Raw genomic sequence first — 144,179 nt, forward strand, 5'->3', positions numbered from 1 at the left:
GCAGCGTGGGTTCTTCTACTTTCCCCAAAACTGGTTCATCACCAGACTGCTCCCCTGGCAAAGGGGCAATACCCCTAAAAGGAAGCTCCAGAGAAGGTGGTCTTACCCACCTATACTGAAGGTGTCTTTTAACACGTATAGCCAATGACTTAGCAGCCTCCAAGGACTCAGGGGTTTCATACACTGCCAAAGCATCTTTCAACCTTTCAGTAAGGCCCTGAAGAAATTGGCTTCTGAGAGCTGGGTCATTCCATTTGTATCAGTTGCCCATCTGCGGAATTCAGAGCTATACGTCTCCACTGACCAATTCCACTGCTGAAGGCAATGCAACCTGGACTTTGCCAAGGAGACTCAGTCAGGCTCATCATAGATAAGGGCTAGAGCAGCAAAAAATCCCTCCACAGACTGGAGACAAACTGAGTCCTGTGGCAAAGAGAAAGCCAAGGATTGAGGATCTTCTTGCAGCAGAGAGATCACAATTCCAGCTTGTTGCTTTTAATTTCTGGAAGAGTAAAGTCGAAATTTAAAATACAGTTTGCAAGCTTCCTCAAGCACAAAAAACTTGTCCACATTGCCTAAAAACCTGCCTGGAACCTTGGGTCCCAGCTAGACTGACCTACCTGCAGAGACCCCAACATTAGCGACCTGCAGCCACTGTTGCTGCTGAACCTCATAGCGGAGGACATTCACCTCCAAAGACAGACAGTCAAGCTGCTCTGCTAGCCCTGCAACCGGATCCACAATCAAGGGAGAAAGAAAAAAAAACCCGCCCAATGTAAAAGAAGCCACATACAAATAAAACCACTTGTCAGTTTTTTTTTCTAAATATGCACGGCCAGTGATAATGTCACACACTGTGTGAGAAGACTAAGTGCAACACAAAAGGAAGAAGGTAAGGAAGCCCAAATGCTAGAGAATGGGGGAGTGGGGACCACTAGGCAGATCTAATAGCACCCTGCCTACACTACCTTCCCTATATTGGATCCACACCAATCACTGAGCAGGCAGCCTAAGCCTTCTATATCCCTAGAGCTAGGCCCTGAATAGGGAAGGTGAGATAAAAACTGGTCAGTCCCCACTGTACGCTAAAAACAAGAAGGGAGACACACAAGGGGGAGAAACATAACTTGAGCAGACTCCAGAGAGGTAACACCAAATGTCCTCCAAGTGCACCAGAAAGGAAGTAAGCTGACTGCTATAGTTCCAAGCCTTTACAAGGGAAAATATGAATATCACCATCAGCTCCCTAAAGCAGACTGGGAGTCTATAAACACCCAGGTCCAGATGTGACAATTAGTGTCAGAGGGAAGTGGCCACTGGGTCCAAAAGTCAGAAGAATTAAGAAGGCGTCTACAATTCCAAATGCAGAAACCTTCTGCAACTAGATGCAAAGCAACTGTCGGTTGCATGTGACACACCGGAGACAATAATTCTTTGTATCGACACACTGAGATTTGTTCAAGATTTTAGTTACCTTATAATTTACAATTGTGAGAAGGTTTGTAGTCTAATAATTGGATATTTTAACATAACAACAAAAGTTATATTTTAATTCACATACTCTTCCTTTCCCTTCCCCCCTCCTTATGTAAAATGTATTTTAATCCAATGGAGTACACTTATATGAAAATAATTTTCCTATCATTACTAAAAACTTTAACAGATGTTGAGGTAAAGACATTTGTAAAATTTCTGATATTTCAAATGACTTAGTTGAAGTTATTATATATACAGTAGGTACGGAAAGTATTCAGACCCCTTTAAAAAAGTTTAACCCTTTGTTTCCATGCAGCCATTTGGTAGATTCAAAAAAGTTCTTTTTTTTCTTAATGTTCAATCTCCACTTCATCTTGACTGAAAAAAAACAGAAATGTAGAAATTTTTGCAAATTTATTAAAAAAGAAAAACTGAAATATCACATGGTCATAAGTATTCAGACCCTTTCCTCAGACACTCATATTTAAGTCAAATGCTGTCCATTTCCTTGTGATCCTCCTTGAGATGGTCCTACTCTTTCATTAGAGTCCATCTGTGTTTAATTAAACTGATAGGACTTGATTTGGAAAGACACACACCCGTCTATATAAGACCTCATAGCTCACAGTGCATGTCAGACCAAATGACAATCATGAGGTCAAAAGAACTGGCCACGGAGCTCAGAAACAGAATTCTGGCAAGGCACATATCTGGCCAAGGTTACAAAAGAATTTCTGCAGTACTTAATGTTCCTAAGAGCAAAGTGGTCTCCATAATCCTTAAATGGAAGAAGTTTTGGGCCCCCAGAAGTCTTCCTAAACCTGGCCATCCAACCAAACTGAGCAATCATGGGAGAACAGCCTTGGTGAGAGAGGTAAAGAAGAAACCCAAGATCATTGTAGCTGAGCTCCAGAGATGCAGTAGGGACATGGGAGAAAGTTCCACAAAGTCAACTGTCACTGCAGCCCTCCACCAGTTGGGCCTTTATGGCAGAGTGGCCTATGGAAGCCTCTCCTCAGTGCAAGACATATGACATATGGTGGTGGCAGCATCATGCTATGGGGGTGTTTTTCAGCTGCAGGGACAGGATGACTGGTTGTCATTGAAGGAAACATGATTGCTGCCAAGTACAGAGGTATCCTGGGTGAAAACCTCTTCCAGAGTGCTGTAGACCTCAAACTTGGCCAAAGGTTCACCTTCCAACAAGACAACCCTAAGCATACAGCTAAAATAACAAAGTAGTGGCTTCAGAACAACTGTGTGACCATTCTTGACTGGCCCAGCCAGAGCTCTGACCTAAACCCAATTGAGCATCCCTGGAGAGACCTGAAAATGGTTGTTCACCAACGTTCCCCATTCAACCTGATGGAACTGGAGAAGATCTGCAAGGAAAAAAGGCAGAGAATCCCCAAATCCAGGTGTGAAAAATGTGTTGCATCGTTCCCAAGAAGACTCAGTGCTGTACTAGCTCAAAAGGGTGCTTCTACTCAATACTGAACAAAGGGTTTGAATACTTATGACCACATGATATTCCAGTTTTTCTTTTTTAATCAATTTGCAAAAATTTCTACCTTTTTTTTTTTTTTTTTTGGTCAAGATGGGGTAGAAAGCAAGCATTATTGAGAAAAAAATGAACTTTTTTGAATTTACCAAATGGCTGCAATGAAACAAAGAGTGTAAAATTTAAAAGGGTCTAAATACTTTCTGCACCCACTGTAATAAGAAAAATAGTGAGAGTGTTCATGGTTAAAGTCAGAGTAGCAAAAATAAAAAAAGCAACAAATTCACCTTCATGTAATAGCACTTACCTTGGTGCATAGACTGCTCCTCGACAAGACATCCTAATAGGTAATGTTAGTCCATCATAGAGACTGTTCCAGCTCCAAATTGTTAAAATAATGCTTTTTATTTGTATAATTAAAACTTCAGAATCCAATTGAAAAAATAGTAGAAGCAAACAAGCATCATTAATTGGGTCATAAAAGTGAGTAAAGATAGGGTAGGCTATTTACGAGACGTCAGTCTTAATTATTCAGGGGCCTTAAACTAACCTTTGTACTATGTGAATTATATAATTCTTCAAGATAAGATTTTCAATTATAATTATGGAATGAGAAAAGAGCTGAATTAAGGGAAATAAGGAGCATTTTAGATATAATGATAACCTTACTGTAATCCAAATACACCTTATTACCTGCACTTTTAGGAGCATCCTTGACATCTTTGATTAGCTAAAGCTAAGCAAAGGAAAATATTATTAAATCACTTTGGCAATTGCTGAAAAGTAAATGAAATGAGACTCAAAATTAGAAAATGTATTTTGTTTTCCGTGTAAACTATCTCGTAGAATGCAGTTTCTAAAACAGCAAAACTTTGATTTAGTTTATTTCCTATATTTTACTGTTGAAAAACGATATGTAAAGCTGTGTGATGAAATTGTTATAATCAGTAACTTTTAGCATTGATCTTTACCATTGTCTTACGTATAGCTTTCAAAAAGTCTGCATTTCTAAAGCTGTAAATAACAGGATTCATAAGGGGAGTAATAATGCCATAGGCTACAGAAAGCACCCTGTTTTGTTCTGTTGATGTGTTGTAGCCTGGAAGCATATAAGTAGAAATAATAGTCCCAAAGTAAAGGGTAACCACCAAGAGATGTGACCCACAAGTGGAAAATGCTTTTGGTATCTGACTCATATTTTGGATATTTAGCACAGCTCTGAGTATACAGATGTAGGAAACAAGTGTAAGGACAAGACTCCCTATAACTACAAATCCTCCAACAAGAAGTGAAACTAGTTCATTCGGGTAAGTGTCCCTGCAAGAAAGTTTCAGAACTGCAGGAATGTCACAAAAGAAATGGTCAACTTGATGTTTTTTGCAGTATGGCAAAACGGAAGCAAAAACTGTATGTACAAGAGAATTAACTGAACCTACAAAATAAGAAAGCAGTACAAGTTTGAAACAAAATGATGAATTCATATAATTAGAATACAACAAGGGCTTACATATAGCAATATATCTGTCATAAGCCATGACGCTGAGGAGGACACACTCAGAACCTCCTAATGCAACAAAGAAAAACATCTGGGTAAAGCAGCCCGCAAAAGAAATACTTCTATCTTCAGTGAGAAAATTCCGCAGAGTGTTTGGTGTAATGGTTGTAGTATAAAAGATTTCTAAGACTGATAGGTTGGCAAGAAAATAATACATGGGTTTATGCAAACGGGAGTCTGATCTGATAACAAAAATTATTAAAAGGTTACCCAAGACAGTCATGCTGTAGATGATAAGGAAGAACCCAAAGAAAATTTTCTGCAATGATGGAGTCCTTATTAAGCCTAGAAGGACAAATCCATCAATAAATGAAACATTTTCCATCTTCCAAATGATTTCATCTTTAAACTCAGTCAATCTATGAAAAATACAGGAATGTTAAAATAACGACTTCTATTAAAAGATAGGCAGGTAAAAGGTCTAAAATGTTTTGTAATTGATCTTACTGTTTGTTAATGGGTTGATCGTACAACTGGAAACCTCTAAGGAAATCTGGTACTAAACATAATAAAATGATAATAGACCACCTATTACTCAGGCAGCATGGTGATTTGGTAGCTAGCAGTGTTGTTCTACAGTGCTGGGGTCCTGGGTTCAAATCTCACCGATAACAATATCTGCAAGGAGTTTATATGTTAACCACTTGTTTGTGTGGGTTTCATCTCCCGTTCCAAATACATACTGATAGGGAATTTAATTTTTTTTGCCACAAAGGTGACCATGATGAAGATATCTATAAAGTGCTGCAGAATATGATGGTGCTATATAAGCAATAATTATCAATACATAATACATAACATTATTGGATGAGTAGGCATAAAGAAAAGAAAAGCATAAGTTGTGGGGAACCTCCATGACAGTCTCATATTATTCGGAATAGTAATAATTGATTACTAATTCTTAAGTTTGGAATTGCTACTCTATTAAGCCATTAAAGAAGACCTTTCATTTGTTTGAACATGTTGAATTGGTTAAATCATAGAAGAGTGCTTTCAAAGCTAAATAAAATGTTTATTTGAATTTCTCATCTCCATTGTGAAGATATTACCTTGTGAAATGTATGTGGTAATCTCCACTATAACCAAGGGGGTGTTAGCAAAGATTTTTCACTAGTTGTGTTTACGTTAATGCATGACATTAACCAATTGTAAAAGTAAGAAAAAAGCAAAGAAAAATGCTAAGAAAATACAGCTGCACTCTGAGATGCTATAATATGCAAATACTAAATATATGAAATTAGAACTGCATTACTGCTATAGAAAATACGTTAAAAATGAAGGTACTTAGCTCACTAATTGGCCAATTCGTGAGAGCGCATCAGTCAGCGAAAAGTAGTACCCCTTTATTTGGACCCTAACCTAATATGATGCCTCTCGCGATCTAAAAGTTTACAATTTTAAGGACAGGTAGGGTACAGTTCTATTTAAAAACACTTAGGCTGATGGGAGGAGTGCTCAGTCAGAAGGAGTGCACTGCAAATATCAAAAAGCACCCCTAAGCAGACCAAAGGAAGTGTAAACAGGTGCAAGCTGAGATGACCACGTCAATTACCCAATCATAAGCCTGCAATATCATGCATGATGTTAGATTGTGGTAGCATCATACGCAGTAAAGAGGCAGTGACCCACAAAGTTTCAACACAAAAGTCTCTTTAATGTGTTTCTTCACAGCATTAAAGTCCAATTCACACAAATGCATATAACTTCAGTGTAAATTATCAGTGTTCAGTTTACACTAGTTCATAGCGATATACCGTATATACTCGAGTATAAGCCGAACTGAGTATAAGCCGACCCCCCTAATTTTGCAACAAAAAACTGGGAAAAGTAATTGACTCGAGTATAAGCCTAGGGTGGAAAATGTAGCAGCTACAGGTAAATGTTAAAAATAAAAATAGATACCAATAAAAGTAAAATTAATTGAGGCATCAGTAGGTTAAGTGTTTTTGAATATCCATATTGAATCAAGAGCCCCATATAATGCTCCTTACAGTTCATTATGGCCCCATAAGATGCTCCATATACAAATATGCCCCATATAATGCTCCATGCAGTTCTTTATGGCCCTATAAGATGCTCCATACAAAATATGCCCCATATAATGCTCCATGCAGTTCTTTATGGCCCCATAAGATGCCCCATATAATGCTACATTCAGTTCTTTATGGCTCCATATAATGCTCCATGCAGTTATGGCCCCATATAATGCTCCAGGCAGTTATGGCCCCATATAATGCTCCATGCAGTTATGGCCCCATATAATGCTCCATGCAGTTATGGCCCCATATAATGCTCCATGCAGTTATGGTCCCATATAATGCTCCATGCAGTTATGGCCCCATATAATGCTCCATGCAGTTATGGCCCCATAGATGCCCCATATAATGCTCAGCGTCCCGTCTCTCCGCACTGACTGTTCAGGCAGAGGGCGTCGCGCACACTAGTGGAACGGGTGGAATGCGGACAGGTGAATATGACATACTTACCTGCTCCCGGCGCTCCTGACGCGGTCCCTGCATGTCCCACAGTCTTCGGGAGCGGCAGCTTCTTCCTGTAGTGAGCGGTCACATGATACCGCTCATTACAGTAATGAATATACGGCTCCACCCCTATGGGAGTGGGGTCCATAGTCATAACTTTAATGAGCGGTACCAGTGACCGCTGAACAGGGGAAGAAGCTGCAGGCACCCGAAGACCGTGGGACATGCAGGGACCACGTCAGGAGCGCTGATAGCAGGTGAGTATTTGACAGGCGTCGCTCCCCCTCACCCGCTGACTCCCACCGCCTTCCATGACTCGAGTATAAGCCGAGAGGGGCACTTTCAGCCCATTTTTTGGAGCTGAAAATCTCGGCTTATACTCGAGTATATACGGTAAATCATATGGCTTCAGATTTACAGTCCCCAAACAGGCCAGACTTCTCTTGTCCAGTTTCCCTGGGCGACAGCACACCATATTAAAGTCCCCATAAACACAGCCTCATATGTTGCAGACACTACACACGCCAGCCTCCTCCGACTAGTTCCCGTGGGTGTCTTGCATCACTGTATCACAGTCTCTTCCAGTCTCTTTACTCACACATCCGTACACAGCCCAGGATATCCTCCGGATAGCAGTTGGGCACCATATCCACTTGTTTACAATCATTACACATGCTAGTCATATTTCGGGCACAGGACATCCACCTCCGGGCACAGGACTGTCCACATCCGAAACCAGTACCATGGACAACTTGCATCACTGTATACGCAGGAGCCAGGCTATTCAGCTGCCCTGGGTGCTGGCTCCACTGGCCTGTGCCTCCATGCACTCAATCAGCACTCTGCAGGTCTCTGCCCTGCACACCAGCACACACCAGACTGACACTGACGTGCACCTCACATACCTGACACCAGACACACCCATACTTCTTACTGCAGGGCTTTTAACACACACAAACCTGTGGCCTTCAGCCACATGGAAAACCCGGATCAGAAATCTGTGACTCCCATACACACCTAAGTACTTCATCTGTCTGCATGCACAACCTGGGGAGAAGACACAGCGACCCCTACCTGTGACGTGAGTCATTGCCTCACATTGCAATCACAGCTACACCTGCAACTGCCTTGGACACCTATGGCCTTCATATGCCTCCATGCGCATTCTGGGGAGCACAAACAGAGCCCCCTAGCTGTATCCCACTATCCCATAGAATGTATGTCCGCAAGGACAGGGTCCTCTCCCCTCTGTACCAGTCTGTCACTGTAAACCTGTTTACTGTAAACGATATCTATAACCCTGTATGTAACCCCTTTCTCATGTACAGCACCATGGAATTAATGGTGCTATATAAATAAATAGTAATAATAATAATAATAACTAGGGTTGAGAGAAACGGATCGGACAAATTCAAAAACCGCCGACTATCGGCACAGTCGGGTTTCATGAAACCCGACCCGATCCTAGTGTGGGATTGGCCATGAGGTCGGCGATCTTCACGCCAAAGTTGCGTTTCGTATGACGCTTTCAGCGCCATTTTTCAACCAATGAAGGAGGACGCAGAGTGTGGGCAGCGTGATGACATAGGTCTCGGTCCCCACCATCTTAGAGAAGGGCATTACAGTGATTGGCTTGCTTTCTACGGCGTAACAGGGGCTATAAAGGGGTGTGCACACCGACCGCCATCTTACTTCTGCCGATCGTAGCATATGGAGAGGTTGTCGCAGCTTTATCAGAAGAAGGGATACAGTTAAGGAGGGAAGATTATGCCCCGAAACTGCTTGTGCTGTAGCGATTTCCATTGTCCAACACCACCATTTGTTTGCAGGGACAGTGTAGGCTATATTTTTGTGCATCAGCTCTGTAGCTTATTAGGCTGCCTTATAAGGCTCCCTGATAGCTGCATTGCTGTTTGCATGCCGCTATGCAAACCAACTGCTTTTTTAAAAGCAAAAATCCTGTTGCTCCTTTCTGCACAGTTATCTTGTTTATTTGTCCACACTTTTGTGTGCAGCAATCCTTTTTATTGCTGCCATACTTTTCCTGAGATCATTGTAGGGAGATTGAAATTGTACTACAGTCCTTGTATTTTTTCATATATCTTCCAGCCACTTTCTGCCACTGCATCGATTCAAAGTGACAGGAGACAGCATTTGTCCAGTATGGTTACAAACTACTTTTCCTCCCTTATCGATGTTCTCCTTCACAGGTCATTCCCCTTTGATTACTGGGCATCTAAAATAGACACCTGGCCTGAATTGGCAGAATGTGCATTACAGGAGCTCGCTTGCCCTGCTTCTAGTGTGCTATCAGAAAGAGCCTTCAGTGCTGCTGGTTCAATACTGACCGAAAAAAAAGGACACGTCTGGCTACTCAGAATGTTGATGATCTAACCTTCATTAAAATGAACCAATCATGGATTTCAAATTATTTTGCCCCACCTTCTCCTGCTGACACGTAGCTTGCCTGAAAAATGTCTTGCTTTTGGCCTCCTCTTACTGACTTCTCCAATTCCGCCATTTGCAACTGCTGAATGTCCACCATAGGCCATTTTTATACCTCCCTAAATGGGCTGACTCCCCCCACAGGGCCGTGGTCACCATCTGGCGCAATCACCCGTGTGAGTGCCGTTTGCCTGGATAGGTGGGTGCGCCCACTCTTGGGCGATGGCACTGGCACAGGGTCCCTCATAGTACAATGAAGTGTCTCTGACGGTGGTGGTGCACAACCAATGTCAGACACACCGTCGTAATATGAGGGGCCCTGTGCCAGTACCGCCGCCCACGAGAGAGTTTTCCCCCCCAGCTCGAACAGTGCTCTACCACTTGCAATACTTACCTTCTCCCTGCTCCACCACTGTGTAGTCTGTGCTGTTAAATCCTTCAATCGCACTGCCAATACAAATTTGTTGAAATAATAGATGATAGTTAAAATATACAGGGGCCCTGGCCTCCATTTAGACCAATACTTTGCACCTACTACCACTGTCTGCTACTCAGCAAAGGAGCCCACCCCAGTAACTAGCTATGCCGCCTGTTTTGTCCTGTTATCAATTTTGAACTGCTTTTAGCCTACTTTTGTATTTGAGCCTACTAACCGTGTCTGCGCCACTCATTACAGTTGTCCTCCACTGAACAAAGCTAGGCCGCCTGTTTAGTCCTGTTACCAATTTTGAAATGCATTTAGCCTACTTTTTTATTGTAGGCCTACAAACTGTGTCTGCGCCACTCATTACATTTGTCCTCCACTGAACAAAGCAATGCCGCCTGTTTAGTCCTGTTACCAATTTCGAACTGCATTTAGCCTACTTTTTTATTGTGGGCCTACAAACTGTGTCTGCACCACTCATTACAGTTGTCCTCCACTGAATAAAGCAATGCCGCCTGTTTAGTCCTGTTACCAATTTTGAACTGCTTTTAGCCTACTTTTTTATTTTGGGCCTACTAACTGTGTCTGCGCCACTCATTACAGTTGTCCTCCACTGAACGAAGCTATGCCGCCTGTTTAGTCCTGTTACCAATTTTGAACTGCATTTAGCCTACTTTATTATTTGGGCCTATATTTGTGTTTCCTCCTCATCCTTCCCACTGCCCAGCCACTGCTAGATGAGTCTGCTGGTACATTGACCCAGACCACTACATTCCCCTTGCACTCTACACAGCCAGAATCTGACCCTGCTGAAAGTCAGGTTCCCCTTCCTGCATACTATACCACCTTACATGGGGACAAAGAGGAAGGTGCAGATGAAAGTTCAGGTTCCTTCATCAGGTGGGGTTCATACTCGTTGGCGACGTCTCTGGCACAGGGCCCCTCATAGTACACAAAAGTGTCTCTGGCAGTGGGAGGCGCCACCTGCCATCAAACACACCGCCGTACTATGAGGGGCCCTGTGCCAGTGCCAGTGCCAAGTGCCAACGAGTTGCTTGCTCAGGATCACAGCAAAGTTGAAATACTTACCTCTCCCTGCTCCACCGCCATGACGTATTCCGCGTTTCCTGGGCCCACGAAAATCTTGAGCCAGCCCTACCACCCCACAACTTTAGCCAAATGACCCCCTGTTTTCAATGCCTAACTATTATTATAAAGTAAATTAAGATTGACAAGCTTAAGAAATAAGAATTGATGTTTTTGGCATTAAAATGGGCACTGTAGGTGTTTTCCTGTCCTCCACTCACTGCCGACTTTGATTTCCCATTGACTTGCATTGGGTTTCGTGTTTCAGTCGTCCCCCGACTTTTCGAAATAATCGGCCGATTTCACCCGACCCGACTTTTGAGCGAAACCTGACTCGATCCTAAAAAAGTAAAAGTCGCTCAACTCTAATAATAACAGGGGTCACTGCCTCACAATGAGCATAAAGTAAATCACCCCCAGTGAAGACAGAACCTACTTTCTGTGTGTTATATGGTAAGACATTGTGACAAACAACTCTGCTGTCACAGAGATCTTACTGTTGAAATTTACTGTAATTACCAGCAGAGTATAGTGGGGGAGCATGATCATCTGTATTTGCTCCACTGTTTTATCTGCCTGCTGTTGGTATGATGATGCCACAATAAAGGATTTTGTTGCACGGGACGGTATGTGCCAATCCGCTTTCTTTTCTATGGACAATAATGCAGTGTTAGCTGACACAGATACAGAGTGATGTATGTGACACGCTGAAGCACTCATCTTATGGCATTGACATTGTGTTGGGAGGGACAGGAGAGCAAAGCTGACAGTATTTTCAGATGAGAGCTGCAGTGACACACTACCACGGATCATTGCCGGAAATCAGGGCATTATTCCCCAAAGCTTGGAATCGATCCAATGAGGTGTTCGCAATGACACACAGCTCTACTTATGTCTCTCCTTTCTCCTTTTAATCACAGTCGTTATCAACAGTAAGATTTGTGTGACCTTGTGAGAAGAGCAGAGCTGTGTGTCATAACGTGTGTTACCATAAGTGTTGAGCGATACCTTCCGATATCAGAAAGTATCGGAATCAGATTGGATCGGCCGATATTCAAAAAATATCGGATATCGCCGATACCGATACCCGATCCCAATGCAAGTCAATGGGACCAAAATATCGGAATTAAAATAAACCCTTTCTTTCCTTGTAGGTTCATTCTACATCAAGGAAAACAACTAAGAATAATGCAGGATGTATTTGGGGAGTTGGCGGAGACATTAAAGTCATAGAGGTTTAGCCCAATCAAATAGAATAGCATAATTTTTTTTTTTTTTAAAGACGTTCGGAGTGACAAAGATATTGACTATGTAAATTTTTTTTTTTATTTTGTCAGATATTGATGTTTCACTATTCCACGCCCTTCCCCTTCTTTTTTTTTACTTTTCCCACACTTTCATCTTCTTCATCATCAGCATCTTTGACATCAACTTCTTCACCTTATTCAACTTCTTCTTCATCTTCTACCTATTTTTTTTTTATTACATTCTTCATATTCATTTTATTCAACTATTATTATTCTTCCTATTCTACTTCTTCATCATATTCTCATTTGTGACAGGCATTCCCGTAGTTGTTATCTATAAAAGTTTGAAGATTACACCTTCCGTTCTGCCAGTCACAAAAGTTACATTTGTCCGCATTCAGTTTGGCCTGCAGCATCAGGCTTTATCCAGGGGCACCACGAGGAGGAACGGACTCACCCCCATACACTGCTTAGTCTTCTTCTGCATATAATTTAGATAATATCTTTTGCTCTGATATTAAGTGTTATGCTTAATGTTCTTCTGCTCTTTGTTCTGCAGCCTCTTGTTCTTCTGCTTCTCGGTCTTCCATGTCGTCGTCTCCAGGGTCGTCGTCTCCAGGGTCGTCGTCTCCGCCGTCGTCGTATCCGCCGTCGTCGTCTCCGCCGTCGTCGTCATCGGGGTGGTCTTCAGGGTCGTCATCTCCAGGGTCGTCGTCATCTCAGTGGTTGTTGTCTCTGGTGTCGTCGTCATCTTAGGGGTGGTCTTCCGTGTCATCGTCTTTAGGGTCTTCAACTTGGAAATGTAGCAGAAGGTACAAGAAGGCTGAAAAAATGCCGAGAACCAGCTGATGGAACTGGAACTCGGCTGGCTACCCGAAGGTCCAAGAGCCAATGGAACTACCGAGGAACCAGGATGGGGAGCAGAAGGTACAAGAGCAAAAGACACTGTCGAGAACCAGCTGACGGTACTGGAACCCGGATGGGTAGCCGAAGGTCCAAGAGCCAATGGAACTACCGAGGACCAGCTGATGTTACTGGAACCCGGTTACTAAGCAGGAGGTACCCGTGCCTGAAAGCACTACCAAGGACCACCTGACGTTGGTGGAACTCGGATACCCAGAAGGAGGCACCTAAGCCAAAGGCTCTGCCCGGAACCAGCTGACGGTACTGGAACCAGGATGGGGAGCAGAAGGTCCAAGAGCCAATGGAACTACCGAGGACCAGCTGATGTTACTGGAACCCGGTTACAAAGCTGTAGGTACCCGCGCTTAAAAGCACTACCAAGGACCGCCTGGCGTTGGCGGAACTCGGATACCCAGAAGGAGGCACCTAAGCCAAAGGCTCTGCCCGGAACCAGCTGACGGTGCTGGAACCAGGATGTGGACCAGAAGGTCCACAGGAGAGGAGAGAGCAGCTAGGCCACGAGGCTGCCGCAGTTACCGAACACCAACAGTCCTACAGGGGGAGCTTGGCCTACTGGCACTACAGAACCAGCCTTGATTGCCAATTCCCGCAGCCCACATAGGAAGCTCCTAAACTGGAGGCACCATGGAGTTGGCTGACCCGACCGCAACACGACGGGGCAACGCATAGGCGTCTCAGTGAGCTTGACACTACCCGGAACCACCTGACGGTGCTGCAACCAGGCTGGGCACGAGGGAGTACCCGTGACAAAAACACTGCCGAGAACCAGCTGGCGGTTCTGGAACACGGATGCGTTGCCCAAGTGTGTAAGAGCCAATGGCACCGAGGACCAGCTGACGGTGCTGGAACACGGTTACTAAGCTGTCGGTACCCGCGCTTAAAAGCACTACCAAGGACCGCCTGGCGTTGGCGGAACTCGGATACCCAGGGGGAGGCACCTAAGCCAAAGGCTCTGCCCGGAACCAGCTGACGGTGCTGGAACCAGGATGTGGACCAGAAGGTCCACAGGAGAGGAGAGAACAGCTAGGCCGCGAGGCAGCCGCAGTTACCGAACACCAACAGTCCTACAGGGGGAGCTTGGCCTACTGGCACTACAGAACCAGCCTTGACTGCCAATTCACGCAGCCCACATAGGAAGCTCCTAAACTGGAGGCACCATGGAGTTGGCTAACCCGACCGCAACATGACGGGGCAACGCATAGGTGTCTCAGTGAGCTTGACACTACCCGGAAACAGCTGACGGTGCTGGAACCAGGCTGGGCACGAGGTAGTACCCGTGACAAAAACACTGCCGAGAACCAGCTGACGGTACTGGAACCCGGATGCGTTGCCCAAGTGTGCAAGAGCCAATGGCACCGAGGACCAGCTAACGGTGCTGGAACCCGGTTAGTAAGCTGTAGGTACTTGCGCTTAAAAGCACTACCAAGGACTGCCTGGCGTTGGCGGAACTCGGATACCCAGAAGGAGGCACCTAAGCCAAAGGCTCAGCCCGGAAGCAGCTGACGGTGCTGGAACCAGGATGTGGACCAGAAGGTCCACAGGAGAGGAGAGAAAAGCTAGGCTGCGAGGCTGCCGCAGATACCGAACACCAACAGTCGTACAGGGGGAGCTTGGCCTACTGGCACTACAGAACCAGCCTTGATTGCCAATTCCCGCAGCCCACATATGAAGCTCCTAAACTGGAGGCACCATGGAGTTGGCTAACCCGACCGCAACACGACGGGGCAACGCATAGGCGTCTCAGTGAGCTTGACACTACACGGAACCAGCTGACGGTGCTGGAACCAGGCTGGGCACGAGGGAGTACCTGTGACAAAAACACTGCCGAGAACCAGCTGGCGGTGCTGGAACACGGATGCGTTGCCCAAGTGTGTAAGAGCCAATGGCACCGATGACCAGCTGATGGTGCTGGAACACGGTTACAAAGCTGTCGGTACCCACACATAAAAGCACTACCAAGGACCGCCTGGCGTTGGCGGAACTCGGATATCCAGGAGGAGGCACCTAAGCCAAAGGCTCTGCCCGGAACCAGCTGACAGTGCAGTGCTGGAACCAGGATGTGGACCAGAAGGTCCACAGGAGAGGAGAGAACAGCTAGGCCGCGAGGCAGCTGCAGTTACCGAACACCAACAGTCCTACAGGGGGAGCTTGGCCTACTGGCACTACAGAACCAGCCTTGACTGCCAATTCACGCAGCCCACATAGGAAGCTCCTAAACTGGAGGCACCATGGAGTTGGCTAACCCGACCGCAACACGACGGGGCAACGCATAGGCGTCTCAGTGAGCTTGACACTACCCGGAAACAGCTGATGGTGCTGGAACCAGGCTGGGCACAAGGGACTACCCATGACAAAAACACTGCCGAGAACCAGCTGACGGTACTGGAACCCGGATGCGTTGCCCAAGTGTGCAAGAGCCAATGGGACCGAGGACCAGCTGACGGTGCTGGAACCCGGTTAGTAAGCTGTATGTACCCGCGCTTAAAAGCACTACCAAGGACAGCCTGGCGTTGGCGGAACTCGGATACCCAGAAAGAGGCACCTAAGCCAAAGGCTCAGCCCGGAAGCAGCTGACGGTGCTGGAACCAGGATGTGGACCAGAAGGTCCACAGGAGAGGAGAGAACAGCTAGGCCGCGAGGCTGCCGCAGTTACCGAACACCAACAGTCCTACAGGGGGAGCTTGGCCTACTGGCACTACAGAACCAGCCTTGATTGCCAATTCCCGCAGCCCACATAGGAAGCTCCTAAACTGGAGGCACCATGGAGTTGGCTAACCCGACCGCAACACGACGGGGCAACGCATAGGCGTCTTAGTGAGCTTGACACTACCCGGAAACAGCTGACGGTGCTGGAACCAGGCTGGGCACGAGGGAGTACCCGTGACAAAAACACTGCCGAGAACCAGCTGGCGGTGCTGGAACACGGATGCGTTGCCCAAGTGTGTAAGAGCCAATGGCACCGAGGACCAGCTGACGGTGCTGGAACACGGTTACTAAGCTGTCGGTACCTGCGCTTAAAAGCACTACCAAGGACCGCCTGGCGTTGGCGGAACTCGGATACCCAGGAGGAGGCACCTAAGCCAAAGGCTCTGCCCGGAACCAGCTGACGGTGCTGGAACCAGGATGTGGACCAGAAGGTCCACAGGAGAGGAGAGAACAGCTAGGCCGCGAGGCAGCCGCAGTTACCGAACACCAACAGTCCTACAGGGGGAGCTTGGCCTACTGGCACTACAGAACCAGCCTTGATTGCCAATTCCCGCAGCCCACATAGGAAGCTCCTAAACTGGAGGCACCATGGAGTTGGCTAACCCAACCGCAACACGACGGGGCAACGCATAGGCGTCTCAGTGAGCTTGACTCTACCCGGAACCAGCTGACGGTGCTGGAACCAGGCTGGGCACAAGGGAGTACCCGTGACAAAAACACTGCCGAGAACCAGCTGGCGGTGCTGGAACACGGATGCGTTGCCCAAGTGTGTAAGAACCAATGGCACCGAGGACCAGCTGACGGTGCTGGAACCCAGTTAGTAAGCTGTAGGTACCCGCGCTTAAAAGCACTACCAAGGACCGCCTGGCGTTGGCGGAACTCGGATACCCAGAAGGAGGCACCTAAGCCAAAGGCTCAGCCCGGAACCAGCTGACGGTGCTGGAACCAGGATGTGGACCAGAAGGTCCACAGGAGAGGAGAGAACAGCTAGGCCGCGAGGCTGCCGCAGTTACCGAACACCAACAGTCCTACAGGGGGAGCTTGGCCTACTGTCAATACAGAACCAGCCTTGATTGCCAATTCCCGCAGCCCACATAGGAAGCTCCTAAACTGGAGGCACCATGGAGTTGGCTAACCCGACCGCAACACGACGGGGCAACGCATAGGCGTCTCAGTGAGCTTGACACTACCCGGAAACAGCTGACGGTGCTGGAACCAGGCTGGGCTGGAGGGAGTACCCGTGACAAAGACACTGCCGAGAACCAGCTGACGGTGCTGGAACCCAGATGCGTTGCCTATTCAAGATTGTCTTCCTAGAGCCCCAACTAGCGGTGTTGGAGTAAAGGGTAAGCAGGGGGAGCAGAGTGTAGGCCGAAGCCTGCACTGGAGGCAGCTTTGTGTCTGCGTTGCGTTTGCAGGACACGTTGCCGGCTACACAGCAGGGGAACAGCTGGCGTTGCTGAACCCCACTGACACATTGGCTGGTGTTTTTCTCTGTGCAGCTAGCACTTCCGGGCAAAAACTGGCGGTGTTAGAGCCCAGGGTCTGAAGGAGGAGCAGAGTGTAGGCCGAAGCCTAATTGAACCAATTTCAAAGGTAACCTTTAACCCACCCTCAGGTGTTACAATGTAGAAGAGCCACACCTTGTGCAGCAGTAATGCTCCACAAGTGAAAGGTTGCTCTTTAAATTTTGCTCATTGCACACGCAGAATGAAAGACGTACACAATTTTGCCCATTGTACAGTAATACTGTATTGGAGGCGTGACTTGTTTTTTTAAGGAGACGCAGCACAGGTGTCCAAAATAACGCCTTGGTGCTGGGCGCATCCTCCTGAGCGTTGTTATTTGCTGTACAGGAGTCTGCGCTCTTGTGTTAGCCTGTTATGGCCGGCAATCAGGCAACACAGCGTGCAGTAATCAGCGCACATACAGAGATCTGGCAATAACCAAAAACAATAGGACGAGCTCTGAGACGTGGAATCTCTGTAGACTGCAGTACCTGATCTATCCTCACACAACTATAAGCAGCAGTGGATTGCGCCTATCACTACCTATGCAACTCGGCACTGCCTGAGGAGCTGACTAGCCTGAAGATAGAAATACAAGCCTGACTTACCTCAGAGAAATACCCCAAAGGAATAGGCAGCCCCCCACATATAATGACTGTTAGCAAGATGAAAAGACAAACGTAGGAATGAAATAGATTCAGCAAAGTGAGGCCCGATATTCTAGACAGAGCGAGGATAGCAAAGAGAACTATGCAGTCTACAAAAAACCCTAAAACGAAAACCACGCAAAGGGGCAAAAAGACCCACCGTGCCGAACTAACAGCACGGCGGTGCACCCCTTTGCTTCTCAGAGCTTCCAGCAAAAGTTAATAGCAAGCTGGACAGAAAAAACAGAAAACAAACTAGAAGCACTTATCTAGCAGAGCAGCAGGCCCAAGGAAAGATGCAGTAGCTCAGATCCAACACTGGAACATTGACAAGGAGCAAGGAAGACAGACTCAGGTGGAGCTAAATAGCAAGGCAGCCAACGAGCTCACCAAAACACCTGAGGGAGGAAGCCCAGAGACTGCAATACCACTTGTGACCACAGAAGTGAACTCAGCCACAGAATTCACAACAGTACCCCCCCCCTTGAGGAGGGGTCACCGAACCCTCACCAGAACCCCCAGGCCGACCAGGATGAGCCACATGAAAGGCACGAACAAGATCTGGGGCATGGACATCAGAGGCAAAAACCCAGGAATTATCTTCCTGAGCATAACCCTTCCATTTGACCAGATACTGGAGTTTCCGTCTAGAGACACGAGAATCCAAAATCTTCTCCACAATATACTCCAATTCCCCCTCCACCAAAACAGGGGCAGGAGGCTCCACAGATGGAACCATAGGTGCCACGTATCTCCTCAACAACGACCTATGGAATACATTATGTATGGAAAAGGAGTCTGGGAGGGTCAGACGAAAAGACACCGGATTGAGAATCTCAGAAATCCTATACGGACCAATAAAACGAGGTTTAAATTTAGGAGAGGAAACCTTCATAGGAATATGACGAGAAGATAACCGAACCAGATCCCCAACACGAAGTCGGGGTCCCACACGGCGTCTGCGATTAGCGAAAAGCTGAGCCTTCTCCTGGGACAAGGTCAAATTGTCCACTACCTGAGTCCAGATCTGCTGCAACCTGTCCACCACAGAATCCACACCAGCACAGTCCGAAGACTCAACCTGTCCTGAAGAGAAACGAGGATGGAACCCAGAATTGCAGAAAAATGGAGAGACCAAGGTAGCCGAGCTGGCCCGATTATTAAGGGCGAACTCAGCCAACGGCAAAAATGACACCCAATCATCCTGGTCAGCGGAAACAAAACATCTCAGATATGTTTCCAAGGTCTGATTGGTTCGTTCGGTCTGGCCATTAGTCTGAGGATGGAAGGCCGAGGAGAAAGATAGGTCAATGCCCTTCCTACCACAAAAGGCTCGCCAGAACCTCGAGACAAACTGGGAACCTCTGTCAGAAACAATATTCTCAGGAATGCCATGTAAACGAACCACATGCTGGAAGAACAAAGGCACCAAATCAGAGGAGGAAGGCAATTTAACCAAGGGCACCAGATGGACCATTTTAGAAAGCGATCACAGACCACCCAAATGACCGACATTTTTTGAGAAACGGGAAGGTCAGAAATGAAATCCATCGAAATATGTGTCCAAGGCCTCTTCGGGACCGGCAAGGGCAAAAGCAACCCACTGGCACGTGAACAGCAGGGCTTAGCCCTAGCACAAATTCCACAGGACTGCACAAAAGCACGCACATCCCGTGACAGAGATGGCCACCAGAAGGATCTAGCAACCAACTCCCTGGTACCAAAGATTCCTGGATGACCGGCCAGCACCGAACAATGAAGTTCAGAGATAACTTTACTAGTCCACCTATCAGGGACGAACAGTTTCTCGGCCGGACAACAATCAGGTTTATTAGCCTGAAATTTCTGCAACACTCTCCGCAAATCAGGGGAGATGGCAGACACAATGACTCCTTCCTTGAGGATACTCGCTGGCTCAGATAACCCCGGAGAGTCGGGCACAAAACTCCTAGACAGAGCATCCGCCTTCACATTTTTAGAGCCCGGAAGGTATGAAATCACAAAATCAAAACGAGCAAAAAATAACGACCAACGGGCCTGTCTAGGATTCAAGCGCTTGGCAGACTCAAGATAAGTAAGGTTCTTATGATCAGTCAATACCACCACGCGATGCTTAGCACCCTCAAGCCAATGACGCCACTCCTCGAATGCCCACTTCATGGCCAGCAACTCTCGGTTGCCCACATCATAATTACGCTCAGCAGCAGAAAATTTCCTGGAAAAGAAAGCACATGGTTTGAACACTGAGCAACCAGAACCTCTCTGTGACAAAACCGCCCCTGCACCAATCTCAGAAGCATCAACCTCGACCTGGAACGGAAGAGAAACATCAGGTTGACACAACACAGGGGCACAGCAAAAACGACGCTTCAACTACTGAAAAGCTTCCACGGCAGCAGAAGACCAATTAACCAAATCAGCACCCTTCTTGGTCAAATCGGTCAATGGTCTGGCAATGCTAGAAAAATTACAGATGAAGCGACGATAAAAATTAGCAAAGCCCAGGAATTTCTGCAGACTTTTTAGAGATGTCGGCTGAGTCCAATCCTGGATGGCCTGAACCTTAACCGGATCCATCTCGATAGTAGAAGGGGAAAAGATGAACCCCAAAAATGAAACTTTCTGCACACCGAAGAGACACTTTGATCCCTTCACGAACAAGGAATTAGCACGCAGTACCTGGAAAACCATTCTGACTTGCTTCACATGAGACTCCCAATCATCTGAGAAGATCAAAATGTCATCCAAGTTAACAATCAAGAATTTATCCAGATACTCACGGAAAATGTCATGCATAAAAGACTGAAAAACAGATGGAGCATTGGCAAGTCCGAACGGCATCACCAGATACTCAAAATGACCCTCCGGCGTATTAAATGCCGTTTTCCATTCATCTCCCTGCCTGATTCTCACCAGATTATACGCACCACGAAGATCAATCTTAGTAAACCAACTAGCCCCCTTAATCCGAGCAAACAAGTCAGAAATCAATGGCAAGGGATACTGAAACTTAACAGTGATTTTATTAAGAAGGCGGTAATCAATACACGGTCTTAGCGAACCATCCTTCTTGGCTACAAAAAAGAACCCTGCTCCCAATGGTGACGACGATGGGCGAATATGTCCCTTCTCCAGGGACTCCTTCACATAACTGCGCATAGCGGTGTGTTCAGGTACGGACAAATTAAATAAACGACCCTTAGGGAATTTACTACCAGGAATCAAATCGATAGCACAATCACAATTCCTATGCGGAGGTAGGGCATCAGACTTGGACTCTTCAAATACATCCTGAAAGTCCGACAAGAACTCTGGGATGTCAGAAGGAATGGATGACGAAATAGACAAAAATGGAACATCACCATGTACTCCCTGACAACCCCAGCTGGTTACCGACATAGAGTTCCAATCCAATACTGGATTATGGGTTTGTAGCCATGGCAACCCCAACACGACCACATCATGCAAATTATGCAGTACCAGAAAGCGAATAACTTCCTGATGTGCAGGAGCCATGCACATGGTCAGCTGGGCCCAGTACTGAGGCTTATTCTTGGCCAAAGGTGTAGCATCAATTCCTCTCAACGGAATAGGACACCGCAAAGGCTCCAAGAAAAATCCACAACGTTTATCATAATCCAAATCCATCAGATTCAGGGCAGCGCCTGAATCCACAAACGCCATGACAGAATACGATGACAAAGAGCACATTAAGGTAATGGACAAAAGGAATTTGGACTGTACAGTACCAATAACGGCAGAGCTATCGAACCGCCTAGTGCGTTCAGGACAATTAGAAATAGCATGAGTAGAATCACCACAATAGAAACACAGTCTGTTCAGACGTCTGTGTTCTTGCCGTTCTACTTTAGTCATAGTCCTGTCGCACTGCATAGGCTCAGGTTTACTCTCAGACAATACCGCCAGATGGTGCACAGATTTACGCTCGCGCAAGCGACGACCGATCTGAATGGCCAAGGACATAGACTCATTCAAACCAGCAGGCATAGGAAATCCCACCATTACATCCTTAAGAGCTTCAGAGAGACCCTTTCTGAACAAAAGCCGCTAGTGCAGATTCATTCCACAGAGTGAGTACTGACCACTTCCTAAATTTCTGACAATATACTTCTATATCATCCTGACCCTGGCATAAAGCCAGCAGATTTTTCTCAGCCTGATCCACTGAATTAGGCTCATCGTAAAGCAATCCCAGCGCCTGGAAAAATGCATCAACATTACTCAATGCAGAATCTCCTGGTGCAAGAGAAAACGCCCAGTCCTGTGGGTCGCCGCGCAAAAAAGAAATAATAATCAAAACCTGTTGAATAGGATTACCAGAAGAATGAGGTTTCAAGGCCAAAAATAGCTTACAATTATTTCTGAAGCTCAGGAACTTAGTTCTGTCACCAAAAAACAAATCAGGAATCGGAATTCTTGGTTCTAGCATCGATTTCTGATCAATAGTATCTTGAATCTTTTGTACATTTACAACGAGATTATCCATTGAGGAGCACAGAGCCTGAATATCCATGTCCACAGCTGTGTCCTGAAGCACTCTAATGTCTAGGGGAAAAAAAAGACTGAAGACAGAGCTAAGAAAAAAAAATGATGTCAGGATTTCTTTTTTCCCTCTATTGGGAATCATTGGTTGGCTCCTTGTACTGTTATGGCCGGCAATCAGGCAACACAGCGTGCAGTAATCAGCGCACATACAGAGATCTGGCAATAACCAAAAACAATAGGACGAGCTCTGAGACGTGGAATCTCTGTAGACTGCAGTACCTGATCTATCCTCACACAACTATAAGCAGCAGTGGATTGCGCCTATCACTACCTATGCAACTCGGCACTGCCTGAGGAGCTGACTAGCCTGAAGATAGAAATACAAGCCTGACTTACCTCAGAGAAATACCCCAAAGGAATAGGCAGCCCCCCACATATAATGACTGTTAGCAAGATGAAAAGACAAACGTAGGAATGAAATAGATTCAGCAAAGTGAGGCCCGATATTCTAGACAGAGCGAGGATAGCAAAGAGAACTATGCAGTCTACAAAAAACCCTAAAACGAAAACCACGCAAAGGGGCAAAAAGACCCACCGTGCCGAACTAACAGCACGGCGGTGCACCCCTTTGCTTCTCAGAGCTTCCAGCAAAAGTTAATAGCAAGCTGGACAGAAAAAACAGAAAACAAACTAGAAGCACTTATCTAGCAGAGCAGCAGGCCCAAGGAAAGATGCAGTAGCTCAGATCCAACACTGGAACATTGACAAGGAGCAAGGAAGACAGACTCAGGTGGAGCTAAATAGCAAGGCAGCCAACGAGCTCACCAAAACACCTGAGGGAGGAAGCCCAGAGACTGCAATACCACTTGTGACCACAGAAGTGAACTCAGCCACAGAATTCACAACATTAGCCCTTGGCCATGCCCTGTTGGCGCTGCCCGTCTTCTGACCTCATTTCATGTTGGCCGGTGCGGTTAACGATGGCCATGAATCCCAGACCCACAGTGTCTTTTCATAAAGTCACACTGCGGGGCTGGGATTCGTGGCATTGTGCAGTAAATATCTTCGCCGCTCACACATGTCCTTACACCTGCTTCAGACTGGACGGCCTCAGCTGATCCCTTATCGCATGCCGCGACCATGAGGCCGCACAGTCTGAAGAAGGCGGAAGGAGGGGAGTGAAGACAGGCGAAGATATGCACTGCTCGTGCCCATCAATCACACCCTCGCAGTCAAAATATATCAGACAACGAGGGGCGTTATGTCGGGCAGGGCGGACGCACAGGCACAGGCAGCCAACCAACGATGTCAGAAGACGGCCAGCGTTACCAATGGGGGTGATGCGTGTCATTAAAAAGGAAAGTCACACCTCAGGGACAATGTTATGGTCTCTAATGAGACACATTTTGTACGGGTTGAGTTCCACGTGGGCAAGGAGAAAAAGTCAGCCACCTTGTACAAATGCAACATTACTGCTGTACAAGGTGGCTGTTATACATAGAAACACCTGGGGGGGGCAGGGTCCCTTTAATTTCAGTTCAGGTGCCTGCGTGGCGTTTGCAGGACACGTTGCCAGCTACACAGCAGGGGAACAGCTGGCGGTGCTGAGCCCCACTAACATATTGGCTGGTGTTTTTCTCTGTGCAGCTAGCACGTCCGGGCAAAAACTGGCGGTGTTAGAGCCCAGGGTCAGCAGAAGGAGGAGAGGAGCAGAGTGTAGGCCGAAGCCTGCACTGGTGGCAGCTTTTGGTCTGTTGTGCCAGCGTGGCTTGTGCTGGACACGATGCCGGCTACACAGCAGGGGAACAGCTGGCGGTGCTGAACCCCACTAACACATTGGCTGGTGTTTTTCTCTGTGCAGCCAGCACGTCCGGGCAAAAACTGGCGGTGTTAGAGCCCAAGGTCAGCAGGAGGAGGAGAGGAGCAGAGTGTAGGCCGAAGCCTGCACTGGTGGCAGCTTTTGGTCTGTTGTGCCAGCGTGGCTTGTGCTGGACACGATGCCGGCTACACAGCAGGGGAACTGCTGGCGGTGCTGAACCCCACTAACACATTGGCTGGTGTTTTTCTCTGTGCAGCTAGCACGTCAGGGCCCCAACTGGCGGTGTTAGAGCCCAGGGTCAGCAGAAGGAGGAGAGGAGCAGAGTGTAGGCCGAAGCCTGCACTGGTGGCAGCTTTTGGTCTGTTGTGCCAGCGTGGCTTGTGCTGGACACGATGCCGGCTACACAGCAGGGGAACAGCTGGCGGTGCTGAACCCCACTAACACATTGGCTGGTGTTTTTCTCTGTGCAGCCAGCACGTCCGGGCAAAAACTGGCGGTGTTAGAGCCCAGGGTCAGCAGGAGGAGGAGAGGAGCAGAGTGTAGGCCGCAGCCTAATTGAACCAATTTCAAAGGTAACCTTTAACCCACCCTCAGGTGTTACAATGTAGAAGAGCCACACCTTGTGCAGCAGTAATGCTACACAAGTGAAAGGTTGCTCTTTAAATTTTGCTCATTGCACACGCAGAATGAAAGACGTACACAATTTTGCCCATTGTACAGTAAAACTGTATTGGAGGCGTGACTTGTCTTTTTAAGGAGACGCAGCACAGGTGTCCAAAAATAACGCCTTGGTGCTGGGCGCAGCCTCCTGAGCGTTGTTATTTGCTGTACAGGAGTCTGCGCTCTTGTTATCCCTTTGCCATGCCCAGTTAGCGCTGCCCGTCTTATGACCTCATTTCATGTTGGCTGGTGCGGTTAACGATGGCCTGAATCCCAGACCCACAGTGTCTTTTCATAAAGTCATAGTGCGGGGCTGGGATTCGTGGCCTTGTGCAGTAAATATCTTCACCGCTCACACATGTCCTTACACCTGCTTCAGACTGGATGGCCTCAGCTGATCCCTTATCGCATGCCGCGGCCATGAGGCCGCAAAGTCTGAAGAAGGCGGAAGGAGGGGAATGAAGACAGGCGAAGATATGCACTGCTCGTGCCCATCAATCACACCCTTGCAGTCAAAATATATCAGACAAGGCGGGCGTTGTGTCGGGCAGGGCGGATGCACAGGCACAGGCAGCCAACCAACGATGTCAGAAGACGGCCAGCGTTACCAATGGGGGTGCTGCGTGTCATTAAAAAGGAAAGTCACACCTCAGGGACAATGTTATGGTCTCTAATGAGGCACATTTTGTACGGGTTGAGTTCAACGTGGGCAAGGAGAAAAAGTCAGCCACCCTGTACAAATGCAGCATTACTGCTGTACAAGGTGGCTGTTATGCATAGAAACACCTGTGGGGTTGGGGGGTAGGGTCACTTTAATTTCAGTTCAGGTGCCTGCGTGGCGTTTGCAGGACACGATGCCGGCTACACAGCAGGGGAACAGCTGGCGTTGCTGAACCCCACTGACACATTGGCTGGTGTTTTTCTCTGTGCAGCTAGCACATCCGGGCCCCAACTGGCGGTGTTAGAGCCCAGGGTCAGCAGGAGGAGGAGAGGAGCAGAGTGTAGGCCGAAGCCTGCACTGGTGGCAGCTTTTGGTCTGTTGTGCCAGCGTGGCTTGTGCTGGACACGATGCCGGCTACACAGCAGGGGAACAGCTGGCGGTGCTGAACCCCACTAACACATTGGCTGGTGTTTTTCTCTGTGCAGCCAGCAAGTCCAGGCAAAAACTGGCGGTGTTAGAGCCCAGGGACATCAGGAGGAGGAGAGGAGCAGAGTGTAGGCCGAAGCCTGCACTGGTGGCAGCTTTTGTTCTGTTGTGCCAGCGTGGCTTGTGCTGGACACGTTGCCGACTACACAGCAGGGGAACAGCTGGCGGTGCTGAACCCCACTGACACATCAGCGAGTGTTTTTTCTGTGTAGACAACACTTCCAGGTGACAACTGACAGTGTTGAAACCCAGGGAATCAAAGAGGAGCAGAGTGTAGGCCGAAGCCTGCACTGGTGGCAGCTTTTGGTCTGTTGTGCCAGCGTGGCTTGTGCTGGACACGTTGCCGGCTACACAGCAGGGGAACAGCTGGCGGTGCTGAACCCCACTGACACAATGGCGGGTGCTTTTCTCTGTGCAGCTAGCACGTCAGGGCAAAAACTGGCGGTGTTAGAGCCCAGGGTCAGCAGGAGGAGGAGAGAAGCAGAGTGTAGGCCGAAGCCTAATTGAACCAATTTCAAAGGTAACCTTTAACCCACCCTCAGGTGTTACAATGTAGAAGAGCCACACCTTGTGCAGCAGTAAAGCTACACAAGTGAAAGGTTGCTCTTTAAATTTTGCTCATTGCACACGCAGAATGAAAGACGTACACAATTTTGCCCATTGTACAGTAAAACTGTATTGGAGGCGTGACTTGTCTTTTTAAGGAGACGCAGCACAGGTGTCCAAAAATAACGCCTTGGTGCTGGGCGCAGCCTCCTGAGCGTTGTTATTTGCTGTACAGGAGTCTGCGCTCTTGTTAGCCCTTGGCCATGCGCTGTGAGCGCTGCCTGTCTTCTCACCTCATTTCATGTCGGCCGGTGCGGTTAGCGATGGCCAATGAATCCCAGACCCGCAGTGTCTTTTAATAAAGTCACACTGCAGAGCTGGGATTCATGGCCTTGCGCAGTAAATATGTTCGCCGCTCAGTCATGTCCTTACACCTGCTTCAGACAGGGCAGCCTCCGCTGATCCCTTATCGCATGCCGCGGCCATGAGGTCGCACAGTCTGAAGAAGGCGGAAGGAGATGAGTTAAGACAGGCAAACATATGCACTGCACATGGCCATCAATCACACCCTCGCAGACAAAATAGATCAGACAACGAGGGGCGTTGTGTCAGGCAGGGCGGACGCACAGGCACAGCCAGCCAACCAATGATGTCAGAAGACGGGCAGCGCTACCAAGGGGGGTGCTGCGTGTCATTAAAAAGGAAAGTCACACCTCAGGGACACTGTAATGGTCTCCAATGAGACACATTTTGTACGTGTTTGTTGAGTTCGACGTGGGCAAGGAGAAAAAGTCAGCCACCTTGTGCAAATGCAGCAGTACTGCTGTACAAGGTGGCTGTTATACATAGAAACACCTGGGGGGGGGCAGGATCCCTTTTAATTTCAGTTCAGGTGCCTGCATGGCATTTGCAGGACACGTTGCCAGCTACACAGCAGGGGAACAGCTGGCGGTGCTGAACCCCACTGACACATTGGCTGGTGTTTTTCTCTGTGCAGCTAGCACATCCGGGCAAAAACTGGCGGTGTTAGAGCCCAGGGACAGAAGGAGGAGGAGAGGAGCAGAGTGTAGGCCGAAGCCTGCACTGGTGGGAGCTTTTGTTCTGTTGTGCCAGCGTGGCTTGTGCTGGACACGTTGCCGACTACACAGCAGGGGAACAGCTGGCGGTGCTGAACCCCACTGACACATCTGCGAGTGTTTTTTCTGTGTAGACAACACTTCCAGGTGGCAACTGACAGTGTTGAAACCCAGGGAATCAAAGAGGAGCTGAGTGTACGCCGAAGCCTGCAGTGGAGCAAGTTGAAAGGGAACCTTTAACCCCCCCCCCAGGCATTTGTTGCTGAAAGAGCCATCTTGTACAGCAGTAATACTGTACATGGAAAATGGTGGCTCCTAAAATTATGCTCCTTGCAAACGCTGAAGTACACACTCATATAATGTTTCCCCTCACACCGTTAAACCGTCCCGGAGGTGGGACTTTCCTTTGTAATGTGACACAGCACAGCCGTCATTCCAACCCCCTTGGTGCCGTGCGCCACCTCCTCAACGTTGTTTGGTTCTGTCACGGAGCCGCGCTGTAATGTTATCCCTTGGCCATGCACAGTTAGTGGTGCCCGTCTTCTGACATCATTTAGGTGTCAGGCTGGCAGTGCCTGTGCGTCCAAGCTGCCCGAGATCCAACCTCGCAGTGTCATCTAATGTAATCCCACTGCGGGCCTGGGATCCATGGGCATGCGCAGTGCATATCATCGCCTCTCACTCCCCTCCTTCCTGCTTCTTCAGACTGTGCGGCGTCACGGCCGTGGCATGCTATTAGGGATCAGCTGACGCCGCTTAGTCTGAAGAAGCGTGAAGAAGGGGAGTGAGAGGCTAGTATATGCACTGCGCATGGCCATGGATACCAGGCCCACTGTGGGATCACATTAGACAACACTGCGAGGTGGGATTTCGGGCAGCGTAGACGCACAGGCGAAGCCAGGACGACAACAAATGATGTCAGAGGACGGGCAGCGCAAACTGTGCATGGCCAAGGGATAACATAACAGCGCAGGGTCCATGACAGAATCAAACAACGCTAAGGAGGCAGCGCACGGAGCCAAGGGGGTAGGAATGACGGCTGTGCTGCGTCACATTACAAAGGAAAGTCCCACCTCCGGGACAGTTTGACGGTGTGAGGGGACACATTACATGAGTGTGTAGTTCAGCATTTCCAAGGAGCATAATTTAAAGAGCGACCTTTTCCTTGTGCAGTATTAGTGCTGCACAAGGTGGCTCTTTCAGTAACAAACACCTAGGGGGGGGGACAGGTTCCCTTACATTTTTGTTGTGCCAGCGTGGTGGTCGCATGACACGTTGCCGGATACACAGCTGGGGATCAGCTGACGTTACTGAACCCCAATAACAGAGGAGCGACTGTTGACTGTGCAGACAGCACTTCCAGGCACCAACTGGTGGTGTTAGAGCCCAGGGACAGCAGGAGGAGCAGATTGGAGGTATTGCCGCACACACAGCTGGGGATCAGCTGACGTTACTGAACCCCAATAACAGAGGAGCGACTGTTGACTGTGCAGACAGCACTTCCAGGCACCAACTGGCGGTGTTAGAGCCCAGGGACAGCAGGAGGAGCAGATTGGAGGTATTGCTGCACACACAGCTGGGGATCAGCTGACGTTACTGAACCCCAATAACAGAGGAGCGACTGTTGACTGTACAGACAGCACTTCCAGGCACCAACTGGCGGTGTTAGAGCCCAGGGACAGCAGGAGGAGCAGATTGGAGGTATTGCCGCACACACAGCTGGGGATCAGCTGACGTTACTGAACCCCAATAACAGAGGAGCGACTGTTGACTGTGCAGACAGCACTTCCAGGCACCAACTGGCGGTGTTAGAGCCCAGGGACAGCAGGAGGAGCAGAGGAACAGAGTGTAGGCCGAAGCCTGATTGGAGCAAGTTGAAAGGGAATGTTTAACCACCCCCCAGGACGTTTGTAGCTGAAAGAGCCATCTTGTGCAGCACTAAGGATGCAAAAGGAAAAGGTTGCTCTTTTAATTATGCTCCTTGCAAACACAGAAGTAAACACTAAAAATGTGTCCCCTTATACCGTAAAACCGTCCCGGAGGTGGGAATTTCCTTCGTAATGGGACGCAGCACAGCTGTCATTCCTATCCCCTTGGTGCCGTGCGCTGCCTCCTCAGCGTTGTTTTAAGCTGTCACGGAGCCTGCGCTGTTCTGTTATCCCTTGGCCATGCCCAATTTGCGCTGCCTGTCTTCTGACATAATTTGGAGTCAGGCTGTCAGTGCCTGTGCGTCCACGCTGCTACAGATCCCACCTCGCAGTGTCGTCTAATGTAATCCCACTGCAGGCCTTGGATCCATGGGCATGCACAGTGCATATCCTCGACTCTCACTCCCCTCCTTCCCTCTTCTTCAGACTGTGCGGCGTCACGGCCGTGGCATGCTATAAGGGATCAGCTGACGGCGCACAGTCTAAAGAAGGCGGAGGGAGATGAGCGAGAGCCCGAGGGGAAGATATGCACTGCGCATGACCATGGATCCCAGGCTCGCAGTGTGATTCAATCAGAAGACACTGCGAGGCGGGATCTCGGGCAGCGCGGGTGCACAGGCGCAGCCAGCCTGACACCAAATTATGTCAGAAGACAGGCAGCGCAGATTGGGCATGGCCAAGGGATAACAGAACAGCGCAGGCTCCGTGACAGCTTAAAACAACGCTGAGGAGGCAGCGCATGGCACCAAGGGGGTAGGAATGACGGCTGTGCTGCATCACATTACGAAGGAAAGTCCCAGCTCCGGGACGATATAACGGTATCAGTGAACACATTTTATAAGTGTTAAGTTCTGCGTGTGCAAGGAGCTAAACTAAAAGAGCTACCATTACTGCTGCACAAGGTGGCTCTTTCAGTAACAAACGCCGGGGGGGGGACTGGTTCCCTTACATTTCGTTTGTTGTGCCAGCGTGGCGGTCGCAGGACACATTGCCGGCTACACAGCTGGGGATCAGCTGACGTTACTGAAACCCAATAACACTGGGTCGTATGTTTTGACTGTGCAGCCTGCACTATGAGCCGCAACTGGCGGTGTTGGAGCCCAGGAATAGCAGTTCAGGTGGTAGAAAGATGAACACATCAGGAGACCTGGATTACACCCAATTACTTAATCAGGCAGATGAGTGGCAAATTCCTGCGAGATCCAGGCCTGGTTCATTTTCAGGAAAGTAAGCCGGTCAACGTTATCGGAGGATAGTCGCATGCGACGGTCTGTTAGTACACCACCTGCGGCACTAAAGACACGTTCCGATAAGACACTAGCCGCAGGGCAAGCCAGCACCTCCAATGCATACTGGCTTAGCTCTGGCCATGTATCCAGCTTAGAGACCCAAAACTTGAACGGGGAAGAGCCGTCTGGGAGTACAGTAAGAGGGCAAGCCATGTAGTCTGTCACCATCTGACGGAACCGTTGCCTCCTGCTGACTGGAGCCGCCGGTGATGGTGTAGACATATGGGGAGGGCACACAAAAGCTTGCCACAGTTGTGCCATACTGGGCTTGCCTTGGGCAGAGGCACTGCTTCTGCTCCCTCTTTGTGCAGAGCCTCCCCCACTGCCTCGACGCACTGAGCTGCTTTGTAAAGCACTAGCAGCACTCCTCTCAGACTGGAGAAGATGATGGAATTCACCAGTGTGTCGTGGTACTCCCGCATTTTATGCTCCCGGGTCAGCGCTGGGATGAGGTTTTGGACGTTGTCCCGGTAGCGAGGATCGAGGAGGGTGAACACCCAATAATCAGGCATGTTGAGAATGTGGTCGATGCGGCGGTCGTTTCTCAGGCACTGCAGCATGAAATCCACCATGTGCTGCAGACTGCCAACTGCCCCAGAAACGCTGTCCCCTGCTTGAGACATGATCTCTGCCCGCTCGTCATCACCCCACCCTCGCTGTACACACTGACCACTGGACAATTGTGTCACTCCCTCCTCTGGACGGAGCTCTTCCTCCTCCATTGACTCCTCCTCATCCTCCTCACAAAGTGGCCCCTGCGTACCCCTTTGTGAGGAACCACATGGCGCTGACTCTCCAGAAGCTGATGGAAAAGGTGACTCCTCATCCTCCACCTCTTCCACAACATCATCCCTTAACGCTTGCAAAGTTTGTTGAAGCAGGCAGATAAGGGGGACAGTCATGCTGACTAGTGCATCATCTGCACTTGCCATCCGCGTGGAATAATCGAAAGGACGCAAAACCTGGCAGATGTCCTTCATAGTGGCCCACTCTGTGGTTGTGAAGTCTGATCGGCGCTGACTGCGACTTTTTAGCGCCTGATGCAGCTGGTACTCCATTACTGCTTGCTGCTGCTCACACAACCGCTCCAACATATGTAACGCGGAATTCCACCTGGTAGGTAGGTCACATATGATGCGGTGTTCCGGAAGGCGGAATCGGCGCTGCAGAGCAGCAATGCGGGATCTTGCCAAGCTGGAACGCCGCAAGTGAGCACACTCTAGGCGGACCTTGTGCAGCAGTGCATCAAGATCCGGATAGTCCCTCAGAAAACTCTGAGCAAATTGAGCACATGTGCCAGACATGGGATGTGAGTGAGGTTGCCAATGGCCAAAGCTGCCACCAGATTTCGGCCATTGTCACACACTACCATGCCTGGCTGGAGATTCGCTGGCACTAACCACACATCGCTCTCCTCCTTGATGGCATTCCAGAGCTCCTGCGCTGTGTGGCTTCGATTCCCCAAAGAAACTAGTTTCAAGATGGCCTGTTGACGTTTGGCCACGGCTGTGCTCATGTCAGTCGTAACAGGTAAACGTTCACGGGTCCATGTGGAGGTGGACTGTGACGGCTCCTGCAGCGATGATTCTGAGGAACTTGTGTATGACGAGGAGTCAATGCGTACAGACTGGATTCCTGCAATCCTTGGAGTGGGCAGGACACGTCCTGTGCCACTCGCACGAATCTGTACCAGGCTCAACAACATTAACCCAATGGGCAGTGAGAGAAATGTATCGCCCCTGTCCATGTTGACTGGTCCACGCATCGGTGGTGAGGTGGACCTTGCTACTGACAGCGTTCAGTAGCGCGTGTTTTAGGTGTCCCTCCACATGCTTGTGCAGGGCAGGGACAGCTTGCCTGCTGAAGTAAAAGCGGCTGGGCACCTTGTACTGTGGGACTGCCAATGCCATCAAGTCACGGAAGCTGTCAGTCTCCACCAGCCTGAATGAGAGCATTTCCAGTGACAGAAGTTTGGCAATGCCTGCATTCAGAGCTTGTGCTCGGGGGTGGTTTGCCGAGAATGCCCGCCTTTTCTCCCATGCCTGTACTACCGATGGCTGTAGAGTAGACTGGGAGTGTGAGGATGACTGGGAATGTGGTGCTGTGGGTGGAATTACACTAGGTCTCTGGACAACAGTCCCAGAGGTTCTTCCATGGCGATCCTGGGAGGAAGCCAAACCAGCTGTGCGTGAGCTGGAGGAAGAGGTAACACGAGCTGAAGAGGTGGTAGCTGCCGCTGTTGGTTGGCCTAGGTCTTCAGTGTGTTTTTGTAACTCCACCGCGTGCCTGGTCCGCACATGTTTCCACATATTTGTGGTATTGAGGTTGCTGACACTTTTACCTCTTTTGACTTTCTGATGACACAGCTTGCATTTGACAAAACAAATGTCATCTGCAACTGTGTCAAAAAAGGACCAGGCACTGCAAGTCTTGGGAGCGCCCTTTTTGGCTTTTGAAAGAGACAGGCTCCTAACGGGTGTCAAAGTGGAGGCTACAGGCTCCGCAGTCTTCCCCCTCCCTCTCCCTCTTTGGCCCGTTAGGGGAATCTCTTCCTCAGAGCTGCTCCCACCACCTTCCTGTTCCTCACGCCACGATGGGTCAAGGACCTCATCATCTCCACTACCCTCTGCCACCAACTGCTCCTCCTGGGTAGTCTCGGCAGCACAGTACGCACCAGAAAGCGGCACCTGAGTTTCATCATCAGATGCGTACTGCGCTGTGGTCACCACAGGCACTGGCCCACCCGCCTCTTCAGAGTCAGAGAGACAAAGCTGTTGTGCATCACTGCACACTGCCTCTTCTTCCATTTCTCCAATGCTGCTTGGCTGGCCCCCTGTTTCCAAGCCAAGAGATTCAGAGAACAGAAGTAGAGACGGCTCCTGTCCTGGGCTCTCTGACTGCCTGGCCAATTTGGCAGGTGGTGAAGAGACAGATGGCTGCTCTCCAGTGGTCTGTGCCTGAGAGGATGTGGCACTAATTGAAGTCGATACCGATGCGTTAGCTGCCATCCATCCGACAACGGCTTCAATTTGATCTTCACGCACCAGCGGTGCACGGCGCTCTCTGACGAAGCTGCGCATGAAGGACTGTTCCCTGCTGAAACTGAGTGATGATGAGTCACCGGTGCCTGCAGCAGGCACAGAATCACCACGTCCTCTCCCTGCTCCTCTCCCTGCTCCGCGCCCACGCCTTGTGCCTTACTCCCTGCCCTCTTCTTCTTGGTTGACAGATAAAGATAAGCAGAAAAGTACTAAGGCCTTAGTGTGCTTATTCCTGAAATGCTCCTCCTAACAGGTGTAAGAAACACTAATGTTGTAAAGTGTGGACTAGACTTTATTATTGATAAAATGTGGCCTACACAAGTGTTAAGTGGTGTTTGGTGAACTTTACTTTTTTTTTTCTGCAGATCGGGCTACAGAGCGACTTTAACTCACACGGGGACCGTGCAGACAGCCGTAAACGGCGCTGCAAGGCCCAAAAACACTCCTCTAGGTTATCCTATGTAGTGTTTTTCCACTATTTAGCTGGAGACGGGTGGAAAGACACTAATAGGAAATTTAAAAAAAAAATTTCAACAGGCTGCACTATTTCAAAAAAAGGACAAGTTATTTAACGGTATGAGGCAGTAACGCACCCTGAGCTGAATACAACCGGCTGTGGCTGCACACAGACTACAGGGCGAGCTGCGCTCACACGGAGACCGTGCAGACAGCCGTAAACGGCGCTGCAAGGCCCAAAAACCCTCCTCTAGGTTATCCTATGTAGTGTTTTTCCACTATTTAGCTGGATATGGGTGGAAAGACACTAATAGGAAATTTTTTAACAAATTTTCAACAGGCTGCACTATTTAAAAAAAAAGGACAAGTTATTTAACGGTATGAGGCAGTAACGCACCCTGAGCTGAATACAACCGGCTGTGGCTGCACACAGACTACAGGGCGAGCTGCGCTCACACGGAGACCGTGCAGACAGCCATAAACGGCGCTGCAAGAACCAAAAACCCCCCTCTAGGTTATCCTATGTAGTGTTTTTCCACAATTTAGCTGGAGACGGGTGGAAAAACACTAATAGGAAATTTTAGAAAAAATGTGCAGCAGGCTGCACTATGAGCAAAAAAGGACAATGGATAGAACTGTATGAGGCAGTGTGAACCCCCCTGAGCTGAATACAACCGGGTATATGGCTGCACACAGACTACAGAGTGAGCTGCACACACACACACACACACAGAGACCTTGCAGAACGCTGTTAAAACAGCGCTGCAAGGCAAGAGCAAGGTGAACAGTGAACAACACACAGCGTTTGCTAAATTAGCCTTGGAAAAGCAAAATAAAGCAATTAGCTATCTCAACCGGCCCTCAGTTAGAACACAGCGTCCTGTCCCTAACTGAAATCACAGCAGAGTGAGCGCAAAATGGCGGCAGCGTTTTTTATAGTACATGGTGACATCATTTCAGCAGCCAATCACAGCCTTGCCAGTAGTTACATGCCCACCATGCTAAACAGGATGTGCCCACACTTCCATTCATTCCTCATTGGCTGCTGCGTGCAGTTTGAATTCTGGGAACTTCCGATTCCGGAATCCGATACGCGGGAAGTATCGGAATTCGGTATCGGAATTCCGATACCGCAAATATCGGCCGATACCCGATACTTGCGGTATCGGAATGCTCAACACTAGTTACCATATCACACAGAGAAACTAGTTGTGACCTTTTCTTGGGGGAGCTTTTTTTCTGCATGAAGCTGTCCGTTTATGATTGGTCAATATCATGCAGGGGACAATGTAAATGCCCCAGTGAAGAATCTCTTCTAATGCCCCCTTGGTTACAGTGGAAATTAGCATATAAATTGTACAAGCTAATATATCTGAAATGAAGATCAGAAATTGAAACAAAAATATATTTCATTCAGCTTTGCAACCACTATTCTATGATATGGCAAAGGGGTGGACACTGACAGCGGTGGGTCCATGTGCAAGAAGATTGGTAACAAAGTTACAGATTATATAAATTGTGTGTATATAAATTACATAGTCTAATCTCTTATTATGCCTTACATCATCTCTAATTACATAGCATCATGCATAGTTAAGTATACCGCTATCCTTCTTTACATAGCATCCTTTCTAGTTATGTATGACACCATACATTATTACAGGCAGTCACCAACTTATAAACATAAAACTTACGTACAACCCCTAGTTATGAATGTTCAAAATAATAAAAACGTAATGCTCACCCTACCGCCGACCTCTCCAGGCACTGTCCTCTTCTTTCCAGTGTCACACACTGGTCTAATTGCTATAGACTTGGAATTCCACAGGTGAGTATTGGTTAAAAAAAAACTAATATTCACCTCTCTGACTACTCACCCTCTTGTCCTCTTCTTTCCCTGTCATGCGCCACATCTTCAAGATTTCTGGCCCCACAGTTCCTAGAAGTTGCTACATGTCATGAGTTTGCAATTTTGACATTGCAACCTTATGATGCACAGTAACATTTGAGGCCTGAACTCGGGCAGAAGTCCTGGTCTTCAGTGAAAAGGTCGGAGCTGTGTAACACAACAAAGGAAAGATGTTTGTCATGTGGTGAGCAGCAGGGTGGCCCATGAGCAGCATGGAGGCCACAGCAGACAGTGGAGTCAGCGGTCATACTTCATCTTCCAACTTTCATATATATTTGGGTTATGAACAAACATACAGAACACAGCTAGTTCATAACCCGGGGACTGTTCAGTGTTCTTTCTTGTTATGTATAGAGCCATCCCATTATTTCATAGAATCATCTCTTGTCATGTATAGCACCATCCCTTACATATCAGATACTCTTGTTAAAACTTCTTATTCAAAGTGCCCTCTATTTGTTTCATAACATGCTTTCTTGTTAGATATCAATGATTGCTAATGGAGTATGAGAAAGCTTCTCTTCTATGGAGGTGGCTAATGAACGGGTCTTCTGGCCATATGCTGCGCCATCAGCAGTCATTTTACTTTTTATCTAACAAGACAGGATACCATGCAATAAAGAGAGGGCACTATGAATAACAAAAATAAGAGAATTAGCCATGAAAGGGAAAACGCTATACATCACAAGAGATGATACTACGTGATAATGGGACAGTGCTATACATAGCAAAAAAGGTCACTGAATAATAAGAGATGACCCCATACATAACTAGAGTGGATGTTATTTAATAAGTGATGTTGATTTGCATAACAAGAGAAGATCCTGTAAAATAAAGGACAGTGCTATACATAGCAAGATAGTACACTATATACTTATACATAATAAGGCTAGATTCACACATCAGTGCAAAGTATCAGTGTGCTGCCCAATTTTTTCTCCGACATCACTCAGAACCATAGAGTATGGACATGCCCTGAGTCTCATGGATCTCATCTCGGGTGTGTGATCTTCATGGATGTGTGAATGGATCTATGAAACTATATGGATTTGTGTGCTATCCAGTAAAAGAAATCTGGCTGCACACGGACATTTCACACAAATGAGTGAAGGTAGGTCACCAGTAACTTACCGGGGACATTCCTACTTATTTGAATCATTCTCTTTTGTCTCTTCTTTTGGTCAGACCTTCAGGTCTACATCTTACAGACATGACTCCACTTACCACATTGATCACTGCAGCTCTGGCAAAAATTAAGAGACCACTACATCAAAACTCTGTCATGGGCAGCCCAATCTCCAGACCTGAACCCCATTGAAAACCTCTGGAATGTAATCAAGAGAATGATAGATAGTCACAAGCTATCAGACAAAGAAGAACTGCTTACATTTTTGTGCTGGAAGCAGTGTGAAAGACATGAAAGCTGTGATTAAAAATCATGGTTATTAGTATTGTTGTTTCTAAATCAGTGTTTCTCAACTCCAGTCCTCAAGACCCACCAACAGGTCATGTTTTCAGGATTTCCTTACTATTGCATAGATGATGGAAATGATGCTTGAACAGGTGATGAAATTATCACCTGTGCAAAACTAGGAAATCCTGAAAACATGACCTGTTGGTGGGTCTTGAGGACAGGAGTTGGGAAACACTGTTCTAAATGAATATGAACTTGTTTGCATTATTTGAGGTCTAAAAGCCCTGTTTTTTTTATTTTGACCATTTTTATTTTTCAGAAAAAAAATACAAAATGTATTGCTTGGAAATTCGGAGACATGTTGTCAGAAGTTTATAGAATAAAAGAACAATTTACATTTTACTCAAAAATATACCTATAAAGAGAAAAATCAGACAAACTGAACATTTTGCAGTGGTCTCTTAATTTGTGCCAGAGCTGAATATTTATATGTACAAATTGACACACACTGTGTTCCTGAATATGAATATGTACAGCACCATTTCTATTCAATTAGCTTTGCAATATTCAAAATAGAACTTGAGAAGCTGGCGCTGTGCTCCCATAAACTATAATTACCACCACCCAATAGATATAAAGTAATCAGTCACTTTGACGTCCCATCAATTACCATAATTAAAAGTCGCTCTCCTATGTCCTCTCATGCACAAATTCATTAAAAGTCCCTGTCAGGTGCAGACTGGAGCTGAAATTCAGTCCTGGTGTTTGAAATCACACAGGCGCCCATGTTGTCCCCATCCCCATGAACCAAATGGGATATATTACTAATATTACACTGGATGGAGGAAAGGAAGATTTTCTACAAGGCCAATATTTCTAATGATACCAGAGGCCTGCTGGAATAAGTGACGTCACAACTCTTAACAGTATGGATGTCTTGAGAACACCAATTCTGTTAACAACATAGCAGACAAGGCAGCCCATGACCAGACAGGCCCTTCTGGCATTTGCCAGAATTGCCAGGTGGCCAGTCCGGCCCTGGTCCCTGTCATGTGTATAGCATCCTCTCCCACTCCCCAATTTTTATAAAAGTCCCTGTATAGAATCCTCCTCACACCTCAATTCAATATAAGTCCCTGATAGCACTCTATCCCACCCCCAAATTAATTGTAAGTCCCTGTACAGAATCCTCCTCTATCTCTCAATTCATTATAATTTCCTGTATTGCTTCTTTAACCTCTTTTCACACATTGTGCTCTCCCTACTGTTTTTAAAAAAAATCACTCACCTCTCCAGATGATCCCCAGTGGCATCTCTTTTGACCAGATATGTTTTAAATGATACGCGTCTGAGTCATAGAGAAAGTGCCATGCGTGAACCTGAGGACAGTTTCCCATGACTCTGCGGATATTTTGTATAGTAGATAAGCAGAAAGGCGGCGCACACAGCTTTGTAGAACAGAGGAGGTGCTGGTAGGCATAAGAGCTGCAGGAATACTTTCTACCCAGGGGCCACTAATGATGAGGGCAATCTAACCTTGAGAGACAGGCCATATTGCCCTCATTATACACTGCCGATGCACAATTGGCATGGGTCACATCCACCCCTGGGACAGTATGTCCACCAATTATGAGGCTACTTTACCATACTCAAACTGGTGAAAGGTCCTGTTTAAGTACAAGTGTCAAGCACAGGTTGTAAGTTGTATGCATCTATACGGGAGGTTTAGAAATTTACAGGCCAAGCATGAAATTCCATGCTAGACACAACATTGTAGTTGCCTGTCACATGGGAAGGGAAAAAGTTCTCCGTTAATAGTACATATTATGACCATTGAACTGATTATTTCTAGTGATTCCACTCTTTTTATAAATGACAAAATTATTTTAATTTTTATGCAGATGTTGAAGCTAACATCAAATTCAGATACATTTAAAATATTTGGGGATGTTGTTTCTCCTCACCCTATTTCCTTGCTGTCATCTCCTCCCATTTTCTAATGTTCTCTTTCCATAATGCTCACACGTTTGTATTTTAAGCACTATAGATATACATGGTAGAATAACTATTTAGGGAATAAGGAAATCTATTGGGAGTTTAATTATTCATTTATCCACATTGTGTTTATTATTTAGATGATGCTTATAATCATAATAATTGCAGTATTATGCTTCAACATTTGAAAGATGCATATAATCAATTATGTCTACTTATTTAACCCTTATACAATCAGTCCTATTTGAGTCTAAAAATCAAACTTTTTTTCCATTTTTCAATCCTATTACAAGAGCCATAATTCATTTCATTTTTACATCAATATAGCTTGTTTTCTTCAAGACGTCTTTTTTTAACAATGGCAGTTTTTTGAGGTACATATAACTTATACACTAGTTATGATCGAGCACTAAAAGGCACAATTGCTCTGTACTTGAATTAAGCAGGTCAGACACTCAGATGGGCTTGACTCAAATAACGAAAACAGCAGAAGTCAATTGGAAACTCAAGCATTTTTCCAGAAGACCATACCCAGAGAGCTGGGGCAGAAAAGATCATACACAGAGAGCACTATGAACAGGGGTGTCAAACTGCATTCCTCGAGGGCCTCAAACCATGCGTGTTTTCAAGATTTCCTTAGCATTGCACAAGGCGCTGGAATCATTCTCTGCAGGTGATTAAATTATCACCTGTGCAATGCAAGGAAATCATGAAAACATGACCTGTTTGCAGCCCTCGAGGAATGCAGTTTCACACCCCTGATTATGAAGACACCTGAACACACATCTGGCTCCCAGGTCGCTGCTGGGAAAAATGTTGTGTAGTGCAGCAGGGTTTACACTGTGCGACAGAGAGGCAGGCACCACAGAACGTTCAACATAAAATGTCTTTATATCCAGAACTCACATAAGCAGAAAAGATATCCTCCGGATCACAGCCGGGTTCCCAAAAACATGGGCAATGGCACCGCTGTAACTCCTGGGTGCATCAGCTGATTTGAAGTCCCCGGCACTGTGTTAGTTTCATATAGGCCTTGGTACACAGAGCCTCCTGCTCTGCAGCTTGCAAAACTAAAACTGACACACTCAAGACAAAACTGAGAGATTAAATTGAAATCGTGGACATAGAGCCACTCCCAGAACCCAGAGTGGAGAGTGGGATTCACTACCAAAACTGCAAATCCCTGTAAAAATAAAAGCCCATGTTGGGTTTTCCTAAAATCTTACTTGGTCAACTACTTTAACCAAATCCACACTTACTTACTTTTATTTTGCCTTGTAATTCACAGGAGATTTGCTGTAAGCACAATGAGCTCCAGCAGGTTTAATATTCTGTACGCATCCTGGGAGACACATACGATTATGATCACCCTCACCACCTTACATATCCCCCTCTTTGTTAAAACTTGTGGGGTTGAATACTTGCCACCATACAGGGTGCCCATGACAGGGCATCCACATTTCCTTGTGCCTTCCCCACTCAATCTTCCACCATGAAGCTAAAGTTTTGCAGTGACAGGAACCATCTGATGACCCGAGCATTCCTCTCCTTGGCATTTCTCATCCAGACCAAGGGTGAATGTTCTGTCACCAATCGAAACTGTCACCCTAGCAAATAATAGCGTTGGGACTGAAAGTCCCACTTAATGGCTAAGCACTCCTTCTCCACTACACTATAATTTTTCTCGGCCGGGGTAAGTTTCCTACTCAGGTAGATGACCAGATGTTCTTTTCCATTCACCTATTGTGACAGGACCGCTCCTAGGCCTATGTGGCTGAGTGTGGTAAAATACTGGGCCTGTCCCAGTCACTCAATCACCTCATCCACCCAGGGCATTGGATAAAGGTCTAATTTTGACACTTCATTCAAATTTCGGAAATCATTATAGAATCGTAACAATCTGTCTGTCTTCGGAATCAGTACAATGGGGCAGGCCCACTCACTCCTGGAATCCTCAATTGCCCTTTGCTGGAGAATTTATCTTACCTTCCCCACAATGGCTTGACTCCGGGCTTCTGGCACACGGTATGGTTTCATTCGTACCCTTACCTGAGGCTCGGTGACAATGTCATGTTGGATTACATATTTACATCCGGGTAGTTCCGAGAATACATCTGTATTCTCTTGCACTAATTTCCTAACCTCTCGTCGCTGCTGTTTAGAGGGAGTCCGAGCCGATATCAGAGGGTCCTCAGATGATACTACTGGAGTCACATCCATAATCTTACACTCCTGGTCCTTCCACGCTTTTAGCAGATTTATATGATACAACTGTTGGGATTTTCTTTTCCCGGGCTGGTATAATCAGTAGTTCACCTCCCCAACCTTTTCCAGGACTTCATATGGCCCTTGCTACTTTGCCAAAAGCTTACTTTCGGCGGTGGGTACTAAGACCAATACCTGATCTCCTTTTTTAAAGGACCATACCTTAGCATTTCTGTTATATGCTTGGCTCTGCTCTACCTGGGCATCCACTAAATGTTCTTTAACTATAGACATGACCTATGCAATCCAGTCCTGCATACTGGCCATGTGCTCTATTAAACTCTTATGTGGCGTGGGCTCCTGCTCACATGTCCCTTTGGCTACGTCCAGCAGACCCCTGCGGTGTAACGTAGTCCATTAACGCCGCCATTGCTTGTAATGGCGAACGCATCTCTAGCGCACGCCCACATTGAGCGTGCACTAGCGATGTGCCGTCATTTGAGTGACGGACCTCGAACGCTGCTTGCAGCGTTCGCGGTCCGTTCCTCGCTAGCACAGATCGGGCATCTGCGCTAGCGGGATCGGCAAGCGCGATCCCTTTTGGGACATTGTGTTAGCGCAATCCGTAGCGCTATGCGCTAAACGGACTGCCCTAACGCAATGTGAACCTAGCCTAAGGCTAATACTTGCAATACAACGCAATTTTATTGCAAACTACAAAATTCAGGGAATAGTATGATTGAATAGTGTGAGTGCGTACACTTTTGTATATGTTAGCATACAAAGGTTAATAAGTACATATAAGGATTAAATACATATAGCGATTACGTATATATGAAGATTAACTACATACAGTATTCTTACATCATCCACAAGAGTCTTTTAAACATAATCCATCTGGAATATCAGAGAAACAACACCAAGACAGAGAACCACTGGGAGATTACCTACACTGCATGGGTGTCCCCAATTATGCAGGTATCAGCACACTGTACATGTGCAGGTACCCCAGTTTCGGCATATATCTTAGTCATGTTTCTCTGGTCTTATATAGTGATTTACACTATGTAGTAACTCTAGTTTCACCCAGACCTTCAAGTGGCCAGCTTTCCAGGTTGTATGAAACTGAGATATCATGGAGTCATCAGATGAGGGGCTATAAACCCCTAGAATATAAAAGCCACAAGGATTTAGATCAAACCATCACAGGCAGAGTTTCAGTAACCATAATGTTTTACAATGACAAACAGCAAACATATAGAGGCTTAGAACTGTTTGTGAAGTGAATAAACAAACATTTCTCAACATTGTGTCACTATGAGAATTGTCTGTCACATCTGTAAATGTTTTACAAGAAATGCAGCTATGCGATTGTCTGAATGCATTCGGTATACAGTATTTTAATCTGGATTCCAAATTGCCATTTGTATATTCGCCATTTGTACATTTGAGGCAACCAAAGTTATGGCTCTCAAGGAGAGAAACTAATATAGTCGACAAAGAAATATTTGTAACGAACTACTGAGCCAAACTCAGCCAATTGCTTTATGAAATTTATATGAAGTGTATTGTGTCCAATGTGAGCAATGAGGCAACACAAAAAGGAGCTTTTCAAGTGAGCTCTTTAAGGTACACAAATGTTATGAAGTTTTTGCCAACAAGGATGTGGTTTCACCAATGGGGGTACCTTTTAAAAAAAATATACAATTGCCATCACAGGCCCCCTTGCTCAAATTTCTGGGGCCTTTAAAAATACAGAACATGTTCACCCAGGTCATGTTGTCGGAGATAAGGAAGAGACATTGCAGAAAACAGAGTTAAAAGTAGGCCCAATGTAGGGGTGTGGGTCTCTGAGACTTGTAATTGAGGGCATGAGCTGACAAACAATTCCCCAATGTGGGGTCATTTCTTTACTAAATAAAATAGTGCCATCACAGCCCCCTTGCCCAAAATGCACCGTACAGAGCATGTTCTCCCTGGTGATCTAGTGGCAGTTAAAGGACACATTGCAGGAGACAGAGTTAAGAAGTAGGCCCAATTTAATGTAATGCCCAATTCCCCAATGTGGGGTCCTATTTTTAATAAATAAAATAGTGCCATCACAGCCCCCTTGCCCAAAATGCACCGTACAGAGTACATTCACCATGGTGATCTAGTGGCAGTTAAAGGACACATTGCAGGAGACAGAGTTAAGAAATAGGCCCAATTTAATGTAATGCCCAATTCCCCAATGTGGGGTCCTTTTTTTACTAAATAAAATAGTGCCATCACAGCCCCCTTGCCCAAAATGCACTGTACAGAGCACATTCACCATGGTGATCTAGTGGCAGTTAAAGGACACATTGCAGGAGACAGAGTTAAGAAGTAGGCCCAATGCAATGTCATGCCCAATTCCCCAATGTGGGGTCCTTTCTTTACTAAATAAAATAGTGCCATCCCAGCCCCCTTGCCCAAAATGCACTGTACAGAGCACGTTCTCCCTGGTGATCTAGTGGCAGTTAAAGGACACATTACAGGAGACAGAGTTAAGAAGTAGGGCCAAATTAATGTAATGCCCAAATCCCCAATGTGGGGTCCTGTTTTTACTAAATAAAATAGTGCCATCACAGCCCCCTTTCCCAAAATGCACCGGCCTATAACAGTACAGAGCATGTTCACATCATCTAGTGCTTCTGGATGATGAGGATGAGGATAAGGAGGAAGATAACAACAAACAGACCAAATCTGGAAGCTTATACCCATGTGTGGTTGTGAAGAGGTTGTGAAGAGGAATTTTTCTAAAAATTTTCCCACACTAGAGTTTTTATGAGTTTATGCCACCAGGGGGTGCAGCTTCTATGACGGCACCGCAGGTCAACGAAGCTGCATTCCACTCATTAACCAGTTTTTACAGCCAGGGGCGATGCATTAGTAGGAACCTGGTTGTAAATGTATTTAACCCCTTCAGATGGATTTACATTGTGGGACATGCCTGTACTGCGGACAGGTATGGGATATTGTTGCTTTTTTATTTTCCTTTTTTATTCAGAAGAACAAGGGTAGTCAGTTGGATTGAGCATACAATAAAGATATTAAAACCCCATGTGTTTATTTATTTCGTTAAAATACTTTATTCATTATGTGTGTGTGCATTTTTAACCCTTTATTACTATTGGATTAATAATGGATAGGTGTCTTTGTGAAGATGGGAATGGGCTTAGCTAAAGTACTGCAATCAGCCCATGAGTTCTAGTAGACTCCGCATCAACCATGCAGACTCCAGCTCCACTTCAAACAAACACAGAAATCTCAATTTTGCTCTCCAGCACCACCTCTGCTGTCAGGACAAACCAGGAACTGCAGAATGCCAAAAAATGTACCCCTTGCTTATTCAACTCTAGACTACCAAAAGTTAACCGAGTCACCTTTTGCTTAGGCATAAAAGGACAGGCCCCAATAAAATTTTCCTTTTTCCACAACAAAACCACACACGCTTTTTTTGTGAATCTCCAGGCAAATGTACGATGCAGAGGCACCCCTAACTGCATAGGTTCCTCCACCCTCCCCAGTACTGGTTCACTACTAGGTCACTCCCCTGGCAAAGGGGCAATACACCAAATAAGAGGCTCTGGATAAGGTGGTCTTACCCATCTATCCTGAATCAACACGTATAGCCAACAACATAGCGGACTCCAGGGACTTAGGGGCTTCATACACTGCTAAAGCATCTTTCAGCCTTTCAGTAGAGCCCTGAAGTAATTGGCTTGTGAAACCCGAGTCATTTCATTTTGGATCTCCTTGCAGCAGAAAGATTAAAATACCAACTCGTTGCGCCTCATTTATGGAGGAGTGAGGACGAAATTTAAAATAAAGTTTGCAAGCTTCCTTAAACACAAAAAACTTGTCTCCATCTCTGGAAAACCTGTTCCAGAGGGAAACCTTGGGTTCAACCTAGATAGGCCTACCTGTAGAGACCCCAGGATTAGTGACCTGGAGCCGCTGTTGCTGCTGCAGAACCTTATGGTGGAGGTCAGTCACCTCCAGAGGCAGATAGTGTAGCTATGTGAGCTGTGCTATATACTACGTGGCTGTGGTATATATTATGTGGCTGGGCTCCATACTACGTGGCCTAGGTTATATATAGCATGGGCAGTGTTATATACTAAGTCTATGTGCCATTACTACATGGCTGTGCAATATACTATGTGGCTGGGTAATATACTATGTGTTTGTGCTATATACTACGTGTCTGTGCTGTTAGGAGTCGAGTTTCCTCTGCTGCACAGGGGGAATCTCGATCCGTGTCTGCTGCGGTCTCCCATTCGGTATCGGCCGCAATGGGCTCTGCTCAGCGGAGACATCGCTCCCAGTGTCTCGCTGAGGCTGATTCGGTGCATAGGGTCACTACTGCCTTTTCTGGCTTTCCTATGGTACCCTGCACTGATCTGCGGCGAGCAAGCCTCTCTGGGACTAAGTCCTTATTTACTCACACTGAGCATGCCCAGGGCAGGGTCTCCCACTGGAGGTCGAGGGCCACATGTTCGGTCACATGCTCAGGTACTGCAGTACATTCCATTGGTCCTCCTGGAAGGTCCTGAAAGGGCAAAACATGCTCAGGTACTGCAGCACTTTCCATTGGTCCTCCTGGAAGGTCCTGAAAGGGCAAAAACTTCAGTAGCAGCTTCCTGTGCTGCAACTATATAAACTACGCATGACCGCACGGCCATGCGTTAGTATTGTCTTGTAAATATGTGTGTGTGTTGTGAGTGAAAGTCGCTCTTTAAATACCCCTCCCTATTGAATGTCTGTTCGCGGAAGGTGTATGTTTGCTATCTAGCGCCCGACTTATCCTACAGCACGTAACACACATCACAGCGTCCAGTTGCTGTGTCCGCCAGTACGGCGCCTTCCTCTGCGCTTTCCTTACCCAAGCCTGGGTGGTTAGTGGCGTCCATCAATGCGGCACCGCACGCACTCTCGTGCCTTTACTTACTATTTCAATAGTTTCCTTTCACACCCAGTTGCGGTGTTGTGCCAGCAGTGGTCTAATCGGACTTCAATCCTAGTTGGGGTCGTGTTCGCTGACTTATTGCTCGCGCTCTATGTGCGGTACCGCAGTCCTGTGACGCAACAGGATCGCTTCCTTCACGCAGGGTGAAGTTAACCCTTGTATGTATACTTATAGTACCGCCATATAGTCCGTCTTACTTAGCAGCAGGTACTTTCCTGCACGGTGGATCCCGGGTTGCGAACGCACCAATTCCATTTAATAAACTATATATTTGGTGCGTTCCGCCAACCCTAACAGAATACTAGCACCAGGATCTGGCTAAGTAATGGCGGATGAACAGCGATTGCAGGGGTACATCCAGCTGCTGGAGGGCCGGTTGGCGTCTCTTGAGCGTGCAACCTCGGTGGTGGATGTTACCGCAATAGCTGTTCAGGCTGCTAGCGTGGCTGCAGCAGCTTTACCCACTGCCACCTCTGTTCCGACCCTATCTCACCTTCCTTTGCCTGAGAGATACTCTGGGGACAGTAAGTCCTGTAGGGGTTTCGTGAGCCAATGTGGTATACACCTCGAGCTCCTGGCTGCACGTTTCCCTACTGAGCGGGCAAAGGTGGGATTCATAACCTCCCTCTTGTCGGACAGAGCGTTGGAGTGGGCTACGCCGCTGTGGGAGCGCAACGATCATGTGGTGCGGAGTGTTCCTCGGTTTCTGGACTCTCTGAAACAGGTCTTTTTAGGACCTCAAGTCACCCATGATACAGCGCTCCAGCTGCTGGCTTTGACTCAGGGTTCAACCATGGTCAGTCATTTTGCTGTTCTCTTCCGGACATTAGCGTCTGAGTTGGAATGGTCAGATAAAACCCTCATTCCCGTATTTTGGGGGGGCTGGCTGACCATGTGAAAGACGCTTTGGCCACTAGGGAGATTCCCGCCACACTGGAGGAGCTCATAGCCATATCTACTCGCATAGACCTTCGTTTTCACGAGCGAAGGTTGGAGCGAGCCCAGTGTAGGCAGAGGTTTCGGCTGGCTCCCACCTTCGCCAAACCTTTGGAATCTCCATTCCAGGCGGCCGAGTCACATGAGGCCTTAGAGGTGACACGAGCGGGATCCAAATCTCAGTCCGCCCGTGCACATAGGGTCCGTCATGTTTGCCAGCAGTCAGGACACCTTGCCTCCAAGGGTCCTCAGCGGTCGGGGAAACGTCAGCGTTTAGTGGCAGTTGGAGGAGGTACACTAGACACGGCGACGTTTGCCTCAAAGTTGTCCTTCAAGGGGACAATTACCATAGGCCCATCCACTCTTATGGTCGAGCTATGCGTGGATTCTGGGGCAGAGGGTAATTTTATGTCTTCCTCTTTTGCCCAGCATCACGCAATACCCTTGGTGATGCTCGCCAAGCCTGTGACCGTTCGAGTGGTAAATGAGTCAACACTACCCTCACAGATTACCCACCAAACCATTCCTTTCACGCTTTCTGTGTCTCCATCACATCAGGAGATAATCTCCCTATTAGTCATTCCTGAGGGAATTGATGAGGTCCTGTTGGGGATACCATGGCTTCACTACCATTCTCCTCATATTGAGTGGTCCTCTGGGAGAATTTTGGGATGGAGTAAATCCTGCGAGGGTAGATGTCAGAGGGAGTGCGTTCAGGTTGCTACTACACAGGTACCCGCAGATCTTTCTCTCCCCAAGCACTATTGGCCCTATGCAGACGTGTTCTCCAAAAGAGCTGCGGAGACCCTTCCGCCTCACCGGCCCTATGACTGTCCTATTGACCCCGGGGGTCGAGTCTATCCGTTATCTCTCCCGGAGACGGAGGCAATGACTCAGTACATCCAAGAGAATCTGGCAAGAGGATTCATTAGGAAGTCAGTGTCACCGGCAGGGGCTGGGTTCTTCTTCGTACAGAAGAAGACTGGAGACTTACTTCCATGCATAGACTACAGGGGTCTTAACGCCATCACCGTTAAGAACAAGTACCCATTACCCCTGATATCTGAGCTGTTTGTTAGGCTACGGGGAGCGAGGGTATTTACGAAGTTAGATCTGCGGGGTGCCTACAACCTGATTCGCATCCGTGAGGGGGATGAATGGAAGACGGCTTTTAACACCAGGGATGGGCACTATGAATATCTGGTGATGCCCTTTGGGCTCTGTAATGCCCCAGCCGTTTTCCAAGACTTTGTGAACGACATCTTCCGGGATATGCTCACCACCTCGGTCGTAGTCTATCTGGATGATATTCTCATCTTCTCTCCAGATATTGACTCCCATCGGAGAGATGTTCGCAAAGTCTTCGACCTCTTACGGGCAAACTCCCTCTACGCCAAGTTGGAGAAGTGTGTGTTTGAGCAGGAGTCCTTGCCTTTCCTTGGTTATATCATCTCTGCCCAGGGTTTGGCTATGGATCCTGCCAAGCTGCAAGCTGTAATGGACTGGCAGGAACCCCATTCTCTTAAAGCGGTGCAGCGCTTTATGGGGTTCATTAATTACTATCGCCAGTTCATTCCACACTTCTCAACTTTGGTAGCTCCCTTGGTTGCCCTCACCAAGAAGGGAGCAAATCCCAAGTTGTGGTCAGAGGAGGTCTCCAAAGCCTTTCTCTCGATCAAGTCACACTTCGCTAGCGCTCCCATCCTACATCGCCCCAAATGTTGATAAACCATTTATCTTGGAGGTGGATGCCTCATCCGTTGGTGCTGGAGCAGTCCTTTTCCAAAAGGATGCTCAAGGTCGGAAGCATCCTTGCTTCTTCTTCTCCAAGACCTTCACACCAGCGGAGAGGAATTATTCCATCGGGGATAGGGAGTTGCTGGCCATGAAGTTGGCTTTTTCGGAGTGGAGACATCTCTTGGAGGGAGCTCGCTTTCCCTTCCAAGTCTTCACTGACCACAAGAACTTGGTGTATCTGCAAACGGCCCAGCGGCTGAATTCTCGCCAGGCTAGATGGTCCCTGTTCTTCTCCCGGTTCCATTTTACTCTCCATTTCCTCTCCGGGGAGAAGAACGTTCGTGCTGACGCTCTCTCCCGCTCCGTAGTGTCATCGGAGGAGGAGGAGGAGGAGCCTCGGCTTATTGTCCCTTCTGAGAGCCTGAGAACTGTAGCTCCGGTTTCGCTAGAGTCTGTGCCCCCGGGCAAGACTTTCGTACCAGCTAACTTGCGACCAGAGGTTCTCTCTTGGGCTCACTCCTCCAGAGTGGGTGGGCATTTTGGGACCAAGAGGACATCTGAGCTTTTGGCGAGAACATACTGGTGGCCGCATATGTCCCGAGATGTCAGGGACTATATTCAGGCGTGCGTTTCTTGTGCCCAGAATCGGTCTCCTCGGCAATGGCCTGCTGGGTTGCTTTACCCTCTACCAGTGGCAGACAGGCCCTGGGAGATGGTCGGGATGGACTTTGTGGTGGGTCTACCCAAGTCACGTGGCTGCTCCATTATTTGGGTTGTCACCGACCATTTCTCTAAAATGGTGCATTTGGTGCCGCTTCCTCGGTTACCCTCAGCATGGGCCTTGGCGGTGTTGTTCATTAAGCACGTTTTCCGATTGCATGGTATGCCTGATAAGATTGTCAGCGATCGGCGTCCCCAGTTCGCGTCTCGGTTTTGGAGAGAGCTCTGCCGTTTACTCAGCATAGAGTTAAACCTCTCCTCTGCATACCATCCCGAGACGAATGGGTTGGTGGAGAGAACCAACCAGACTCTGGTGACATATTTATGACATTTTGTCTCTGCTAGGCAGGATGACTGGGCAACTTTGCTACCTTGGGCAGAATTTGCCTTGAACAACGCTGTAGCCGATTCCACTGGTCAAACTCCTTTTCTCCTTAATTACGGCCAGCATCCGCGTGTCCCTGTGCCCATGCCCGTGTCATCCACCGATTCTAGGGTGGCAGACTGGGCGGTGGAGGCACGTGACATCTGGGACCGCACACAGGATGCCATCCGGGCCTCCAAGGAGAGAATGAGGGTTTCGGCTGATACACACCGGCGCCCCGCTCCGGTCTTTGCTCCTGGCGACTTAGTGTGGCTCTCCGCCCGTAACATCAGGCTGCGAGTTGAGTCCACTAAGTTTGCTCCTCGCCACATTGGCCCGTTTAAGGTTCTGGAACAGGTCAACCCTGTGGTCTACCGTTTGGCTATTCCTCCACGCCTTGGTATCACCGATACTTTTCACGTTTCCCTCTTAAAGCCCGTTCATTTGTCCCGGTTTTCTGAGTCATCTGCTGGGACATCGGGTTCATCCACGGATGAGTTTGAGGTGAATGCTATTGTGGGGTGCAAGGTGGTACGTGGCAAGAAATTTTATCTGATGGACTGGAAGGGTCACGGCCCAGAGGATAGAACCTGGGAGCCTGTGGAGCACATTCGGGCTCCGCTGCTTATCGCAGCTTTTGAGCATAGTGAGGCTCAAGGAGGGGGGGGCCCTAGGGGGGGTAATGTTAGGAGTCGAGTTTCCTCTGCTGCACAGGGGGAATCTCGATCCGTGTCTGCTGCGGTCTCCCATTCGGTATCGGCCGCAGTGGGCTCTGCTCAGCGGAGACGTCGCTCCCAGCGTCTCGCTGAGGCTGATTCGGTGCATAGGGTCACTACTGCCTTTTCTGGCTTTCCTATGGTACCCTGCACTGATCTGCGGCGAGCAAGCCTCTCTGGGACTAAGTCCTTATTTACTCACACTGAGCATGCCCAGGGCAGGGTCTCCCATTGGAGGTCGAGGGCCACATGTTCGGTCACATGCTCAGGTACTGCAGTACATTCCATTGGTCCTCCTGGAAGGTCCTGAAAGGGCAAAACATGCTCAGGTACTGCAGCACTTTCCATTGGTCCTCCTGGAAGGTCCTGAAAGGGCAAAAACTTCAGTAGCAGCTTCCTGTGCTGCAACTATATAAACTGCGCATGACCGCACGGCCATGCGCTAGTATTGTCTTGTAAATATGTGTGTGTGTTGTGAGTGAAAGTCGCTCTTTAAATACCCCTCCCTATTGAATGTCTGTTCGCGGAAGGTGTATGTTTGCTATCTAGCGCCCGACTTATCCTACAGCACGTAACACACATCACAGCGTCCAGTTGCTGTGTCCACCAGTACGGCGCCGTGTGCTTCCTTTGCGCTTTCCTTACCCAAGCCTGGGTGGTTAGTGGCGTCCATCAGTGCGGCACCGCACGCACTCTCGTGCCTTTATTTATTATTTCAATAGTTTCCTTTCACACCCAGTTGCGGTGTTGTGCCAGCAGTGGTCTAATCGGACTTCAATCCTATTTGGGGTCGTGTTCGCTGACTTATTGCTCGCGCTCTATGTGCGGTACCGCGGTCCTGTGACGCAACAGGATCGCTTCCTTCACGCAGGGTGAAGTTAACCCTTGTATGTATACTTATAGTACCGCCAAATAGTCCGTCTTACTTAGCAGCAGGTACTTTCCTGCACGTTGGATCCCGGGTTGCGAACGCACCAATTCCATTTAATAAACTATATATTTGGTGCGTTCCACCAACCCTAACATGTGCTATATACTACATGTGTGCTATATACTACGTGGCTGTGCTATATACTACGTGGCTGGGCAATATATTACGTGGCTTGGCAATATACTACATGTGTGTGCTATATACTATGTGTCTATACTATATACCACGTGGCTGTACTATATACTACGTGACTGTGCTATATACTACGTGGCTGGGCAATATACTACGTGGCTGGGCAATATACTATGAGCCTGTGTTATATACTGCATGGGCAGTGTTATACTATGTCTCTGTGCTATATACTATGGGGCTGTGCTATATACTACGTGACTGTGCTATATACTACGTGGCTGGGCAATATACTACGTGGCTGTGCTATATACTACGTGGCTGGGCATTATAGTACGTGGCTGGGCAATATACTATGAGCCTGTGTTATATACTGCATGGGCAGTGTTATACTATGTCTCTGTGCTATATACTACGGGGCTGTGCAATATACTATTTGACTGTGCAATATATTACGTGGCTGGGCAATATACTACGTGTCTGTGCTATATACTATGTGTCTGTGCTATATACTATGTGTCTGTGCTATATACTACGTGTCTGTGCTATATACTACGTGTCTGTGCTATATACTATGTGGCTGGACAATATACTACGTGGCTGGGCAATGTACTACGCGGCTGGGCAATATACTATGTGTCTGTGCTATTTACTATGCGGGCTGTGTTATATACTACATGGGCTGTGTTATATACTACGTGGGATGTGTTAAACGCTACTTGGCTGTGCTATATTTCTCTGCTGTGTCTGTGCATCATGAATCTTGGTATGTGTTAAAGAGGTGGGCCCACTGAGACTCTTTTGCCCGGGGCCCTCAAAAACCTGAAGTTGGCACTGGCTTCACTGATTGGTCACGCCCGGCAGCAAACAATCAGTGACAGTCGCAGTCCGCTCGTGATTTGGAGTGGAATTTGAACCACGCTTCCCTAATTGGTCGCGGTCGGCCAAATCCTTTGTATAAATTGCATTATTCTGAAAACTTTATCAAAATAAATGAAATCACACTTTCCCCTGTCCCCAAAATCCGCTCGGAGTAACCCTTGACTCTGCCCTTCCTTCAAACCGCACATCTAAGCTCTCGCCACCTCCTGTCGCCTCCAGCTCAAAAATATGTCCAGAATGCGTCCTTTCCTCAACCCACACTCTACCAAAATGCTCGTGCATGCCCTAATCATCTCCCACCTCGACTACTGCAACATACTCCTCTGTGGAATACCTTCTAACACTCTCGCACCCCTCCAGTCCATCCTTAACTCTGCTGCCCGACTAATTAATCTCTCTCCTCGCTACACTCCTGCTTCACCTCTTTGCAAATCCCTTCACTGGCTCCCAATTTCCCAGCGTATCCAGTATAAACTACTAACACTTACCTACAAAGCCATCCATGACCTTTCTCCTCCATATATTTCCACACTAATCTCTCAATATCTTCCCTCATGTAATCTCCAGTCCTCCCAAGACCTCCTCCTCTCCTCCATGCTTATTCGCTCCTCACGCAATCGCCTCCAAGACTTCTCCCGAACATCACCCATCCTCTGGAATTCAGTGCCCCAACACATCCGGTTATCCACTACTTTTGGATCCTTCAAAAGAAACCTGAAAACCCACCTCTTCAAGGAAGCTTACAGTAAAGACCACACGGCCACCTCAACACCATTCTTCCCTCTGTACCAGTCTGTCATTGTTAGTTTTGTTTACTGTAAGTGATATTTGTATTTTGATGTAACCCCTTCTCATGTACAGCACCATGGAATTAATGGTGCTACATAAATAAATAATAATAATAATAATAATAATAATAAATAATGGGAACATGCTTGGAAATAATAAAAAAAAAGAAATATATAATTGAAATCTTTTTTTTTATTATTAAAAAAACTTAATATTAATACACATGTGGTAAAAAAACAAAAAAAAAAAACAAGCAATTCAAACATTTTGTGAAAAAATTAAAGATAATAAACACTTCAATTTGAACATATTTACATGGTAATATAAATTTATGTATTCTTGCATGAAGAAAAATAAACATGGGCTTCGCATAAGATTTTTTTGCATCCAGAACATGTAATAATTGTTTTATTATCACAAGCATAAGGGCAATAGCTGCACCTTTTTCTTTTTATTCTGGAAGCACCGCTGGTAGAGGCCATGGGAGAAGGCCATGGTTTCACTTTCCTGAGCATGTTGCTGGATGCTCTGTACAAGGCGTGCTGCTCCTTCTGTTCTGAGAACAAGGAGATAAGCCAGGAAGGCAGACTTACTTAGCAAAAAAAAAATCATTTGCAGGCCTTTAGAGCTCAGCTTTACAAATTAAGGCCCTCTTACACAGCGCGTTCTGCGCAGTCCGTTCTGCACAGAATATACATGTGTAGTGCACACCTAGTGATCTCTCTGGATGTGCTCTGCATTTTAGTATAGACTCTGCACCAAAAATAATCAATATAAAGCCATTTTTATGGTGTGCAGATCTCAATGCATATCCCCGGTAGAGCGCGTGTACGACCCCATTGAAATAATTTAGGAAATAAATAAATTGATATACAATAGTAGATGCAATAAATAGACCCAACTGAGGTTATAACTAATTTATTTCACTGAAAATATGGCCTCACAGCTTTAAAAAATGATGTCGGGTCACTATGACCCAAACACGACAAGTGTACAAATCGGCATGTAGCAAAAAGTAAACACAAAAAAAAAAAATACTCGTAGATAGGTCCCCCCAAATGAGGAAAATTCAAGTAACCTCAAGTTTTAGAAAATTATAGAAAAATATCTACAGGGCCTCACAAATTCTCTACGGGTCACTATGACCCGAACACAACAGCAGGGTTAACATACAAATATGCATCCAATGCAACAAACTTTACATGATTCTGTGGAGACATTTAGCAATGTAATTACTATGGAACCTGCCATAATTTATGACTTTTTAATCTTTCTCTGCCATCCTGGGCACTTTTAAAAAAAAACATACAGTGAAGTACAATGTTCTTAATAAATGTCCTCCTAAATGTGACTTATTTGTTATTGATGCATGTCATTTTATATTGTGTGAGCTTACAAGTCAAATGATTGGACACATCAAAGTGGATGACACTGTATTTCACATAAAATATTTTAAATACTTTGTAGTGCAGTATGATGAATAATCTTACTAAAGTGGGCAGTCTTAAAGACATTCCCCTGTAGAAAAGCTGAACAAAATTCAGATTTTTCCATCTTTCTATGCTATTAAAATATATATTATTGGATACCTTGTTCTAGTAACCAAAGATCACATCAAATAGCACACAGGAATATTATAGATGCACTATGCTAAATTTCAGCATCTCAGTGCAAAAAATCAGTCAACAGATCACAACACGTGTAAAACAAAGAATAAGTGGCTAAATGTAAAGAAATGACATTAAAGTTTATTTTATTGGGGCATTTATGCTATGATGAAGCTGAGTAAGACACCACTTGACATCTTAGGAGAGGAATACCAGTAAATTAATAAGAAATATGGGAATTTAGGGAATTTAATTACAGCGCAGTGATCGGTGCAAGGATACTGATGGCCGGTGTGTTACAATTTTTCTCTTTTACTTGGAATAGTTGACTGGATTTTTGGTTCAGAAAACTCACAGAAAGAGATTATTTCTGATACAAACTGTACCATCAAATTTTTTTTTTCATGGCCATGCTAAAAGAAAATGAAGGTCAACTTGGACCCAAAATGTCTGACAGTTTGCCCGAACCAACAGTGTCAGGTTGGGTCACTGGAAGGCTATCCCCAGCTGCAGCATACCTCACCTAAGCATTATGTGCAGTGCTGCACTAGTCACATATATACCTTTGTAGTTCTCCTAACTGCTGGACTTCGATGGATGACCATGTGGCCAACACAGTTTGAACACAAGTCCTTGTAATGGATAAATCTCTTTAAAAGAAATGCTTCACTTCAACTTTCTACCACCTCAAACTGATTAAATTATAGCAGAAAATAACAGAAACTGCTCTACTAAGACACTGGCCTTTCATAAGACCACTGTAGAAAAGTTGTAGGAGCTGTTGGCCAAAGAATCATTTGGACAACAATTCTTTTATGTGAGTGGACAGCCTGACGATTTGACCTTCGTTATCCTAAATTATTTTGTTTTGCCTTTTCTCCATCTTTTGTTTGTTTCCTTGCCTTCCTTTCTCTCCGTACCTCTTTGCCCTTGTCTTCTAATATCAAATTATTCAAATATCAGAATTCGTTCTTGTTTCCAGACAAATCAGTCTTTTATTTGATGTGGTTCCTGACGTCATTTGTTCCTTTCTATAGTCTAAGGAATATTGTTGTTTCTGTTATAACTTTATATTTTAACTCTAATGTGATTTTTGTTAATCTCTTAAAAAAACACAATTAAAGCTTTATTACAAAATCAGTATTCTAAGTTTTATATTTACTTTAACGATACCGGTTCCTATTTATTATCCATTTTTCAATTGCCTTCTGAAAGTCTGCATTTCTAATGGTGTAAATAAAAGGGTTTATGAGGGGTGTTACTACTCCATATATCACAGCAAGCACTTTATCTTGTCCAGAAGAAGGTGAACTTGGATGAAGAAATGGAATTAATATTGTACAGAAGAAAAGAGTCACCACAGTTAGGTGAGATCCACATGTTGAAAAAGTTTTATAACGTCTGTTTTTTCTGGGAGTCCTAATCACCGTTTTGATTATTGCAATATAAGAGATTATGGTTAAGAACAGGTCACCCACCAGTATGCATTCCCCGATAAGATTCACAAATATTTCAAGGTATTTATTGTGCTCACAAGATAATTTTAAGAGTGGTGGGATATCACAGAAGAAGCTACCGACTTTGTGATTATTACAATAAGGCAATGCCGCCAAATACATCGTTTGTAGGAGAGAATTCAGAAATCCTATAACCCAGGAGAGCACTACAAGATGTATACAAAAAGATGAGTTCATTTTTAATGAATATAGTAAAGGATGGCATATTGCAATATATCGGTCATAAGCCATAACAGACAAGAGGATACATTCTGAGCCAGCAAGTGCAACAAAGAAATATACCTGAGTGAAACAACCAATAAAAGAAATTGTTCTGTCCTCCTGAAGAAAACTTTTTAGGCTATTAGGTGTGATTGCTGTAGTGTAGAGAATTTCAATGAAAGCCAGATTTGCCAGGAAAAAGTACATTGGTTTATGAAGATGGGAATCTTGCCAGATCAAAGTAATCACTGTGAGATTAACAATTACTGTCATGATGTAGATAACGCAAAAGACTACAAAAAGGAGATATTGCCTGGATGTATTATTTATTATGCCCAACAATACAAACTCTGTGGAGCCAGTTATATTATCAGGCAGCCAATGTTGTCTATATAAATGGACAGCTCTGAAAATGACAGTTACATGGTTAAACAGGAATACATTAAAAGCAGAACACATAACCAAACTAATCTGAGACATTAGAGCTACATAAATACATACAGCTATATGGGAAGCCGAGTGAGGGTTTTCCAAGATCATGAATGATGAATAGCTTGTGTTCTAGTTCCGCAGGATCCCACTGGTCATGTGTATTGTTCTTGAATGGCGATGTCTCATACTAACCATTTACCTCATAACCACTGAAAGCAATTAGTGGCCTCAGTGATACGCCATTGTGGCAAGGGATTGGCTGTAGTAGTCACATGGGTAGTCAAGGAATCACTGTCACAATATAGGAAACGATGTTGAGAAGAGTTGCTGAAAATCCAGAGAGAAAATTGCCAAAGGCAGTGTAGAAGTGACTGTACAGCATAGGGGTAAATGCTATGAAAGGAAGACAGTTGCAGACTGTAATTTTGCAGACTCAAGGTCACAGATCAAACTCACCAAACCAAATCAAAAGGTCCATGAAAATAATTGGACAAAATTCAAATGCCATCCTTGAGCTGTCTGTATTTCTACAGACTGTTTGATGGAAGAAGCTTGAGAAAACTCATCAGGTTTTTTTGAACATGAGTAAAAATGATGAAACGCTGATGATAAAAACTGACCAAACTATGATAAAAATCTGATCAAAAACACTTATGAAACTTGGACTGTTTTTTTCCTTATGAAAATGACTGACTTCTGAATGAGCCTTGAGTGGCTGATGTAGAGCTCAGAAGTTCTTTAGAATTGGGTAGCCCTGATAACGACATTTACAGGTTAAGGGCACATACAGTAGGTACTGAAAGTATTCAGACCGCTTTAAATATTTATTATTATTATTATTAATTATTATAGCGCCATTTATTCCATGGCGCTTTACATGTGAGGAGGGGTATACATAATAAACACAGGTACAATAATCTTGAACAATACAAGTCACAACTGGTACAGGAGGAGAGAGGACCCTGCCCGCGAGGGCTCACAATTAACAAGGGATGGGTGAGGTTTTTTCATTCTTTGTTTCATTGCAGTCATTTGGTAAATTCATAAAGTTGATTTTTTTTCACATTAATGTACAATCTGCATCCCATCTTGACTGATAAAAAAACAGAAATATAGTAATTTTTGAAAATATATTAAAAATAAAAAACTGAAATATCACATGGTAAAAAGTATTCATACCATTTGCTCAGAATTGAGTAGAAGCACCCTTTTGAGCTAATACAGACATGAGTCTTTTTGGGAATAATGCATCAAGTTTTTCACACCTGGAATTGGGGATCCTCTGCCATTCTTCCTTGCAGATCCTCTCCAGCCTCTCCAGTTCCGTCAGGTTGGATGGTGACAAGCCATTTTCAGGTCTCTCCAGAGTTTAGGTAAGGGGTCTGGCTGTACCAGTCAAGAATGGTCTCAGAGTTGTTCTGAAGCCACTCCTTTGTTATTTTAGCTGTGTGCTTAGGGACATTGTCTTGTTGGAAGGCGAACCTTCAGCCAAGTCTGAGGTCCTGAGTACTCTGGAAGAGGTTTTCATCCAGGATATCTATGTACTTGGCCAAATTCATATTTCCTTCAATGACAACCAGTTGTCCTGTCCCTGCAGCTGCAAAACACCACCATAGCATGATGCTGCCACCGCCATGCTTCACTGTTTTTGATTGTATTGGGCAGGTGATGAGCAGTGCCTAATTTTTTCCACCCATACCGCTTAGAATTATCCCCCAAAAGGTTTATATTTGTCTTATCAGACTAGAGAATCTTATTTCTCATAGTCTTGGAGTCCTTCATGTGCATTTTTAGCAAACTCTATGTGGGCTTTCATATGTCTTGCACTGAGGAGAAGCTTCAGTTGGGCCACTCTGCCAAAAAGGCACGACTGGTGGAGGGTTGCAGAGATAGTTGACTTTGTGGAAATTTCTCCCATCTCCCTACTGCATCTCTGGAGCTCAGTCACAGTGATCTTCAAGTTCTTTACCTCTAACACCAAGGCTCTTCTCCCATTCTCTCAGTTTGGCTGGATGGCCAGGTCTAGGAAAACTTCTGGTGGTCCCAAACTTCTTCCATTTAAGGATCATGGAGGACACTGTGCTCTTAGGAACCTTGAGTGCTGCAGACATTCTGCTGTAACCTTGGCCAGACCTGTTCCTTGCCATAATGCTGTCTCTGAGCTGAGCTCTTTGGCCAGTTCCTTTGACCTCTAGATTCTCATTTGGCCTGACATGCATTGTGAGCTGTGAGGTCTTTTAAAGACAGGTGTGCCTTTCCAAATCAAGTCCTATCAATTTAATTAAACACAGCTGGCCTCCAGTGAAGGAGTAGAACCATCTCAATGAGGATCACAAGAAAATGGACAGCATGTGACTAAAATATGAGTGTGAGCAAAGGGTCTGAATACTTATGACCATGTGATATTTCAGTTTTTCTTTTTTAATAAATTTGCAAATATTATTACCTTTCTGTTTTTTTTCAGTCAAGATGGGGTGCAGAGTGTACATTAACCCCTTACTGACATCGGACGTAATAGGAAGCCGATGTCGGTATCTCTCCTTTTGATATGGGCTCCGGTGGTGAGCCCACATCTTTCACAGGACATGCCAGCTGTTTTGAATAGCTGACGTGCCCGCAATAGCCGCGGGTGGAATCGCGATCAACCCACGGCTATTAACTAGCTAAAATGCAGCTGTCAAACACTGACAGCAGCATTTAAATGGCACCTCCAGCAATCGTGGGTCACCGGTGTTAGGGTTGGAGGAATGCACCGAATATATTTATTAGACCAGACCAGTGCAGGGTACAATAGCAGAGCCTGGAGAGGCAGCAGTAACCCTTTGCACAGTATCAGATTCAATGAGACGCTGGGACAGACGTCTCCGCTGAGCAGGCTCCACTGCGGCCGATGGAGAATGGGAGACCGCAGCAGACACGGCTCAAGATTCCCCCTGTGCAACGGTGGGAACTCGACTCCTAACATTACCCCCCTCCTACGGCCTACCTCCTTGAGCCTCGCTACGCTCAAAAGCTCCAATGAGCAGCGGAGCCCGAATATTCTCCACAGGTTCCCAGGTTCTGTCCTCTGGGCCGTGACCCTTCCAGTCCACCAGATAAAATTTCTTACCACATACCACCTTGCACCCTATGATAGCATTCACCTCAAACTCATCTGTGGATGAACCCGATGTCCTGGCAGATGGCTCGGAAAACTGGGGCAAATGGACAGGCTTTAAGAGAGAGACGTGGAAGGTGTCGGTGATACCAAGGCGGGGAGGAATGGCTAAACGGTAGACCACAGGGTTGACCTGTTCCTGAACCTTGAATGGGCAAATGTAGCGAGGCGCAAACTTAGTGGACTCAACTCGCAGCCTGATGTTACGGGCGGAGAGCCACACTAAGTCACCAGGAGCAAAGGTAGGAGTGGGGTGTCGGTGTGTATCAGCAGAAACCCTCATTCTCTCCTTGGAGGCCCAGATGGCATCCTGTGTGCGGTCCCAAATGTCACGTGCCTCCACCACCCAGTCTGCCACCCTAGAATCGGTGGATGACACGGGCATGGGCACAGGGGAACACGGATGCTGGCCGTAATTAAGGAGAAAAGGAGTCTGCCCAGTGGAATCGGCTACGGCGTTGTTCAAGGTAAATTCCGCCCAAGATAGCAAAGATGCCCAGTCATCCTGCCTAGCAGAGACAAAATGTCGCAAGTATGTCACCAGAGTCTGGTTGGTCCTCTCTACCAACCCATTTGTCTCAGGATGATATGCAGAGGAGAGATTCAACTCTATGCTGAGTAAACGGCAGAGCTCTCTCCAAAACCGAGTCGCTGACAATTTTATCAGGCATTCCACGTAAACAGAAAATATGCTATGAATAGCGCCGCCAAGGCCCATGCAGAAGGTAACCGTGGAAGCGGCACCAAGTGCACCATCTTAGAGAAATGATCGGTGACAACCCAGATAACGGTGTAGCTACGAGACTTGGGTAAGCCCACCACGAAGTCCATCCCAACCATCTCCCAGGGCCTGTCTGCCACCGGCAGGGGGTAAAGCAACCCAGCAGGCCGTTGCCGAGGAGACCAATTCTGGGCGCAGGAAACGCATGCCCGAATATAGTCCCTGACGTCACGGACCATATGCGGCCACCAGTACGTCCTCGCCAAATGCTCAGATGTCCTTTTGGTCCCAAAATGCCCACCCACTCTGGACGAGTGAGCCCAAGAGAGAACCTCTGGTCGCCAATTCGCTGGCACAAAAGTCTTGCCCGGGGGCACGGACTCTAGCGAAACTGGAGCCACAGTTCTTAGACTCTCAGAAGGGACAATTAGCCGAGGCTCCTCCTCCTCAGATAACACTATGGAGAGGGAGAGAGCGTCGGCACGAATGTTCTTCTATCCGGAGAGAAAATGGAGAGTAAAATGAAACCGGGAGAAGAACAGGGACCATCTAACCTGGCAAGAATTCAGCCGCTGGGCCGTCTGCAGATATACCAAGTTCTTGTGGTCAGTGAATACGTGGAAGGGAAAGCGAGCTCCCTCCAAGTGGTGTCTCCACTCTGAGAAAGCCAACTTCATGGCTAGCAACTCCCTGTCCCCGATGGAATAATTCCTCTCCGACGGGGTGTGAAGGTTTTGGAGAAGTAAAAGCAAGGATGCTTCCGACCTTGAGCATCCTTTGGGAAAAGGACTGCTCCAGCACCAACGGATGAGGCATCCACCTCCATGATAAATGGCTTATCTACATTGGGGCAATGTAGAATGGGAGCGCTAGCGAAGTGTGACTTAATCGAGAGAAAGGCCTTGGAGACATCCTCTGACCACAACTTGGGATTTGCTCCCTTCTTGGTGAGGGCCACCAAGGGAGCTACCAAAGTTGAGAAGTGTGGAATGAACTGGCGATAGTAATTAATGAACCCCATAAAGCCCTGCACCGCTTTAAGTGAATGGGGTTCCTACCAGTCCATCACAGCCTGTAGCTTGGCAGGATCCATAGCCAAACCCTGGGCAGAGATGATATAACCAAGGAAAAGCAAGGACTCCTGCTCAAACACACACTTCTCCAACTTGGCGTAGAGGGAGTTTGCCCGTAAGAGGTCGAAGACTTTGCGAACATCTCTCCGATGGGAGTCAATATCTGGAGAGTAGATGAGAATATCATCCAGATAGACAAAGACCGAGGTGGTGAGCATATCTCGGAAGATGTCATTCACAAAGTCTTGGAAAACGGCTGGGGCATTACAGAGCCCGAAGGGCATCACCAGATACTCATAGTGCCCATCCCTGGTGTTAAAATCCGTCTTCCATTTGTCCCCCTCACGGATGCGAATCAGGTTGTAAGCACCCCGCAGATCTAATTTAGTAAATACCCTTGCTCCCCGTAGCCTATCAAAAAGCTCAGATATCAGGGGTAGTGGGTACTTGTTCTTAATGGTGATGGAATTAAGACCCCTGTAGTCTATGCATGGATGTAAGTCTCCACTCTTCTTTTGCATGAAGAAGAATCCAGCCCCTGCAGGTGACACTGACTTCCTAATGAATCCTCTTGCCAGATTCTCTTGGATGTACTGAGACATTGCCTCCGTCTCCGGGAGAGATAACAGAAAGACTCAACCCTGGGGAGGCTCAGCACCAGGCAAGAGGTCAATAGGACAGTCATAGGGGCGGTGAGGCAGAAGGGTCTCCGCAGCCCTTTTGGAGAACACATCCGCATAAGGGCCAATAGTGCTTGGGGAGAGAGGAAAGATCTGCGGGTACCTCTGTTGTAGCAACCTGAACGCACTCCCTCTGACATCTACCCTCACAGGATTTACTCCATCCCATAATTCTCCCTGAGGACCACTCTATATGAGGAGAATGATAGCGTTGCCATGGTATCCCCAACAGGACCTCATCAATTCCCTCAGGAATGACTAATAGAGAGATAATCTCCTGATGTAATGGAGACACAGAAAGAGTGAAAGGAATGGTTTGGTGTGTAATCTGTGAGGGTAGTGTCGACCCATTTACCACTCGAACGGTTACTGGTTTGGCGACCATGACCAGGGGTATTGCGTGTCGCTGGGCGAAAGCGGATGACATAAAATTACCCTCCGCCCCAGAGTCCACGCATAGCTCTACCATAAGAGTGGATGGGCCTATGGTAATTGTCCCCTTGAAGGACAACTTAGAGGCAAACATTGCTTTGTCTAGTGTACCTCCTCCAACTGCCACTAGATGCTGACTTTTCCCCGATCGCTGAGGACATTTGGAGGCAAGATGTCCTGACTGCTGGCAAACATGACAGACCTTAAGTGCACGAACGGACCGGGACTTGCACCCCGCTTATGACACCTCTATGGCCTCATGTGACTCGGGTGCCTGGACCGGAGATTCCAAAGGTCTGGCGAAGGTGGGAGCCAGCCGAAACCTCTGCCTACACTGGGCTCGCTCCAACCTTCGCTCGTGAAAACGAAGGTCTATGCGAGTTGATACAGCTATGAGCTCCTCCAGTGTGGCGGGAATCTCCCTAGTGGCCAAAGCGTCCTTCACATGGTCAGCCAGCCCCTTCCAAAATACAGGAATGAGGCCTTTATCTGGCCACTCCAACTCAGACGCTAATGTCCGGAAGTGGATGGCAAAATGGCTGACCACGGTTGAACCCTGAGTAAATGCCAACAGTTAGAGTGCCGTATTATGGGTGACTTGAGGTCCTACAAAGACATGTTTCAGAGTGCCCAGAAACCGAGGAACACTCCGCAACACATGATCGTTGCACTCCCACAGCGGTGTAGCCCACTCCAAAACTCTGTCCGACAGGAGAGAGATTATGAATCCCACCTTTGCCCGCTCTGTGGGAAAATGTGCAACCAGGAGCTCGAGATGGAAACAGGAACACATGGGCTACTTGCACAGTGAACAAGTCTGTATGATCATGTTCACACACCACCAAGAAACCTGAAGACACAAAAGAGAATAGTAAAACCAAAAACACTCAGTTTGAAAAAATGTTGCAGTAATCCGCAAGTGCTAGTAAAAGATGTAAAAAACAGGGTATTTGGTTGATACGTTTTTTGCAAAAAATGTATACTAAGCTGCTCTACCAATCTTCACGGTATACCCTTATCAGAGCAGTCCTAACTAATGTATGCAATCCCTATCTGATGTATTTAAAAACCTGATCATCTGTATATAACCTGTGTGAACAGGGTTCAGAGAGGAAAAGTCCATGTGTGCATACAGGGTAGAACAGCTTTTGTGCAGATAGCCCAAGAGGAGTGGTGGAACTCCCCAGTCTTGTAGACACAAGGTTTCTTGGTGGTGTGTGAACATGATCATACAGACTTGTTCACTGTGCAAGTAGCCCATGTGTTCCTGTTTCCATAATTGTTCTCTTGTGTCTACAAGACTGGGGAGTTCCACCACTCCTCTTGGGCTATCTGCACAAAAGCTGTTCTACCCTGTATGCACACATGGATTTTTCCTCTCTGAACCCTGTTCACACAGGTTATATACAGATGATCAGGTTTTTAAATACATCAGATAGGGATTGCATACATTAGTTAGGACTGCTCTGATAAGGGTATACCGTGAAGATTGGTAGAGCAGCTTAGTATACATTTTTTGCAAAAAACGTATCAACCAAATACCCTGTTTTTTACATCTTTTACTAGCACTTGTGGATTACTGCAACATTTTTTCAAACTGAGTGTTTTTGGTTTTACTATTCTCTTTTGTGTCTTCAGGTTTCTTGGTGGTGTGTGAACATGATCATACAGACTTGTTCACTGTGCAAGTAGCCCATGTGTTCCTGTTTCCATAATTGTTCTCTTGTGTCTACAAGACTGGGGAGTTCCACCACTCCTCTTGGGCTATCTGCACAAAAGCTGTTCTACCCTGTATGCACACATGGATTTTTCCTCTCTGAACCCTGTTCACACAGGTTATATACAGATGATCAGGTTTTTAAATACATCAGATAGGGATTGCATACATTAGTTAGGACTGCTCTGATAAGGGTATACCGTGAAGATTGGTAGAGCAGCTTAGTATACATTTTTTGCAAAAAACGTATCAACCAAATACCCTGTTTTTTACATCTTTTACTAGCACTTGCGGATTACTGAAACATTTTTTCAAACTGAGTGTTTTTGGTTTTACTATTCTCTTTTGTGTCTTCAGGTTTCTTGGTGGTGTGTGAACATGATCATACAGGCTTGTTCACTGTGCAAGTAGCCCATGTGTTCCTGTTTCCATAATTGTTCTCTTGTGTCTACAAGACTGGGGAGTTCCACCACTCCTCTTGGGCTATCTGCACAAAAGCTGTTCTACCCTGTATGCACACATGGATTTTTCCTCTCTGAACCCTGTTCACACAGGTTATATACAGATGATCAGGTTTTTAAATACATCAGATAGGGATTGCATACATTAGTTAGGACTGCTCTGATAAGGGTATACCGTGAAGATTGGTAGAGCAGCTTAGTATACATTTTTTGCAAAAAACATATCAACCAAATACCCTGTTTTTTACATCTTTTACTAGCACTTGCGGATTACTGCAACATTTTTTCAAACTGAGTATTTTTGGTTTTACTATTCTCTTTTGTGTCTTCAGGTTTCTTGGTGGTGTGTGAACATGATCATACAGACTTGTTCACTGTGCAAGTAGCCCATGTGTTCCTGTTTCCATAATTGTTCTCTTGTGTCTACAAGACTGGGGAGTTCCACCACTCCTCTTGGGCTATCTGCACAAAAGCTGTTCTACCCTGTATGCACACATGGATTTTTCCTCTCTGAACCCTGTTCACACAGGTTATATACAGATGATCAGGTTTTTAAATACATCAGATAGGGATTGCATACATTAGTTAGGACTGCTCTGATGAGGGTATACCGTGAAGATTGGTAGAGCAGCTTAGTATACATTTTTTGCAAAAAACGTATCAACCAAATACCCTGTTTTTTACATCTTTTACTAGCACTTGCGGATTACTGCAACATTTTTTCAAACTGAGTGTTTTTGGTTTTACTATTCTCTTTTGTGTCTTCAGGTTTCTTGGTGGTGTGTGAACATGATCATACAGACTTGTTCACTGTGCAAGTAGCCCATGTGTTCCTGTTTCCATAATTGTTCTCTTGTGTCTACAAGACTGGGGAGTTCCACCACTCCTCTTGGGCTATCTGCACAAAAGCTGTTCTACCCTGTATGCACACATGGATTTTTCCTCTCTGAACCTTGTTCACACAGGTTATATACAGATGATCAGGTTTTTAAATACATCAGATAGGGATTGCATACATTAGTTAGGACTGCTCTGATAAGGGTATACCGTGAAGATTGGTAGAGCAGCTTAGTATACATTTTTTGCAAAAAACGTATCAACCAAATACCCTGTTTTTTACATCTTTTACTAGCACTTGCGGATTACTGCAACATTTTTTCAAACTGAGTGTTTTTGGTTTTACTATTCTCTTTTGTGTCTTCAGGTTTCTTGGTGGTGTGTGAACATGATCATACAGACTTGTTCACTGTGCAAGTAGCCCATGTGTTCCTGTTTCCATAATTGTTCTCTTGTGTCTACAAGACTGGGGAGTTCCACCACTCCTCTTGGGCTATCTGCACAAAAGCTGTTCTACCCTGTATGCACACATGGATTTTTCCTCTCTGAACCCTGTTCACACAGGTTATATACAGATGATCAGGTTTTTAAATACATCAGATAGGGATTGCATACATTAGTTAGGACTGCTCTGATAAGGGTATACCGTGAAGATTGGTAGAGCAGCTTAGTATACATTTTTTGCAAAAAACGTATCAACCAAATACCCTGTTTTTTACATCTTTTACTAGCACTTGCGGATTACTGAAACATTTTTTCAAACTGAGTGTTTTTGGTTTTACTATTCTCTTTTGTGTCTTCAGGTTTCTTGGTGGTGTGTGAACATGATCATACAGACTTGTTCACTGTGCAAGTAGCCCATGTGTTCCTGTTTCCATAATTGTTCTCTTGTGTCTACAAGACTGGGGAGTTCCACCACTCCTCTTGGGCTATCTGCACAAAAGCTGTTCTACCCTGTATGCACACATGGATTTTTCCTCTCTGAACCCTGTTCACACAGGTTATATACAGATGATCAGGTTTTTAAATACATCAGATAGGGATTGCATACATTAGTTAGGACTGCTCTGATAAGGGTATACCGTGAAGATTGGTAGAGCAGCTTAGTATACATTTTTTGCAAAAAACGTATCAACCAAATACCCTGTTTTTTACATCTTTTACTAGCACTTGCGGATTACTGCAACATTTTTTCAAACTGAGTGTTTTTGGTTTTACTATTCTCTTTTGTGTCTTCAGGAGCTCGAGATGTATACCACACTGGCTCATGAAACCCCTACAGGACTTACTGTCCCAAGAGTATTTTTCAGACAATGGGAGGTGAGATAAGGTCGGAACAGAGGTGGCAGTGGGTAAAGCTGCTGTAGCCACGCTAGCAGCCTGAACAGCTATTGCGGTAACATCCACCGCTGAGGATGCATGCTCGAGAGATGCCAACCGGCCCTCCAGCTGCTGGATGTACCCCTGCAGTCGCTGTTCATCTGCCATTACTTAGCCAGATCCTGGCATTAGTATACTGTTAGGGTTGGCGGAACGCACCGAATATATTTATCAGATGAGATAGGTGCGTTCGCAACCCGGGATCCACTGTGCAGGAAAGAACCTGCTGCTAAGTAAGGCGGTGAAGTAAATTAGTATAAACAAACTCTGTTACTTCACAGAGCCCGTAGTAAAGAGAACGCTGTGCCCTGTTTAGCTCACAGGGAACACAGCTACTGAGTAGAGCCGACAGTGGTCATGCAGTCCCAACCAAACACGCTGCTCCTCTCTGGTGGAGCCGGAATTCTAATGGCTATTAGCCAGTCCTGAATTCACTCATGAGAAATTCCTCGCCGGAGGTGCCAGCATTCTAGGAGCTTATTTCAGCCGGGTCCCTGACTGCATACACACAAAAACTCCTCGCCAGAGGTGCCAGCATTCTAGGGGCTTATTTCAGCCGCGTCCCTGACCACACGCACGACCACACTTGCGCTGATCTCGTACATATTTGATACTAGCGCATGGCCGTGCGGTCATGAGAACCTTTTATAGCTGCAGCAACTTCAGGACCTTCCTAGAAGGACCAATGGAAGGCTGACATAGAACTTGATCAGGTACAGGGTTGTTATGATCAGGTGTGCTTGGAGCAGCATGAAAACTTTCTCTGGAGTAGGTGGTAACTATACGGACCGCAAACCCTGATCTTAACACCGCAACTAGAAGTAGCCGTGGGGTGTGCCTAACAAAACCTAGACACCTCGACACAGCCGGAGAACTAAATACCCCTAAAGATGGAAATAGGAAAACTATCTTGCCTCAGAGTAGACCCCCAAAGGATAGGCAGCCCCCCACAAGTAATGACTGTGAGTTGGAGAGGAAAAGACACACGCAGGCAGAAAACAGGCTTAGCAAAGGAGGCCACTTCTAGCTAAATAGAAAAGGACAGGACAGGATACTAAGCGGTCAGCATAAAAATACTACAAAAATATCCACAGCAGAAAATACAAAACTCCACCACCTAACTAAAGATGTGGAGAGTATAATTGCAACTCCAGAGAATCCAACCAGACTGAGAAAAGCAACTGACACAGTCAAAGCTGGAGCAAATAGAAACACAAGATCAGCACTGAAAATAAGCACACAGCAAGTGTGCTACAGAAAAAGAAATAAACACTTATCTTTGCTGAACTGGCAGCTAAGCAGGTGAGGCCAGGCAGAGATCCAATACTTCCAAAGAAACATTGACAACTGGCCAGGGCTAATGAATCCTGCACACTTAAATATCCCAGTCAGAACAGCAATTAGCAGATACACCTGGCCAGGACTGTGACTCGGAGACAACTGCATTCCCAGCTACAACCACTGGAGGGAACCCAAGAGCAGAATTCACAACACAGGGCCTTCCTGGAGGACCAATTGAAGTTGCTGCCGTACCTGAGCATGTGACCCTAGACCTCCACTGAGAGATCTTACAATGGGGATGCTCAGTGTGTGCACAGCAGGACTTAGTCCCAGAAAAGCCTGCTCGTCGCAGACCAGTGCAGGGTACAATAGCAGAGCCTGGAGAAGCAGCAGTAACCCTTTGCACAGTATCAGATTCAATGAGACGCTGGGACCGACGTCTCTGCTGAGCAGGCTCCACTGTGGCGGATGCAGAATGGGAGACCACAGCAGACACGGCTCGAGATTCCCCCTGTGCAGCAGCGGGAACTTGACTCCTAACAATCGGTATGTCGAAATGGGAACCCGAAGTCTCCTGGAGACTTCTATGGTTGTCAATGCCGGATTGCTGTGAGCACCACCCAGTGGTTGGTGCTCATAGCAAGTCAGCAATTCTACTACATAGAGGTGATCTGAACATCGCCTCTGTGTGCCAGCTTCTAGTCTCCTATGGAGACTATTGAGGCATGGCAAAAGTGAAAAAAAATGTTTTTTAAAATGTAAAAAAAAAAATAATATAAAAGTTCAAATCACCCCCCTTTCGCCCCATTCAAAATAAAACAATAAAAATAAATCAAACGTGCACATATTTCATATTGCCGTGTTCAGAATCACCCGATCTATCAATAAAAAAAGGATTAACCTGATCGCTAAATGGCATAGTGAGAAAAAAGTCAAAACGCCAGAATTACGTTTTTTTGGTTCCCTCGACATTGCATTAAAATGCAATAACGGGATATCAAAAGATTGCATCAGCACCAAAATGGTATTAAAAACATCAGCTCGGCCTGCAAAAAATAAGCCCTCACTCATCCTGAGATCACGAAAAATGGAGACGGAGAATTTTTTTCACCACTTACATTAAAAAGAACCTACACATGTTTGACGTCTATAAACTCGTAATGACCTGGAGAATCATAATGGCAGGTCCGTTTCAGCATTTGGTGAACCTAGCAAAAAAAGCCAAACAAAATGTGGGATTTCACTTTTTTTGCAATTTCACCGCACTTGGATTTTTTTTCCTGTTTTCTAGTACACGACATGGTAAAATCAATAGTATCGTTGAAAAATACAACTCGTCCCACAAAAAATAAGCCCTCACATGGCCAATATACCCAGAATATAGGTTGTTAGGAAAGCTGCATCCATCTTTTCCAGCCATTCTCCACTAAAATCCAAGGTAACATCCTGAGCTTTTATGTTGAATCAATAGCATTTATACACATGTGCTGGCAGTTTGGTGTGTGTATTGTTTAAATACACTGCGGCCCTGGACACAAGGCATGCAGTTTTCCTGTTAGGATCAGTGCACCAAGCTTTCATAACAACCTAAATTCTGGGCATATTTGCAGGTTGTTGTATAGAACTACACGCTTATGCATTTGGAGCAATTTATGTGAGGAGGTATATTGATCTATACACACTGCTACATTTGTGAAATTAAGGACACCCTCTCGCAGTGGGGTTTTAAACTCAACAGGAGTACTGTTGTATACTCACCGTAAAACTATGCAGGAGGACATATCTTCTTCCCCTTTTTTTTTCTCTATTTCTGAGCGCTGTTTGGAACATACCTTTGATATATTTTTGGCTTGTAATAACCATCTACCTTCTCTAAAAAAAACAGCGGCAGTCTTTTTTGACAAAATAGTAAAGGCTGCAGTTGTTCAGGGGCCACTGATTGGCTGTAGCGGACACATGACAAAATATCACATGACCGCCAGGAGACATGGCATTGCATTTGGAGGACAGTGCCAGTTCAGAGGGTACAGTAAAGACCAAAAGTTTGGACACATCTTCTCATTTAAAGTTTTTTCTGTATTTTCATGACTATGAAAATTGTACATTCACCCTGAAGGCATCAAAACTATGAATTAACACATGTGGAATTATATACTTAACAAAAAAGTGTGAAACAACTGAAATTATGTCTTATATTCTAGGCTCTTCAAAGTAGCCATCTTTTGCTTTGATGACTGCTATGCACACTGTTGGCATTCTCTTGATGAGCTTCAAGAGGTAGTCACCGGAAATGGTCTTCCAACAATCTTGAAGGAGTTCCCAGAGATGCTTAGCACTTGTTGGCCCTTTTGCCTTCACTCTGTGGTCCAGCTCACCCCAAACCATCTCGATTGGGTTCAGGTCTGGTGACTGTGGAGACCAGGTCATCTGGCGTAGCACATCATCACTCCCCTTCATGGTCAGTATTGAAGAACCTAGAATATAAGACGTAATTTCAGTTGTTTCACACTTTTTTTGTTAACTATATAATTCCACATGTGTTAATTCATAGTTTTGATTCCTTCAGTATGAATGTACAATTTTTATAGTCATGTATTGTATGTATATGTTTTTACATTTTACATCATTGTAGAGCTTATAACAATGGTTTGTAAATATTTTAACTAAAATTAAATATTATTGGAAAACATTATTTTGAATTTTATGGTTTAATTCAAATACATTTTTTAAACAATCTGTTGGATAAAAATGGTACTACTAAACTTAAGTTCCTTGAGGCTGTAAGTTTCTATAGTTTCTAAAATAAAACCACTTTTTTACTGGTACCTAGGGGTTAAACAACTGCATAATAGGAATCTGAAAACCTTCCCAGAAAAACCCTGTAAGTACCCAAACAGCAGTTTTCTATTACCTTTTGCAAAATGAAAGGACTAAAGCTACATAATATCATAACATTGAGGTAAATCTCCTTATTGGTTGCTAATAATTCAGTGAAACTGTGTGGTCAAAATGTTCAATATACCTCTAGATCAATTCCTTGATAGGAGTACAGTACTTTCTAGATTGGAGTCACTTCTGGTGACTTTCCACTGCACTTATAACCAAGGGGCTCTCCAAATGAGACAGCGTATCTGAACACCATTCCTGGAAAACTTTTGTTCCAAAATCCAAATGTCACTTTTTCTTTGCTAAGCCTTGTCATGTGCAGAAGTGACAATTGCCTAACCCAGGGGACATTGTATAACAAATTATGAGTTTTTCTTATATGGTACATGTTAAAAGTGATACTTTTGAGTTCAATCTACAGATTATTTGGAAAAAATTTATTTTCTTGGCTCAATTCTAATATATTCTATTAAACATGTAGACTCCAAATGCTCACTTCACTCCTAGCTGGATCCCTTGTATGGTGGGGTTTCAAAATTATGTCTATTTTGTGGTTTCTTAAGTTTATGCAACCCAAAGCCTCTGCATACCAATAATAGTGGCTAGAAAACATTCTAATAAAAAAGGAGCTTCAAATCCCCAAGGAGCTCCATCATTTCTGCAAAGTGTGCAAACAAGTCAAGTAGTGTTTAAGGTCCACATCTGATATATGAAGATTGTCAGTGTCAAATTATAAACTAGTGATTTGTGTTTCTCTATTAACACATGTTGAGTTAAAGAAATGTGGATTGCCTTAAATATTTGAAATTAAATTTAGAATTTCACCTTCAATTTGCTCTAATAGTAACAAAATTCCTAAATGATGGTTTGAAAACTTTCTGGAATGCTGTCTTCGAATTGGGGAGAAATGTTGGAGGCTTCTAATATACACTGCTCAAAAAACTAAAGGGAACACTTAAAATCAGAATATAACTCCAAGTAAATCAAACTTCTGTGAAATCAAACTGTCCACTTAGGAAGCAACACTGTTTGACAATCAATTTCACATGCTGTTGTGCAAATGGAATCAACAGATGGAAATTATTGGCAATTATCAAGACACTCAATAAAGGAGTGGTTCTGCAGGTGGGGATCACTGACCACATCTCAATACCAATGCTTTCTGGCTGATGTTTTGGTCACTTTTGAATGTTATTTGTGCTTTCACACTCGTGGTAGCATGAGACGGACTCTACAACCCACACAAGTTGCTCAGGTAGTTCAGCTCATCCAGAATGGCACATCAATGCGAGCTGTGGCAAGAAGGTTTGGTGTGTCTGTCAGACTAGTATCCAGAGGCTGGAGGCGCTACTAGGAGACAGGCCAGGAGACCAGGAGACACAAAGGAGGCCATAGGAGGGCAACAACCCATCAGCAGGACCACTACCTCAGCCTTTGTGCAAGGAGGAGCACTGCCAGAGCCCTGCAAAATGACCTCCAGCAGGCCACAAATGTGCATGTCTCTGCACAAATGGTTAGAAACCGCCTCCATGAGGATGGTCTGAGTGCCCGAAGTCCACAGATGGAGGTTGTGCTCACAGCCCAACACCGTGCAGGACACTTGGCATTTGCCACAGAACACCAGGATTGGCAAATTCGCCACTGGCACCCTGTGCTCCTCACAGATGAAAGCAGGTTCACACTGAGCACATGTGACAGACGTGACAGAGTCTGGAGATGCCGTAGAACGCAATCTGCTGCCTGCAACATCCTTCAGCATGACCAGTTTGGCAGTGGGTCAGTAATGGTGTGGGGTAGCATTTCTTTGGAGGGCTGCGGAGCCCTCATGAGCTCGCCTGAGTTAGCCTGATTGCCATTAGGTACCGAGATGAGATCCTCAGACTCCTTGTGAGACCATATGCTGGTGCGATTGGCCCTGGGTTCCTCCTAATGCAGGACAATGCCAGACCTCATGTGGCTGGAGTGTGTCAGCAGTTCCTGCAAGATAAAGGCATTGAAGCTATGGACTGGCCCGCCCATTCTCCAGACCTGAATCCGACTGAACACATCTGGGACATCATGTCTCGCACCATCCACCAACATCACATTGCACCACAGACTGTCCAGGAGTTGGCAGATGCTTTAGTCCAGGTCTGGGAGGAGATCCCTGCTAGATATATCCGCCTTCTAAATTCATAAAAAATTAAAAGATATTTGAAAATGACACCACCATAAAGAAGACATAAGGTAAATGTTAGTTATGAAGTATTTTGGGTGCTATGACTTTTTGCATTAAAATCAGAGAAATTCACATTTCAATAAATGTTGTTATTTTAACAAATGAACTGAGAAATTAAAGTACCAACCACCCTTTATCACTAACTAGAGAAATGTGTCATGAAAAAAAACATTATCAGAAATACATGAATAAATAAAACTACTAAAAAGTTATTCCTACATAAAGTGATGCATCTGATTTGGAAAATGGGGCTCATAAAGCCAAAACTGGCAGTGGCAGTAAGAGGTTCATTTGTTAGTAGCTTATAATATGCAAGTGATGTTCCAAAACTAGTTTGCTTGGCTGTTTGCAAAAACTCAAAGCACAATGCCTTGCAATCTCCCAAGAACAAAATAACAGAGCTACACTGACATGCCTGTTAAAAAAAAACTATAAACTAGCAAATCATGCTACACTAAAACAATATGGCAACTTACGTCATTTCAAATGTGATTTATATTCATGTGTAAATGAAATTCATGGCAAATTGACTCCCTTATAAAGGTTTCTGCTTATCTTCTTAATATCCATTGGTAATTAAGCTGATATTTACCCAAGAGAGTTTCATAATTGATTTACCCTTAAAGGACAAGTCTGTTTTTCTGTTTTTTTCGTATTTCTTTTTTCATCATGTGTTTTCCAAGAGCCATAACTTGGTTTCATTTACTCATTTGTCTGCCCTATCACTTTTCAGGTGTGGCTTTGTTTTTACTCACTCTTAAGGTACCTTCACACTGAACAACTTAACAACGATAACGATAGCGATCCATGACGTTGCAGCATCTTGGATAGCGTTATCATTGTGTTTGACACGCAGCAGCGATCAGGATCCTGCTGTGACATCGCTGGTCAGAGCTAGAAGGCCAGAACTTTATTTTGTCGCTGGATCACCCGCTGACATCGCTGAATCAGCATGTGTGACGCCGATCCAGCGATGTCTTCACTGGTAACCAGGGTAAACATCGGGTTACTAAGCCCAGGGCCACGCTTAGTAACCCGATGTTTACCCTGGTTACCATTGTAAATGTAAAAAAAACCAAACACTACATACTTACATTCCGGTGTCTGTCGCATCCCTCGCCGTCAGCTTCCCGCACTGACTGTGAGCACCGGCCGTAAAGCACAGCGGTGACGTCACCGCTGTGCTCTGCTTTACAGCCGGCCCTCACAATCAGTGCGGGAAGCTGACGGCGAGGGACGTGACAGACACCGGAATGTAAGTATGTAGTGTTTGTTTTTTTTTACATTTACAATGGTAACCAGGGTAAATATCGGGTTACTAAGCACGGCCCTGCGCTTAGTAACCTGATGTTTACCCTCGTTACCCGGAGACCTCGGCTTCGTTGGTCGCTGGAGAGCTGTCTGTGTGACAGCTCTACAGCGACCACACAATTACTAAACAGCGACGCTGCAGCGATCGGCATCGTTGTCTATATCGCTGCAGCGTCGCTTAATGTGACGGTACCTTTAGATTTCTTTCTATTAAAACACACTTTTCCTTCTGTAGGTAATTTGCATTCTGCTCTGCCCGCCAGTTCTTTAGGAGAAACATAAAGAGCTCAACGGACTTTCAATCAGCAAAGGTCCAAGTTGCCATTGCCTAGTCTGTGGTTAGCGCTATATCTGCTCATGCAGGAATCATTAGAGACTATGGGATCGGGATCTCTAGATTGTACAGGAATCGGCAGGGTCAGTTGCAGTTTTCAGTGTGTTACCTATTATCCCAAGAGAGTTACTACACTAGCCCATTCTATTTCTTGCATGCTAAGAAGTCATCATTAGGGTTGAACGAAACGGATCGTTCATTTTCAAAAGTCGACGACTTTTGGCACAGTCGGGTTTCACGAAACCCGACCCGACCCCTGTGTGGGGTAGGCCATGCGGTACGCGACTTTCGCGCCAAAGTCGCGTTTCAATGACGCGAAAAGCGCCATTTCTCAGCCAATGAAGGTGGACGCAGAGTGTGGGCAGCGTGATGACATAGGTCCTGGTCCCCACCATCTTAGAGAAGGGCATTGCAGTGATTGGCTTGCTGTCTGCGGCGTCACAGGGGCTATAAAGAGGCGTTCCCGCCGACCGCCATCTTACTGCTGCTGATCTGAGCATAGGGAGAGGTTGCTGCCGCTTCGTCAGAAGCAGGGATAGCGTTAGGCAGGGTCCATTAACCACCAAACCGCTTGTGCTGTAGCGATTTCCACTGTCCAACACCACCTTTTGTTTGCAGGGACAGTGGAAGCTACATTTTTTTTCCTCAGCGCTGTAGCTCATTGGGCTGCCCTAGAAGACTCCCTGATAGCTGCATTGCTGTGTGTACGCCGCTGTGCAAACCAATCTCTTTTTTGTTTGTCCACACTTTTGATTTAATTTGTGCAGCAGTCCACTCCTTCTTATTGCTGCCTGCCATACCTGGCTGAGATTACTGCAGGGAGATAGTAATTGTAGGACAGTCCCTTTTTTTTTTTTTTTTATTCTCCCTAAAAAAATAAGTTGTGGGAGATTAAGATTGGCCTTTGTGCTTCTGTGCCAGTCCTGAGTGTGCCATCTCTCTTAAATAGTGGGCCATTGAAAACCTAGTTGTTTTTTTTTTAAATTTGGTATCTAAATTCTCCCTGGAAAAAAAAAACAGTGGGAGATTAATATTGGCCTTTCTGCTTGTGTGCCAGTCCTGAGTGTGCCATCTCTCTTAAATAGTGGGCCATAGAAAGCCTAGTTTTTTTTTTTAAATTTGGTATCTAAATTCTCCCTGAAAAAAAAAACAGTGGGAAGATTAATATTGGCCTTTCTGCTTGTGTGCCAGTTCTGAGTGTGCCATCTCTCTTAAATAGTGGGCCATAGAAAGCCTAGTGTTTTTTTTTTTAAATTTGGTATCTAAATTCTCCCTGAAAAAAAAAACAGTGGGAGATTAATATTGGCCTTTCTGCTTGTGTGCCAGTCCTGAGTGTGCCATCTCTCTTAAATAGTGGGCCATAGAAAGCCTAGTGTTTTTTTTTTAAATTTGGTTTCTAAATTCTCCCTGAAAAAATAAAAAAAACCGTGGGAGATTAATATTGGCCTTTCTGCTTGTGTGCCAGTCCTGAGTGTGCCATCTCTCTTAAATAGTGGGCCATAGAAAGCCTAGTGTTTTTTTTTTTAAATTTGGTTGCTAAATTCTCCCTGAAAAAATAAAAAACCGTGGGAGATTAATATTGGCCTTTCTGCTTGTGTGCCAGTCCTGAGTGTGCCATCTCTCTTAAATAGTGGGCCATAGAAAGCCTAGTGTTTTTTTTTTAAATTTGGTTTCTAACTTCTCCCTGAAAAAATAAAAAAAAACGTGTGTTAGGGGTCGAGTTCCCGCTTCTGCACAGGGGGAATCTCGAGCCACCTCCGCTGCGGTCTCCCATTCTTGTCCAGCTGCAGTGGAGTCTGCTCAGCAAGGACGTCGGTCCCAGCGTCTTGCTCATTCTCACTCTGTTCTGAGAGTTACTGCTGCTTCTCCAGTCTCTGCTATTAAAGTCTGTGCTGGTCAGCAGCGAGCGGACTTCTCTGGGACTAAGTCCTTGTCTGCACGTACTGAGCATGCCCAGCGTAAGGTCTCCCGTTGGAGATCGAGGGTCATGTGCTCAGGCTCTGCAGCACATTCCATTGGTTCTCTTGGCAGGTCCTAGAAGGGCAAAAGTGCTGTGGCCACTTCCTGTGCTGCTGCTATATAAACTGTGCATGACCGCACGGCCATGCGCTAGTATTGTCAAACAATTGCTAATGTGTGTATGTTGTGAGTGCAAGTCGTCCTTGGATACCCCTACCCTATAGTATGACTGTTCGCGGAAGGTGTATGGCTGCTACCTAGCGCCCGACTTATCCTACAGAATTAGTCACACATTATAGCGTCCAGTTGCTGTGACCGCCAGTACGGCGCCGTGCACTTCCTCTGTGCTTTCCTTACCCAAGCCTGGGTGGTTAGTGGCGTTCGTCAGTGCGGCACTGCATGCTCTTCTGTTTCATTTCACACCCAGTTGCGGTGTTGCGCCAGTAAGGGTCTAATCGGACTTGAATCCCAGTTGGGGTTGAGTTCGCTGACTACTTGCTCACGCTTTAGGTGTGGTACCGCGGTCCTGTGCCTTAACAGGATTGCTTCTTTCACGCTGGGTGAGGTTAACCCACGCGTGTATACTCTAGTGTACCGCCATATAGTCTGCTAATTGCTAGCAGCAGGTTTTCACCTGCACGGTGGACCCCGGACTGCGAACGCATCTACACCATCTGTCTTGGTGCGTTCCGCCAGTCCTAACAGAATACTAGCGCCAGGGTCTGGCTAGTAAAATGGCGGACGACCAGCGTTTACAGCGGTACATCCAGCAGCTGGAGGGAAGGTTGGCGGCTCTTGAGCGTTCAACCTCAGCTGTGGATGTTACTGCTGTCGCTGTTCAGGCTGCAAGTGTGGCTGCAGCTACCTTGTCCACTGCCGCTCCTGTACCGACGCTATCTCGCCTCCCGCTACCAGAGAAATTTTCTGGTGACAGTAAGTCCTGTAGGGGTTTCGTGAGTCAGTGCTCAATACATCTCGAGCTTCTGGCCTCTCGTTTCCCTACAGAGCGGGCTAAGGTGGGCTTTATAATTTCCTTATTGTCGGACAGGGCGTTGCAGTGGGCTACGCCGCTGTGGGAGCGTGGCGATCATGTGGTGCAGAGTGCTCCGTTATTCCTGAGCACTCTGAAACAGGTCTTTCTAGGACCTCGTGTCACCCATGACACGGCGCTCCAACTGTTGGCACTGACTCAGGGCTCGTCCTTGGTCAGCCTTTTTGCCGTCCATTTCTGCACTCTGGCATCTGAGCTGGAGTGGTCGGATAAAGCCCTTATCCCTATATTTTGGAGGGGGCTGGCTGACCACGTTAAGGATGCTCTGGCCACTAGGGAGATTCCCGCCACACTGGAGGAGTTAATAGCAGTATCTACTCGCATTGACCTCCGTTTTCACGAGCAGAGGATAGAGCGAGCCCAGTGTAGGCAGAGGTTTCGGCTGGCTCCCACCTTCGCCAAACCTTTGGAATCTCCAGTCCAGGCTCCTGAGTTCCAGGAACCTAAGGTGGTGTCACGAGCGGGATCTAAGTCCCAGACCGCTCGTGCACTCCAGGGTTGCCATGTTTGCCAACAGTCAGGACATCTTGCCACCAGATGTCGTCAGCGGTCGAGGAAACGTCAGCATCTAGTGGTAGTAGGTGGAGGTGCACTAGACACTGCGACGTTTGCCTCCAAATTGTCCTTTAAGGGGACAATTACCTTTGGCTCATCCTCCCACTCGGTAGACCTCTGCGTGGATTCTGGGGCGGAGGGCAATTTTATGAGAATGCTTGGTCTGGGGGAAAATGTGTGTAAATGGGAAAGTAACTGGCTTAGTGATAGAAAGCAGAGGGTGGTTATAAATGGTATAGTCTCTAACTGGGTCGCTGTGACCAGTGGGGTACCGCAGGGGTCAGTATTGGGACCTGTTCTCTTCAACATATTCATTAATGATCTGGTAGAAGGTTTACACAGTAAAATATCGATATTTGCAGATGATACAAAACTATGTAAAGCAGTTAATACAAGAGAGGATAGTATTCTGCTACAGATGGATCTGGATAAGTTGGAAACTTGGGCTGAAAGGTGGCAGATGAGGTTTAACAATGATAAATGTAAGGTTATACACATGGGAAGAAGGAATCAATATCACCATTACACACTGAATGGGAAACCACTGGGTAAATCTGACAGGGAGAAGGACTTGGGGATCCTAGTTAATGATAAACTTACCTGGAGCAGCCAGTGCCAGGCAGCAGCTGCCAAGGCAAACAGGATCATGGGGTGCATTAAAAGAGGTCTGGATACACATGATGAGAGCATTATACTGCCTCTGTATAAATCCCTAGTTAGACCGCACATGGAGTACTGTGTCCAGTTTTGGTCACCGGTGCTCAGGAAGGATATAATGGAACTAGAGAGAGTACAAAGGAGGGCAACAAAATTAATAAGGGGGATGGGAGAACTACAATACCCAGATAGATTAGCGAAATTAGGATTATTTAGTCTAGAAAAAAGACGACTGAGGGGCGATCTAATAACCATGTATAAGTATATAAGGGGACAATACAAATATCTCGCTGAGGATCTGTTTATACCATGGAAGGTGACGGGTACAAGGGGGCATTCTTTGCGTCTGGAGGAGAGAACGTTTTTCCACCAACATAGAAGAGGATTCTTTACTGTTAGGGCAGTGAGAATCTGGAATTGCTTGCCTGAGGAGGTGGTGATGGCGAACTCAGTCGAGGGGTTCAAGAGAGGCCTGGATGTCTTCCTGGAGCAGAACAATATTGTATCATACAATTAGGTTCTGTAGAAGGACGTAGATCTGGGTATTTATTATGATGGAATATAGGCTGAACTGGATGGACAAATGTCTTTTTTCGGCCTTACTAACTATGTTACTATGTTACTATGTCTTCTGCCTTCGCCCAACGTCACGCAATACCCCTGGTTATGCTATCTCAACCAGTAACGGTACGAGTGGTGAATGGGTCGACACTCCCCGCACAGATAACACATCAGACCATCCCTGTTACTCTGTCCCTGTCGCCATCCCATCAGGAGATTATTTCTCTGCTCGTCATTCCTGAGGGTATTGATGAGGTCCTGTTGGGGATACCTTGGCTACGCTACCACTCTCCTCACATCGAGTGGTCCTCAGGCAGAATTCTGGGATGGGGTGAATCATGTGGGGGTAGGTGTCACCGAGAGTGCGTTCAGGTTGCTACTACTGAGGTACCCGCAGATCTATCCTCTCTCCCCAAGCAATATTGGTCTTACGCAGACGTGTTCTCCAAGAAGGCGGCGGAGACCCTTCCGCCCCATCGCCCCTATGACTGTCCTATCGATCTCTTGCCTGGTGCGGAGCCTCCCCGGGATCGAGTTTATCCATTATCTCTCCCGGAGACGGAGGCCATGTCTCAGTACATTCAAGAGAATCTGGCAAGAGGGTTTATCAGGAAGTCAGTGTCACCTGCTGGGGCAGGGTTCTTCTTCGTGCAGAAGAAGAATGGGGAGCTACGTCCATGCATAGACTACAGGGGTCTTAACGCTATCACCGTTAAGAACAAGTATCCTTTGCCCTTGATATCTGAGCTCTTCGATAGGCTTCGGGGAGCAAGGGTATTTACTAAATTAGATCTGCGGGGTGCTTACAACCTGATTCGCATCCGTGAGGGGGACGAATGGAAAACGGCGTTTAACACCAGAGATGGGCACTATGAGTATCTGGTGATGCCCTTCGGGCTCTGTAATGCCCCAGCCGTTTTTCAAGACTTTGTCAACGACATCTTCCGGGATATGCTTTCCACCTCAGTTGTAGTCTATCTGGATGATATTCTCATCTTTTCTCCAGATATTGACTCCCACCGGAGAGATGTTGGCAGAGTCTTCGACCTCCTACGGGCAAACTCTCTTTACGCTAAGTTGGAGAAGTGTATGTTTGAGCAGGAGTCTTTGCCGTTCCGGGCTATATCATCTCCGCCCAGGGATTGGCTATGGATCCTGCCAAACTACAGGCTGTGATGGACTGGCAAGAGCCCCATTCTCTTAAAGCGGTGCAGCGCTTTATGGGGTTCATTAACTATTACCGCCAGTTCATTCCCCACTTCTCAACTCTGGTAGCTCCCTTGGTAGCCCTCACCAAGAAGGGAGCGAATCCTAAATTGTGGTCGGAAGAGGTCTCCAAGGCCTTCACTTCTATTAAGTCCCACTTTGCTAGCGCTCCCATCTTATATCATCCCGATGTGGATAAGCCATTCCTAATGGAGGTGGATGCCTCGTCCGTTGGTGCTGGAGCAGTCCTCTACCAGAAGGATGCTCAAGGTCGGAAGCATCCATGCTTCTTCTTCTCTAAGACTTTCTCGCCAGCGGAGAGAAACTACTCCATCGGGGATAGGGAGCTGCTAGCAATGAACTTGGCCTTTTCAGAGTGGAGACATCTTCTGGAAGGTGCGCAGTTTCTCTTCCAGGTTTACACTGACCACAAAAATTTGGTCTACTTACAGACAGCCCAGCGGCTAAATTCTCGCCAAGCCAGATGGTCCTTGTTCTTTTCCTGGTTCCACTTTTCTCTTCATTTTCTCGCCGGGGAGAAGAATATTCGTGCTGATGCTCTCTCTCGCTCCCTTATGTCAACTGAAGAGGAGGAAGAGGAGCCTCGGCTTATTGTTCCCTCTGAGAGCCTGAGAACCGTAGCACCGGTTTCGCTTGAGTCTGTGCCTCCGGGCAAGACTTTTGTGCCCATTAATTTGCGACCGGAGGTTCTCTCTTGGGCTCATTCGTCCAGAGTGGGTGGACACTTTGGGACAAAGAGGACATCTGAGCTACTGGCGAGGACGTACTGGTGGCCGCATATGGTCCGGGATGTCAGGGATTATATTCTGGCGTGTGTCTCCTGCACCAAAAATAAATCTCCGCGTCAAAGGCCAGCTGGGTTGCTCTATCCCTTGTCGGTGGCAGATAGGCCCTGGGAGATGGTCGGGATGGACTTTGTCGTGGGTTTGCCCAAGTCTCGCGGCTGTACCATCATTTGGGTCATCACCGATCATTTCTCGAAAATGGTGCATTTGGTGCCGCTACCACGGTTACCTTCTGCACGGGCCTTGGCTGCGTTGTTCATTAAGCACATCTTCCGCCTACATGGTATGCCTGACAAAATTGTCAGTGACCGGGGTCCCCAGTTTGCGTCTCGGTTCTGGAGAGAGCTGTGTCGTCTTCTCAGTATTGAGTTGAATCTCTCTTCCGCTTATCATCCCGAGACGAATGGGTTGGTAGAGAGGGCCAACCAGACCTTGGTCACATACCTGCGACATTTTGTTTCAGCCAGGCAGGATGACTGGGCATCCTTGCTATCATGGGCAGAGTTTGCGCTGAACAACGCCGTAGCCGACTCCACTGGACAAACCCCATTCCTCCTCAACTATGGTCAGCATCCACGGGTACCTGTGCCTATGCCCGTGTCTTCCGCTGACTCCAGGGTGGCAGACTGGGCTGTGGAGGCACGGGATATTTGGGACCACACTCAGGATGCCATTCGGGCCTCTAAGGAGAGAATGAGGTCCTCCGCCGATGCTCATCGGCGCCCCGCCCCGTCCTTTGCTCCTGGCGACTTGGTGTGGCTCTCCGCCCGTAACATCAGGCTGCGAGTTGAGTCCACTAAATTTGCTCCTCGCTACTTGGGTCCCTTCAAGGTCCTCGAACAGGTTAATCCTGTGGTCTACCGTCTGGCCCTTCCTCCACGCCTTGGTATCACCGACACCTTTCATGTGTCCCTCCTTAAGCCCGTATACATGTCTCGGTTTTCTGAGTCATCTGCCGGGACATCGGGTTCGTCTACGGACGATTTCGAGGTGAACGCTATCTTGGGGTGCAAGGTGGTACGTGGCAAAAAATTTTTTTGGGTGGACTGGAAGGGTTACGACCCTGAGGATAGGTCCTGGGAGCCTGCTGAGCACATTCGGGCTCCGCAGATCATTGCTGCCTTCGAACGTAGCGAGGCCCAAGGAGGGGGGGGCCCTAGGAGGGGGGGTAATGTTAGGGGTCGAGTTCCCGCTTCTGCACAGGGGGAATCTCGAGCCACCTCCGCTGCGGTCTCCCATTCTTGTCCAGTTGCAGTGGAGTCTGCTCAGCAAGGACGTCGGTCCCAGCGTCTTGTCATTCTCACTCTGTTCTGAGAGTTACTGCTGCTTCTTCAGTCTCTGCTATTAAAGTCTGTGCTGGTCAGCAGCAAGCGGACTTCTCTGGGACTAAGTCCTTGTCTGCACGTACTGAGCATGCCCAGCGTAAGGTCTCCCGTTGGAGATCGAGGTGCTCAGGCTCTGCAGCACATTCCATTGGTTCTCTTGGCAGGTCCTAGAAGGGCAAAAGTGCTGTGGCCACTTCCTGTGCTGCTGCTATATAAACTGCGCATGACCGCACGGCCATGCGCTAGTATTGTCAAACAATTGCTAATGTGTGTATGTTGTGAGTGCAAGTCGTCCTTGGATACCCCTACCCTATAGTATGACTGTTCGCGGAAGGTGTATGGCTGCTACCTAGCGCCCGACTTATCCTACAGCATTAGTCACACATTATAGCATCCAGTTGCTGTGACCGCCAGTACGGCGCCGTGCACTTCCTCTGTGCTTTCCTTACCCAAGCCTGGGTGGTTAGTGGCGTTCGTCAGTGCGACACTGCATGCTCTTCTGTTTCATTTCACACCCAGTTGCGGGGTTGCGCCAGCAAGGGTCTAATCGGACTTGAATCCCAGTTGGGGTTGAGTTCGCTGACTACTTGCTCGCGCTTCAGGTGCGGTACCGCGGTCCTGTGCCTTAACAGGATTGCTTCTTTCACACTGGGTGAGGTTAACCCACGCGTGTATACTCTAGTGTACCGCCATATAGTCTGCTAATTGCTAGCAGCAGGTTTTCACCTGCACGGTGGACCCCGGACTGCGAACGCATCTATACCATCTGTCTTGGTGCGTTCCGCCAGTCCTAACACCGTGGGAGATTAATATTGGCCTTTCTGCTTGTGTGCCAGTCCTGAGTGTGCCATCTCTCTTAAATAGTGGGCCATAGAAAGCCTAGTGTTTTTTTTTTTAAATTTGGTTTCTAACTTCTCCCTGAAAAAATAAAAAAAAACAGTGGGAGATTAATATTGGCCTTTCTGCTTGTGTGCCAGTCCTGAGTGTGCCATCTCTCTTAAATAGTGGGCCATAGAAAGTGTTAGGAGTCAAGTTTCCTCTGCAGCACAGGGGGAATCTCGATCCGTGTCTGCTGCGGTCTCCCATTCGGTATCGGCCGCAGTGGGCTCTGCTCAGCGGAGACGTCGCTCCCAGCGTCTCGCTGAGGCTGATTCAGTGCATAGGGTCACTACTTCCTTTTCTGGCTTTCCTATGGTACCCTGCACTGATCTGCGGCGAGCGAGCCTCTCTGGGACTAAGTCCTTGTTTACTCACACTGAGCGTGCCCAGGGCAGGGTCTCCCATTGGAGGTCGAGGGCCACATGTTCGGTCACATGCTCAGGTGCTGCAGTACATTCCATTGGTCCTCCTGGAAGGTCCTGAAAGGGCAAAACATGCTCAGGTACTGCAGCACTTTCCATTGGTCCTTCTGGAAGGTCCTGAAAGGGCAAAAACTTCAGTAGCAGCTTCCTGTGCTGCAACTATATAAACTGCGCATGACCGCACGGCCATGCGCTAGTATTGTCTTGAAAATATATGTGTGTGTGTAGATGGATGTATGTCGAAGGATGAAAGCTCCTAAGTATCCCTCCCTAGTGTTGTTGTCTGTTTGTGGATGATGGTAGCTATCAGGGTTCAACCATGGTCAGCCATTTTGCTGTTCTCTTCCGGACATTAGCGTCTGAGTTGGAATGGTCAGATAAAACCCTCATTCCCGTATTTTGGAGGGGGCTGGCTGACCATGTGAAAGACGCTTTGGCTACTAGGGAGATTCCCGCCACACTGGAGGAGCTCATAGCCATATCTACTCGCATAGACCTTCGTTTTCATGAGCGAAGGTTGGAGCGAGCCCAGTGTAGGCAGAGGTTTCGGCTGGCTCCCACCTTCGCCAAACCTTTGGAATCTCCAGTCCAGGCGTCCGAGTCACATGAGGCCTTAGAGGTGACACGAGTGGGATCCAAGTCTCAGTCCGCCCGTGCACATAACGTCCGTCATGTTTACCGGCAGTCAGGACCTCTTGCCTCCAAGGGTCCTCAGCGGTCGGGGAAACGTCAGCGTTTAGTGGCAGTTGGAGGAGGTACACTAGACACGGCGACGTTTGCCTCAAAGTTGTCCTTCAAGGGGACAATTACCATAGGCCCATCCACTCTTATGGTCGAGCTATGCGTGGCTTCTGGGGCAGAGGGTAATTTTATGTCTTCCTCTTTTGCCCAGCGTCACGCAATACCCTTGGTGATGCTCGCCAAGCCTGTGACCGTTCGAGTGGTAAATGGGTCAACACTACCCTCACAGATTACCCACCAAACCATTCCTTTCACGCTTTCTGTGTCTCCATCACATCAGGAGATAATCTCCCTATTAGTCATTCCTGAGGGAATTGATGAGGTCCTGTTGGGGATACCATGGCTTCGCTACCATTCTCCTCATATTGAGTGGTCCTCTGGGAGAATTTTGGGATGGAGTAAATCCTGCGAGGGTAGATGTCAGAGGGAGTGCGTTCAGGTTGCTACTACACAGGTACCCGCAGATCTTTCTCTCCCCAAGCACTATTGGCCCTATGCAGACGTGTTCTCCAAAAGAGCTGCGGAGACCCTTCCGCCTCACCGCCCCTATGACTGTCCTATTGACCTCTTGCCTGGTGCTGAGCCTCTCCGGGGTCAAGTCTATCCGTTATCTCTCCCAGAGACGGAGGCAATGTCTCAGTACATCCAAGAGAATCTGGCAAGAGGATTCATTAGGAAGTCAGTGTCACCGGCAGGGGCTGGGTTCTTCTTCGTACAAAAGAAGACTGGAGACTTACGTCCATGCATAGACTACCGGGGTCTTAACGCCATCACCGTTAAGAACAAGTACCCTATACCCCTGATCTCTGAGCTGTTTGATAGGCTACGGGGAGCGAGGGTATTTACGAAGTTAGATCTGCGGGGTGCCTACAACCTGATTCGCATCCGTGAGGGGGATGAATGGAAGACGGCTTTTAACACCAGGGATGGGCACTATGAATATCTGGTGATGCCCTTTGGGCTCTGTAATGCCCCAGCCATTTTCCAAGACTTTGTGAACGACATCTTCCGGGATATGCTCACCACCTCGGTCGTAGTCTATCTGGATGATATTCTCATCTTCTCTCCAGATATTGACTCCCATCGGAGAGATGTTCGCAAAGTCTTCGACCTCTTACGGGCAAACTCCCTCTACGCCAAGTTGGAGAAGTGTGTGTTTGAGCAGGAGTCCTTGCCTTTCCTTGGTTATATCATCTCTGCCCAGGGTTGGGCTATGGATCCTGCCAAGCTACAGGCTGTAATGGACTGGCAGGAACCCCATTCTCTTAAAGCGGTGCAGCGCTTTATGGGGTTCATTAATTGTTATCGCCAGTTCATTCCACACTTCTCAACTTTGGTAGCTCCCTTGGTTGCCCTCACCAAGAAGGGAGCAAATCCCAAGTTGTGGTCAGAGGAGGTCTCCAAAGCCTTTCTCTCGATCAAGTCACACTTCGCTAGCGCTCCCATCCTACATCGCCCCGATGTTGATAAGCCATTTATCTTGGAGGTGGATGCCTCATCCGTTGGTGCTGGAGCAGTCCTTTTCCAAAAGGATGCTCAAGGTCGGAAGCATCCTTGCTTCTTCTTCTCCAAGACCTTCACACCAGCGAAGAGGAATTATTCCATCGGGGACAGGGAGTTGCTGGCCATGAAGTTGGCTTTTTCGGAGTGGAGACATCTCTTGGAGGGAGTTCGCTTTCCCTTCCAAGTCTTCACTGACCACAAGAACTTGGTGTATCTGCAAACGGCCCAGCGGCTGAATTCTCGCCAGGCTAGATGGTCCCTGTTCTTCTCCCGGTTCCATTTTACTCTCCATTTCCTCTCCGGGGAGAAGAACGTTCGTGCTGGCGCTCTCTCCCGCTCCGTGGTGTCATCGGAGGAGGAGGAGCCTCGGCTTATTGTCCCTTCTGAGAGCCTGAGAACTGTAGCTCCGGTTTCGCTAGAGTCTGTGCCCCCGGGCAAGACCTTCGTACCAGCTAACTTGCGACCGGAGGTTCTCTCTTGGGCCCACTCCTCCAGAGTGGGTGGGCATTTTGGGACCAAGAGGACATCTGAGCTTCTGGCGAGAACATACTGGTGGCCGCATATGGCCCGAGATGTCAAGGACTATATTCAGGCGTGCGTTTCTTGCGCCCAGAATCGGTCTCCTCGGCAACGGCCTGCTGGGTTGCTTTACCCTCTACCGGTGGCAGACAGGCCCTGGGAGATGGTCGGGATGGACTTTGTGGTGGGTCTACCCAAGTCGCGTGGCTGCTCCATTATTTGGGTTGTCACCGACCATTTCTCCAAGATGGTGCATTTGGTGCCGTTTCCTCGGTTACCCTCAGCACGGGCCTTGGCGGTGTTGTTCATTAAACACGTTTTCCGATTGCATGGTATGCCTGATAAGATTGTCAGCGATCGGGGTCCCCAGTTCGCATCTCGGTTTTGGAGAGAGCTCTGCCGTTTACTCAGAATAGAGTTAAATCTCTCCTCTGCATACCATCCCGAGACGAATGAGTTGTTGGAGAGAACCAACCAGACTCTGGTGACATATTTGCGACATTTCGTCTCTGCTAGGCAGGATGACTGGGCATCTTTGCTACCTTGGGCGGAATTTGCCTTGAACAACGCTGTAGCCGATTCCACTGGTCAAACTCCTTTTCTCCTTAATTACGGCCAGCATCCGCGTGTCCCTGTGCCCATGCCCGTGTCATCCACCGATTCTAGGGTGGCAGACTGGGCGGTGGAGGCACGTGACATCTGGGACCGCACACAGGATGCCATCCGGGCCTCCAATGAGAGAATGAGGGTTTCGGCTGATACACACCGGCGCCCCGCTCCGGTCTTTGCTCCTGGCGACTTAGTGTGGCTCTCCGCCCGTAACATCAGGCTGCGAGTTGAGTCCACTAAGTTTGCTCCTCGCTACATTGGTCCGTTTAAGGTTCTGGAACAGGTCAACCCTGTGGTCTACCGTTTGGCTATTCCTCCAAGCCTTGGTATCACCGATACTTTCCACGTTTCCCTCTTAACGCCCGTTCATTTGTCCCGGTTTTCTGAGTCATCTGCTGGGACATCGGGTTCATCCACGGATGAGTTTGAGGTGAATGCTATTGTGGGGTGCAAGGTGGTACGTGGCAAGAAATTTTATCTGGTGGACTGGAAGGGTCACGGCCCAGAGGATAGAACCTGGGAGCCTGTGGAGCACATTCGGGCTCCGCTGCTTATCGCAGCTTTTGAGCGTAGTGAGGCTCAAGGAGGGGGGGGCCCTAGGGGGGGCAGTAATGTTAGGAGTCGAGTTTCCTCTGCTGCACAGGGGGAATCTCGATCCGTGTCTGCTGCGGTCTCCCATTCGGTATCGGCCGCAGTGGGCTCTGCTCAGCGGAGACGTCATTCCCAGCGTCTCGCTGAGGCTGATTCGGTGCATAGGGTCACTACTGCCTTTTCTGGCTTTCCTATGGTACCCTGCACTGATCTGCGGCGAGCGAGCCTCTCTGGGACTAAGTCCTTGTTTACTCACACTGAACATGCCCAGGGCAGGGTCTCCCATTGGAGGTCGAGGGCCACATGTTCGGTCACATGCTCAGGTGCTGCAGTACATTCCATTGGTCCTCCTGGAAGGTCCTGAAAGGGCAAAACATGCTCAGGTACTGCAGCACTTTCCATTGGTCCTTCTGGAAGGTCCTGAAAGGGCAAAAACTTCAGTAGCAGCTTCCTGTGCTGCAACTATATAAACTGCGCATGACCGCACGGCCATGCGCTAGTATTGTCTTGAAAATATATGTGTGTGTGTAGATGGATGTATGTCGAAGGATGAAAGCTCCTAAGTATCCCTCCCTAGTGTTGTTGTCTGTTTGCGGATGATGGTAGCTATCTAGCGCCTGACTAGCCATCAGCACAAAACACACATAACAGCGTCTAGTTGCTGCGACCGCCTGTACGGCGCCATGCGCTTTCCTTACCCAAGCCTGGGTGGTTAGCGGCGTCCGTTAGTGCGGCACCGCACGCACTCTCGTGCCTTTATTTACTATTTCAATAGTTTCCTTACACACCCAGTTGCGGTGTTGTGCCAGCAGTGGTCTAATCGGACTTCAATCCTAGTTGGGGTTGTGTTCGCTGACTTATTGCTTGCGCTCTATGTGCGGTACCGCGGTCCTGTGACGCAACAGGATCGCTTCCTTCACGCAGGGTGAAGTTAACCCTTGTATGTATACTTATAGTACCGCCATATAGTCCGTCTTACTTAGCAGCAGGTACTTACCTGCACGGTGGATCCCGGGTTGCGAACGCACCAATTCCATCTAATAAACTATATATTCGGTGCGTTCCGCCAACCCTAACAGAAAGCCTAGTGTTTTTTTTTTTTTTGGTATCTAAATTCTCCCTGAAAAAAAAAAACAGTGGGAGATTAATATTGGCCTTTCTGCTTGTGTGCCAGTCCTGAGTGTGCCATCTCTCTTAAATAGTGGGCCATAGAAAGCCCCATGTTTTTTTTTTATTATTTGGTTTCTAACTTCTCCCTGAAAAAATAAAAAAAACAGTGGGAGATTAATATTGGCCCTTCTGCTTGTGTGCCAGTCCTGAGTGTGCCATCTCTCTTAAATAGTGGGCCATAGTGTTAGGGGTCGAGTTCCCGCTTCTGCACAGGGGGAATCTCGAGCCACTTCCGCTGCGGTCTCCCATTCTTGTCCAGCCGCAGTGGAGCCTGCTCAGCAAGGACGTCGGTCCCAGCGTCTTGCTCATTCTCACTCTGTTCTGAGAGTTAGTGCTGCTTCTCCAGTCTCTGCCTTTAAAGTCCGTGCTGGTCAGCAGCGAGCGGACTTCTCTGGGACTAAGTCCTTGTCTGCATGTACTGAGCATGCCCAGCGTAAGGTCTCCCGTTGGAGATCGAGGGTCATGTGCTCAGGCTCTGCAGCACATTCCATTGGTCCTCTTGGCAGGTCCTAGAAGGGCAAAAGTGCTGTGGCCACTTCCTGTGCTGCTGCTATATAAACTGCGCATGACCGCACGGCCATGTGCTAGTATTGTCTTACAATTGCTTATGTGTGTATGTTGTGAGTGCAAGTCGTCCTTGGAAACCCCTACCCTATTGAATGTCTGTTCGCGGAAGGTGTATGGCTGCTACCTAGCGCCCGACTTAGCCTACAGCACTAACACACATCACAGCGTCCTGTAGCTGTGCCTGCCAGTACGGCGCCGTGCGCCTGCCTTGCGCTTTCCATACCCGAGTCTGGGTGGTTAGTGGCGTCCGTTAGTGCGGCATCGCTCGCACTCTTGTGCACATAGATTGCTTAAGGTTCTCTACACACCCAGTTGCGGTGTTACGCCAGCAAGGGTCTAATCGGGCTCCAATCCCTTCGGGGGTTAAGTCCGCTGACCACTTGCTCGCGCACTAGTGCGGTACTGCGGTCCTGTGAATTAACAGGATTGCTTTCTTCACGCTGGGTGAGGTTTAACCCACGCGTGTATACTTTAGTGTACCGCCATATTGTCTGCTAATTGCTAGCAGCAGGTTCTCACCTGCACGGTGGACCCCGGACTGCGAACGCACCTTTATCATCTGTCTTGGTGCGTTCCGCCAGTCCTAACAGAATACTAGCGCCAGGGTCTGGCTAGTAAAATGGCGGACGATCAGCGTTTATAGCGGTACATCCAGCAGCTGGAGGGAAGGTTGGCGGCTTTTGAGCGTTCAACCTCAGCTGTGGATGTTACTGCTGTCGCTGTTCAGGCTGCAAGTGTGGCTGCAGCTACCTTGTCCACTGCCGCTCCTGTACCGACGCTATCTCGCCTCCCGCTACCAGAGAAATTTTCTGGTGACAGTAAGGCCTGTAGGGGTTTCGTGAGTCAGTGCTCAATACATCTCGAGCTTCTGGCCTCTCGTTTCCCTACAGAGCGGGCTAAGGTGGGCTTTATAATTTCCTTATTGTCGGACAGGGCGTTGCAGTGGGCTACGCCGCTGTGGGAGCGTGGCGATCATGTGGTGCAGAGTGCTCCATTATTCCTGAGCACTCTGAAACAGGTCTTTCTAGGACCTCGTGTCACCCATGACACGGCGCTCCAACTGTTGGCACTGACTCAGGGCTCGTCCTTGGTCAGCCTTTTTGCCGTCCAATTCCGCACTCTGGCATCTGAGCTGGAGTGGTCGGATAAAGAACTTATCCCTATATTTTGGAGGGGGCTGGCTGACCACGTTAAGGACGCTCTGGCCACTAGGGAGATTCCCGCCACACTGGAGGAGTTAATAGCAGTATCTACTCGCATTGACCGCCGTTTTCACGAGCGGAGGTTAGAGCGAGCCCAGTGTAGGCAGAGGTTTCGGCTGGCTCCCACCTTCGCCAAACCTTTGGAATCTCCAGTTCAGGCTCCTGAGTTCCAGGAACCTAAGGTGGTGTCACGAGCGGGATCTAAGTCCCAGACTGCTCGTGCACTCCAGGGTTGCCAGGTTTGCCAACAGTCAGGACATCTTGCCACCAGATGTCATCAGCGGTCGAGGAAACGTCAGCGTCTAGTGGTAGTAGGTGGAGGTGCACTAGACACTGCGACGTTTGCCTCCAAATTGTCCTTTAAGGGGACAATTACCTTTGGCTCATCCTCCCACTCGGTAGACCTCTGCGTGGATTCTGGGGCGGAGGGCAATTTTATGTCTTCTGCCTTCGCCCAACGTCACGCAATACCCCTGGTTATGCTATCCCAACCAGTAACGGTACGAGTGGTGAATGGGTCGACACTCCCCGCACAGATAACACATCAGACCATCCCTGTTACTCTGTCCCTGTCGCCATCCCATCAGGAGATTATTTCTCTACTCGTCATTCCTGAGGGTATTGATGAGGTCCTGTTGGGGATACCTTGGCTACGGTACCACTCTCCTCACATCGAGTGGTCCTCAGGCAGAATTCTGGGATGGGGTGAATCATGTGGGGGTAGGTGTCACCGAGAGTGCGTTCAGGTTGCTACTACTGAGGTACCCGCAGATCTATCCTCTCTCCCCAAGCAATATTGGTCTTATGCAGACGTGTTCTCCAAGAAGGCGGCGGAGACCCTTCCGCCCCATCGCCCCTATGACTGTCCTATCGATCTCTTGCCTGGTGCTGAGCCTCCCCGGGGTCGAGTCTATCCATTATCTCTCCCGGAAATGGAGGCAATGTCTCAGTACATACAAGAGAATCTGGCAAGAGGGTTCATTAGGAAGTCAGTGTCACCTGCTGGGGCAGGGTTCTTCTTCGTGCAGAAGAAGAATGGAGAACTACGTCCATGCATAGACTACAGGGGTCTTAATGCTATCACAGTTAAGAACAAGTACCCTTTGCCGTTGATATCTGAGCTTTTCGATAGGCTTCGGGGAGCTAGAGTGTTTACGAAACTAGATCTGCGGGGTGCTTACAACCTGATTCGCATCCGTGAGGGGGACGAGTGGAAAATGGCATTTAACACCAGAGATGGGCACTATGAGTATCTGGTGATGCCCTTCGGGCTCTGTAATGCACCTGCCGTTTTTCAAGACTTTGTCAACGACATCTTCCGGGATATGCTTTCCACCTCGGTTGTAGTCTATCTGGATGATATTCTCATCTTTTCTCCAGATATTGACTCCCACCGGAGAGATGTTGGCAGAGTCTTCGACCTCCTACGGGCAAACTCTCTTTACGCAAAGTTGGAGAAGTGTGTGTTTGAGCAGGAGTCCTTACCTTTCCTGGGCTATATCACCTCCGCCCAGGGATTGGCTATGGATCCTGCCAAACTACAGGCTGTGATGGACTGGCAAGAGCCCCATTCTCTTAAAGCGGTGCAGCGCTTTATGGGGTTCATAAACTATTACCGCCAGTTCATTCCCCACTTCTCAACTCTGGTGGCTCCCTTGGTAGCCCTCACCAAGAAGGGAGCGAATCCCAAATTGTGGTCGGAAGAGGTCTCCAAGGCCTTCACTTCTATTAAGTCCCACTTTGCTAGCGCTCCCATCTTACATCGTCCCGATGTGGATAAGCCATTCCTACTGGAGGTGGATGCCTCGTCTGTTGGTGCTGGAGCAGTCCTCTACCAAAAGGATGCTCAAGGTCGGAAGCATCCATGCTTCTTCTTCTCCAAGACCTTCACGCCAGCGGAGAGGAACTACTCCATCGGGGACAGGGAGTTGCTAGCAATGAAGTTGGCCTTTTCGGAGTGGAGACACCTTCTGGAAGGTGCGCGGTTTCCCTTCCAAGTTTACACGGACCACAAAAATTTGGTCTATTTGCAGACAGCCCAGCGGCTAAATTCTCGCCAGGCCAGATGGTCCCTGTTCTTCTCCCGGTTCCACTTTTCCCTTCATTATCTCGCCGGGGAGAAGAATATCCGTGCTGACGCTCTCTCTCGCTCCCTTATGTCAACTGAGGAGGAGGAAGAGGAGCCTCGGCTTATTGTCCCTTCCGAGAGCCTGAGAACCGTGGCGCCGGTATCGCTAGAGTCTGTGCCTCCGGGCAAGACTTTTGTGCCCATTAATTTGCGACCGGAGGTTCTCTCTTGGGCTCATTCGTCCAGGGTGGGTGGACACTTTGGGACAAAGAGGACATCTGAGCTACTGGCGAGGACGTACTGGTGGCCGCATATGGTCCGGGATGTCAGGGATTATGTTCTGGCGTGTGTCTCCTGCGCCAAAAATAAATCTCCGCGTCAAAGGCCAGCTGGTTTGCTCTATCCCTTGCCGGTGGCAGATAGGCCCTGGGAGATGGTCGGGATGGACTTTGTTGTGGGTTTGCCCAAGTCTCGCGGCTGTACCATCATTTGGGTCATCACCGATCATTTCTCAAAAATGGTGCATTTGGTGCCGCTGCCGCGGTTACCTTCTGCACGGGCCTTGGCAGCGTTGTTCATCAGACATATCTTCCGCCTACATGGTATGCCAGACAAAATTGTCAGTGACCGGGGTCCTCAGTTTGCGTCTCGGTTCTGGAGAGAGCTCTGTCGTCTTCTCAGTATTGAGTTGAATCTCTCTTCCGCTTATCATCCCGAGACGAATGGGTTGGTAGAGAGGGCCAACCAGACCTTGGTCACATACCTGCGACATTTTGTTTCAGCCAGGCAGGATGACTGGGCATCCTTGCTATCATGGGCAGAGTTTGCACTGAACAACGCCGTTGCCGACTCCACTGGACAAACCCCATTCCTCCTCAACTATGGTCAGCATCCACGGGTACCTGTGCCTATGCCCGTGTCTTCCGCCGACTCCAGGGTGGCAGACTGGGCTGTGGAGGCACGGGATATTTGGGACCGCACTCAGGATGCCATTCGGGCCTCTAAGGAGAGAATGAGGTCCTCCGCTGATGCTCATCGGCGCCCCGCCCCGACCTTTGCTCCTGGCGACTTGGTATGGCTCTCCGCCCGTAGCATCAGGCTGCGAGTTGAGTCCACTAAATTTGCTCCTCGCTACTTGGGTCCATTCAAGGTCCTCGAGCAGGTTAATCCTGTGGTCTATCGTTTGGCCCTTCCGCCACGCCTGGGTATCACCGACACCTTTCATGTGTCCCTCTTGAAACCCGTGTATATGTCCCGCTTTTCCGAGTCATCTGCTGGGACATCGGGTTCGTCTACGGACGATTATGAGGTGAACGCTATTTTGGGGTGCAAGGTGGTGCGTGGTAAAAAATTTTATTTGGTGGACTGGAAGGGTTATGGCCCCGAGGACAGGTCCTGGGAGCCTGTTGAGCACATTCGGGCCCCGCAGCTCATTGCTGCCTTCGAACGTAGCGAGGCCCAAGGAGGGGGGGGCCCTAGGAGGGGGGTAATGTTAGGGGTCGAGTTCCCGCTTCTGCACAGGGGGAATCTCGAGCCACTTCCGCTGCGGTCTCCCATTCTTGTCCAGCCGCAGTGGAGCCTGCTCAGCAAGGACGTCGGTCCCAGCGTTTTGCTCATTCTCACTCTGTTCTGAGAGTTAGTGCTGCTTCTCCAGTCTCTGCCTTTAAAGTCCGTGCTGGTCAGCAGCGAGCGGACTTCTCTGGGACTAAGTCCTTGTCTGCATGTACTGAGCATGCCCAGCGTAAGGTCTCCCGTTGGAGATCGAGGGTCATGTGCTCAGGCTCTGCAGCACATTCCATTGGTCCTCTTGGCAGGTCCTAGAAGGGCAAAAGTGCTGTGGCCACTTCCTGTGCTGCTGCTATATAAACTGCGCATGACCGCACGGCCATGCGCTAGTATTGTCTTACAATTGCTTATGTGTGTATGTTGTGAGTGCAAGTCGTCCTTGGAAACCCCTACCCTATTGAATGTCTGTTCGCGGAAGGTGTATGGCTGCTACCTAGCGCCCGACTTAGCCTACAGCACTAACACACATCACAGCGTCCTGTAGCTGTGCCTGCCAGTACGGCGCCGTGCGCCTGCCTTGCGCTTTCCTTACCCGAGTCTGGGTGGTTAGTGGCGTCCGTTAGTGCGACATCGCTCGCACTCTTGTGCACATAGATTGCTTAAGGTTCTCTACACACCCAGTTGCGGTGTTACGCCAGCAAGGGTCTAATCGGGCTCCAATCCCTTCGGGGGTTAAGTCCGCTGACCACTTGCTCGCGCACTAGTGCGGTACTGCGGTCCTGTGAATTAACAGGATTGCTTTCTTCACGCTGGGTGAGGTTTAACCCACGCGTGTATACTTTAGTGTACCGCCATATTGTCTGCTAATTGCTAGCAGCAGGTTCTCACCTGCACGGTGGACCCCGGACTGCGAACGCACCTTTATCATCTGTCTTGGTGCGTTCCGCCAGTCCTAACACATAGAAAGCCTAGTGTTTTGTTTTTTTTAAATTTGGATTCTAAATTCTCCCTGGAAAAATAAAAAAAACCGTGGGAGATTAATATTGGCCTTTCTGCTTGTGTGCTAGTCCTGAGTGTGCCATCTCTCTTAAATAGTGGGCCATAGAAAGCCTAGTGTTTTTTTTTTAAATTTGGTATCTAAATTGTCCCTGAAAAAAATAAAAAAAACAGTGGGAGATTAATATTGGCCTTTCTGCTTGTGTGCCAGTCCTGAGTGTGCCATCTCTCTTAAATAGTGGGCCATAGAAAGCCTAGTGTTTTTTTTTTTAAATTTGGTACCTAAATTCTCCCTGAAAAAATAAAAAAAACAGTGGGAGATTAATATTGGCCTTTCTACTTGTGTGCCAGTCCTGAGTCTGCCATCTCTCTTAAATAGTGGGCCATAGAAAGCCCCGTGGTTTTTTTTTTTTTTTATTTGGTTTCTAAATTCTCCCTGAAAAAAAAAAGCAGTGGGAGATTAATATTGGCCTTTGTGCTTGAGTGACAGTCCTGCGTGTGTGGCGTCTCTCTCATTTGGTGCCACAGAAAACAGAGTGTGTAATATCGTGCCTGATTTTCCTTGCGGTCTCACCCACCTATTAAGGGATATCTAAATCATACAGAAGTTAGAGTTCACCTTGTAAGTTGTTTGACAGTAACAAATACCATTAGTTTGGTGACGTTTTTAAAACAATGAGGAAGTCTGGTGGAAGAGGTCGTGGCCGTGGGCGTTCATTGCCAGCTGGTAATGATGGTAGTGGTAGTGGAGCATCAGGTGGTCGTGGGAAAAACAATATAGCACCTAAGTCTCGAGCTGTGGAGCCAGGTTCGTCGTCTGACTACACAAGGCCTCGAACGCTCCCTTTTCTGGGAGTAGGAAAACCGCTTTTAAAGCCGGAGCAGCAAGAGCAAGTTTTGGCTTACCTTGCTGACTCAGCCTCTAGCTCTTTTGCCTCCTCTTCTGAAACTGCTAATTGTAAAAGCAGTGCGTCGTTAGTGGATGTTCACGGTCAGGGACAAGTCGCTTCCTTGTCCTCTTCAGCAAAAACAGCAACAGAGAAGTATGCAGCAGGCGACACAACGGGTTACTCCATGGAGCTCTTTACACATACCGTCCCTGGCTTAGAAAGTGAAACAGTTAACAGGCCATGCCCATTACAAGTTGAATCTGACATGGAGTGCACTGATGCACAGCCACAGCCAGACTACTATGCTGGTCCTTTGACTCAGACCACAACATTGCCCTCGCAGGGTACTGATCCAGAATCAGACCCTGATGAGACTATGGTGCCCCGTCACGAACGCTATACCACCGACTTACACGGTGACACAGACGAAGTTGCACACGAGCTAGAAGAGGAAGTTATAGATGACTCAGTTGTTGACCCCGATTGGCAGCCATTGGGGGAACAGGGTGCAGGCGGCAGTAGTTCTGAAGCGGAGGAGGAGGGGCCGCAGCAGGCATCAACATCGCAACAGGTTCCATCTGCCGGGCCCGTGTCTGGCCCAAAACGCGTGGCAAAGCCAAAACCTGTTGGAGGACAGCGTGGCCATCCGGTTAAAGCTCAGTCTGCAATGCCTGAAAAGGGATCCGATGCTAGAAAGAGTGCAGTCTGGCATTTTTTTAAACAACATCCAATTGATCAGCGCAAAGTCATCTGTCAAAAATGTTCAACTACCTTAAGGAGAGGTCAGAATCTGAAAAGTCTAAATACAAGTTGCATGCATAGACATTTAACCACCATGCATTTGCAAGCCTGGACTAACTACCAAACGTCCCTTAAGGTTGTAGCACCCTCGGCCAATGAAGCTAGTCAGCAACGCTACATCCCTTCCGTCACTGTAAGGCCACAATTTTCCGCACCACCTGTAGTATCTGTGCAGGTTTCTTTGCCAGGCCAAAGCAGTCAGGGTCAGGGAATCACCAGTTTCGTAGTAGGAAACACTGCATCTAGGGCACCGGCGGCAACAATACCATCTCCAACCGTCTCTCAGTCTGCCATGACCACCGGCACCCCCCCTAGTTCCACGATCTCCAGCTCTCCAGTCCAGCTCACCCTACATGAGACTCTGGTTAGAAAAAGGAAGTACTTAGCCTCGCATCCGCGTACACAGGGTTTGAACGCCCACATAGCTAGACTAATCTCGTTAGAGATGATGCCCTACCGGTTAGTTGAAAGCGAAGCTTTCAAAGCCCTGATGGACTACGCTGTACCACGCTACGAGCTACCCAGTCGACACTTCTTTTCGAGAAAAGCCATCCCAGCCCTCCACCAGCATGTTAAAGAGCGCATCGTCCATGCACTCAGGCAATCTGTGAGTACAAAGGTGCACCTGACAACAGATGCATGGACCAGTATGCATGGTCAGGGACGTTACGTGTCCATCACGGCACACTGGGTGAATGTGGTGGATGCAGGGTCCACAGGGGACAGCAATTTTGGGACAGTTCTGCCTAGCCCACGGTCTAGGAAACAGTTGGCTGTAGCCGTTCGCACCCCCTCCTCCTCCTCCTCGTCCTCCTGCAGAAGCGAGAGCTCGTCCACAGACCGCAGTCGGCCAACCACTCCATCGGCATCTGACATTGTTGCACACCAGTTGTCCCATTTTGGGGCAGCTACTGGCAAGCGTCAGCAGGCTGCATTGGCTATGAAGTGTTTGGGCGACAACAGACACCGCGGAAGTTCTGTCCGAGTTCTTGCAGAAAGAAATGCAGTCGTGGCTGGGCACTGTAGATCTTGAGGCAGGCAAGTTAGTGAGTGATAACGGAAGGAATTTCATGGCTGCCATCTCCCTTTCCCAACTGAAACACATTCCTTGCCTGGCTCACACCTTAAACCTGGTGGTGCAGTGCTTCCTGAAAAGTTATCCAGGGTTATCCAACCTGCTCCTCAAAGTGCGCGGACTTTGCTCGCATATCCGCCGTTCGCCCGTACACTCCAGCCGTATGCAGACCTATCAGCGGTCTTTGAACCTTCCCCAGCATCACCTAATCATAGACGTTGCAACAAGGTGGAACTCAACACTGCACATGCTTCAGAGACTGTGGGAACAGAGGCGTGCTGTTATGTATTTGTGGGAGGATACACATACACGGGCAGGCAGTAGGATGGCAGACATGGAGTTGTCAGGTGTGCAGTGGTCGAAGATTCAAGACATGTGTCAAGTCCTTCAGTGTTTTGAGGAATGCACACGGCTGGTTAGTGCAGACAACGCCATAATAAGCATGAGCATCCTTCTAATGTGTCTGCTGATGCAAAGTTTGACGCACATAAAGGAGCAGGCGTCTGCAGCAGAGGAAGAGGAAAGCCTTGATGACAGTCAGCCATTGTCTGGTCAGGGCAGTGTACAGGGCGAGGTAGCGGGTGAACAGGAGGAGGAGGACGAGGAGGATGATGGGGATGAGTAATGAGGAAGCTTTTCCGGGGCCACTGGAAATTGGTGGCGTGGCAAGGCCGGGTTCTGGTTTTTTGAGGGACACAAGTGATGTAGATTTGCCTGAAACAGCCCCTCAACCCAGCACAACCACAGATTTGACAACTGGAACTTTGGCCCACTTGGCGGATTATGCCTTACTTATCCTCAAAAGGGACACACGCATTACTAAAATGATGAACGATGACGATTACTGGTTGGCCTGCCTCCTTGATCCTCGCTATAAAGGCAAATTGCAAAATATTATGCCACATGAGAACTTGGAACTAATATTAGCAACCAAACAATCAACTCTTGTTGACCGTTTGCTTCAGGCATTCCCATCACACAGCGCCCGTGATCGTTCTCACACGAGCTGCAGGGGGCAGCACACCAGAGGTGTTAGAGGTGCAGAAATCAGAAGTGGCGTTGGACAGAGGGGTTTTCTGACCAGGTTGTGGAGTGATTTTGCTATGACCGCAGACAGGACAGGTACTGCAGCATCAATTCAAAGTGACAGGAGACAACATTTGTCCAGTATGGTTACTAACTATTTTTCATCCCTTATCGATGTTCTCCCTCAACCGTCATTCCCATTTGATTACTGGGCATCCAAATTAGACAACTGGCCAGAATTGGCAGAATATGCATTGCAGGAGCTTTCTTGCCCGGCAGCTAGTGTCCTATCAGAAAGAGTATTCAGTGCTGCAGTTTCAATATTAACCGAAAAAAGGACTCGTCTGGCTACCCAAAATGTGGATGATCTAACCTTCATTAAAATGAACCACAACTGGATTTCGAATTCTTTTGCCCCACCTTGCCCGGCTGACACCTAACTTTCCTATGAAAAGGTCTTGCTTGTGGACTACTCTGACTGACTTTTCCAATCGCGTAATTTGCAGCAGCTGATTGTCCAGCATACGACATGTTTACACCTCCCTAAATGGCCAAACTCCCCCCACGGGGCCGTGGTCTCGCCACTTGGCGCAAGCACCCGTGAGAGTGCCGTTTGTCTGAAGAGTTGGGTGTGCCCGCTTTTGGTCGATGGCACTGCCACTGGGTCCCTCATAGTACAATAAAGTGTCTCTGGCGGTGGTGGTGCGCACCCAACGTCAGACACACTGTTGTAACATGAGGGGCTCTGGGCCTGTACCGCCGGCCACAAAAGAGTTCCCCCCCCAGCTCAAACATTGCTCTACCACTTGCACAATTATCTCTCGCAGTTCCACCAATCTTTAGTCTATGCGCTGACATCATTCAATGCCTGGCACTGACAATACCATTGTGTTGACATGTATGATGGTACTTAACATAGTCAGGGGCAGTGTCCTATATTTACACCAGTAAATATTTAGCGCCAAATTACTAGGTCTAAAACTCAGTAGAGTAGCCCACCCCTGTTCCTAAGTATTCCACCCTTTTGTGTTTTGGTTTTGTTGTAATGCGAGACATTAACATCTATTTATTTTTTTGGAGTACTAACTGGCAGACACTCATTACAATCGGCCTCCGCTGACAACACCAATGCTGCCTGTGTACCCCTGCAAGAGAATTGCAAGTACCTACAGCCGAATTTTGTTATGTTAGGCCTACTACGCCTGTCTGCGGTCCCTCCTTCCACTAGTCCTCGACTGACCAGACCACTGCTGCCCGTGTACCCCTGGAACCAATTTGAAAGTGCCTACAGCCAAATTTTGTTATGTTAGGCCTACTACGCCTGTCTGCGGTCCCTCCTTCCACTAGTCCTCGACTGACCAGACCACTGCTGCCCGTGTACCCCTGGAACCAATTTAAAAGTGCCTACAGCCAAATTTTTTTATGTTAGGCCTACTACGCCTGTCTGCGGTCCCTCCTTCCACTAGTCCTCCACTGACCTGTCCACTGCTGCCCGTGTACCCCTGGAACCAATTTTAAAGTGCCTACAGCCAAATTTTGTTATGTTAAGCCTACTACGCCTGTCTGAGGTCCCTCCTTCCACTAGTCCTCCAGTGACCTGTCTACTGCTGCCCGTGTACCCCAGAACCAATTTAAAAGTGCCTACAGCCAAATTTTGTTATGTTAGGCCTACTACGCCTGTCTGCGGTCCCTCCTTCCACTAGTCCTCCACTGACCAGACCACTGCTGCCCGTGTACCCCTGGAACCAATTTTAAAGTGCCTACAGCCAAATTTTGTTATGTTAGGCCTACTACGCCTGTCTGCGGTCCCTCCTTCCACTAGTCCTCCAGTGACCTGTCTACTGCTGCCCGTGTACCCCTGGAACCAATTTAAAAGTGCCTACAGCCAAATTTTGTTATGTTAGGCCTACTACGCCTGTCTGCAGTCCCTCCTTCCACTAGTCCTCCAGTGACCTGTCCACTGCTGCCCGTGTACCCCTGGAACCAATTTTAAAGTGCCTACAGCCAAATTTTGTTATGTTAGGCCTACTACGCCTGTCTGCGGTCCCACCTTCCACTAGTCCTCCAGTGACCTGTCTACTGCTGCCCGTGTACCCCTGGAACCAATTTAAAAGTGCCTACAGCCAAATTTTTTTATGTTAGGCCTACTACGCCTGTCTGCGGTCCCTCCTTCCACTAGTCCTCCACTGACCTGTCCACTGCTGCCCGTGTACCCCTGGAACCAATTTTAAAGTGCCTACAGCCAAATTTTGTTATGTTAAGCCTACTACGCCTGTCTGAGGTCCCTCCTTCCACTAGTCCTCCAGTGACCTGTCTACTGCTGCCCGTGTACCCCTGGAACCAATTTAAAAGTGCCTACAGCCAAATTTTGTTATGTTAGGCCTACTACGCCTGTCTGCGGTCCCTCCTTCCACTAGTCCTCCACTGACCAGACCACTGCTGCCCGTGTACCCCTGGAACCAATTGAAAAGTGGCTACAGCCAAATTTTGTTATGTTAGGCCTACTACGCCTGTCTGCGGTCCCTCCTTCCACTAGTCCTCCACTGACCAGACCACTGCTGCCCGTGTACCCCTGGAACCAATTTAAAAGTGCCTATAGCCAAATTTTGTTATGTTAGGCCTACTACGCCTGTCTGCGGTCCCTCCTTCCACTAGTCCTCCACTGACCTGTCTACTGCTGCCCATGTACCCCTGGAACCTATTTTAAATTGCATAGAGCATCCTTTTTTTAATAGTAGGCATACAAACTCTGTCTGTGGTCCATAATTGAAATTCTCCTCCACTGAACAGACCAATGCTGCCTATGTACCCCTGTAACCTTTTTTAAACTGCATTGAGCCAAATGTTGTGTTTAAGGCCTACTACCTGTGTCTGTCTGCGCCACTCAATACAGCTGTCCTCCTTTTAAAAAAGCTGAGCGTCAATAGTCTGGTTTTCAGCCTATAGGAATTTGAAAACTGCATTGGGGCTACTACTACTACTTCGGTAGAGCCTACTAACGGTGTCTGCCGCTCCAAGGTGTTCCCAAGGTTTCCTCTCCATAGCTTCGAGCTTCTAGCTCTCGTTTAGTAGTTGTTGAAAACAACACTGCATTAGGCCTACAAGTTGGGTCTGGGTTGTAGAGACGGTGTGTTCCACTCTAAGGTGTTCCCCAGGTTTCGTCTCCTTTGCTTCGATCTTCTGGCTCTTCTTAAGTAGTTGTTGAAAACAACACTGCATTCGGCCTACAAGTTGGGTCAGGGGTGTAGAGACGGTGTGTTCCACTCTAAGGTGTTCCCCAGGTTTCGTCTCCATTGCTTCGATCTTGTGGCTCTCGTTTAGTAGTTGTTGAAAACAACACTGCATTAGGCCTATTAGTTGGGTATGGGGTGTAGAGACGGTGTGTTACACTCCAAGGTGTTCCCCAGGTTGCCTCTCCATTGCTTCAATCTTAAAGCTCTTGCTTAGTAGTTGTTGAAAACAACACTGCATTCGGCCTACAAGTTGGGTCTGGGGTGTAGGGACGGTGTGTTCCACTCCAAGGTGTTCCCCAGGTTGCCTCTCCATTGCTTCGATCTTCTGGCTCTTCTTAAGTAGTTGTTGAAAACAACACTGCATTCGGCCTTCAAGTTGGGTCTGGGGTTTAGAGACGGTGTGTTCCACTCCAAGGTGTTCCCCAGGTTGCCTCTCCATTGCTTCGATCTTCTGGCTCTTCTTAAGTAGTTGTTGAAAACAACACTGCATTCGGCCTACAAGTTGGGTCAGGGGTGTAGAGACGGTGTGTTCCACTCTAAGGTGTTCCCCAGGTTTCGTCTGCATTGCTTCGATCTTCTGGCTCTCTTTTAGTAGTTGTTGAAAACAACACTGCATTAGGCCTACTAGTTGGGTTTGGGGTGTAGAGACAGTGTGTTACACTCCAAGGTGTTCCCCAGGTTGCCTCTCCATTGCTTCAATCTTAAAGCTCTTGTTTAGTAGTTGTTGAAAACAACACTGCATTCGGCCTACAAGTTGGGTCTGGGGTGTAGAGACGGTGTGTTCCACTCCAAGGTGTTCCCCAGGTTTCCTCTCCATTGCTTCAATCTTCTGGCTCTCATTTAGTAGTTGTTGAAAACAACACTGCATTCGGCCTACAAGTTGAGTCTGTGGTTTAGAGACGGTGTGTTCCACTCCAAGGTGTTCCCCAGGTTGCCTCTCCATTGCTTCAATCTTAAAGCTCTTGTTTAGTAGTTGTTGAAAACAACACTGCATTAGGCCTACAAGTTGGGTCTGGGTTGTAGAGACGGTGTCTTCCACTCCAAGGTGTTCTCCAGGTTTCCTCTCCATTGCTTCAATCTTCATGCTCGTCTTAAGTAGTTGTTGAAACAACACTACATTAGGCCTACAAGTTGGGTCTGGGTCGTAGAGACGGTGTCTGCCGCTCCAAGGTGTTCTCCAGGTTGCCACATAATCGAAGCTGCATAGAGCCTATTTTGTAATTTTACGCCTACAAAGTCTTTCTGCGGTCCCTCCTTCCAATTGTCCTCCACTGAGCACAACAATGCAGAACGTGTACCCATGTTACCTTTTTTAAATCAGCGTCGAGCCAACTTTGTGGTTTAAGGCCTACTTGTAGTGTCTGGCTGCGCCACTCAATACAGCTGTCCTCTTTACAAAAAATGACCTACAATTATCTGGTTTTCAGCCTATCGGAATTTTAAAACTGCAGTGGGCCTACTAGTTGGGTTGGGGCCTTCTATCTGTGTCTGCCGCTCCTTGCTGTTTTCCTACAGTGAACAAAACAATGCCCCCTGGTTAGTCCTGTTACCAATTTTGAACTGCATTTAGCCCACTTTATTCTTTGGGCCTATATCTGTGTTTCCTCCTCATCCTGCCCGTTGCCCAGCCAGTGATAGATGAGTCTGCTGGTACATTGACCCATAATGCAACATTCCCCGTGCACGCTACACTGCAAGATTGTGACCCTGCTGAAAGTCAGGTCCCCCTTCCCGCATACCATACCACCTTACATGGGGACAAAGAGGAAGGTGCAGATGATGGTGCAGGTTCCTTCTTCGGGTGGGGGGAGGAATACTCGTTGGCGACGTCACTGGCACAGGGCCCCTCATAGTACGCAAAAGTGTTGCTGCCGGGGGGAGGCGCCCCCGCCGTGCAAACACACCGCTGTACTTTGAGGGGCCCTGTGCCAGTGCCAATGCCAACGAGGGGGCCCCCCTGCTTGCTCAGGATCACAGCATTTGCAAAGTTTAAATACTTATCTCTCCCTGCTCCACTGCCGTGACGTGGTCCAGATTTACTGGGCCCACTAATTACTTGAACCAGCCCTACCCCCCACAACTTTAGCCAAATGACCCCCAATTTCAAATGCCTTACAATTATTATAAGCTAAATTAAGATTGACAAGCTTCAGTAACAAGAATGGATGTTTTTGCCATTAAAATGGGCTCTGTACATGTTTTCCTGGCCTCTACTCACTGCCGACTATGCTCCCCCATTGACTTGCATTGGGTTTCGTGTTTCGGTCGATCCCCGACTTTTCGCGATAATCGGCCGATTCCACTCAACTCGACTTTTGAGATAGTCGGGTTTCGCGAAACCCGACTCGACTCTAAAAAGGTCAAGGTCGCTCAACCCTAGTCATCATGAATGCTGTAGATGCCCTGACCATGCAAATGCGGTCCTTGTCTTTGGAAGTGGCAGACATCAAGAGGTAGCAACAACATGCATTATCAGCAACTACACAGGTTCTACTCCACTCAAAATAGTCTTCTGAGCCTAAAGTAAATTTATCGGATTGTTTCTATAGGGACCGAAGCAAGTTTTTCATCTTTCTTCATGTAAGTTGTATTTTCATCTGTCTTGCCTCATCTGGAGGAGAAAGACAACATGTCTTGGTCACTCTGTGGAAATCCTCTCTTTTGGGCATTTTCTCTACCTGAAGATTTTACAGTATTTTCCTCAGTCGATGTTTTTTGTTCTCTGCTTAACCCCCCAGAGCTTTTTTCGGTTTTGTGTTTTCGTTTTTCGCTCCCCTTCTTCCCACAGCCAAAACTTTTTCTATTTTTCCATCAATATGGCTATATGAGGGCTTCTTTTTTTGCAGAACGAGTTGTAATTTTGAACAACACCATTGGTTTTACCATGTCGTGTACTATAAAGCAGGAAAAAAAATTCAAATGCGTTGAAATTGCAAACAAAGTGCAATCTCACACTTGTTTTTTGTTTGGCTTTTTTACTAGACACCAAACATGTCTAGGTTCTTTTTTATCTAAGGGTACCGTCACACTATACCATTTCGATCGCTATGACGGTACGATTCATGACGTTCCAGCGATATCGTTACGATATCGCTGTGTCTGACACGCAGCAGCGATCAGGGATCCTGCTGAGAATCGTACGTCGTAGCAGATCGTTTGGAACTTTGTTTCATCGCTGGATCTCCCGCTGTCATCGCTAGATCGGTGTGTGTGACACCGATCTAGCGATGCGATCCAGCGATGCGTTCGCTTGTAACCAGGGTAAACATTGGGTAACTAAGCGCAGGGCCGCGCTTAGTAACCCGATGTTTACCCTGGTTACAAGCGTAAAACTAAAAAAAAACAAACAGCACATACTTACATTCTGGTGTCCGTCAGGTCCCTTGCCGTCTGCTTCCTGCACTGTGACTGCCGGCCGTAAAGTGAAAGCAGAGCACAGCGGCTGTGCTTTCACTTTCACTTTCACTTTCTATGGCATTCCCCATAGCCCTCCATATATTATAATGCATCCCCCATAGGCCTCTTTATAATATAATGCATTCCCCATAGCCCTCCATATAGTATAATGCATTCCCCATAGGCCTCTTTATAGTATAATGCACTCCCCATAGGCCTCCATACAGTATAAGGCAGTCTCCACAAGTTTCTATATAGTGTAATGCACTACACTCTCCATAGGCTTCTATATAGTATTATGCACTCTCCATAGGCCTCCATACAGTATAATGCAGTACCCATGAAAAACAAACTGTACTAAAGTCTCCTCCTCATTCCCCACTGCTCCGGTCTATGCAGCAAGTGCTCTGAGCGTCAATGGAAATCAGCACAGTGGGTGCCATATAATGACATTGTCGTTTCCTCTGCATTGAGACATCAGGCACAGAGGGGAAATGATGGGAGAGGGAGAGTCAGTTAACACTCCATCTCTCATCATTGCATTCAAGTGTATTGGCATTAAGGATACTGACACAGTTGAACTTGCTCCATAGCGGCAGGGTGGCTGTGCAGGGAGATCTGTTATGTCCTGGTGGTAAAGACAATAATGGACCTGGTGGTTAAGAGCACACGGAATGACCTGATAGGTACTGATAATAAAGGACGAGCTCTGGGACGTGGGAACTCTGCTGACCGCAATCCCTAATCCTATCAAACACACTAGAAATAGCCGTGGATTGCGCCTAACGCTCCCTATGCAACTCGGCACAGCCTAAGAAACTAGCTAGCCCTGAAGATAGAAAAATAAAGCCTACCTTGCCTCAGAGAAATTCCCCAAAGGAAAAGGCAGCCCCCCACATATAATGACTGTGAGTAAAGATGAAAATACAAACACAGAGATGAAATAGATTTAGCAAAGTGAGGCCCGACTTACTGAACAGACCGAGGATAGGAAAGGTTACTTTGCGGTCAGCACAAAAACCTACAAAAAGATCACGCAGAGGGCGCAAAAAGACCCTCCGCACCGACTCACGGTGCGGAGGCGCTCCCTCTGCGTCCCAGAGCTTCCAGCAAGCAAGACAACAATAAAAATAGCAAGCTCAGACAGAAAAATAGCAAACCAAAGAAATACAAGCTGGAACTTAGCTTCTGCTGGGAAGACAGGTCACTAGAACGATCCAGGAGTGAACTAGACCAATACTGGAACATTGACAGGTGGCATGGAGCAAAGATCTAAGTGGAGTTAAATAGAGCAGCCAGCTCGTCACCTGAGGAAGGAAACTCAGAAACACCCACCAGAGGAAGTCCATGGACAGAACCAGCCGAAGTACCATTCATGACCACAGGAGGGAGCCCGACAACAGAATTCACAACAGAGATCATTTCGGTGTTGGAGAGTTTAGCTGCATATGCCAATACAGTTAAAAGTAGCGTAGCTCCACACCCTCTGCCCCCCACCCAGTGTCTATTCTACTGGGACAACCCCTTTAAATATTGTACAGTACAGCTCTGTATGGGGGCTTGATATGCTAGCAGGTGCCGAGGCTTATTATTAGACCTAAGCTGTAAATATAATAAGTCCCCTACCTCCCTATCTCCACCCTCCCCAGACAGCAACTGTGACATGAGAATGAGTTTGCATATAATCTAGAAATACAAGGATACAAGGCCCCCAGCGCCACCCCCACTGCCCCAATTCACCCCCACCTCGACCTTCCCCTCACATTCACCCACTCATTATAACATCATATGCTTGAATTTATTTAAAAAAAAAAAAAAAATATATATATATATATATATATACATATTCCTCCTGCAGCACTTACATATGACTTGATGATGATTGGTCCGGGCCGTGAAATGTCTCCTAGCACAACCTAAGCTGCAGTGCTCACTAAGACCCAGATTCCAGCATGGACCAATTAGAGCGCACCTGGGGTGAAGCTAACTGCAGTGCTGCCAACCTGTAAGATGAAGGCCAGGTTAGCAGCTCTCCTCTCCAGCCCCGCACCGTACGCTGCACTGAGACTCTGCAATTGGCTGCTGTGTAGCGTGCAGTCTCAGCTCAGCATGCTACTATGTCTGTAACACATCAGACAGACACAGCCGCCTTCTTCTTAATGACAGAAGCGGATCCGGGTGGGCCCCTCCATGTGACGGGACAATGGCCCCCTCTGCCATACTTATGACCATGTGATATTTCAGTTTTTCTTTTTTAATAGATTAGCAAAAATTACTACAGTTCTGTTTTTTTTCAGTCAAGATGGGTTGCAGAGTGTACATTATGTGAAAAAAATGAACTTTTTTGAATTTACCAAATGGCTGCAATGAAACAAAGAGAGAAAAATTTAAAGGGGTCTGAATTTTCAAGGACTTTTCACGTGATGTGCCAATTCTTTGGTATGCACTACCCAGGTTAATACGATTAATCCTCAATCCCCACAGCTTTAAGCTTGCCCTAAAAACGCATTTGTTCAGACTGGGCTACCGCCTCAACGCATTAACCTACCTTATTTACTCGAGTATAAGCCAACCCGAGTATAAGCTGAGACGCCTAATTTTGCCACAAAAAACTGGGAAAACTTAATGACTCGAGTATAAGCCTAGGGTGGGAAATGCAGCAGCTACTGGTAAATTTCAAAAAGAAAAATAGATGCCAATAAAAGTAAAATTAATTAAGACATCAGTAGGTTAAGTGATTTTAAATATCCATACTGTATCAGGAGCCCCATATAATGCTCCACACAGTTTATGATGGGCCCCATAAGATGCTCCACATTAAAATATGCCCCATATAGTGGAGCGCCCCCAGACACAGGGCCACAAGTTCTCGGTACCGGTCCTCTCTGTCTCGGTGCTGGAGTTGTCACGGTGGCTGGACCCGGTCCGTGACCCTGCTAAGGGGCGTCCAATAAAAGGGATGATCATAGTTTGTCAAGGGTTCGTGACGCCACCTGTGGTATTCGGTCAGGGTGACCGACGCTGCTTAGGGGTCCGCTGGGGTGATGGAATGGCAGCTAGATGATATACCTTCCCACAGGTGAAGTGTGTCCCCAGGGCTTCCCAGTAGTGTAGGTGGCGATGGTGTGAGGCGCAGTTAATAACGAGGACACAGGGTTGCAGTCTCTTTACCTTTTACTGAAGACTTCGGGATCCTCAATCCAGAGCACTGTTAACAGGGCTGTCTGAGACCGGCAGGTCCGAAGGCACATCCAGAGTTTCCTTTGCAGGAGGAAATCAGTGCCTACCACTAGCGCCTGTGTGTTGTAGTTCTTTCCTGAGCATTCGGGATAGTCCTCACAACTCTCGTGTTCGTTCTTTCTCTCTCTCCGTCCCCCAAGTTTATCTGGATAGAACGCACCCGTTTGACGGGAAGGCTCGGAGCTATTCTGGGACCCTAGAGACGCCCCTCTCCACGCTTGCCCCCTATGTCTGCTTAGGTGATGTATGGTAGACAGCCAACCTATAATCAACTGTCCTGCGGTATTTGAAGTAATGCTTGAAGTCAGTTAATCCCTCGGTGTTCCGGTCACCGGCTAAGCGCCTCAGTAGGATGTTGCTGTTCTCGGGGCACGACTCCTACTGGCTCTCCTTTGTGCTTTGATCTCGTTTCTCACTTTTCCACAATATCCTTCTCTTCGTGTCCTTCCTTGGGATACCACCGCAAGGTTCCGTCACTCTCTATCCTTTCTGCTAGGCCCCTGTCAGGAACCCACCCCTGACAGGTCCTCCCTGGAGATCTCCCAGGCTGCGTTCTGTTCTAACTTCCTATCCGACCCCCAGTTTTACCAGTGTGAGGAGTGGCCTAATACATAGTGCCTTTTGCTCCCCCTAGTGGCCGGAGTGTGAAGTGTAATGTGTGCTTGTGATACCTGGTCAGGTGAACTCCTTTAGTGCAATCAGACATAACATCACTCCCCTTAGTGGCAGAGCGACATTACTGCAATGACCAGGACTCTGGGGCGCTGCAATAGTGCTGCACAAAGGTTAATAATGGCCTCATAAGATGCTCCATAGAAACATTTGCCCCATACAATGCTGTATGATGGTTGATTATGGCTCCTTAAGATGCTCGATAGAAAATGTGCCCCATACAATGAGGCATAAAGGTTAATGATGGCCCCATAAGATGCTCCATAGTTTATGCCCCATATGCTGTTGCTGCGATAGAAAAAAAATCACATACTCACTTCTCATCGCTCAGGCCCTCGGCACTTGCGATATTCACCTGTCCCCGTTTCGCCACTGCACGCACTAAACACATCGCGCCCTCTTACCTGAATGTCACAGCGGGAGGACGTAGAAAATGGAGCGACGCTCAGCAGTGGAACGGGGACAGGTACATATCGCGCAATGCTCACCCTCCCCCATTACACTCACCAATTCCTGGCACGGTCCCTGCTTCTCACTGACAGATTGTCTCTGGGCGTCGGCAGCTTCTTCCTATGTTCAGCGATCACATTGTACCGCTCATTAATGTAATGAATATGAGGCTTCACCCCTATGGGAGTGGAGTCCATATTCACTACTTTCATGAGCGGTACCACGTTACCGCTGAACACAGGAAGAGCTGCTGGCACCCGCAGACCATCGGAGATGCAAGGACCGCGCCAGGAGCAGGTAAGTTTGTGACAGCCGCCTCTCTCCCTCCCCCGCTGACCCCCTGACACAATGACTCAAGTATAAGCCAAGAGGGGCACTTTCAGCCAAAAAACATGGGCTGAAAATCTCAGCTTATACTTGAGTATATACGGTAACTATCCTTGTGTTGCCCATTCAAAAAACTAAAACCATAATCAGGTTCCTCGCATGATGTTATCATACACTTTATGCAGTTAATTAGCCCTCTGTGTCTGTACTGTTACATATTTAGGCTGTTAACTGGTTTATGCAGCTTTACATGAACACCCAATCCTTACACTATGGCTGGTCCGAACAACGAAAGCAATTGTTACCATCTATCTCTCATGTCTCCCCTTTTTCCTCATAGTTTGTAAGCTTGCGAGCAGGGCCCTCATTTATCTTGGTATCTGTTTTGAACTGTGATTATTGTTATGCTGTAATGTCTATTGTCTGTACAAATTCCCTCTTTAATAATAGAGCGCTGTGGAATTTGTAAATTAAATTATTATTATTATTACTTTCTGCACCCACTGTACATTATATAGGTGATACTGTGACTCTGCTGTATATACATTATATAGGTGACCTCCCAAGGGGTCTGAGGATCTCATCTCGGTACCTAATGGCAGTCAGGCTACCTTTGGTGAGCACATGGAGGACTGTGCGGCCCGCCAAAGAAATGCCACCCCACACCATTACTGACCCACTGCCAAACCGGTCATGCTGAAGGATGTTGCAGGCAACTGGACGTTTTTTATGGCGTCTCCAGACTCTGTCACATCTGTCACATGTGCTCAGTGTGAACCTGCTTTCATCTGTAAAGAGCACAGGGTGCCAGTGGCAAATTTGTCAATCCTGGTGTTCTGTGGCAAATGCCAAGCGTCCTACACGGTGTTGGGCTGTGAGCACAACCCCCATCTGTGGACGTTAGGCACTCAGATAATCCTCATGGAGTAAGTTTCTATCCATTTGTGCAGACACATGTACATTTGTGGCCTGCTGGAGGTCATTTTGCAGGGCTCTGGCAGTGCTCCTCCTGTTCCTCCTTGCACAAAGGCAGAGGTAGCGGTCCTGCTGCTGGGTTGCTGCCCTCCTATGGCCCCCACCACGTCTCCTAGTAGCACCTCCAGCCTCTGGACATTACGCTGACAGACACAGCAAATCTTCTTGCCACAGCTCGCATTGATTTTCCATCCTGGATGAGTTGCACTACCTGAGCCACTTGTGTGGGTTGTAGAGTCTGTCTGATGCTACCACGAGTATGAAAGCACAACCAACATTCAAAAGTGACAACATCAGCCAGAAAGCATTGGTATTGTCATGTGGTCTGTGGTCTCCACCTGCAGAACCACTCCTTTATTGAGGGTGTCTTGATAATTGCCAATAATTTAATAATAATAATAATCTGTTGTCTATTCCATTTGCACAACAGCATGTTAAATTGATTGTGAAACAGTGTTGCTTCCTAAGTGGACAGTTTGATTTCACAGAAGTTTGATTTACTTGCAGTTATATTCTGTTGTAAAGTGTTTATTTTTTTGAGCAGTGTATTATGTGATGCAGCGGTAACACCGTGCGCAGTGAAACGGCAGTGACCCAAGCAAGTTCAAACAAAATGTTCCTTTAATGTGTGACTTCACACAGTCCATTAGAAATATACAGTACACAGCTTTAGTTTGCAGTCCAAAAACAGGCCGGACTTCCCTTTGTCCAGTTTCTCTGTGCGACCGCACGCCGATATCAAGTCTCTGTACTCACGCAGTGCACAGCACTCTTTATCCTCCGGATTTCAGTCGGGTAAACACAAGACAGCTCAAGGCGCAGGGTGTCAGTCTCTTTGGTTCCTTATTCCCCTGTGTTGCTCCACACAGAAAGAGCTCTGCAGATAACTGCTCTGTCTGCTTCCAGGACGAACACTGACACACCTCCCCCTCTACTACAGGGCTCTTAATCAGTCACTGCTTCACTATTCTAATTACAGCTACACCTGTGTCTGCAGTATGCCCTCATGGCCTCACTACACCTCTGTGCGCATTCTGGAGAGCTGAAACAGCACTCCCTAGCTGTAACAGGGGTCACTGCCTCACACATCCTCCCCTTTGTTCATATCTGTGGGGTTGAACATTTGTTACTCCGTATGGGCGAAAAACAGGGCATCGGTATGCCCCTGTGACATCCCCGCTCGACACTACATTAAGAAACCAAAGGAAGGACCGGAACCATGGATCGGCGCATGCATCCCTCCCCTTTGCGTTTCTCCTCCATATTTCATTACAGGACCACCCACCCCATTCTCCATTGCAGAAGCCAAGCCCTCTTTTCTGATTAACCACAAATCTGGGCCAGTTATGGGTGGTCTCGACCTTGTTTATTTTGGGTTCACTAACCCTGTGGGTCATCCTGTCACCTAAGTATCTGCTTTCGGACCCCTGGTACCGTTTCCTCTGTACCCTTACCTGTGCCTCCCAACCCTGCTGTCTAGCGAGTGCTCTATCAAATTTACCCTGACCCCAGGCCACATCTTTAGCTGGCGCCAGAGGGTTCCTCGTGCTCCAGTCCTTAGTCACTTCCACGATCGTACACTCCCGGCTCTTCCCATACCTGCGTCTCTGCGTGGGACCCTGGTCCTGAGCTGTCCCTAACTTACCAGGGGACATTTCCAGCTCTGGGTTCAGTGGGGTCTCCACATCCTCTACTGCCATAACCTCTAGGGGGAGCCTATTGGGGTTACACTCTGTCCCTAAGTTGGCAACTAGTGATGAGCGAGTATACTCATTGCTCGGGTTTTCCCGAGCACACTTGGGTGATCTCTGAGTATTTGTTATTGCTCGGAGATATAGTTTTCATCGCCTCAGTTGCATGATTTACGGCTGCCAGATACGCTGAATACATGTCAGGAATGCCTGTTTGTTAGGGAATTCCCACATGTATTCAGCCTGTCCAGCAGTCGTAATTCATGCTGCTGAGGCGATGAAAACTATATCTCCGTGCAATAACAAATACTCGGAGATCACCCGTGCATGCTCGGGAAAACCCGATGAACGAGTATACTCATTCATCACTATTGACGACCCCTGTGGCAGATATCTGTGACTTGACACCTTCGGGTTCTGTGCCCGAAACAACATTTTCATCCTTCCCTGCCAATACCGCTAGGGGGAGCATATCGGGATTACACTCTGTCCCTAGGTTGGCGACCCCTATGGTAGGTATCTCAAAATCTCCGGGTTCTATGCCCGGCACAACCTTTACCGTGAGAAGGCTAACCCTGGTCTCCCACAGGGACCAGAATAGGGGCAAGTCTCTTCTCAACACAGTCCCATATGGAAGCGTCTTCACCACTCCCACCACATGTTTAATGTCCCCACATGGTGTGGAAAAATTAACCTCCACGGTCGGGTACTTCCCCATGGATACCCATCACCTCCACTTTCGGTCCTTTGGGGTTGTCACTGGCAACAAGGGACCCATTAACCAAGGTCACTATGCTCCCCGAGTCCAGGAGGACCTCTGTTTGGTACCCATTCACAAGTACCTGGCACAGCTGGGGTCCGCTGTCAGCAGTGCCTGTAGTGGTGGTACCAACTCGCTGAGCATACATAGAAATATGCTTTTTACGGGGTTCCTGGGATAAATGGCATATGGACGTATTGGGATAGCTGTAGCCTTTGGTTCCCCTCTACCTTTTCTGATATATAATGCTATATTTGTTTCCATCTAGGTTGGCTGAGGACGCAATAATAGGGGTGAGATTTATCCCTGGGAACTGTGACATGGAAATCAAAGGCGTACTGTGTGGCTCAACTGGGGTGCATGTCGCCTTGATATACCGGATTATGGAATGGACTCTGGAGGGTGGATGTGTGGAGTGCTATTATAGCGAATGACAGGCCATCCTATGCGGAAGAAGTCCTTCTTTTACCATCATAGCGTGGAGTCCATGACAAACTATTCTAATGGTCTGTAGGCTTGGATATGCAGCGGACTATCACTGATAATTTGGACGAGGAGTCCCGACATGAGGAGTTTGTCGTCTAATATGGACCTGGATGGTGTCCACTTCATCCACTATGGGACTATATGCTTGGAATGATGAAGATTTATACAGCTGCACCTAAGGAATATCTCTATATGTGCTCATGGACTGAATGGATATCGGCCTGCACATATTTATGTGTGTGTGTGTTCCATTCCATATTGTTTGGTATCACATATGGTTATTATGTAGGTACTAATATGCACTTATTGTGGTGCACATACTGACAATAATAAATATTTTCCCTCCTCTCTAGGTGATTTGGGTGGCTTTATATGGCCCTTTAGCTGCTTTGGATGTTTCTGTGTGAAACGCTTGTTAATTCCATGTTTGTGATACATTCCGGTACCACAGGTCTATACCTTTTGCTCTCCTGGTTATCTCCTTCCCCCCTTGTTCTCCCCGCCTCTGTGAGCTGGATTCGGCTTCATCTGGCTTTACTCCGCCCCCTCCGTCCTTTACTTTGTATGATCACTGGGTTCCCTAGGATACGTCCACTCAGCCGGCTGGTACGGCGCGTGCGCAACGCGGTCCTATCGGATTCCGCGGTTTGCGCATGCGCATGTGACCCACTGGACTCTGCATGATTTCCGCCCCTCATACTGCTACTGCTATGACGTGGCTGGCGCCTCCCTGCCTCTGCTTCCTTCCACTCTCCTCACATCGGTATGTAATCTCTTTTTGATTAGATTTGCTATTTAAAACGTTCCATTGCATCTTTATCTCACTTCCCCTGACGAAGCTGCTGTGGCAGCGATACGCGTGGGGTGCGCTCCCACCATACCCTTCCTTTCGTACTCTGGCTTGATGGGGTTTTAACCCTGGTGGTGTAGCCATGTGCCACTGGATCCTGCTGCATTCTTTTTGGACTGGACACGACTTAGGAAAGGTTGTATCTATGACCATTACTTAGTATGCCGTCACATTTTGACTTTAGGGCTCTGCATAGCACGGATGTTTGATTTTCAGGCTACTAGTGGTGGATCCGGACAGATTAGGGATCAGGCCTCTGCAGCCCACATGGGCATTTTCTGCAGGAGAGTACATTGGATTAGGTGCATTTAGGGCAGTATATGTCCACCTGCAACTGATTATATTATTGTACTATGAGATTGTCAGTTTTGTGGATATGGTGGGTGTGCGGATTTTGATATCTGTACATGTTTTCAATGTTTTTTGAGGTGTTTAATAAAGGTGCTTTTTTTATGGAACTACATATTGTCTTTATATTTGGGGTTGTGCATTACATTCTTTAGTCTACTCTTTTTCTTTTCCTTGGTCATACATAGAAATACAGCGACCATACCTGCAGTCCATGGTTTCAGACACCAGCAGGCAGTTGGCAGCCACATGGCAGGACCCTTGGCAGCGCCAACACCTGATCGCTGCGGCATGACTGTACCCAGGAGCAGTTTTAGTTTTCCCCCGGCTCCTGGGCTGGTGAAACCTTATGTGACAGCCGAAATGGAGCAGTGTCCTGTATAAAGTCCTGAGTGGCTGTATACCGCTCTACCAGTCCCACCACCTCATCCAGAGTGCCTGGTCCCCTTGTACCACCCAACACTGTATGGCTGCTGGCAGAGCCCTCACCAGGTGGTCAACCACCACCCTCTCTACCATCTGGAATGGAATTAATGTCTCAGGCTGAAGCCATTTTTTTACCCTTTGCAGCAAGTCATGTGCCTGAGATCGGGCAGGGCGAGTCTTGGAAAAGGACCACTGGAACACCCGTTGGGCCTGCACATATGTATTAACCCCCAGTCTAGCAAGGATCTCCCCTTTCAGCTTCCCAACTGAGGTCTATGAAGGCTTTCTGGGCATATCCCGTCAGGAAATTGGACACCACCTCAGCCCACTGAGTCACCGGCAAGCTCTCCCGCTCCGCAGTGCATTCAAAGATGGTGAGAAAAGACTCCATGTCGTCCTCAGGCTCCATCTTCCTCATCTTCCTCAGCGCTGACCGGACCTTGTACCGAGCCTCAGACCGGAATGCTGTCACTGGTGGACTTGCCTCCCGCATAGCTGTGATCTGCTGCATCAAGAATTCAGTAGTTTGCTGCTGTTGCTGATTTTGCAGCTTCTGCTGCCGTTGTTGCTGCTCCAACTGTTGCCACTGCAGCTGCAGCGCCTCCTGCTGTTGCCGCTGCTGCAACTGCATCGCCTCTTGCTGCAGCTGCTGCTGAGAGATGATAAACTGCTTCAAAAGCTCCTTAATTTTATCAGCTGGCTTCAGCTATAGCGTTGGAGGCTTAATCACTGACATGCAGCACGCTTTGGGAATGCCTCAGTTCACATGGCCCGCATTCTTTCCACCATATGTGATGCAGCGGTAACACCGTATGCACTGAAATGGCAGTGACCCAAGCAAGTTCAAACAAAATGTTCCTTTAATGTGTTACTTCAGAGTCCATTAAAAATATACAGTACACGACTTTAGTTTGCAGTCCATAAACAGGCCGGACTTCCCTTTGTCCAGTTTCTCTGTGCGACCGCACGCCGGTACCAAGTCTCTGTACTCACGCAGTGCACAGCACTCTTTATGCAGCTGGGTAAACACAATACAGCCTAAGAAGCAGGGTGTCAGTCTCTTTGGTTCCTTTTTCCCCTGTGTTGCTCCACACAGAAAGAACTCTGCAGACAACTGCTTTGTCTGCTTGCAAGACCAACACTGACACACCTCCCCCTCTATTACAGGCCTCTTAATCAGCCACTGCATAACTGTTCTAATTACAGCTACAACTGTGTGTGCAGTATGCCCTCATGGCCTCATTATGCCTCTGTGTGCATTCTGGAGAGCACAAACAGCGCCCCCTAGCTGTAACAGAGGTCACTGCCTCACAATATACAGCAGTATCACCCATTTGTTGTATTTATAGCAGTCACAGTATCTTCTATATAATGCATATAGACTGCTGAATTTACGTTATATAAATCTATATCCCATCATATACTGGAGCATTATATGGGGTCCATCATATTCTGTATGGAGCATTATATGGGACCTATTCTGTATGGAGCATTATATGGGACCTATTCTGTATGGAGCATTATATGGGGCCCATTCTGTATGGAGAAATATATGTGGCCAATCATATGACTGTATAGAGCATTATATGGGGCCCATTATGTATAGAGCAAGGTATGTGGCTCATTATACTGTATGGAGTATTATATGGGTCCATTCATATACTGTATGGAGCATTATATCTGGCCCATTCTGTTTGGAGTTTGGAGCAATATATTGGGCCCATCATACACTGGAGCATTATATGGGGCCTATTCTGTATGGAGCATTATAAGGGACCTATTCTGTATGGAGGATTACATAGGGCCCATTCTGTATGGAGCAACATATTGGGCCCATCATATGACAATATGGAGCATTATATCGGGCTCATTATACTGTATAGAACATTATATGGGGCCCATTATATATGGAGCAAGGTGTGGGCTCATTATACTGTATGGAGTATTATATGGGGCTCATTATACCATTAGGAGCATTATATGGGGCTCATTATACTGTTTGGAGCATTATATGGGGCTCATTTTCTGTATGGAGCAATATATGGGGCTCATTGTACTGTATGGAGCACTATGTGGTGCCTATAATATTGTAAAGAGCATTATATGGGGCTTATTATTCTGTATGGAGCATTATATGGGGCTCATTATTCTGTATGGAGGAATATATGGGGCTTATTACACTGTATTGAGCACAATGTGGTGCCCATAATACTATATGGAGCAATATATGGGGCTCATTATATTGTATGGACCACTATATGGTACCCATAATACTGTATGGAGCATTATATGGGGCTCATTTTTCTGTATGGAGCATTATATGGGGCTCATTATTCTGTCTGGAGCAATATTTGGGGCTCATTATTCTGTATGGAGCATTGTATGGGGCTCATTATTCTGTCTGGAGCAACATATGGGGCCCATTATTCTTTATGGAGCAATATATGGAGCTCATTATTCTGTGTGGAGCAATATATGGGGCTCATTATTCTGTATGGAGCACTAAATGGGGCTCATTATTCTGCATGGAGCACAAAAATGGTTTCTGACCTTTTATACAATGTACAGTAGATATCACTCATGTAATGTAAGAAATGAAATCTTTGGCAATGTACTATACTTATATTTCTCTGCTATATCTGTGTATTATGAATTGTGGTATGTGTTAAAGTGGCCAATTAAGACTCTTTCACCCAGGGCCCACGAAAATTTGGAGCCGGCCATGTATGCACTGCACAGTACCACTTTTCCTGTCTTGTTGTCGAAGAGGAGACATTGGACTTTGAGAGGGTCAATATTGGTTTAGTATTTTCAATATTACTATGGCCAAATAAAAATAAAATATTGGAAAAGCTGATTAAATGGATTATCCCATGTAATCCCTTCTCCTCTGGATAGGAGATAACTTTTCAATTGCTGGAGATCTGACTGCTAGGACCCCTAAGTTCGTGAAAATCGGATGCTCTGTAGAGCAACATGTCAATGCAGCTGTGGTCAATCATACGCACTGTGGCGCCATTCACGTGTGGCTCTTTAAATAACTCCTTCTACGAGAACGAGGGGCTGGACAAAGTAAAGCAAAATTCACTGATCGGGAGTGAGGAGTGTTTGTGGGCTGGTGGGGTTTGTGTGGCAGGGGTTCTTTTGTGTCCCAGTCCAGCCCTGCTGCACCCTCTGCTTTTGAAAAGTTATTCTTGCAAGATTACTTTCTTTATCATGCAATCTCCCTACTATATAACTGGCTGAGTAGAGAGGGTAAAGATATGAAAATAGGATTCCAAAGAGCTTGGGAACGGGACTTAAATATCTCTATTTCCCCCTCACATTGGGAGAAAGGATTCTTATTTACTCACAAAATATCTGTGGCATGTAGGGCTCAGTAAAAAAATATAAAATCTTCGCGAGATGGTACCTTTATCCTTCTAAATTATATGCTATTTTGCCTTCCGTCAGACACATGCTGGCGTTGCGAGCAAGAAACTCGTACTATGTTCCATATATTGTGAGGATGCTGCAAGGTTAAGCAATTTTGGGAAAAAGCGTTTGCTGCCTATCATTTAATTACAGGAAATAGGACAACAGTCTGCCCACAATCAGCTCTCCTTTCCATTCTACTTTCCTCAATTAGCTACAAAAAAAGATATACTTCACTTCTGCTTAAGGCCGGTTTCACACGTCTGATATTTCCGGTATTTGTAAATATATGGTACCAGAGATATCCGTGTCCGTGTGTCCGTGTGTGTATGTGTGACACATCCGTGTGTCATCCGTGTGCTGTCCATGTGTCACATCCGTGTGTGATACCTGTGCTCTCCGTGTGTAGTCCATGTGAATACGTATCAAAGGTTTCTATGTCCAAATGAAGGGTTAATGCATTAATTAAATGGTTTGAAAGGTCCAAGGTGTGATCCATTAGTGATTATGGGTTAAAACCTTGGGAAAAATGTTCAGTTCCATGACATATTACCTTAGAGTTGTGTGTTTTTAGTCCTTTGGCGTCACAAATATGTCTATTTCCAATGAGATGTTGTTGTGGTTGGCATGGCTTGTGTCACGTCGCTTTGGGGTTCAGCAACATATGCTTGTTGAGGAACCATGCAAATACCTGTTGAAGTTTGTTGCTTTTTGTCGTCTCCGTTAAATATGCTTATTTTGCACATTTATTTAATCAAGACTATTTACCAGGTGCGTTACTCTTAAAGAAAAAAAGGTCATGATATTTTCATAAAAAATGTAGTGGTTTATTGGTCGTCTTATTTTGTCTTGGTCGTCTTATTTTGCTTTAATTATTGTATTGTTAACGTTGTTACTTATGACTTTTGTGTTTGAAACTGTTAAACTGTAAAGCGCTGCGGAATATGTTGGCGCTATATAAATAAGGGCTCATCTCCACTTGTGTGAGAAAAAAACGGTCCGATTTACGGACCGAAAAAACTGATGTAACGTCTGCGAGTGCCATGCGAGTGCCATGCGAGTGTCATGCGAGTGTCATGCGATTTTTTTATCGCAACATCCGTATGACATCCGTATTGCTGTCCGATTTTTACGCACGGGTCTCCTTTGAAAAGCCGGTAATTCAGCGCAGAGTACAGTAAAATCACAGTGACAGGTTAGATTAGAGTAGATATATACACATAGAATAGGTATATATACATATATATATATGTCAGGGAGACACCTATATATATATATTTATATTTAATGCAGCGCTAGATAGCTTTAAAGCTGGTAATTCAATTACCGGCTTTTGCTTTCTCCTTCACAAACCCGACATGATATGAGACCTGGTTTACATACAGTAAACCATCTCATATCACCATTTTTTTTGCATATTCCACACTACTAATGTTAGTAGTGTGTATATGCAAAATTTGGGCGTTCTAGCTATTATATTTAAGGGTTAAATGGCGGAAAAAATTGGCGTGGGCTCCCGCACAATTTTCTCCGCCAGAGTAGTAAAGCCAGTGACTGAGGGCAGATATTAATAGCCTGGAGAGGGTCCATGGTTATTGGCCCCCCCCCTGGCTAAAAACACCTGCCCCCAGCCACCCCAGAAAAGGCACATCTGGAAGATGCGCCTATTCTGGAACTTGGCCACTCTCTTCCCATTCCCGTGTAGCGGTGGGATATGGGGTAATGAAGGGTTAATGCCACCTTGCTATTGTAAGGTGACATTAAGCCTAATTAATAATGGAGAGGCGTCAATTATGACACCTATCCATTATTAATCCAATTGAAAGAAAGGGTTAAAAAAATACACACACACATTATTAAAAATTATTTTAATGAAATAAAAACAAAGGTTGTTGTAATTTTTTATTTAACGCCCAATCCACTCAGTGAAGACCCTCGTTCTGTGACAAAAAAAAAATAATAAACCAACAATATACTTACCTTCCACAGATCTGTAAAGTCCAACGATGTAAATCCTTCTGAAGGGGTTAAAACATTTTGCAGCCAGGAGCTTTGCTAATGCAATGCTACTCCTCGCTGCAAAACCCCGAGGAATGAGTCTAAATATAGATCAATGAGCTATATTTAGCTTCATTTGCGGTGAGGCGCCCTCTGCTGGCTGTTCATAGATCGTGGGAACTTTCCTTGAAAGCTCCCAGGCTTTCTAGGAAAGTTCCCACGATCTATGAACAGCCAGCAGAGGGCGCCTCACCGCAAATGAAGCTAAATATAGCTCATTGATCTATATTTAGACTCATTCCCGGGGGTTTTGCAGCGAGGAGTAGCATTGCATTAGAAAAGCTCCTGGCTGCAAAATGTTTTAACCCCTTCAGAAGGATTTACATCGTTGGACTTTACAGATCTGTGGAAGGTAAGTATATTGTTGGTTTATTATTTTTTTTTTGTCACAGAACGAGGGTCTTCACTGAGTGGATTGGGCGTTAAATAAAAAATTACAACAACCTTTGTTTTTATTTCATTAAAATAATTTTTAATAATGTGTGTGTATTTTTTTAACCCTTTCTTTCAATTGGATTAATAATGGATAGGTGTCATAATTGAAGCCTCTCCATTATTAATTAGGCTTAATGTCACCTTACAATTGCAAGGTGGCATTAACCCTTCATTACCCCATATCCCACCGCTACACGGGAATGGGAAGAGAGTGGCCAAGTGCCAGAATAGGCGCATCTTCCAGATGTGCCTTTTCTGGGGTGGCTGGGGGCAGGTGTTTTTAGCCAGGGGGGGGCCAATAACCATGGACCCTCTCCAGGCTATTAATATCTGCCCTCAGTCACTGGCTTTACTACTCTGGCGGAGAAAATTGTGCGGGAGCCCACGCCAATTTTTTCCGCCATTTAACCCTTAAATATAATAGCTAGAACGCCCAAATTTTGCATATACACACTACTAACATTAGTAGTGTGGAATATGCAAAAAAAATGGTGATATGAGATGGTTTACTGTATGTAAACCAGGTCTCATATCATGTCGGGTTTGTGAAGGAGAAAGCAAAAGCCGGTAATTGAATTACCAGCTTTAAAGCTATCTCGCGCTGCATTAAATATAAATATATATATATATAGGTGTCTCCCTGACATATATATATGTATATATACCTATTCTATGTGTATATATCTACTCTCATCTAACCTGTCAGTGTGATTTTACTGTACTCTGCGCTGAATTGCCGGCTTTTCTAAGGACACGGGTGCGTAAAAATCGGACAGCACTCGCATGGTGCGAGTGCTGTGCGTTTTTTCTCTCGCACCCATTGACTTGCATTGGCGAGTCTCGTCCGAGAATCTCAGCAATACGCAGCATGCTGCGATTTTTTTTCTCAGCCGACACAGATTTTTCTCAGTCCGATTTCGGCTGATGGAGTGTCACATATTGATTAACATTGGTCCGCGTGCAATCCGATTTTTTATCGGATTGCACTCGTCCGTTTTCCTCACAAGTGGAGATGAGCCCTAAAGATTATTATTATTATATTGGATTGTCCACAGAAAAACCACATTGCAGCAAAACATAAAAATAGGTGAAACAGATTGTCCATTTGTTCCTATCAGCGTTTGTTCCACATCTTTCCCAAAGTTCTGAATGGTAAAAGCCGTCTGTCTGTGTGAAGTCTGAAGTCATTTTTCTGTCATGGAGTAGAATCATAGCTACCAGTTGTTCATTCCTTCTGTGGGTCCTCTGTCGTCCATGGAGAATGATGGAGAAGGCCCAAGGTGACAGGCCCCACGTTACAACCCCCTCTCCTCCTAAGAGCTGTGATTATAAATGTATCCTATAGACCAAGTGTCCTCTCTATATGGTGTTGACTTATACTCTGAGCTACATATACAGAAATAGCTTTTTGTAATGTCAGCGAGAGGCAATGTGTTCAGTACAGAATTGAGAATAAGAATAATTCAATTGATAATTAATATTGAACCCCTTTCTGCCAGCTGATGGAATAGTACGTCAGCTGGCAGAACCCCCGCTTTGAGGTGGGCTCCGGCGGTGAGCCCACCTCAAAGCCGCGACATGTCAGCTGTTTTGTACAGCTGACATGTGCGTGCAATGAGCGCGAGCGGAATCGCGATCCGCCCGTGCCCATTAACTAGTTAAATGCCGCTGTCAAGTGCTGACAGCAACATTTAACCGCGAGGCCGGGAGTGCTCGCATCGCTGACCCCGTCACATGATCGGGGGTCAGCCGTACATTGCCATAACAACCTGAGGTCTCCTTGAGACCTCTATGGTTGTTGATGGCCGATTGCTTTGAGCGCCACCCTGTGGTCGGCGTTCAAAGCAACCCTGCATTTCTGCTACATAGAGGTGATCTGTGCTTCATCTCTATGTAGCTGAGGCGATCGAGTTGTGCATGCTTCTAGCCTCCTATGGAGGCTATTGAAGTATGCCAAAAAATTTAAAAAAAAGTGTTTAAAAATATAAAAAAAATAAAAAATATAAAAGTTCAAATCACCCCCCTTTCGCCCCAATCAAAATAAAAAAAAAAAAAAAATCAAACCTACACATATTTGGTATCGCTGCGTTCAGAATCGCCCGATCTATTAATAAAAAAAAAGGATTAACCTGATTGCTGAATGGTGTAGCGAAAAAAAAATCTAAACGCCAAAATTAAGTTTTTGTGGTCGCCGTAACATTGCATTAAAATGCAATAACGGGCGATCAAAAGAACGTATCTGCACCAAAATGGTATCATTAAAAATGTTAGCTCAGCACGCAAAAAAATAAGCCCTCACCCAACCCCAGATCACGAAAATTGGAGACGCTACTGTTATCGGAAAATTGCTCAACTTTTTTTTTTTTTTTTTTTTTTTTAGCAAACTTTGGAATTTTTTTATACCACTTAGATAAAAGAGAACCTAGACATGTTTGGTGTCTATGACCTGGAGAATCACAATGGCAGGTCAGTTTTAGCATTTAGTGAACCTAGCAAAAAACAAGTGTGGGATTGCACTTTTTTTGCAATTTCATCGCACTTGGAATTTTTTTCCCATTTTCTGTTACACGACATGGTAAAACCAATGGTGTCGTTCAAAAGTACAACTCTTCCCACAAAAAATAAGCCCTCACATGGCCATATTGACGGAAAAATAAAAAAGTTATGGCTCTGGAAATAAGGGGAGCGAAAAACGAAAATGAAAAAACAAAAAAATGCTCCGGGGGTGAAGCGGTTAACCGTCTCTCCATTAGTGGATTTGACATCATACTTGAGTGTTTGTGTACTTACCTTCTAAGACAAGACACCTGCATGCGACTAAGCATTTCTCCTGGGGAGCGTTTGCCAGTAACCTTGAGGTATATTTTTTGAACAGCACATTATTTTATTTGTTTAAGATTATATGTATATATACATTACATTACATATAAGATATATATGTAATGTTTGATTTCACTAGGTTAGGCACTGAACGTTATTTTAACTGCCATATATGTCTTTGATTACTATTGTTCTAGAACTAGAGGCCACCATACACTTTTGTTAATAATTATTACAAACAACCTACTAGTAGTCCCCTCACCCCAACTCGTAACCTGCACAATTTTTCGCGCTGTGTATTATAAGTTACACCTGTGTGTTTACTTCATGGGTGTTGTTTAGATTTCAGGCAACATATATATTATGTTTATATGTGCTGTATGAGCTTCACTATGTTGCGTATTGATAGAATTTCCATCATATTATGTCATTTGTGTTGATGATTATACACCTAAGCTATGATTTTGTACACAGATTCCTGGCTACTGGCAATTCATATTCTTCCCTCCATTTTGAGTTCCTCCTTGGCACGTCAACAATATCCTGGATTGTGCGCTGAAACTGTGATCTTATTTGGGACAATAATGAAGAGATGCCTCATGCCTCAGCCAACCACACAAGACTGTGTGAGGATTGCCCAGGGGTTCATGGAAGCCACAGAGTTCCCAAATCGCATTGGTGCCCTGGATGGTAAACACAATGTTAGGGCTAGCGGAACGCACCAAATAATAAGATAGATTAAGGAGCGTTCGCAGCCCGGGGTCCACTGTGCAGAGATGGAACCTGCTGCCAAGCAATGATGGACTATATGGCGGTGGAAGCCAACCCTGTTAAGCCACAGGACCGCAATACCACACTAAAGAGTGCAAGCAAGGAGTCAGCGAACTCAGTCCCAAGACTCAGGGTAGAAGTCCATTCTGACTACTTGGGCACAACACCGCAACTGGGTGAAATAACAAATAGTTAGAGAGCACCGAAGTGCGAAGTGTGCCGTGCTGGCAGACACCACCAGACACCCGGACGTGGGTAGGAAGCGCACTACTGGCGCGTGGCGCCGCACTGGCGGTCACAGCAATGGACGCTGATTCGTGTGTAAGACGTAGTGAGGTTAGTCGGGCGCTAGATAGCAGCCATACACCTTACGCGAACAGTCATACAATAGGGTAGGGGTATCCAAGGACGACTTGCACTTACAACAAACACACGTATGCAATTGTACACTAGCGCATGGCTGTGCGGTCATGCGCAGCTTATATAGCTGCAGCACATTCAGGACCTTCCAATAAAGGACCAATGGGAACCGCTGCAGCATCTGAGCATGTGACCCTTGATCTCCAATGGGAGATCTCACCCTGGGCATGCTCAGAAGGGAAAAAGCAGGACTTAGTCCCAAAAGCATCTGCTCGCCACTGCCCAGCACTGGCTTCAATGGCAGAAGCAGGAAAAGCAGCAGTAATCCTATGCACAGAGTGAGACTCAGCAAGATGCTGGGAATGACGTCTCTGCTGAGCAGACTCCACTGCAGCTGGAGAAGAATGGGAGACCGCAACAGAGATGGTTCGAGATTCCCCCTGTGTAGAGGCGGGAACTCGACACCTAACACACATTAGTGTGAAGAAGACGTCAAACTCTGGCTCGCATTACTTTAAAGGGAAACTATGTGTTCTTCTAGGAGCCTCGTCACCATCTGCACCATTTATTATGGTTGCTGATGAGGGTTTAGCGCTATCAAGGCTTGTTCTTCGACCATTTCCACTTCGAAGTTTGGACACCCGTAGGCGAATCTTTAACATTATGCTTTTGGGATCTTTACTTCTAAAGTATCTTTAAGACCCAAATCCAGATGCATCCAGACAATGTCCAGGCTGCCATAATTTTGCATAATTTTTGTTGAAAACAACAAGCATCCTAGGATGCTGCTGACGAACTGAGAATGTTAACTGTGCCATTACCAGACGACACTCAGCAGGCTCCCCGAGTTGCTCAGTCTGGCCTTAAGTCTGGAATTCTTTCGCAGATTATTTTTTGACACCAGGGGGTAGTGTGCCTTGACAAATGGAGGTGACCAACTAATGCTAGCATTACATATGTATTCCGGACAAAAGTTTATGATTTATTTTTGTTTCTAATTTTTATGATGTTTTCAATAATTTTGTTAGGGACTTGCAAGACAATGAGGACCCTTGACGTGGGTTGTAAGCTTACATTTGATGTGGGTAACTGATACATGGGCTTCTCAAAGGCTTTTTGTTACCCATACCAAACAACTAATACCTCATTATAATTTTTTTTATATTTTTATGCTAAATATTAAATGTACTACAGTATGTATTTCTTTGGGTAATTTTTGAGTTTAACTAAATAAATAAGACCTTAAAGCATTGTCTGTGCTCTTGAAGGAGAGTGGGACACCTGCCGTTCAGCTGGTGCAGACATACTGACCTGGAAGCATCCAATTTCCCTGGCATTTTACCACGGTCAACAGTTCACCACAGTTGAGGCTGTGAGGGCGTGCAGCTTCACTGACGTCACCACTAGTGTTGAGCATTCCGATACCGCAAGTATCGGGTATCGGCCGATATTTGCGGTATCGGAATTCCGATACTGAATTCCGATACTTCCCGCGTATCGGATACCGGAATCGGAAGTTCCCAGAATTCAAATTGAACGCAGCAGCCAATGAGGAATGAATGAAAGTGTGGGCACATCCTGTTTAGCATGGTGGGCATGTAAGTACTGGCAAGGCTGGGATTGGCTGCTGAAATGATGTCACTCTGCACTATAAAAAAGCGCTGCCGCCATTTTGCGCTCACTCTGCTGTGATTTCAGTTAGGGACAGGACGCTGTGTTCTAACTGAGGGCCAGTCGAGCTAGCTAATTGCTTTATTTTCCTTTCCAAAGGCTAATTTAGCAAAACGCTGTGTGTTCTTCACTGTTCACCTTGCTCTTGCCTTGCAGCGCTGTTTTAACAGCGTTCTGCAAGGTCTCTGTGTGTGTGTGTGTGTGCAGCTCACTCTGTAGTCTGTGTGCAGCCATATACCCGGTTGTATTCAGCTCAGGGGGGGTTCACACTGCCTCACACAGTTGTTCTTTTTTGCTCTTAGTGCAGCCTGCTGCACATTTTTTCTCAAATTTCCTATTAGTGTTTTTCCACCAGTCTCCAGCTCTATTGTGGAAAAACACTACATAGGATAACCTAGAGGGGGGTTTTTGGGCCTTGCAGCGCCGTTTACGGCTGTCTGCACGGTCTCCGTGTGAGCCCAGCTCGCCCTGTAGTCTGTGTGCAGCCATAGCCGGTTGGATTCAGCTCAGGGTTCGTTACTGGCTCATACCTTGAGAAAAATTTTCCTTTTTTTCAAATAGTGCAGCCTGTTTAAAATTTGAAAAAAAAAATTCCTATTAGTGTCTTTCCACTCGTATCCAGCTAAATAGTGGAAAAACACTATATAGGATAACCGAGAGGAGGGTTTTTTGGCCTTGCAGCGCCGTTTACGGCTGTCTGCACGGTCTCCGTGTGAGCCCAGCTCGCCCTGTAGTCTGTGTGCAGCCATAGCCGGTTGGATTCAGCTCAGGGTTCGTTACTGGCTCATACCTTGAGAAAAATTTTCCTTTTTTTCAAATAGTGCAGCCTGTTTAAAATCTGAAAAAAAAAATTCCTATTAGTGTCTTTCCACTCGTATCCAGCTAAATAGTGGAAAAACACTATATAGGATAACCGAGAGGAGGGTTTTTTGGCCTTGCAGCGCCGTTTACGGCTGTCTGCACGGTCTCCGTGTGAGCCCAGCTCGCCCTGTAGTCTGTGTGCAGCCATAGCCGGTTGGATTCAGCTCAGGGTTCGTTACTGGCTCATACCTTGAGAAAAATTTTCCTTTTTTTCAAATAGTGCAGCCTGTTTAAAATTTGAAAAAAAAAATTCCTATTAGTGTCTTTCCACTCGTATCCAGCTAAATAGTGGAAAAACACTATATAGGATAACCTAGAGGAGGGTTTTTTGGCCTTGCAGCGCCGTTTACGGCTGTCTGCACGGTCTCTGTGTGAGCGCAGCTCGCCCTGTAGTCTGTGTGCAGCCATAGCCGGTTGGATTCAGCTCAGGGTGCGTTACTGCCTCATACCTTGAAAAACAATTTCCTTTTTTTCAAATAGTGCAGCCAGTTTAAAATTTTAAAAAAAAAATTCCTATTAGTGTCTTTCCACTCGTATCCAGCTAAATAGTGGAAAAACACTATATAGGATAACCGAGAGGAGGGTTTCTTGGCCTTGCAGCGCCGTTTACGGCTGTCTGCACGGTCTCCGTGTGATTTAAACTAGCTCTGTAGCCCGATCTGCACCAAAAAAAAGGTTAAGTTCACCAAACACAACTTACACTTGTGTAGGCCACATTTGAAAAATAATAAAGTTTAGTCCACAATTTACAACATTAGTGTTTCTTACACCTGTTAGGAGGAGCATTACAGGAATAAGCACACTAAGGCCTTAGTACTTTTCTGCTTATCTTTATCTGTCAACCAAGATGAAGAGGGCAGGGAGTAAGGCACGTGGGCGTGGGCGCGGAGCAGGGAGAGGAGCAGGGAGAGGACGTGGTGATTCTGTGCCTGCTGCGGGCGCCGGTGACTCGTCGTCACTCAGTTTCAGCAGGGAACAGTCCTTCATGCGCAGCTTTGTCGGAGAGCGCCGTGCACCGCTGCTGCGTGAAGACCAAATTGAAGCCGTTGTCGGGTGGATGGCAGCTAACGCCTCGGCATCGACTTCAGTTAGTGCCACATCCTCTCAGGCACAGAGCACTGGAGAGCAGCCATCTGTCTCTTCACCACCTGCCAAATTGGCCAGGCAGTCAGAGAGCCCAGGACAGGAGCCGTCTCTACTTCTGTTCTCTGAATCTCTTGGCTTGGAAACAGGGGGCCAGCCAAGCAGCATTGGAGAAATGGAAGAAGAGGCAGTGTGCAGTGATGCCCAACACCTTTTTCTCTCTGACTCTGAAGAGGCAGGTGGGCCAGTGCCTCCGGTGACCACAGCGCAGTACGCATCTGATGATGAAACTCAGGTGCCGCTTTCTCGTGCGTACTGTGCTGCTGAGACTACCCAGGAGGAGCAGTTGGTGGCAGAGGGTAGTGGAGATGATGAGGTCCTTGACCCATCGTGGCGTGAGGAACAGGAAGGTGGTGGGAGCAGCTCAGAGGAAGAGCTTCCTCTTACGGGCCAAAGAGGGAGAGGGAGGGGGAAGACTGCGGAGCCTGTAGCCTCCACTTTGGCACCCGTTAGGAGCCTGTCTCTTTCCAAAGCCAAAAAGGGCGCTCCCAAGACTTGCAGTGCCTGGTCCTTTTTTGACACAGTTGCAGATGACATTTGTTTTGTCAAATGCAAGCTGTGTCATCATAAAGTAAAAAGAGGGAAAAATGTCAGCAACCTCAATACCACAAATATGTGGAAACATGTGCGGACCAGGCACGCGGTGGAGTTACAGAAACACACTGAAGATGTAGGCCAACCAACAGCGGCAGCTACCACCTCTTCAGCTCGTGTTGCCTCTTCCTCCAGCTCACGCACAGCTGGTTTGGCTTCCTCCCAGAGACCTTGTGTAATTCCACCCACAGCACCACCTTCCCAGTCATCCTCACACTCCCAGTCTACTCTACAGCCATCGGTAGTACAGGCATGGGAGAAAAGGCGGGCATTCTCGGCCAACCACCCCCGAGCACAGGCTATGAATGCAGGCATTGCCAAACTGTTGTCCCTGGAAATGCTCTCGTTCAGGCTGGTGGAGACTGACAGCTTCCGTGACTTGATGGCATTGGCAGTCCCACAGTACAAGGTGCCCAGCCGCTTTTACTTCAGCAGGCAGGCTGTCCCTGCCCTGCACAGGCATGTTGAGGCAAACATAAAACATGCGCTACTGAACGCCGTCAGTAGCAAGGTCCACCTCACCACCGATGCGTGGACCAGTCAGCATGGACAGGGGCGATATGTTTCCCTCACTGCCCATTGGGTTAATGTTGTTGAGCCAGGTACAGATCGTGCGAGTGGCGCAGGACGTGTCCTGCCCACTCCAAGGATTGCAGGAATCCAGTCTGTACGCATCGACTCCTCCTCTTACACCAGTTCCTCTGATTCCTCTCTGCAGGATCCGTCACAGTCCACCCCCACATGGACCCGTGAACGTTTACCTATGACCGACATGAGCACAGCCGTGGCCAAACGTCAGCAGGCCGTCTTGAAACTAGTTTCATTGGGGCATCGAAGCCACACAGCGCAGGAGCTCTGGAATGCTATAAAGCAGGAGAGCGATGTGTGGTTACTGCCAGCGAATCTCCAGCCAGGCATGGTAGTGTGTGACAATGGCCGAAATCTGGTGGCAGCTTTGGCCCTTGGCAACCTCACTCACATCCCATGTCTGGCACATGTGCTCAATTTGGTTGTGCAGAGTTTTCTGAGGGACTATCCGGATCTTGATGCCCTGCTGCACAAGGTCCGCCTAGAGTGTGCTCACTTGCGGCGTTCCAGCTTGGCCAGATCCCGCATTGCTGCTCTGCAGCGCCGATTCCGCCTTCCGGAACACCGCATCATATGTGACCTACCTACCCGGTGGAATTCCACGTTACATATGTTGGAGCGGTTGTGTGAGCAGCAGCAAGCAGTTATGGAGTACCAGCTGCATCAGGCGCAAAGAAGTCGCAGTCAGCGCCGATCAGACTTCACAACCACAGAGTGGGCCACTATGAAGGACGTCTGCCAGGTTTTGCGTCCTTTTGATTATTCCACGCGGATGGCAAGTGCAGATGATGCACTAGTCAGCATGACTGTCCCCCTTATCTGCCTGCTTCAGCAAACTTTGCAAGGGTTAAGGGATGATGTGGTGGAAGAGGTGGAGGATGAGGAGTCACCTTTTCCATCAGCTTCTGGAGAGTCAGCGCCACGTGGTTCCTCACAAAGGGGTACGCAGGGGCCAATTTGTGAGGAGGATGAGGAGGAGTCAATGGAGGAGGAAGAGCTCCGTCCAGAGGAGGGAGCGACACAATTGTCCAGTGGTCAGTGTGTACAGCGAGGGTGGGGTGATGACGAGCGGGCAGAGATCATGTCTCAAGCAGGGGACAGCGTTTCTGGGCCGGTTGGCACTCTGCAGCACATGGTGGATTTCATGCTGCAGTGCCTGAGAAACGACCGCCGCATCGACCACATTCTCAACATGCCTGATTATTGGGTGTTCACCCTCCTCGATCCTCGCTACCGGGACAACGTCCAAAACCTCATCCCTGCGTTGACCCGGGAGCGTAAATTGCGGGAGTACCACGACACACTGGTGAATTCCATCATCTTCTCCTGTCCAACTGAGAGGAGTGCTGCTAGTGCTTTACAAAGCAGCTCAGTGCGTCGAGGCAGTGGGGGAGGCTCTGCCCAAAGAGGGAGCAGAAGCAGTGCCTCTGCCCAAGGCAAGCCCAGTATGGCACAACTCTGGCACACTTTTGTGTGCCCGCCCCAAATGTCTACACCATCACCGGCGGCTCCAGTCAGCAGGAGGCAACGGTTCCGTCAGATGGTGACAGACTACATGGCTTGCCCTCTTACTGTACTCCCAGACGGCTCTTCCCCGTTCAAGTTTTGGGTCTCTAAGCTGGATACATGGCCAGAGCTAAGCCAGTATGCATTGGAGGTGCTGGCTTGCCCTGCGGCTAGTGTCTTATCGGAACGTGTCTTTAGTGCCGCAGGTGGTGTACTAACAGACCGTCGCATGCGACTATCCTCCGATAACGTTGACCGGCTTACTTTCCTGAAAATGAACCAGGCCTGGATCTCGCAGGAATTTGCCACTCCTCTGCCTGATTAAGTAATTGGGTGTCATCCAGGTCTCCTGCTGTGTTCATCTTTCTACCACCTGAACTGCTATTCCTGGGCTCCAACACCGCCAGTTGCGGCTCAGAAGTGCAGGCTGCACAGTAAAAACATACGACCCAGTGTTATTGGGTTTCAGTAACGTCAGCTGATCCCCAGCTGTGTAGCCGGCAATGTGTCCTGCGACCGCCACGCTGGCACAACAACCTAAATGTAAGGGAACCTGTGTCCCCCCCCCCCCCCCCGTCGTTTGTTACTGAAAGAGCCATCTTGTGCAGCAGTAATGCTGCACAAGGAAAAGGTAGCTCTTTTTTTTTAGCTCTTTGCACACGCAGAACTTAACACTTATAAAATGTGTTCACTGATACCGTTATACCGTCCCGGAGCTGGGACTTTCCTTCGTAATGTGACGCAGCACAGCCGTCATTCCTACCCCCTTGGTGCCATGCGCTGCCTCCTCAGCGTTGTTTTAAGCTGTCACGGAGCCTGCGCTGTTCTGTTATCCCTTGGGCATGCCCTATTTGCGCTGCCTGTCTTCTGACATAATTTGGTGTCAGGCTGGCTGCGCCTGTGCGGCCGCGGTGCCCGAGATCCCGCCTCGCAGTGTCTTCTGATTGAGTCACACTGCGGGCCTGGGATCCATGGGCATGCGCAGTGCATATCTTCCCCTCGGGCTCTCGCTCATTTCCCTCCGCCTTCTTTAGACTGTGCGCCGTCAGCTGATCCCTAGCATGCCACGGCCGTGACACCGCACAGTCTGAAGAAGAGGGAAGGAGGGGAGTGAGAGTCGAGGTTATGCACTGTGCATGCCCATGGTTCCAAGGCCCGCAGTGGGATTACGTTAGATGAGACTGCGAGGTGGGATCTGGAGCAGCGTGGACGCACAGGCACTGACAGCCTGACACCAAATTATGTCAGAAGACAGGCAGCGCTAATTGGGCATGGCCAAGGGCTAACAGAACAGCGCAGGCTCCGTGGCAGCTTAAAACAACGCTGAGGAGGCAGCGCACGGCATCAAGGGGATAGGAATGACAGCTGTGCTGTGTCCCATTACGAAGGAAATTCGCACCTCCGGAACGGTTTAACGGTATAAAGGGACACATTTTTAGTGTTTACTTCGGTGTTTGCAAGGAGCATAATTAAAAGAGCAACCTTTTCCTTTTGCATCCTTAGTGCTGCACAACATGGCTCTTTCAGCTACAAACGTCTTGGGGGGGGGGTTAAAGGTTTCCTTTCAACTTGCTCCAATCAGGCTTCGGCCTACACTCTGTTCCTCTGCTCCTCCTGCTGTCCCTGGGCTCTAACACCGCCAGTTGGTGCCTGGAAGTGCTGTGTGCACAGTCAACAGTCGCTCCTCTGTTATTGGGGTTCAGTAACGTCAGCTGATCCCCAGCTGTGTGTGCGGCAATACCTCCAATCTGCTCCTCCTGCTGTCCCTGGGCTCTAACACCGCCAGTTGGTGCCTGGAAGTGCTGTGTGCACAGTCAACAGTCGCTCCTCTGTTATTGGGGTTCAGTAACGTCAGCTGATCCCCAGCTGTGTGTGCGGCAATACCTCCAATGTGCTCCTCCTGCTGTCCCTGGGCTCTAACACCGCCAGTTGGTGCCTGGAAGTGCTGTGTGCACAGTCAACAGTCGCTCCTCTGTTATTGGGGTTCAGTAACGTCAGCTGATCCCCAGCTGTGTATCCGGCAACGTGTCATGCGACCGCCACGCTGGCACAACTAAAATGTAAGGGGACCTGTCCCCCCCCCCCCTAGGCGTTTGTTACTGAAAGAGCCACCATGTGCAGCACTAATACTGCACAAGGGAAAGGTCGCTCTTGAAATTATGCTCCTTGCAAACGCTGAACTACACACTCATGTAATGTGTCCCCTCACACCGTCCAACCGTCCTGGAGGTGGGACTTTCCTTTGTAATGTGACGCAGCACAGCCGTCATTGCTACCCCCTTGGCACCGTGCGCTGCCTCCTTAGCGTTGTTTGATTCCGTCATGGACCCTGCGCTGTTATGTTATCCCTTGGCCATGCACAGTTTGCGCTGCCCGTCCTCTGACATCATTTGTTGTCGTCCTGGCTGCGCCTGTGCGTCCACGCTGCCCGAAATCACACCTCGCAGTGTCGTCTAATGTGATCCCACAGTGGGCCTGGTATCCATGGCCATGCGCAGTGCATATACTAGCCTCTCACTCCCCTTCTTCACGCTTCTTCAGACTAGGCGGCGTCAGCTGATCCCTAATAGCATGCCACGGCCGTGACGCCGCACAGTCTGAAGAAGCAGGAAGGAGGTGAGTGAGAGGCGATGATATGCACTGCGCATGCCCATGGATCCCTGGCCCGCAGTGGGACTACATTAGATGACACTGCAAGGTTGGATCTCGGGCCGCTTGGACGCACAGGCACTGCCAGCCTGACACCTACATGATGTCAGAAGACGGGCACCGCTAACTGTGCATGGCCAAGGGATAACATTACAGTGCGGGCTCCGTGACAGAACCAAACAACGTTGAGGAGGTGGTGCCCGGCACCAAGGGGGTTGGAATGACGGCTGTGCTGTGTCACATTACAAAGGAAAGTCCCACTTCCGGGATGGTTTGACGGTGTGAGGGGACACATTATATGAGTGTGTACTTCAGCGTTTGCAAGGAGCATAATTTTCGGAGCCACCATTTTCCATGTGCAGTATTACTGCTGTACAAGATGGCTCTTTCAGCAACAAATGCCTGGGGGGGGGGGTTAAAGGTTCCCCTTCAACTTGCTCCACTGCAGGCTTCGGCCTACACTCTGCTCCTCTTTGATTCCCTGGGTTTCAACACTGTCAGTTGCCACCTGGAAGTGTTGTCTACACAGAAAAAAACACTAGGTGATGTGTCAGTGGGGTTCAGCACCGCCAGCTGTTCCCCTGCTGTGTAGTCGGCAACGTGTCCAGCACAAGCCACGCTGGCACAACAGAACAAAAGCTGCCACCAGTGCAGGCTTCGGCCTACACTCTGCTCCTCTCCTCCTCCTGCTGACCCTGGGCTCAAACACCGCTAGTTTTTGCCCGGAAGTGCTAGCTGCACAGAGAAAAACACCAGCCAATGTGTTAGTGGGGTTCAGCAACGCCAGCTGTTCCCCTGCTGTGTAGCCGGCAACGTGACCTGCAAACGCCATGCAGGCACAGGAACTGAAATTAAAAGGGAACCTGGCCCCACCCCCCCAGGTGTTTCTATGTATAACAGCCACCTAGTACAGCAGTACTGCTGCATTTGTACAAGGTGGCTGACTTTTTCTCCTTGCCCACGTGGAACTCAACACGTACAAAATGTGTCTCATTGAGACCATTCCACTGTCCCTGAGGTGTGACTTTCCTTTGTAATGATACGCAGCACCCCCCTTGGTAGCGTTTCCCGTCTTTTGTCATCATGGTTAGCTGGCTGCGCCTGTGCATCCGCCCTGCTAGAAACAACGCCCCTTGTTGTCATATTTATTTTGTCAGCGAGGGTGTGGTTTATGGGCACGAGCAGTGCATATGTTCGCCTGTCTTAACTCATCTCCTTCCGCCTTCTTCAGACTGTGCGGCCTCCTGGCCGTGGTAGGCGATAAGGGATCAGCTGAGGCCGCCCAGTCTGGAGCAGGTGTAAGGACATGTGTAAGCGGCAAACCTATTTACTGCACAAGGCCACGAATCCCAGCCACGCAGTGTGATTTTTTGAAAACACACTGTGGGTCTGGGATTCATGTCCATCGCTAACCGCAACGGCCGACATGAAATGAGGTCAGAAGACAGGAAGCGCTCACAGCGCATGGCCAAGGGATCACAATAGCGCAGACTCCTGTACAGCAAATAACAACGCTCAGGAATCTGCGCCCAGTACCTAGGTGCAAATTTTGACACCTGTGCTGCGTCTCGTTAAAAAGACAAGTCACGCCTCCACAACTGTTTGACAGTATAATGGGCTAAATAGTGTACGTGTTTTAGTCAGCGTGTGCAAGGAGCAAAACAAATAGAGCAACCTTTTACTTGTGCAGCATTAATGCTGCACAAGGTGTGGCTCTTGTACCTTGCAACACCTGAGGGGGGGGTTAAAGGTAACCTTTGAAATTGGTTCAACTAGGCTTCGGCCTACACTCTGCTCCTCTACTCCTCCTGCTGACCCTGGGCTCAAACACCGCTAGTTTTTGCCCGGAAATGCTAGCTGCACAGAGAAAAACACCAGCCAATGTGTTAGTGGGGTTCAGCACCGCCAGCTGTTCCCCTGCTGTGTAGTCGGCAACGTGTCCAGCACAAGCCACGCTGGCACAACCGACCAAAAGCTGCCACCAGTGCAGGCTTCGGCCTACACTTTGCTCCTCTCCTCCTCCTGCTGACCCTGGGCTCAAACAACGCCAGTTTCTGCCCGGACATGCTAGCTGCACAGAGAAAAACACCAGCCAATGTGTTAGTGGGGTTCAGCACCGCCTGCTGTTCCCCCGCTGTGTAGCCGGCATCGTGTCCAGCACAAGCCACGCTGGCACAACCGACCAAAAGCTGCCACCAGTGCAGGCTTCGGCCTACACTTTGCTCCTCTCCTCCTCCTCCTGCTGACCCTGGGCTCTAACACCGCTAGTTTTTGCCCGGACATGCAATCTGCACAGAGAAAAACACCAGTCAATGTGTCAGTGGGGTTCAGCAACGCCAGCTGTTCCCCTGCTGTGTAGCTTGCAACGTGACCTGCAAATGCCACGCAGGCACATGAACTGAAATTGAAGGGAGCCTGCCCCCCACCCACAGGTGTTTCTATGTATATCAGCCACCTTGTACAGCAGTACTGCTGCATTTGTACGAGGTGGCTGACTTTTTCTCCTTGCCCACGTGGAACTCAACACGTACAAAATGTGTCTCATTAGAGACCATTACAATGTCCCTGAGGTGTGACTTTCCTTTGTAATGACACGCAGCACCACCCTTGTTAGCGCTGCCCGTCTTTTGACATCATTGGTTAGCTGGCTGCGCCTGTGCATCTCCCCTGCTCGAAACAACGGCCCTCGGTGTCTTATTTTTTTGGACAGCGAGGGTGTGATTGATGGGCATGTGCAGTGCATATGTTTGCCTGTGTTCACTCATCTCCTTCCACCTTCTTCAGACTGGGTGTCCTCATGGCCGCGGCAGGCGATAAGGGATCAGATGAGGCCGCCCAGTCTGAAGCAGGTGTAAGGACATGTGTGAGCGGCAAACATATTTAGTGCACCAGGGCACGAATCCCAGCACCGCAGTGTGATTTTTTAAAAACACACTGTGGGTCTGGGATTCATGTCCATCGCTAACCGCAACGGCCGACATGAAATGAGGTCAGAAGACAGGAAGCGCTCACAGCGCATGGCCAAGGGATCACAATAGCGCAGACTCCTGTACAGCAAATAACAACACTCAGGAATCTGCGCCCAGTACCTAGGTGCAAATTTTGACACCTGTGCTGCGTCTCGTTAAAAAGACAAGTCACGCCTCCACAACTGTTTGACAGTATAATGGGCTAAATAGTGTACGTGTTTTAGTCAGCGTGTGCAAGGAGCAAAACAAATAGAGCAACCTTTTACTTGTGCAGCATTAATGCTGCACAAGGTGTGGCTCTTGTACCTTGCAACACCTGAGGGGGGGGTTAAAGGTAACCTTTGAAATTGGTTCAACTAGGCTTCGGCCTACACTCTGCTCCTCTACTCCTCCTGCTGACCCTGGGCTCAAACACCGCTAGTTTTTGCCCGGAAATGCTAGCTGCACAGAGAAAAACACCAGCCAATGTGTTAGTGGGGTTCAGCACCGCCAGCTGTTCCCCTGCTGTGTAGTCGGCAACGTGTCCAGCACAAGCCACGCTGGCACAACCGACCAAAAGCTGCCACCAGTGCAGGCTTCGGCCTACACTTTGCTCCTCTCCTCCTCCTGCTGACCCTGGGCTCAAACAACGCCAGTTTCTGCCCGGACATGCTAGCTGCACAGAGAAAAACACCAGCCAATGTGTTAGTGGGGTTCAGCACCGCCTGCTGTTCCCCCGCTGTGTAGCCGGCATCGTGTCCAGCACAAGCCACGCTGGCACAACCGACCAAAAGCTGCCACCAGTGCAGGCTTCGGCCTACACTTTGCTCCTCTCCTCCTCCTGCTGACCCTGGGCTCAAACAACGCCAGTTTCTGCCCGGACATGCTAGCTGCACAGAGAAAAACACCAGCCAATGTGTTAGTGGGGTTCAGCAACGCCAGCTGTTCCCCTGCTGTGTAGCTTGCAACGTGACCTGCAAACGCCACGCAGGCACATGAACTGAAATTGAAGGGAGCCTGCCCCCCACCCACAGGTGTTTCTATGTATATCAGCCACCTTGTACAGCAGTACTGCTGCATTTGTACGAGGTGGCTGACTTTTTCTCCTTGCCCACGTGGAACTCAACACGTACAAAATGTGTCTCATTAGAGACCATTACAATGTCCCTGAGGTGTGACTTTCCTTTGTAATGACACGCAGCACCCCCATTGTTAGCGCTGCCCGTCTCCTGACATCATTGGTTGGCTGGCTGTGCCTGTGCGTCCCCCCTGCCCGACACAACGCCCCCCGTTGTCTCATATATTTTGACTGCGAGGGTGTGATTGATGGGCACGAGCAGTGCATATGTTCCCCTGTTTTCACTCCCCTCCTTCCGCCTTCTTCTGACTGTGCGGCCTCATGGCCGCGGCATGCGATAAGGGATCAGCTGAGGCCGCCCAGTCTGAAGCAGGTGTAAGGACATGTGTGAGCGGCGAACATATTTACTGCACAAGGCCACGAATCCCAGCACCGCAGTGTGACTTTAGGAAAAGCCACTGTGGGTCTGGGATTTATGGCCATCGTTAACCGCACCGGCCAACATGAAATGAGGTCATGAGACGGCCTGCACTAACAGGGTATTGCCAAGGGATAACACAAGAGCGCAGACTCCTGTACAGCAAATAACAACGCTCAGGAATCTGCGCCCAGTACCTAGGTGCAAATTTTGACACCTGTGCTGCGTCTCGTTAAAAAGACAAGTCACGCCTCCACAACTGTTTGACAGTATAATGGGCTAAATAGTGTACGTGTTTAATTCAGCGTGTGCAAGGAGCAAAATTAAATAGAGCAACCTTTGACTTGTGCATCATTAATGCTGTTCAAGGTGTGGCTCTTGTACCTTGCAACACCTGAGGGGGGGGTTAAAGGTAACCTTTGAAATTGGTTCAACTAGGCTTCGGCCTACACTCTGCTCCTCTACTCCTCCTGCTGACCCTGGGCTCAAACACCGCTAGTTTTTGCCCGGAAATGCTAGCTGCACAGAGAAAAACACCAGCCAATGTGTTAGTGGGGTTCAGCACCGCCAGCTGTTCCCCTGCTGTGTAGTCGGCAACGTGTCCAGCACAAGCCACGCTGGCACAACAGAACAAAAGCTGCCACCAGTGCAGGCTTCGGCCTACACTTTGCTCCTCTCCTCCTCCTGCTGACCCTGGGCTCAAACAACGCCAGTTTCTGCCCGGACATGCTAGCTGCACAGAGAAAAACACCAGTCAATGTGTCAGTGGGGTTCAGCAACGCCAGCTGTTCCCCTGCTGTGTAGCTTGCAACGTGACCTGCAAACGCCACGCAGGCACATGAACTGAAATTGAAGGGAGCCTGGCCACCACCCCCAGGTGTTTCTATGTATAACAGCCACCTTGTACAGCAGTACTGCTGCATTTGTACAAGGTGGCTGACGTTTTCTCCTTGCCCACGTGGAACTCAACACGTACAAAATGTGTCTCTTTGAGACCATTCCACTGTCCCTGAGGTGTGACTTTCCTTTCTAATGATACGCAGCACCCCCCTTGGTAGCGCTTCCCGTCTTCTGACATCATTGGTTGGCTACTTGCGCCTGTTCGTCCGCCCTGCCTGAATAAAATGCTCCTCGTTGTCTTAATTATTTTGACTGCGAGGGTGTGATTGATGGGCACGAGCAGTGCATATCTTCGCCTGTCTTAACTCATCTCCTTCCGCCTTCTTCAGACTGTGCAGCCTCATGGCCGCGGCATGCGAGAAGGGATCAGCAGAGGCCGCCCAGTCTGAAGCAGGTGTAAGGACGTGTGTGAGCGGCCAAAATATTTACTGCTCAAGGCCACGAATCCCAGCACCGCAGTGTGGCTTTATGAAAAGACACTGTGGGTCTGGGATTTATGGCCATCGTTAACCGCACCGGCCAACATGAAATGAGGTCATAAGATGGGCAGCGCTAACAGGGCATTGCCAAGGGATAACACAAGAGCGCAGACTCCTGTACAGCAAATAACAACGCTCAGGAAGCTGCGCCAAGCACCAAGGCGTTATTTTGGACACCTGTGCTGCGTCTCATCAAAAAACCAAGTCACGCATCCACTACAGTTTTACTGTAGAATGGGGTAAATTGTGTATGTCTTTCATTCAGCGTGTGCAAGTAGACAAATTAATAGAGCAACCTTTCACTTGTGCAGCATTAATACTGCACAAGGTGTGTCTCTTGTACTTTGTAACACCTGAGGGGGGGGTTAAAGGTTTCCTTTGAAATTGGTTCAACTAGGCTTCGGCCTACACTCTGCTCCTCTCCTCCTCCTCCTGCTTCAACACGGGCTCTAACATCGCAAGTTTTTGCCCGCAAGTGCTAGCTGCACAGATAAAAACACACGCCATTGTGTTAGTGGGGTTCAGCAACGCCAGCTGTTCCCCCAGTGTGTAGCCGGCAAAGTGTCCTGCAAACGCAACGCAGACACAAAGCTGCCTCCAGTGCAGGCTTCGGCCTACACTCATCTCCCCCTGCTTACCCTTTGCTCCAACACCGCTAGTTGGGGCTCTAGGAAGACAATCTTTAATAGGCAAGGCAACGCATCCGGGTTCCAGCACCGCCAGCTGGTTCTCGGCAGTGTTCTTGTCACAGGTACTCCCTCGTGCCAAGCCTGGTTTCAGCACCGTCAGCTGTTTCCGGGTTGTGTCAACTTCACTGAGACGCCTATGCTTGCCCCGTCGTGGGGCGGTCGAGTTAGCCAACTCCAGGGTGCCTCCAGTTTAGGAGCTTCCTATGTGGGCTGCGTGAACTGGTAGTCAAGGCTGGTTCTGTAGTGCCAGTAGGCCCAGCTCCCCCTGTAGGACTGTTGGGGTTCGGTAACTGCGGCTGCCTCGCGGCCTAGCTGTTCTCTCCTCTCCTGTGGGCCTTGGGGTCCACCACCTGGTTCCAGCACCGTCAGCTGGTTCCGGGCCGAGCCTTTGGCTAAGGTGCCTCCTCCTGGGTATCCGAGTTCCGCCAACGCCAGGCGGTCCTTGGTAGTGCTTTTAAGCGCGGGCACCTACAGCTTAGTAACCGGGTTCCAGCACCGTCAGCTGGTCCTCGGTCGTGCCATTGGCTCTTGCACACTGGGGCAACGCATCCGAGTTCCAGCACCGCCAGCTGGTTCTCGGCAGTGTTCTTGTCACAGGTACTCCCTCGTGCCAAGCCTGGTTTCAGCACCGTCAGCTGTTTCCGGGTTGTGTCAACTTCACTGAGACGCCTATGCTTGCCCCGTCGTGGGGCGGTCGAGTTAGCCAACTCCAGGGTGCCTCCAGTTTAGGAGCTTCCTATGTGGGCTGCGTGAACTGGTAGTCAAGGCTGGTTCTGTAGTGCCAGTAGGCCCAGCTCCCCCTGTAGGACTGTTGGGGTTCGGTAACTGC

General features: G+C 47.6%; 1 protein-coding gene across 1 annotated transcript; it reads right to left on the reverse strand.

Moving 5' to 3' along the window:
- Nucleotides 1-473: 473 nt before the first annotated feature.
- Nucleotides 474-115,107, reverse strand: LOC138666081 (olfactory receptor 8I2-like). Its single transcript, XM_069754240.1, has 7 exons — nucleotides 114,909-115,107; nucleotides 76,289-76,360; nucleotides 72,056-72,154; nucleotides 4,980-5,031; nucleotides 3,960-4,891; nucleotides 621-725; nucleotides 474-502 (listed from the first exon to the last, which is right to left on the reverse strand). The coding sequence occupies exons 1-7, from the start codon at nucleotides 115,105-115,107 to the stop codon at nucleotides 474-476; spliced, it is 1,488 nt and encodes a 495-aa protein (XP_069610341.1).
- Between the last annotated feature and the right edge of the window lie 29,072 nt (nucleotides 115,108-144,179).

Source organism: Ranitomeya imitator, chromosome 1, assembly GCF_032444005.1.
Source record: "Ranitomeya imitator isolate aRanImi1 chromosome 1, aRanImi1.pri, whole genome shotgun sequence".
Lineage (NCBI taxonomy): Eukaryota > Metazoa > Chordata > Amphibia > Anura > Dendrobatidae > Ranitomeya > Ranitomeya imitator.

Bases quoted from the DNA above. Each gene is read 5' to 3' on its own strand.
- LOC138666081 (XM_069754240.1), bottom strand. From the start codon at position 115,107: ATGGCAGTAGAGGATGTGGAGACCCCACTGAACCCAGAGCTGGAAATG. The intron at 4,892-4,979 runs GTAAGATCAATT...TATTTTTCATAG, and splicing joins GATCAACCCATTAACAAACA to ATTGACTGAGTTTAAAGATG. The intron at 726-3,959 runs GTAAGACAATGG...ATCCGGTTGCAG, and splicing joins AGACTTTTTGAAAGCTATAC to GGCTAGCAGAGCAGCTTGAC.